The 121,896-nt window shown below is 37.7% G+C and overlaps 12 protein-coding genes, 1 long non-coding RNA gene and 1 other non-coding gene across 23 annotated transcripts; 8 read left to right on the top strand and 6 right to left on the bottom strand.

Annotated features, from left to right (window-relative positions):
- Positions 1–5,457: 5,457 nt before the first annotated feature.
- LOC122723503 lies at positions 5,458–6,816 on the bottom strand. Its single transcript, XM_043955790.1, has 2 exons — positions 6,250–6,816; positions 5,458–6,112 (listed from the first exon to the last, which is right to left on the bottom strand). The coding sequence occupies exons 1-2, from the start codon at positions 6,294–6,296 to the stop codon at positions 5,488–5,490; spliced, it is 672 nt and encodes a 223-aa protein (XP_043811725.1). The 5' UTR covers positions 6,297–6,816; the 3' UTR covers positions 5,458–5,487.
- A 5,249-nt stretch (positions 6,817–12,065) lies between these two features.
- LOC110613811 (pentatricopeptide repeat-containing protein At1g20300, mitochondrial) lies at positions 12,066–13,851 on the top strand. Its single transcript, XM_021755142.2, has one exon. The coding sequence runs from the start codon at positions 12,137–12,139 to the stop codon at positions 13,694–13,696; it is 1,560 nt and encodes a 519-aa protein (XP_021610834.1). The 5' UTR covers positions 12,066–12,136; the 3' UTR covers positions 13,697–13,851.
- Positions 13,852–13,907: 56 nt separating this feature from the next.
- LOC110613812 (probable calcium-binding protein CML48) lies at positions 13,908–16,643 on the top strand. The gene is made up of 5 exons (XM_021755144.2): positions 13,908–14,723; positions 15,136–15,182; positions 15,771–15,946; positions 16,043–16,061; positions 16,292–16,643. Exons 1-5 carry the CDS (start codon positions 14,333–14,335, stop codon positions 16,400–16,402), a joined length of 744 nt encoding a protein of 247 aa, XP_021610836.1. The 5' UTR covers positions 13,908–14,332; the 3' UTR covers positions 16,403–16,643.
- LOC110613813 lies at positions 16,633–17,655 on the bottom strand. Its single transcript, XM_021755146.2, has 2 exons — positions 17,293–17,655; positions 16,633–17,074 (listed from the first exon to the last, which is right to left on the bottom strand). Exons 1-2 carry the CDS (start codon positions 17,399–17,401, stop codon positions 16,782–16,784), a joined length of 402 nt encoding a protein of 133 aa, XP_021610838.1. The 5' UTR covers positions 17,402–17,655; the 3' UTR covers positions 16,633–16,781.
- A 423-nt stretch (positions 17,656–18,078) lies between these two features.
- Positions 18,079–19,097, bottom strand: LOC110614111 (putative germin-like protein 9-2). Its single transcript, XM_021755590.2, has one exon. The coding sequence runs from the start codon at positions 18,966–18,968 to the stop codon at positions 18,342–18,344; it is 627 nt and encodes a 208-aa protein (XP_021611282.1). The 5' UTR covers positions 18,969–19,097; the 3' UTR covers positions 18,079–18,341.
- Positions 19,098–19,528: 431 nt separating this feature from the next.
- Positions 19,529–20,289, top strand: LOC110614112 (germin-like protein 9-3). Its single transcript, XM_021755591.2, has one exon. The coding sequence runs from the start codon at positions 19,529–19,531 to the stop codon at positions 20,144–20,146; it is 618 nt and encodes a 205-aa protein (XP_021611283.1). The 3' UTR covers positions 20,147–20,289.
- Positions 20,290–21,271: 982 nt separating this feature from the next.
- Positions 21,272–23,643, bottom strand: LOC110612871 (40S ribosomal protein S14-3). The gene is made up of 6 exons (XM_021753704.2): positions 23,494–23,643; positions 22,671–22,790; positions 22,523–22,568; positions 22,028–22,113; positions 21,779–21,908; positions 21,272–21,617 (listed from the first exon to the last, which is right to left on the bottom strand). The coding sequence occupies exons 1-6, from the start codon at positions 23,494–23,496 to the stop codon at positions 21,550–21,552; spliced, it is 453 nt and encodes a 150-aa protein (XP_021609396.1). The 5' UTR covers positions 23,497–23,643; the 3' UTR covers positions 21,272–21,549.
- A 6,441-nt stretch (positions 23,644–30,084) lies between these two features.
- Positions 30,085–31,294, top strand: LOC110612757. Its single transcript, XM_021753540.2, has 2 exons — positions 30,085–30,341; positions 30,749–31,294. The coding sequence occupies exons 1-2, from the start codon at positions 30,215–30,217 to the stop codon at positions 31,000–31,002; spliced, it is 381 nt and encodes a 126-aa protein (XP_021609232.1). The 5' UTR covers positions 30,085–30,214; the 3' UTR covers positions 31,003–31,294.
- Positions 31,295–32,961: 1,667 nt separating this feature from the next.
- Positions 32,962–35,683, bottom strand: LOC110612854. The gene is made up of 2 exons (XR_006350533.1): positions 35,542–35,683; positions 32,962–35,211 (listed from the first exon to the last, which is right to left on the bottom strand). It is a non-coding gene; the product is annotated as an uncharacterized LOC110612854 (long non-coding RNA).
- Positions 35,684–40,043: 4,360 nt separating this feature from the next.
- On the top strand, positions 40,044–44,598 carry LOC110613719 (vesicle-associated membrane protein 714). 2 transcript variants are annotated; one of them, XM_021754976.2, is made up of 5 exons: positions 40,044–40,190; positions 40,310–40,584; positions 41,702–41,892; positions 42,612–42,775; positions 44,179–44,598. In XM_021754976.2, exons 2-5 carry the CDS (start codon positions 40,368–40,370, stop codon positions 44,267–44,269), a joined length of 663 nt encoding a protein of 220 aa, XP_021610668.1. In that variant the 5' UTR covers positions 40,044–40,190; positions 40,310–40,367; the 3' UTR covers positions 44,270–44,598. The 2 variants fall into 2 exon arrangements, with proteins under 2 accessions (XP_021610668.1, XP_021610667.1); XM_021754975.2 differs by having other exon boundaries at positions 40,050–40,584.
- A 3,104-nt stretch (positions 44,599–47,702) lies between these two features.
- Positions 47,703–51,644, top strand: LOC110614100. Of its 6 annotated transcripts, none has more exons than XR_006350536.1 (5): positions 47,703–48,340; positions 48,604–48,638; positions 49,179–49,919; positions 49,995–51,279; positions 51,364–51,644. It is a non-coding gene; the product is annotated as an uncharacterized LOC110614100 (transcript). The 6 variants fall into 6 exon arrangements; XR_006350535.1 differs by lacking the exon at positions 51,364–51,644 and having other exon boundaries at positions 47,704–48,019; positions 48,100–48,340; positions 49,995–51,349; XR_006350539.1 differs by lacking the exon at positions 51,364–51,644 and having other exon boundaries at positions 47,704–48,340; positions 49,995–50,226; positions 51,044–51,349.
- Positions 51,645–52,181: 537 nt separating this feature from the next.
- LOC122721203 (casparian strip membrane protein 3-like) lies at positions 52,182–53,425 on the top strand. Its single transcript, XM_043956033.1, has 3 exons — positions 52,182–52,478; positions 52,552–52,698; positions 52,990–53,425. The coding sequence occupies exons 1-3, from the start codon at positions 52,182–52,184 to the stop codon at positions 53,218–53,220; spliced, it is 675 nt and encodes a 224-aa protein (XP_043811968.1). The 3' UTR covers positions 53,221–53,425.
- A 699-nt stretch (positions 53,426–54,124) lies between these two features.
- LOC110613410 (OVARIAN TUMOR DOMAIN-containing deubiquitinating enzyme 6) lies at positions 54,125–60,221 on the top strand. 3 transcript variants are annotated; one of them, XM_043955999.1, is made up of 10 exons: positions 54,125–54,328; positions 54,895–54,937; positions 55,021–55,903; positions 56,692–56,853; positions 57,547–57,624; positions 58,207–58,285; positions 58,379–58,602; positions 58,993–59,058; positions 59,164–59,338; positions 59,674–60,221. In XM_043955999.1, the coding sequence occupies exons 3-10, from the start codon at positions 55,226–55,228 to the stop codon at positions 59,880–59,882; spliced, it is 1,671 nt and encodes a 556-aa protein (XP_043811934.1). In that variant the 5' UTR covers positions 54,125–54,328; positions 54,895–54,937; positions 55,021–55,225; the 3' UTR covers positions 59,883–60,221. The 3 variants fall into 3 exon arrangements, with proteins under 3 accessions (XP_043811934.1, XP_043811933.1, XP_021610201.1); XM_043955998.1 differs by having other exon boundaries at positions 54,895–55,903; XM_021754509.2 differs by having other exon boundaries at positions 54,127–54,328; positions 54,895–55,903; positions 58,379–58,524.
- Positions 60,222–61,460: 1,239 nt separating this feature from the next.
- LOC110613757 lies at positions 61,461–65,970 on the bottom strand. Of its 2 annotated transcripts, none has more exons than XM_021755050.2 (9): positions 65,696–65,970; positions 65,194–65,360; positions 64,634–64,738; positions 64,498–64,554; positions 63,589–63,669; positions 63,207–63,241; positions 62,564–62,653; positions 62,291–62,450; positions 61,461–62,041 (listed from the first exon to the last, which is right to left on the bottom strand). In XM_021755050.2, the coding sequence occupies exons 1-9, from the start codon at positions 65,823–65,825 to the stop codon at positions 61,919–61,921; spliced, it is 948 nt and encodes a 315-aa protein (XP_021610742.1). In that variant the 5' UTR covers positions 65,826–65,970; the 3' UTR covers positions 61,461–61,918. The 2 variants fall into 2 exon arrangements, with proteins under 2 accessions (XP_021610742.1, XP_043812070.1); XM_043956135.1 differs by having other exon boundaries at positions 65,194–65,550; positions 65,696–65,835.
- Between the last annotated feature and the right edge of the window lie 55,926 nt (positions 65,971–121,896).

Here is a 121,896-nt window from a genome sequence, read left to right as displayed (position 1 = left end):
TCAATTCCTTTTATATATTCAATGGTGAAATCAAAAATAGATAAAAAAGCTTGCCATCGTGCAAAAATATGTTTAGCAGCTAAGTTTTTGACATCTTTGGTTAATACATCTTTTGCTGCTTTACAATCTACTCTAAATATAAATTGTTGATTTAATAAGTCGCTTTGAAATTTAGTTACACACAATACTATTGCTAAAATTTCCTTTTTTATGGTAGAATATTTTTCTTGTGTTGAGTTCCATAATATTTTTCTTGTGTTGAGTTCCATACTCCTGAATAATACCTTATGATACAGTCCTTATTATTAATTTTTTGTTTTAATATTCCTCCATAACCTTGGTTTGAAGCATCTGTTTCTACTATTTTTGGAAGATCTGGGTTACTTATATTGAGACATGGTAAACATTTTACATGTTGTTTTATCTTTTGTATTAATTTTGTATGTTCTTCTGTCCATGGTTTAGGATTCTTTTTTAGTCTGTTATAAAGAGGTTTACATATTATCCTTAGATTGGGTAAAAAGTCAGCAACATAATTTAAAGATCCTAAAAATCTTTGTAATTGATTTTTATCTTTAATTTCATCTGGAAATTTGTCTGCAAACTCTATACTTCTCTGAATTGGTGTAATTGTGTTTTTGTATATCTCATGACCAAGAAATCTAATTTTTATTTGGAATAATTTTATTTTTGGTTTTGACAATACTAAACCATTCCTTTTTATAATTTTATGAAATATTTGTAAATGTTTCATATGTTGGTCAATATTTTGACTAAATACTAAGACATCATCTATATATGTGATTATAAAATCATATGGTGTAAATATATCATTCATTATTTTCTGAAATTCACTGGGTGCATTTTTTAAACCAAAAGGCATAATATTCCATTCGTATTGTCCAAAAGGTACTGTAAATGCTGTTTTATATCTATCTTTTTCATCTATTTGTACTTGCCAAAATCCTGATTTCATGTCAAATTTTGAAAAAATTTCTGCTTTGTATAATCTATTTAACAGGTCTTGTTTATTTGGTATTGGATATCTAATCAATCTTAAAGCTTTGTTTAATGGTTTGTAATTTATTACTAATCTTGGTGCTCCTCTTTCTATTTCAGCGTTTTTATTTACATAAAAAGCCGCGCATGACCATGGTGATTTACTTGGTCTAATTAATTTTTTGGCTAATAAATCTTGTATTTCTTTTTTACAGAATTCTAGCATTTCCTGGTTCATTTGAATGGGTCGAGCTTTAGTTGGAATATTTTGTTCACTGAAATCTGGCTCGTATGGTAAGGTTATAATGTGTTGTTTTCTATTCCAAAATGCTGTTGGTAAATCAGAACATAATTCTTTTTCAATGTTTTCTTGAATTTCTTTTATTTTTTGTTGTATGGTTGATTTTTCTAATTGTTCTTCTATCCTTAATGAATGTAAATCTTGTTTTAAAAACCTTATTTGATTTTCTAAATTATTAATTTTACTTATATTTTCTTTTTGGAATAAATTTACGTCATGATAATTTATTGGTGTTATAAATTCAAATATAATTTTTTGTCCTAATATTATTGTTTCTAATCCTAGTTGTGTTACTTTAAAAGGATATAACATTTGTAAAAATGGATTTCCTAATATTACTTGTGTATTAAGGTATTGTATTAACATAAAACTTGTTTTGAAACAAACTCCATTATTACAGATATGTGCACTTGGTATTTTATAATTTATTTTTACTTTGGTAGAATTGGCTGCTGATAGGGTTTGTTTTGTCTTATGAAAATATTTGCTTGGTATAATTCCTTGATCTATACAATTCATGTCTGCTCCTGAATCTAACATTGCTATTGTTTCAATCTTAAAATCTTTTATTATTAAACTTATCTTTGTATACCATTTTTGGTATTTAATTCTAGTTATGTCATTGAATTTTAAGTCTTTTTCATCTTCTGTACCGGTATCTTCTTCTTTTTCTTCTATTATTTTTTCTTTGTTTTTTAGGTTTTCATTTAATTCTAATTGATCACATCTATATTTTAAGTGTCTTACTTCTTGTTTCAATTGTCTAATTTCATATTGTAAGTCCATTGAAGAAATTGCTGATGATATTGCTGTTACAGGTTTTTTGTATTTAAACATTCGTTCTACATTTTCAAAAGTTGTTGGTGGTTCAGGTACTTGGTTGATTTCTTCATTTATTAATTTTGACAATTTTTTGAAAAATTTTTTCTTTATTTTTGAGTCTTGTATTTGATCTATTTGTTCTAGTACTTGATTATATTCTGTTAAAACATTTATTTTATTACAGTTACAAATTTCTCCTTTACAATTATGATTACTTTCTATAGTATTATCACTATCATAAGTGTTGTCACTACTATAATTTTCTTCTGCTTCTGAAGAGGATAGTTTTATTTGGTCAATTTTTTCTACTAATTGCTCAATATTTTCTATTTTTAATTCTATACCTAATTCATGTATCTTTTTTCTGGCAGGGCATTCCTTTGCATAATGTCCTTTTTGATTACATAAGTAACATGTTATGTTTGTTTTGTTTATGGTTCTTTTGAAATTATTATTTCTTTTATACTTTTCTTTCCTAAACTTTTTTCGTTTAAAAGGGTTTTTATATGATTGCCTATTATATGGTTTCTTTTGATAAGTATATTTTTTGTAAATTTTGTTTTGTCTAAAAGGTTTATACCTTTTATATTTTTGTTTTCTTATTGTTCCAAAACCAAATTGTTCACACCAGTTACCTAATTCTTTCTTTGATTGTCTATTTTCCAATTTTAATTTATTTTGTAATTTCATATCTCTACACAGTCTTATTCCTGTTAAATTTACACATGTTATTAGATCTCCATAAGTTAAATCATCATAAGATATATGTCCATATTTTTGTTCAATTGTTTCTTTGACTTTTGTTGAGAATAAACGTGGTAATCCTGTTAGAAATTTTTCTTTCCAATGATAAGCATTTGGGTCTGCTAAGGCATATACTCTTTTTAAGAAATTGTCTTTATACCATCTAAAATTTTCTAACTTTCTACATTTAATATTTTGTAGAATTTCACTATTTCTTTCAGTATATAAGTCTAAATCTCCTATAAAATGTGATATTATATTATACACTAAATATGTTAATGTTAATGATACTGGTTCTCCTGTTATTGGGTTAATAACTGGTTCTCCTGTTGTCGTATCTATTGTTTGTGCCGTTAATATACTGGTTTTTATTTCATCACTTAATAATTTATCCCACCAAGTACGTAGTTCTCCTGTAAATCCTAGAATTATATTTTCTGCTGCCTGTCTTTCAGTAATTCCTACCCTTTGTTTATATATATTGCCTACAATTATCATTTCTTTCGTTATTTGTATAATTTCTACTTCTGATCTGTCGTCTATATTCCATTCATATATATTTTTTGCATTGTATTGTTTTTGTTTTCTGTCTAGAATTTTTAAATCATCTGGACCATTATTTTGTCTTTCTATGGTATTTAATGGAATATGATAATCTTGATCATTTTCAGAACCTGTTATTTCTAAAGGGTTATCTATTGTTTCATCATCTGAAGAAGAAGAGGTGTCATTGTATTCTGTTAACAAGGTTATTTTTCCTTTATCTTTACTAGTACTTTCTTCTTTTGATGATTGTGGGTGTAATGGTTCTTGTATTTTAATTCCTTTTGTTGGGTTACGCATTTGAGGAGTTTTTTGTTCTTCTATGATTTTTTGTATTAATTCTGACATGTCTTGTAATTCTGTCTTAGGTTTTATTGTTGTTGTGTGTAGTGGATTTTTTGAAGGTGGAATGATTTTTGTAAATGGCTTATTTGTTTGTTTTTTAGTAGGATCTATATTATATGGTTTTGGGATACTAAATCTTTGAGAGGTGTAGGTCTCTTTTGGCTTAGGTGATATGGGTGATGGTGCTTTGTGTACTTCAAAGAATTCTATATCATTTATTGCTTTATAATTTGTTTCTATTTTTTCTTCCATTCTGTCTAATTGTTTTCCTATTATATGTATTGCTATATTCGTCCAATTATTTTGTAAATTAATATGTCGTATATCACTATTTCTTATATCTTTAGTATTTATTATTGGTTGTATTGCTTCATAGGCATGATCTTTTTTAAAAAATGCTTTTTCTAATGGGGGTCTTTCTGATTCATGGTATTGGTCTAGTAATACTTCTCCTGTATCTTCATGTACTTTATTCCATTTATGTATTTTCTTTTCTAAGACGTTTAATCTATTTTGATGCAAATATTTTAAATATGTAAAGAATGGTATTGTTTGTTGAACTTGTTCGCAAAATGTAAAAAACTGTTTTTTAAGTAAGCTTTGTTGTTTTCTTGTATATTGGTTGATAAAAGTCTCCCTTTTCCCCCGATTTTGATCGGACATATAATCGTGTTGAATTTGATCTTTGTCAATGGTGAAATTATATGTTAGAGTATTAATTGAATAATCAGTGTCTTCATATGGCTGGCTAAACTGTCCTTGTCTATAAATACCTTCTTGGATTTTAATGCCTGTGGTCGGATGTTGTGGTTTGGTTTGTTGATCAAAGGGTTCTTCTATAGGTTTGGTTCCGGATGGTTCGGCATGGAAGGGTCCTTGATATGGAGGAATGGTTGATTCTTCAGATATGCTACTATTTTGTTTAATTTCCAGATTTTGTGTTCTTTGTGAGGATCCTATAGAATGTCTAGCAGGTTGATAAAAATTGGTATTAATTTGTCAAAAAGAAGGAGTGTGTTTATATTTTAATTCTAATGATCCATCTTCATTTTGTATAATATAATCTATTGCTGTGTTTTCTTTAATAGGTTTATTGGGTATAGTTTTTTGTGGATACTTCCAGCATTCTGGTAGACTAATATCTTTCCATTGTAATGTCTTTGGGATAGTTATATTTGCTTTAGTATGGTCTATTTCCCAAAATATTGTTTCTCCTATGGATTTGCTATGGTTAATAGCATTAGGACATAATCCTGTATTCATTACTTTATAATTTAATCTATAAAATATTTCATAAATGTGAGATCCTTTTAACATATTGTAATTGTGGGTTAAAATGTCTAATGTAAGAATTTTCATTATATGAGGGTCTGTTAATGATATTGTAAAATTTGGAAAACAGTTGGAATAAATTGATCCATTAGTTAGGCTAGTTTCAAATAGTCCTAATAATGAATCTTTATAATCTAAATGTCTAGCATCTCTTAGAGCAACATGTATGCTTGTATTTAATCCTTCTACTGTTAGTGGTTTAATTGCTATTTGTACTAAACCTATATGCATAAATTTATATCCTTGATTTATATAAAAAACAACATTTAATTATAATCACTAAATTAATTAGAAAGAGATGTATTGAGGTTATAAATTAGTTGAAATTTAGTTATTTTTTATTAATTAAATTTATAATTAAGTTTCAATCCTTTTTTTTTTGAGGGAAATGCGTTGTTTTATTAATTTAGATCAGCTAACAAAACAACATTTAGAAAGTTGGGTGGAACACCTCTCCACGCACCAACAGAAACAGGATTTCTAGTAGCCTGAGCTAAGCAATGGGCAGCCGAATTAGCTGTTCTTGGAACTGCAGCAACTCCACAATTACCACGCCAAGACCTTACAAGAGTTTTGATATCATTAATAACAGCACCGAAAGACGTTAAATCCAGCAAAAAAGCAGACTCAATCGCATGAACAACATCCAAAGAATCACCTTCACAGCACACATGTGTCCAACCTTCAGCTTGAATCCAACTAAGAGCTTCTTTGAAAGCAATAGCTTCAGCCACTCTAGGAGAGAAGAGACCAACAATTCGGCTATTCCTAGCAGCTACGAACCTGCCATGTTCATCCCGAGCAACAAATGCCACACCTGTAAACGCGTCATCCACGTTCGTAGCAGCATCAATATTTACTTTTATCCACCCAAGATCAGGGGGTTTCCAAATTCGTGGCCTAGCAATTCTCGCACCTTGTTCTCTCTTCTCTTGAGCATTCTGCCAGTCACCTAGAGTGCGTTTCGCAGCAAACCAAGTCGCAGCAGGAGTTTTAAATTTGTTCGCCCAAATAACAGAATTACGGCTATTCCAGATAGCCCAACAAACAACCAAAATCATACAGACATCCATATCATTAAACAATCTCATAACTGCCACAAGCCAATCAAGAAAACTAGAGCACTGCGGCCGAAACCAACCAGAGTTAGAGAAGGACCAAACCTGGCTTGCAAAGTCGCATTGGACAAGCAGGTGAAGAGATGATTCATCGTAGAAATTACAGAGTGGACACGTCAAAGGCACAGACACCCTCTTCTGATGGAGAGCTGATCTGGTTGGGAGGATGTTGTTTCCGGCCCTCCAAATAAAATCCTTTACCTGTGGTGGTAGATGGAGACGCCAAAGTCGTTTCCACATAAGGCTAGCACTTTGTTCCACTCTCGATGGGATCTCTTGAATAAGACTGCGATAAGCAGTTTTTACCGAATATATGCCATTTCTGTCCAAAAGCCAGAACCATGAATCCGTTGCACTCCTACTAACGGGAATCGAGAGAATATATTTAGCGTCCCTCTCATTAAAACTCTCCTCAATTAGCTCCTTATGCCATCTACCATCTTGTAGCAAGTCTTCAACCATAAATACCCGTTTCTCTGGACTGAACTCAGTAGTGACTCTCATATTATCAACATCCTGGATCCAAGGATCGGACCAGATAGAAATGTTTCGCCCAGAACCAATTCGCCAGCAGAGACCTTTCCTCAATATCTGCCTACCCGCCAATATGCCCCTCCACGTGTAACTTGGGTAAACCCCTAGCTCAGCCTCCATAAAACTCCTATTTGGAAAATAACGCGCCTTCAAGACCTGGGCCATCAAAGACTGGGGATTTTGTATTAACCGCCATCCGATCCTACCAAGCATAGCAATATTAAATTCATGGACCCTCTTAAATTGCATCCCCCCTCGAGACTTATGTTTGCATAAGCGTTCCCAGGACATCCAATGAAGATTAGGATTTCCATGCTCATTCTTCCCCCACCAGTAATCAGCAAAAATTTTCTCTAGCTCCTCACAAGTACCAATAGGCAATAAGAACAATGACATAACATAATTTGGGATAGCTTGAAGGACAGTCTTAATTAGCACTTCTTTACCCGCTTTAGATAACATCCTATTCTTCCAAGAATGAATTCTCTTCCAAACTTTATCCTTGACAAAAGAAAGGATCTCTTTCTTATTACGACCAATTGAGGTAGGAAGGCCCAAATAATTCCCAAGATTCTCATTCTCCCTAACATTAAAAGTTTGGCAAATCTTCTCCCGAAACTCCACTGGGGTATTCGGACTAAAATATATTAGGGACTTAGCAAGATTAACAGCTTGCCCAGAGGCCATTTCATAGGTTTGTAGCATATCTCGAATTCTCACAGCCTCATTTTCAGTAGCTTTAAAGAACAGAACACTATCATCAGCAAAAAACAGATGGCTAATCTCTGGGGCCCCCCTTCTCACACAACAACCATGAATTTCCTTCGCCGCTACTCTACTAAGAATATACCTGGACAGCACCTCAGCACACAGTATAAACAGATAGGGGCTTAACGGATCACCTTGTCGTAAACCACGCGAAGGAATCACCGGTCCAATCAAATGTCCTTGTTGGTAAATTTTATAGCTAACTGTGGAAATACAGGACATAATAATTTGAACCCAAGCAACAGAAAACCCCATCTTAATCATAACATCTCTTAGAAACCCCCACTCTAGCCTATCATAGGCTTTACTGATATCTATCTTTAAGGCAGCCTCGCCCGCTCTACCTTGTCTCTTACCACGCATGTGATGCAACACTTCATAAGCTATAATAGAATTGTCTTGTATTTGACGTCCAGCAACAAAGGCGCTTTGATAAGGGGAAATTAGTTTTGGTAGCAAGTGCTTCATCCGATTCGCTACCATCTTGGCCATTATTTTATAAAGGACTTGGCAGAGAGCAATCGGTCGTAGGTCCGTCATCTGCTCTGGAGTTTGTTTCTTAGGAATCAAAACAAGTAAAGTTGTGTTCACCTCATCTGGAATTCTCCCACTCGCGATACAAGAAATGCAAAAATCAGCAACATCACTCCCTATAATATTCCAGAATCGCTGAAAAAATCCCGGATTCAGACCATCATCCCCAGGAGATTTCTCTGCCCCCATATCAAAGACTGCTTCACGAACTTCTTCTCTTGTGAAGCCCCGAAGCAGCTCCATATTATCCTCATCAGAGACAGCTCTTGGCAAGTAGTTGAGGATCAACGAAGAATCAGAGGCTTGGGATGTATACAGCTCCGAGAAGTAGTCAGAAATAACTCCTTGTAGACCATTTTCGCAATTACACCACACACCCTCCTTATTACGCAACTGCTCAAAACTATTTTTCTTTTTCCGCTCAGTGGCTCTAGCATGAAAATATTTTGTATTTCTGTTCCCCTCGCGTAACCACTCAACCTTAGCTCGTTGCTTCCAGAAAATTTCTCGTTGCTGGAGCAGCTCACCAAATCGAGCCTTAGCTTCCAAAAATTTACGCCGATCCTCAGTCCCCCTCTTCCCTCTAAGACGAGCAATCTCTTGTCGACAAGAATCAATACTATCCTTAAACTTACTCTTATAAATCTTCCCCCAACGGTCTAGGGCTCGACTACAAGATGCAAGTTTAGGAATGAGATTCACAGTTTGCAGGTCATGCCAACAATCCTCCACCAGAGCAACACATTCAGGTTCCTTGACCCAAGCATTTTCAAATCGAAACAATTGAACTCGCCCTCTTCGAACATAAATCCGGAAGGTTAATAATATGGGCAAGTGATCAGAGGAAGATATATCAAGTACAGACGCAGTAGCGTGGCTAAAGAGTTGTTTCCAACTAGCATTAATCATACAGCGATCAAGCTTAGCTTCAACGTGGTCCCTGCCTTGCCGTCCGTTATCCCAAGTAAACTTATAGCCATCACACTTAATATCCACAAGCCCAGCATGCCCAACTGCCTCCCTAAATCCCTGAATTAGATGATTAGGTTGGCCCAGTCTTCCAACCTTCTCACTAAGCCCCATAATATCATTGTAATCCCCGATGCAGACCCAGGGTAATGTATTACAGGAGGCTAGATATTTTAATACATCCCACGACAAATTCCTTCGGTTCCTATCAGGCTCCCCGTAAAAACCTGTCAACCGCCAAGGATCAAGACCAAAAATTCTAACTTCAGCATCAATATATCTAGGTGATGATCCCAATAAATGGATAGCGTCAACACCTTTCCAGAGGAGGGCAAGGCCCCCACTACGCCCATGACAATCAACAGCAAAGAAACCATCATAATGCAAAATATTTTTAATTTCCTCAATTTTCAAAGACAAACAAAGAGTTTCAATTAAAAAAATAAAATTTGGCCGTCTCTCCATAGTAAGCTGTCGAAGGAATTGGACAGCTTTATCATTATTTAGTCCTCGGCAGTTCCAGCTTAAGCAACTCATTTCTTGCGGCGGGTCTGGAAACCAGATCCCGCCTTCCCCCCGTTTTTTGAAGCATTGGGTCCCTTGCTTGAATGGTTACTTGTAAAACTAGAATTATCATTAAAAAGATTATCATCTTCAATGGGCTCAACATCACCTCCCGATGGGCCAATCTCCTCTCCCTCCAGAGGCTCTCCAAGCCCAGTTCTCCTTCTTTTAGGGTCATTAATTTGGATAGAATCATCCAGAATCTCCTCTTCTATCATTGACTTATCTGCATTAACTAAAGAAGGATTCACTTCTTTTAAAACCCCCTCATCCCCGCCTTTCATTCCTCCCGAACTATTGGGATTCTTTCCTTTAGCGAGATGGTTGACTCCCTTCGAATCCGCCTTTCCTTTTCCATCACCTCCACCACCAAACCCACATTCCTTCCCGCCGGTAACCGCCTCCTCCATGCCAGGCTCATCCCGGAGCCATTTCGAACCAATCAAACTATTAGTTCGCCGGTAGCTATCCCGTAAGTGGGGGCCAAATTTTCTGGGTATGAGAGCACCATTAACACTAACTAGGAGAGGGCAGAATCGTTCTCCATGGCCAATAATCCCACATAAAAAACAGAATGTAGGGATTCGTTCATAGGTAAAACTGATACCCATAGCCTCTTTTGTTTTCTCCTTCTTCAGTGTCATCGATTCTTTGATTGGTTTACTGAGATCTAACCGCACTCTAATCCTCCAATACTCACGCCATTTCATCGTAAAATTTTCTGGGTCTGCCTCGATAAACTCCCCCAACGCATCCCCCAAAGTCTTCATCACACTTTCCGAGCGAAACCCAGATTTCAGGCCAAAGACCTTTACCCACATATACATATGATTCAGTGGAACATCCCATGGATTCTCAAAATCACCAAGTTTCTCCATTATAAGAGGATTGTTATTAAAGGTCCAAGGACTCATATCAAGAATCCTATTCATATCGACTTTATGAAAGAACTGGAATACATACAATCCTCCATTGATTTCTCTCACAGACATCCCCATGGCAGGTTGCATAAGTGCAGCCAAAGTATGCTTCATTGCCGTAAAATTGACCGGTCGAGCGTTTAGGAAACGACCAACAACGCAAAGGTCAGAATCCCCATACTCCTGCCCCACTTCGTCATCCACAATCACCACGCCCTCCTCATCATCTTCTAGAGTCAAACTAGCCATATCAACAGAGGCACGATCCGTCTCCATCCGTTCATCAGCCATAACAGAAGTCAACGAGACATACAGAAAACGATAAAACTAAGAAACTTGTCACAGAGACAAGACAAAAAACTTGTCACAGAGACAAGACTTCAGATCTTTCATTTTTAGGATAGTTTCAATCCTTTTGATAAATATAATTAATTTATCAAATAAAAAAAATATTATTATTAATTTTTTAGAGGTAGTGTAGTAACCATACTATGATGCCAATTAATACAAGTTGAATATTAAAAATATTAATATTTAAATGTCAGGAGTATTCAAATGGTTTCATATCATTTAAATTTAATGATTATCAAGACAACCCCTTGTATTTGCATTTTAATTTTATTTTTTAATTTTAGTTTAAATAGTTTAAATTTTATATTTTTTTTATAATTATAATTCATTTATAAATTTTTAAATTTAATAATAGATGATAATAATCCAACCGTTAAATAAATTGTGGATAAATATAATCATGAAAATTTTATAATAAATATATTATTTTTAATTATTTTATATATACTGTTATTTTAAATTAAATAATATATTTATTATAAATTATTCATAATTATTACTATAAAATAAAAGTTATTATTGTTTGTGAATTATATATTTAATATTTAGATTATTTATTTTTAATTTTAATTTTAAAAATTAATTATTAGCTAAAATTACATTCAAATATAAATATTAAATTAATTTATCTAAAATTTAAATATTTAAATTAAAATATAAAATAATATAAATATTAAATTTTTTCAATCAATTAATTAATTTTAAAATAATTATAATAATACACAATAAATTACTAATTAAATAATAAAATTATCACATAAACTATTAAATTTATCTATTAATTAAAATTATATTAAAATATAAAAATCAAATCAATTAAATTAAAATTAAAAATTTTAAATTAAAATATAAATATACGAAAAAGATCGGATGTTTTTGAGTCATTTCACTGTCCGAAGCTACAATTAATTCAATCGCTATTGAGATGTATTTATTAAAAAAAAAATTAAGATATAATTATGAAACTATAAAGTATAATTTCTTTATAATTATTTATTTTAAATTATATTAAAATATTAATTTAACATACTAATTAGATGATGACGTGATAGCTGCAGTTAATTAATGGTACGAGTAGATAAATTTATTAGTTAATTTTTCTTTTAACAATAAAAAATCCAGAATTTTTTTTCATTATCCGTTTAATTAATTTCGTTAACCGTAACCCTATTTAATCACAACTAAATAATCATAACATTATTATTATTAAAAAAGAAAACAAAGACACCGTTTAACTTTTCACTAGTACAGCGGTAGCCCTTTGATCTGATGCAACGCAGCCATAGCCATCAATGGCCGCCTTCAAGCCAAAGCTAATTTTGCCGCTCTCCATTTCTCCTCTCTCTCAGCGCTTTCCCAGGTTCTTCTCTTCCTCCTTCTCGTCTTCTACTATAAGCTTACCGGATAACTTGAACGCTGCTCTATCTCCAGAGGAATCGTTACTAGTAGATAAATTTCACTCCCTAATCAAAGACCACCATCGGAAAAACCCAAACCTTAGCTACCCCACCGTCCCATTTCTATCTCTTGAATTCTCCCAAATCTCCGCCACCCATTTCACCCCCATCTCCCCCTTCGTCGTTAGTCGCGTTATCGAGAAATGTGGTGCAGTCCGCCATGGAATCCCTTTCCTCCAGGCCCTTGCCTTCTTCAACTGGGCCACTGATCGAAATGGGTTCGTCCACTCCCCCGAGCCTTATAACGAGATGGCAGACCTCGCCGGTAAAGTCAGGCAATTCGATTTGGTTTGGAATGTAATCGATTCAATGAAAGCTAGAAATGTCGAAATTAAAATTGACACATTTTCAATTCTTATTCGCCGCTACGCCAGAGCTGGATTAGCTGTGGAGGCTGTACACGCTTTCCACCGTATGGAGGATTACAATTGTAAGCCTGATAAGGTTGCATTTTCAATTGTGATTAGCATTTTATGTAGGAAACGAAGAGCTAATGAAGCTCAGTCATTTTTTGATAGTTTAAAGGATAAGTTTGAAGCTGATGTTATTGTGTACACCAACCTGGTTCGTGGTTGGTGTCGTGCTGGAAATATGCCAGAAGCGGAGAGGGTGTTTAGGGAAATGAAAATGGCTGGAATTAAACCCAATGTTTATACATACAGTATTGTCATTGATGCTTTATGTAGGTGTAGGCAAATTAATCGTGCTTATGATGTTTTTGCAGAGATGCTTGATGTGGGTTGTGAACCTAATTCTGTAATTTTCAATAATTTAATGAGGGTACATGTTAATGCTGGTAAGACTGAGAAGGTTTTACAAGTGTATAATCAAATGAAGTGGCTGGGATGCTCTCCTGATACAATTACATATAATTTTATCATACAGACTCATTGCAACGAAGAGAATCTTGAGGAAGCTTTGAAGGTGCTTCATTCAATGGTGAAGAAAGGTTGTATCCCAAATGCTTCTACTTTCAATATTTTATTGGGGTGCATTGCCAAATTGGGAGATGTGAATGGTGCACACAAGATGTATGCTAAGATGAAGGAGTTGAAGTGTAAGCCCAATACAGTGACATACAATGTTCTAATGCGAATGTTTGTCAACTCAAAATCAACTGACATGGTTCTGAAGCTGAAGAGGGAAATGGATGATAATGATGTTGAACCTAATGTGAATACTTACCGTGTTTTGATTTCAATGTATTGTGGTATGGGGCACTGGAATAATGCATACAAGTCCTTTAGGGAGATGATTGAAGAGAAACGCCTAAAACCAAGTCTACCTGTTTATGAGATGGTTCTGCAGCAGCTAAGAAAAGCAGGGCAGTTAAAGAAGCATGAAGAATTGGTGGAGGTTATGGTTGACAGAGGATTTGTTACTCGTCCTTTGTAGAATCTTCACCCATGAAGTAAATTAGGCTATCTTTGTTTCTTCTTGTAGCTTAATATTTCTATAAGGTGTACATATTTACGTTATGGTGATTCAAAAGGCTGTAAACTTTCTGGAGTTAGCTGTAGTTTATGCCAGGCTAAATCTTTGTAACGAGATTTTTTACATGGCTTCTAGATATGATAGAACCTTTTATCTTCAAAATTTTTGTAGTAAATGGGCACCATCAGCAGGAAACAGAAATTACAAATATGGTAGATGAAGAGAAATTATTCACAAATGATTTCTCCAATCTTATCCTTAAAGTGGGATAGGACAAGAAAGAACTTGGAAGGCAGGGAAGGCAAAGAAGCAGCCTCCAAGAAATGCACCGCCAGCTTTAAAACGCTGGATTGACCACCTCTCCGTGGACCGAAAATCTTCTCATTGCCTATTTAAAAATTCTCACAGACCTTACGTATAATTCAATGCCAGCAGCCAAAAGCACGTAAGCTAGCCGCAGACGCAAATTCCAAATAATATATATATATAATTATCGTCTCTTCTGGAGTTCAGTTCTCCACCGAAACAAAGCAAACCCCAATTCTTGGTTCATTGTTGTAGTTATCATCTCCCTTTCTTGTTCCTCCTTCGTCTTTAATGTCTTCCTATACCAGACCATACTCATCTCAGCAGTCGTATACTCCCTCTGCTCCATCCCTTCCCGAGTATGTTAACCAGCAGGACCACGCTTACAATAGTTTTTCTCATCCTCCTGATGACAACATGCGGCGGCAGCAGCATCAACCACCGCCCGCTTATGCGGCAGGATATGGGCAGGGTGAGCACTCACATGGGTACTCTGGTTTTCCACCTGGAACGCATCCAGACGTGATTAGGAGCTTTCAGATGGTAGATAGAGACAGAAGTGGATATATCGATGAGAATGAGTTGCAACAAGCTCTCTCTTCTGGGTATCAGCGGTTCAATATCAGGACTATTAGGCTCCTCATGTCTCTCTTCAAGAATCCACATGATCCTCTGCGAATTGGTGAGTTTTACTGTTTTAGAACAGATTGATCATAGGACTAACTGAAGCTAGACACCTGATTACATAATATCTTGTTTCTAATTTGGAAATTTTAGTTCCTGATATTTGTTTTTCTATTTCTTCTCGTCCATCTTCATTGAATTTGATCGCTTGCTTGAAATTGGAGAATTTGTCTAGATTTTACATGGGTAACTTCTCATTTTTGCAAGAACATATTTTTGGGATATGCTTGTTTTTTTTCACGAATTCTAGTTTTTAACTTCTTAAAAAAGGAAAGAAAGAAGTGTCTGAAATCTCCCTTTGAAGTTCATTGATCTGCTCAAATTTGATGCCTTTTACTTTCAAGTTGTCACTTTCTTCGAAAGATAAATAATCGCATGATAATGATGTCAGATGTACTTTTGTAATGCAGGGCCTAAAGAATTTGTTGCTTTATGGAGTTGTCTTGGTCAATGGCGAGTAAGTAGTCTCATGTTGATTGTTTCTTCTTAATTTCATTCTGAGAGAATTCATAAATTACCATTTCCTCTTTGAACATGTTTTCACACAAACTAATAAGGTCCTTAATCTGCTGATGATTGAAAATTTGAATTGATATAGTGAGTGTTGCTCTCTTTTAGGACTTGGTTCTCACTGCAGGGAAAGAATAGGTTCTTTAGGTACTCTTTTTTTTTTTTTTTGTAAGTAGAGGTACTTATTTAATGAGCTTATTATGAGAACAAAAAGTCATATCCGATGTTTGGTGAGCTCTTGTGAACATATACACAAGTGCTGAATCATTAACACTTTCTTTTCCCAACAACTACAACAGCTAAGTCTTAATCCCAAACTATTTAGAGTTGGCAACTGAATTTTTTTTTATTGTTGTTCAACAGTATTAGACACCAAATCTATATTAACATAAATTGTAAGATCACACCAGCTAGAATGCCGTCAAGTAACTTTTTCATATGTGGAGATTTTTACTTTCAAGATGCTATTTTCTTGTGCTAATTGTGGGACATTTGTGTGGCTATTAAAGGATGAGTTTGTAAACTTCATTTGCAGACAATATTTGAGAGATACGATAAAGATAGGAGTGGGAAAATTGATTTGTTTGAACTGAGGGATGCTCTTTATGGCATTGGTTATGCAATCCCACCTTCTGTTCTTAAAGTTCTGATCTCCAAATATGATGATGGAAGTGGCAGAAAGATTGAACTCAACTTTGACAGTTTTGTTGAGTAAGTTTTCTCATTCAAAGATCTTCTGATATTGCATTGGTTTTGAAGGGATGCTTAATCTGATTATATTTCTTTATTTTCGGGTGTGTCTCGCAGATGCGGTATGATTATTAAGGTGAGACCATACCTTTGAACTCTTGTTATTCTTCTTCAGTTTATTTCACTGGATCACTTTTGTTCCCAGTGCGCCCTTATAGAATGAAACTGCAATAGGTTCTTACGCCCATGTGTGCTTGCACACACACGCATACACGCACACACGCACACATGTATATAGTTGATATGTTTAGTTTTCTGTTAGAGGGTTTTTTATTGATCTCGATATTCACTTTGATGTGGTTTCAGGGTTTGACTGAGAAATTTAAGCAAAAGGATTCACGTTATTCTGGTACAGCAACCTTCAATTACGACGAGTTCATGTGCATGGTCATTCCTTTTCTTGTATCATATGATTGATTGTGAAACTTCTCATGTTGTTGATTTTTGTTTAATCTTTTCTTCCCCCTCCCCATTCTTTTTCCAAGATTTGTAATGGTTCAATTATTTGATTTTTTTTTTTTTTTGGAAGAGATTGTCCAGTGAGTTGCCTAGTTGGTTCAGCTGTTGGCGATTCAACCAATTAGTAGGATAATCTTTGTCTATCATTCTATCATTTTGATTAATGAAAATTCTGAAATCTCATCAAGTTCTTGAGCAATTTGAAAGTGTGTTATTTTATTCAGAAGTCCATAGCAGGAGGAAGACACACAAACCACACATCAAAATCCAGTCGTGATTGTAATATTTTGGACATTATTATACACATACAGACACATGAAGACGCTGCTATTGTAAGCTATGCAAAGAACGTGAGAAGACTAACAGCTAAGGCTGTGAGAACCAAATAACTGGAGCCAGCATGGTTCGGGGAGGCCTCATTAGAGCCATGGCGCTGGTGATTATTTTGGTGATGGCTCATAGCCCCAGCAACATAGAGTGGAACCACAGTTGAACCATGCTTATACCCCTCATCACCATTAATCCTTCCGCCATGTGCTCTGCTTCCTGTGGAGTGGCTTGCATGTCCACCTCCTCCATGTCCACCACCACCTCCACCCCTTCTGTCTACTGAGACGATCCCCTGGAGCCCTAATTGGGTACCAGTTTTTTTTGTAAGAAGAAAGAAGGAAAGAAAGAGAAAAAAAGTAAAAGCTGCTTACAAGGATGAAGGATAAAAGCAACGCCTCTTCTTGAAAGCTAGAGGCTATAAAAAGCTAACAAAACAATCAATGATCGAGCTTTAAATTGATGAAAATGCAAAAATCTGAAAATGTAATATAAAAGAAAGGGATGGGATGGGGAAGTACCAGTAGTAGCAGTGGAGGTATTCTGCAAGGGATGTGTATGAAGAGGATGAAGCTGAATTTGAAATAAGATTATCACAAAAAAGAACAGCCCTAGTTTCTTGAACCCCATTTCATTTCTTTTATCATCCCACAAGCTTTAATATAGCCTTCTCTTTTATGATGTTGTTATCAGTAGTAATGATGAAGATTGGGTTCCACTTTTGTCTTGTAATAAAAGCTTTTTCAAATTCTATGGGTTTCCAAGAAAGAGAGTGGCAAATGAGCAAGAAAAGTTGCTTCGCTTGTATAACAAAGCCGGAAAGAATTTGGGTTTTCTTTATCCGTGGGCATACGTAGATGCCATTTATGCTCTTTTCCTTCTTAAAAAAAATTCTTTTTTTTCAGCATAAGCGAGTGCCTGTTGGAATTAATATATATACATATTTCATTACATGGTTTGTCTTTCCTATGTATTTTTTGGGAAAATTACTAATCCTTCTGTTTTGAAAAAATTAAAATATTTCTGAATTTTTTAAAAAATTTATTAATTAAATTCTATTAAATTTAACTATTAAATATTATAAAAAAAATTTAAAATACTTATTAATAGACATTTTACAAATATGAGTATCAATCACAATAATTAAATAGTAAAATATTTAACGGCTAAAACTAATAAATGACTAATTAGTAGATTTTTTAAAATTTTAGAACGTTTATTAACTAATAAATTTTCTCATAATATAATAACTAAATAATATTGTTTTAATGTTCTTCAAATATTTATTTGTATTTATTGCAGTTGTTATTTGTTATCCACTTGTAATTTATTTATTAATTTTTAGAATAGTAATAATCACCTATTACATATTTTAATCCAAGATGATAAGAAATAACGCCTCTCTCATTTTTGTGCAGTACAAGATTGATCATTTTCTTGGAAAGAACTTTCTTATTATTAAAAAAAATCATTATGAAACAAAGAAAATCATAGAGCACACTTCTGGGTTCAGCAAATGTTATCAGAATGAATGTTTATTCAGTTATGCAGGTTAAGACAATGCTTCAATCTAAGCCTTGGTTGCAAGACCAGCCTTGATCTTCTGTATGGTGGCAACGTCTGTTTTGAAAGACTTGGCTAGGATTGTATCATCAATCCCAGTAGTGAAAACTGCAGCAGGGACTGAAACAGTTCCAGCATTAGCACTCCCAAAAGCTGAGATAGCAATTGCAGGATTCTTGGGGTCTGCATTGAACTGAAAGTGAGCTAATCCTTTCGGGAACACAAAAATGTCACCAAGTTGTAGAGTCTGGGTGTAGAGTTTGTTGGTTGTGTCAACAAATCCAACCTCAAGGCTTCCATAAACGACAAACAGAAGCTCAGCAGAGCGGGGGTGAGTGTGAGGTGGGTTCACACCACCTGCAGGATACTGCAGAACAGCATAGGATACACTCTGGCCATTCAGGGCAGGAAACTCTGCCATGCTAACTTTTGTTACATTGAAGTTAGCAGGCTCAGGATCATCGAAAATTCCTCGAAGTCCGGAGTAGGTGAAAAATTTTCCATCAACAGTTGTGGAGTTTTGAGGGGCTATGAAGTCAGTTAAGATATCCGGATCGCTTGCTTGAACCAGCCAAGTAGTTGCATAGGCAGCTAAAATGAAGAACAAGAGATGCTTGAGGAAATGTGAGGCCATTGTGAATAGAAACTTCTGGTTTTCCTGAATTCAAGAGCTTCTGATGCTTACACGGATTTATATAGATAAAAAACCAAGCTTGGTTCCAAGTTTGCCGGCTGTTGGAATTTATTCATTACTGAAAAGAACTGCAAATGCCTAAATTTCATCGCCATGGATTATAATAGACATTCTCAAGTAAATTTAAGTTCTGAAAATTGCAATGTTCAAAAAAAGAATAATCTATCTGCTTTTCTGCAGGCAGAACTGATAGGAATCTAGCAATCTTACACAACTCTCCTGTAACACATAACAATTCAGCATTATGGCCTGCTTTTTCTTTCTAATTTTGTCTTTTTATTTGCCTGTTCTACCTTGTCTAATGAAGAATATCCAAACCTGAGAATAGCAACTGCAACAAAGTGACATTGTAATTGCCATCATTGAGTACATCCAAGAGGCCTGCATAAAGAATACGATGCTAAGCAACCTTTCTGTTAGTTTCCACTCTTTATAAACACATATGAGAACCAAGCCCATCATGCAGCAACCTTTACCAGATTCACCTGCAGTGCTTGACCATGGCCGCCCTCAAATTCTTCTCACTACTAATTGCCTCATTTGCCATTATCCAAATGGCAATGGCAGGAGATCCAGACATTGTTTCTGACTTTGTAATCCCATCAAATATGAGCTTTGTTGATGGGGCATTCTTCACATTCACTGCCATGCGTTCTCTTGTTGGAGCTGAACCGCCTACTGCTTTCAAGGTATTGAAAGCAAGCATGGCAGAATTCCCTGCTCTTAATGGGCAGAGTGTTTCCTATGCTGTTCTTCAGTACCCAGTTGCTACTCCAAATCCACCTCACACTCATCCTCGCTCCGCCGAGCTACTTTTCCTCGTTGATGGGTCTCTTGAAGTTGGATTTGTTGACACCACCAACAAGCTCTTCACTCAAACTCTGCAAACTGGTGATTTGTTTGTGTTTCCTAAGGGACTTGTTCACTTCCAATACAATGCAGATGCACAGAAACCTGCTCTAGCATTTTCAGCTTTTGGAAGTGCAAATGCAGGGACAGTGTCACTTCCTAACACGCTTTTCACCACCGGCATTGATGACAACATCTTGGCTCAATCCTTTAAGACTGACATTGCCACCATTCAGGCCCTCAAAGCTGGTCTTGCGCCCAAGCCCTGAGCATTGGCATCCTTATCAGTACTTTGATATTCGTTCGTTTTCAAGTGTTTTTGGCTATCTATAATTTTCATCCTGTTCTGTTGTTTTTGTACCCTTCATTGAGTGTTGAATAATGTAAAATATTATATTTATTAATATAAATAATATCGTTATTTAATTTAGTGAAATAACATTTTAATCGTTATCTTTGTTACATATATATCAGTTATTATAGTATATAAAATAAAATTATTTTATAATAGAAAACTGAATTTATTATTTTTTTCTGAATAAGATTAATAAATATTTAAAAAAAAAAAACTTAATTATAGAGTTTATAATAAAAGAAGATGATAGTAAATAAATAAATAAGAATTTGAAAATGCAATTAATAAAATAAGATACTTAAATATTTGGTTCAGAATATTTAATTTATTATAAAGAAAAAAAAGAGACGGTGTATCAAAATATTCAAATATTTATAATGTATAAATTAAAGTTAAAAGTTTTTTGTTTTAGTAATAAAATGAAAATTTTTAAAAAATAAAAAAAAAATGAAAATAAAGGACAACGATAGGATAAACTTGTTAAATCATTGTTGTTAGAATGGTAAACTATTCTTAATTATACATCAAGGTTTTTTTTCAAAATGTTTTCCATAATAATATTATTATTATTACAAAATAAAAGCAAATTGAATTTAAAATAGAAATTAATATAAATGTAAAAATATTAAAAGGAAAAAAAAATGGGGGGGGGGGGGGGAACAAGGTACCAATGTTTATTGTAAATATTATTTTGTTAAGAAACATGTATATAAATCATAATTTAGATTAAAATCTTACTATATTGCATTTTTTTAATCAATATATCTTAATTAAAGCAAGTTGAATTAATAGGAAAAATTTATTGAGATTTTACCAAATAGAGAGAAGACAAAAAGCTTGAAAAGCCTGAGAAATTTGCCAAATCCTAAAATTTAAAAAAGATGCTGAGAAGCCTAACATCCTTTCTCTTCTGATCGGGGACTCGAGTTCATAATTCTTAAGCTTGAAAATGAACCGATCCCAAGCTTTCCGAGTTTTCCAACTGTTATAAGTTTTCAACTCCGCAATATCCAGACGTATACAATTCACGGCTCAAATGTAAAAACATCAAGAAAATTCATAATTGATAATTAAATTTATAATGATGTGACTTCAAAACATTACCTCACCAACAAAATTCATATCCCCATGTTTCTACAAGGTTTAAATATCAATTCGAGAACAACGAAACCACCAACACAAACACTACACAAAAAAAAAAAATTTCACCACTTGAAAGACCTTGTGCCCCAGCTGACCTAACGAGTACTACTAAACAAGACCAATTAATAAAAGCACCACCACCAAACAGGAATTCAATTCCATGTGTAACACACTTCACAGCCTTCTTCCTCTTCTACCACCCTTTCTACGGGTGCTGTCAGTTGGAATTGGTGTCACATCCTCTGCAAACAAACAAGACAATTAAAATCATCGATAAAACATTCACCGTCAGCCAAATGCTTATGCAGTTGAAGCAACAGAAAACCGTGTGGATGAGGACATTTAATATGCATACAACAAACATTCTAAGATTCTCAAACTATGATGCAAAATTCTGGCTTACCAATGCGACCAATTTTCATTCCAGAACGAGCAAGTGCCCTTAAGGCAGATTGGGCACCTGGCCCAGGTGTCTTGGTTTTGTTACCTCCTGTAGCACGGAGCTTGATATGAAGAGCAGTAATGCCAAGTTCCTGCGAGTTTCAAAGGCAGATGTAGTCAAAAGTGAACATTCAGAATTTAAAATAATAATAATAATAATAATAATATATTCCAATAGATTTAGAATAGGAAATATAAACAGCAGAAGGACCTTGCATCTCTGAGAAACATCCTGTGCTGCAAGCATAGCAGCATAGGGTGAAGATTCATCCCTGTCAGCTTTAACTTTCATCCCACCTGTACTTGTGAAATCAAGTAACATTTGTATTCAGACAAACATTTACATAAAGCAATGCAGCATTAATTTCATCTAAATGCAAGTGATATGAGTTGTGCATACACCCATAATACAGAGACACCCCACTTTGCCAACTGCTTATTAAGTTCCCAAAACATGAGAAGTAATCTCTGGTATTCTTTACATTGAACTCCCTTGTACAAAAGAAATTATTTCAAATGCTTAAATACTCCAAATACAACAATATATGACACAACTAATGCGATCTAAAAATGTTCTTTACAATATCTACAAGTCAAAATGTGAAACTAACATCATTTTGAAATAGAAAAGAGAAGTCAGCTCACAGGTTATCCTGATCCTATAGGGAGCATGTAATAAGAAAACAAAAGATTATATGAAAGATACCTGTAATGCGAACCAGGGTTTCTCTCCCAGACAAATCAGTGACATGCTGCAATTATAAACCAGGAGAACACTATTACAATGATACCTAACCTCCTTCAAATTGATATTTATGAAAACTTATAAACTATGCAAGTGAGTGCATACTTACAATGAATGTATCATTAAAAGAAGCAAAGATATGAGCAACCCCAAAAACATGCTCCCCTTCTCTTACAGCAGGCCCAAGGGTGACATTCTCTTCCTTTGGTTCTCTTGTCTTCTTCTTCGACTATGTCATCATCATCAATTGAACAAACATATATCAGGTTTACATAGAAGGAAAGGCACAGCTCCAAATACAAAGAAATAACAAAATCTAAATCGAATCTAAAATATTTTAGACAAAAACTCAAACACCAAGGCAGATGGCTAACACCAAAGGCATGGATGCTCTAAGGAGAATTATGAATAACATGATAGTCTTAGTCTCACATTTCATACCAAATAACATTATGCCCTTCATTAGGTGTTCTACTGTGAAAACTTTTCAAGTGCTAAAACTACGAATCTCATACGACTTTGGAGCAGTTCAAACACAGAAACTTCGCACTGCTGTTCCACAAAGAAGTATGAGAAAGGAATGGGCCAATCCAATAACCACAATCCTAAAAGTACAAACATTCTACAACCCAATTACACTCTCTTAACTTCACTATCATAAAATCCTGTACTTACACGGGCATAACACAGAATCTAAGCTATCTCTACATTCAAGGAAATACAGTATAAACTTGATTGCAACTGGATAACTTGGAACAAATTAAAGCACCAACTAAAACTTAATTCCCTACATTTTGTTACCCTCTTTTTCTGGTAAACCAAAACACTTTTAATCCAGCTTTTTGCTTGTGTACATACAATAAGGTCTACATAAAACGGATAATTTATACACCGAACAAAGGTAATATATACAATAATAGGATTTGACTTACCATGTCAAAAGGAGTAGATAAGACGACGATAGTCGCTGCTGAGCCTGGAAGTGGATCACCGGTGGGTAGCGAATGGCAGAGGAAGCTTCAATTGCTAAATACGTTGAATTTATATGTGAGGTGAGCGCTAGGGTTTTAGGGTGGGGAAACCGTTTATTTGCAATTATTTATTAAAAGGCCCTTGGTTTCTACTTGTATTTCAAAATGGCCCCGCGGTTTGTTGCTTTTATGTCTTTGGACCAGGTAAAAACCCATTTTACCCGGTGTAAACGCGTCAATTAAGAAAAATTGAAGGGTAAAAACTGTTAATTTGAATATTGAAAAGAAAAGTCAGAAAATTACTTTTTTTTTATGCAAAGGATGGGAGTATCTAAAAGCAAAATTATCAATTAAACAAACCAAAATCACGGGTTTTTGTCAGTTTAGGGAAGAAAGATTTTAAATTTATGAATTAGAGATTGAAAAGATATTTATTAATTTAGAGTTGGAATAAGAGAAGCAGTCCAAAAAAGTGTGTTTGGTACATATTTAACACGCACCAAATATTTTTTTTTAAATTGTGATTTTTTTTAAAATTATGGTTTGACGCTAGCTATAATTTATTTTTATTTTATTTTTTAATTATTAATATATTATAATAAAATATTTATATTATATTAATTTAAAAATATTATTTATATTATATTTTATAATAATAATTTTTTTTATAATTTTAATATAATAATATTTAATAAATTTTATTAATAATAAGCTAGACTGATTATGTATAATATTTAATTATAGTATAATTTTATTATATAATTTTAAATATTAATATATTTTATTACTAATAAATATTAGTAATAAAATATATTAATATTTAATATATTTTATTATTAATATTTAAATTAAAAATATTATATTCCTTATATAATTTTAGTGTTATAAAATTAATATTATTTTATAATTATGTATATTATCATAAAATTAATATTATTTTATAATTATATACGAGTGTATAATAACGGTCTAATAAAATTAATAAAATATATTATCAAAAAATTTATAATTAAAAAAATATAATATAAATAAAATTATTAAATTAATAATATATTTATATTATATTTATTTAAAATATTATTTATATTATATTTTTATAATAATAAATATTTTTTATAATTTTAATATATTAATATTTAATAAATTTTATTATTAATATTTAAATAAAAAATTACTAAAATTATATAATTTCAGAATTATAAAATTGATATTATACTGTGATTAGATATATAAAAATAATTTAATTATATCGTATAGATTTGTCAATTGATAAATTTTTTTATTATTTTAATAGATTAATACTATTAATTCTACAATTAAATAGTATCAATATTTTTATACACGTTTAATATTATTTTATAATTTTATAAAATATTAAGACTAATTATAAATAATTAGTATATTTTATAAAAATATTTTTAATATATAAAAATATTATAAAAATTAATAATAAAAAGACTGCATACAAAAATATTTAAAATTATAATATTATGCTGCTATTAAATTTATATAACTTTGCTTCACTGAATTAATTACTTAATTTAGTTATTTTTATTTTTAATAAATTATAAATTATTTGCATAAAATATTTAAAATTATTATATTATTTTAATATTAAATGTTATAGGAGAACACTAAATTATTTATAATTTATCAAAGAAAAAAAATAATTAATTAATCTAATAATAAAATAAATTAATTAAATCTATTATCTTTGATAAATTATAAATAATTAAATTATCGCATACAACATTTAATCACAACATAATTTTATTCTATAATTTTAAATAGCAATTCAATAAAATAAATTTAATTTTTATAATTTTAAATATTCATATTAATTTATTTTTTTATTAATTATTTAAATCACAACATAATTTTATTTTATAATTTTAAATAGCAGCTAAATAAAAAATAAATTTAATTTTTATAATTTTAAATATTCATATTAATTAATTTATTTATTTATTATTAATTATTTAAATTATAACATAATTTTATTCTATAATTTTAAATAACAGTGTAATAAAAAATAAATTTAACTTTTATAATTTTAAATATTCATATTAATTATTTTATTTATTTATCAATTTTTTATTACTTATTTAATTCAGTAATCTTATATATATATATGTATATTTAATAATAGTAAATAAATTTATAATTAGTATTATTTAATTATAATATTATTATAATAATATATTAAAATTAATAAAATATATTATAATAATATATTATATTAATATAATATAAATATTTTATTATAATATATTAATAATTAAAAAAATTAAAAATTAAAATTGAAAAAAAAAAAAGAAGTGGTGCCAAACTCTTGCGCTGTTAAACGTTAAGACTGACGATCAAACTCCCAACCGATAGCTACCAAGATCAATGATCGAAAACCTAAAAACTACCAAGATCGACGATCAAAAATTCGAAAGATATTAAGACTGAAAACCCTCAATCACCGTCGAACTAAATAGCACGATCGAAAAGTGAAATAGCCTCTCCAACTCTCCAACTCAATGACTAAACTCAAAATTCACAAAATACAAAGTGAAAGCAATGAAAAATCTAAAAGTAAATCAAGCTAAAAATACATTCAAAACTTCACTTTGTTGGAAAATGATCGGCAATCGAAAAAAAGCTTCTTTTGGAGAGAGAAAATGTAGAGAGAAAGAAGTAGAGCAAATGAACTCCATGCCTTCTTTATATAAAAAAGGAAAAAACAAACAGTAAATGTTTATTCATTTTTCAAACATAATATTTATTAAAGCAACACATAAATCCTACGATGAATTAAAAAAAAAAAAAAAAGGTTAAATATAATAAACCAGAAAATTAGCGAACCTAAATATTTGCATACTTGGAGGCAACTCATAAAATTAATATATTACCTATTAAGAAATATTCCTGGTCCAAAATCTTGAAATAAAGAAGGCCAAAAGCCCAACTGCCTCATGGGCTATCTTGAAGTCCCAACTCCAACAAAATCCTATATAAGAGTAAACAAGACATCTTTCTTCTACTAAGACTCACTCACATACTCTAAATTCTATTAAAACAAAACTTCTAATAAGTTATAAATACTGATAACCTCTTTGTATGTAGTTATTTTTTTATTATTTTTATCTTTTCATTAAATATACTTTTAAACTATTTATTAATTAATTTAAGTATTAGAAGTTTTATTCACCGAACAACTGATATTAAAAAAATTTTATTTTTTTTTTATGGGTTAAGATTTTAGTGTTTATTTAAAAATATTTAGATAAAAGTCAATATTTATTACAAGAGATTCTCTTACAACCTTTTTTGTTTGGCATATATATATATATATATAAAAGAGTTGGCAATTGAATATGAAAGAACGTATAACAACCTTAGACTTTGGATATGGCAAATGTTTGTTCATTAGGAGCTTGCAGTGTTAGGTATCTTTAATTCGGTCCCGTATTTAGTGTTATTAATTTTAGAATCAATTTGATTCCAACCCCTATTAAATGACTTCCATTTAGACTTCGTTTTCAAACAAATAACTTTTTACGAAATACAATCATTATAAAAAAAAAAAAATTGTACTTTAAGTTATAAAAATAATAAGATCCATAATTTAATTTTAAGTATAACAAATTAAAAAATAATGTTGAGCTTGAAATTTGAGACACGAGATCTGGACATTTGGACAAATAATTTGATTTAGTAAGAAAATCAATGAATTAAAATGAATTTAAAGTGGAGTAAGTATCAGTAGAAAATGAGAATAATTGGCTGGGTATTATATTTAGAAAAGTTAAGGTTTTGTCTCAAGATATAAAGTGCAGATTTTTTTGTGATTTTTTTTCTATGATTTAAGTTGGGTTTTGGTAAGGACATATATATACTTTTGTCTTTTGTTTAAGTAGGCTTTTTCAAGTAATTAATTAATGATTGACAGTTAAATAATAAATGTTGAGTCGGTTAACCCATATTTTATCTGTCATAGATGATATATCGACGTTGTCATGTCGATGTTATTCTCCACATCCACATTGAATACTCGGTTGCAATATAAACTTCGAAGAGGTCTGTCTTTCTATTATAGACTTTGAAAAAAACAGGAGTACCGGTGGTATGATCCGGTATCTCATAGGTCAGACTTTTTTTTGCCCAATCAAATCAGATTGAAATGATTTTTTAAATTTTTTCAGAATCTAACTATGTTTGTCGCTGTCTTAATATACAATTTTATTCACGTATTATAAGATGAATTGATAAATTTCTTTGAACTTAATTATGGAAGTGCAATTTATCACTTTCTAACTAGATAAGTTACTTTCTCTAAATCTTATTTAGTTCAAATTAAAAATTTACTTTTAAAGAACTAATTTCACTAAGGAAAAAAAAGTTACTCACCTACAACAAAATTATTTAAGCTTTGTTCAATAATACTAAATGTTATAGTAAATGTTAAGTTGTTTTAATAGTAAATAATTGTTTATTGAGTGGTAATTAAATAAATGTTATAATAAGCAAATTTTTATATTTCATTTTCTCAAATTTATACAAATCTTTTGACTCATACAAAACGCTAAAAAGCTATTTTTACAATTATTATCGAATAGAGTTTTATCTATTTTATTTTTTTATACAATTAAAAAACTCTATTCGTTTTATAATTTTTGTCTATTTTATTTTTTTTACATATTAAAAATATAATTTTTTATTAATTTTTTAATTATATCTATCTTCCATACATTAAATTTTATTAAATATTAGGAGATATTGTAAAACGATTCTTAGAAATAAAATAAAATTAAATAGAGTTATAATAATCGATTTATATATTACTATAGTGTAAAAAAGATAAGTGGACAATAATTTTAAAATAATTAAAAAAAATAGATAAAAATTATGAGATGAAGGGGTATAATTTTTTTATTAGCTTTTCAATTATATCTCTTAAATATATTAAATTTTATTAAATACTAAATAATATTTTGAAAGATTTTTTAAAAATAAAAGAAAATAATGATATTACATTTATATATGTTACTATAATTTAAAAATAATAATAATTTAAAAAAATAATAATTTATGAAACGAAAGGAATATAAAATTTAATCTTTTGTATCATTTCAAATTAACTTATTAAACATGAAAACTTAAACTTATAAAAATAAGATTAGTTAAATATAAATTAGTCATGTTAATGAAAATTTGTCAAAGAAGATAGTTGTATTTCTTGCTGGATATATTATAAAATGTACAAATGGTATTTTAAATTAGAGCACAATTAATTATAAATGAGATTATTTTTATTTTTTATAAGTTATGGCTCACATGGCTAATTTTATTAATTATTATTAAACATTCTATATATTCAAATAAATTATAATTTTGCTTCAATTATTTAATAAATTAATCTCAGAGTATAAATATGCATTTAGTATATATTTAAAAATTAACTCTTTTAAGTTATAATATTTAACTCTTAGCCATTTGTAAGTTTAATCGAGTTTATTTAAAAACTTAAAGCTTTTTTTTTTTTAAACAATTTCAATATTAAACTTTTAAATTATTCAAATGTTGGAGCTTAATTTTAGATAAAGCATTGGGTTTGAAGATTTTAACAGTGATTAGATAAAAATTATAAGAAATAATTTTTTATAATTTACTTATTTAATATCTAAATACTAATATTTTGATCTAGTTAAAATTATAAATATATATCAATTTAAACATTATCTAAATATATTTAGAACTATTAAATGATAGGGTTGAAGTCAAAATAAAACTCTAATATATACGTGTATATATATATGTATGTGTTATAAAAATAAATTGTTTAAATAAATTATGAGAAAGGAAAAATAAAAATTTATGTAGAAATATTATAAGATTTTGTTAGTGTTTATATCGTAGAAAACTTTAATTTAAATATGAAGTGTTTTGAAAGGATATTTACACGAGAATCTAAAATTGATAGAATTATATTATAAATCAAAGTTGACACCTTTCAAATATATATATTTTAGTAATCAATTAGCAGTTTGAATTAAGAAAAAAATATTTACTAATAGATATTCAGACATATCTATTTGAAAAAGTGTTTTCAATAGTCACAAATAATTACTTCAAACTCTATATATATATATATATATTTTTTTTTTCCTTCAATCTTCTATATAAATTTCTCCTAGAAAATTACATAATTGCTGCAAGAGATTTTCTTGATTTGGTTGTATCCCGAAAGAGTATTATCACAATTTTAAAGCAAACGTAATGGAGACAAACACTTTCATACCTCAAAGTCAGTTTATAAGCCCATTGTTTTAACAATACGATAGCAATGCGTCATGGAAAAAGGATGAATAATGTAATGCAAATATGGGAAGTGAAAACTGCAAGTGATCTCTGTCCTTTGGATGCTTCATACCACAACTTTCCTTTGAATATAAATAATGAGAAAAAAGAAATAAAAAGAATGGAAAAAATTTACAGGAAGTAGCTAGGGAAGTTAAATCAACGAGAGGTTTTCATTGAAGAACACGTACCAACTACTGGCTTTGGCAACGGGGGGCCATTTAATAAATGTGTTGCCTGATTATGCTCTCTTTGGCTCTGCTTATTTATAAGCGACATTGTTTGCCATCTCTTCTCCAACCTTAACTCTATATTCCTTTCCTTGAGTTTGGCTTCCATGGTGGTTCGTCTTGTTACAGTGCTGTTCTTTGCTTTGGCTCTTTCTGGGGTTCAGCTCTCAACTTGCCATGTCCTCAAAGGGAACCTCACTTGCCTTGATTGCAGTAGCCATTATGACTTCTCAGGTCTTTTCTAATATCTCCTCAATCATTTTCTTATTTCATGATTCTTATTACAATGCCATTAGTTTCTATTCACCTTCAAAAGATCAACAAACTCAAAATCTTATAATTTAGAAAATAATTTCAATATCAATAAATTAAAACTTTATTTGCAAGTAAGAGTCATTCTCTCGCGTAAAACCTCTAGCTTATGTAGGTGGTAGTTTAAGGACAAGTTTTAATGATTTCAAAGTTCAAAAAACCCATTAATAAAAGGAGATGATTAAAATTTGAACACTAGATCTTTTATTTAATCACTATTTGAACAACTAATAACTATTAAAACAACTAATTTTACCCGATAAATAAATGAAGAAAGTCATAAATTTCTTTATTGTACTTGTAATGCTAATACCCACATAATATTTCAGGCATCAAGGTTGTAGTGAAGTGTGCTAATGTAAAAAAGTTAGCTACAAGCACAGCAACAAGTGAAGGCTCCTTTGAGGTTGAGCTTCCTATAGAGAGTAGCTCAAGTACTCCATTGAATTGCGTAGCCAAGATAGTGGGTGGTTCAAGCCAGATGTATGCCTCAAGGAAGAAGATGGTGTCAAGGATTGCGAGAAGCCAAGAAGATTCACTCCTCTTGCCTTCTCCACTACATCCCCTCCACTTGGGAAGCTAAAGGGCATAGATTCCTCCAAGACAGTTGATCTGCCTCTCCCAAGGGAATGGGGGTTGGCACCTTCTAGCTATTATGTTCCTTTCTTTCCCATCATTGGAATCCCTTGATGATTAGCTACCTATATATGCAAGGGTTATCTATAATATTTATGTGGCTTTGAGTATGATGAGTATTTAGCTCTTGTATATGTTTGTTCAAGTGAACTGTATCAACAATATTGAAAGCTATAATTAGTTAGTACTTTAGCCACAGTCTCATGCAATTCTATATGCAAATATCAAGTCTAATTAATTGGAGTTTAATTAGTTTTTTTTTCTTTTCATTTTAATTTTTTTATTTAAAATACTTGTAATCTAAAATTTACTAACTCCGTAATTTGAATTTATATCAGACAAGTCAATTAAAAAAACATAATACTCCTACAATTCTAAAAATATTTCATATTAAATATTCAAATTCGAAATTATTTCCTCTGTCTCAAAATTTTAATTCATTTTACTGTAAAATAAAGTTATAATAATCTATTTATATGTCATTATATAAAAAAGAAAAAGAGAGAATAATTTTAAAATAATAAAAAAATGAAAAATGAACTAAAATTATGGGAGGAATGAAATATTAATCAAGGATGTTTACACTAAGTAAATTCATATGTTAAGCATAATTGAAGGATAAATAGACTTTTTGGTAGTGACAGTAACACTTTTTTTCTGAAGTATGAACCCATGCAATGGCTGTATGCTGAGACAAATACAAAAGGGTCAACTGATTTCACAAACGTCTCACTACTAATAAGTCAATAGTGAAGGAATTACCTGAAATTGAATGTAATCTACAATTAAAATATATAAAATTATTATAACTTAATTATAATAGAATTTACTTAAAATTTATTATAATCAATGACTAAACTATAATAATTATGGGTATATTTTAACTTTTTTTTTCTCCATTGGTGGGCATAATTAGTCACATCATTTAATATAGAAATCCATAATCTAATAGGACCTTCTTTGATTACATCTTTGCTTAGTGTTTAAAGTGAATAGTTAACATTTTAATATGATTTTTAAATTTAAATTAAAGTTGAATGTATCGTGGGTCTTTGTGTGATGAGCTGTATGATTGGGACTGGAGTCGTTGAATCATTTTAAGGAAAATTCTGAATAAAAATAAAATAGATTAAATACAAATAATGGTAATTTTAAATACCAGGTGGAGGGAGGATGTGATGTGTAAACCTGGAAGCACGTGTTGAAGAAAATTTTCCAATAACCACAAAAACCAAACGCGGCTATGAAATTGAAAAGGTAAAACGTTATCACAACTGAAACTCCGTGTTCATAGGATTATTACCCAAACGGGTTTTTTTCTTTTATTATTTTTTTTAAGCATATCAATTCAATCCAAGAGACTGGGTCTATACAATGCAATTCATCATATTATTTTATACAATCTCTTCCATTTTCCTTTTTAATATAAACTATTTTGATATCTAAAATTTATTAATCTGATTAATTTAAATTTGTATTAAACTGACTCATTAAAAAAAGTAAAACGCTTAGTCTCTAATTTCTTAGTCATTAGGATTATATTTAAATGAAACAAATTTTAGAGATAAAAATATACTACTAAACCGTTCAGAGAACCAAAATAATTCATAGCACGATGCCATGCCATGCCCTTGACATTACAACAGGAAAGTGAATTGGCCAATTCTCTACCCTATTGCACGTGTTTTGACGGCTGAGTGCCCCCAGCTACATACAAGACGTTTTTATCACTCACTATAAACAATTACAAGACCAGCTTTTGCTTTGTCCTCGTGGCCCGTAGAATGAGCTCATCATCTCCACAATGAGCTCATCATCTCTAAAAGGACTTGACATTGAGTTATGAATTAAGATAAAAACTTGTCCGGACTGATTTACCATAAATCAAAATATAAATAAGCGGTCATTTCATAAAAAAATAAAAAATATATAAGAATTATTTTAATGTCTCCTAGATCCATGGAAAACTGAAATTAATAAACATCTAAAAGTTAAGGACGTGACTCAGGACACATAAACCAATCAATGGTCGACGTAATGTAATCTAGGAGGGTGCAACTACTAAGTCTTGGACAAGCACTACACAGAAGCAAAGGGCGGCTGACTCGTTCAAAATCAGCTTTATATTGGATGAGGAATCTTACTTGGACCAATGGAGAAACATAAGAGGACAAAAACCATTCTCTTCTTTGTGCAACCGCGTGGAGGTTTCCATCAATCACAAGCTCCTTGCAATTTTTTCTCGTTGCACTCGGCAAGCTCATCTACCTTCCTTTGCCTTCACATGCCTCTCTCTCTATATATACAGTTCATGGCAGACATACTTGAACAATTACAGAATTCAATAGCAGCAATTTAAACAATTCAAGAACTCAATAGCAACAGCAATAAAATCAAGAATGGAGGTACTTCCACCTGGCCTTCGCTTCTATCCAACAGAAGAAGAGCTAGTTTCCTTTTATCTGCATAACAAGCTGGAAGGGAAGAGACAGGAACTAGACCGTGTTATCCCAGTAATCAACATTTATAACCAAGAGCCATGGAATCTTCCAAGTAAGAATCCTTCTCAATCAAAGGTGTTCATTTTTCTGTTTATGAAGTTAATAGTGTGTTGAAAATGCTGCATGTCAAAGAATGGTATTATTTAAAGTTTGTTTCTTGCATTGTGTTGCAGAGCTTGCAGGAGAAAGGTGTCGAGGAGATACTGAGCAGTGGTTCTTCTTCACACCAAGACAAGAAAGAGAGGCAAGAGGGGGGAGACCCAACCGCACTACGGAAACTGGGTACTGGAAGGCTACAGGCTCCCCTGGTTATGTTTACTCATCAGATAACCGAGTGATCGGAGTGAAGAAAACCATGGTTTTCTACAAGGGGAAAGCTCCTGCTGGAAGAAAAACCAAATGGAAGATGAATGAGTACAGAGCCATAGAAGAAGTAGCCGACTCGTACAACACCGCTGTTCCCATGGTGTGTACAAAGATATATAATACTTGAGAAATTTTCAACAAACAAGGACCTAATTATGCAGTTTTCTATTGATTTCCAATTCTAATAATCATTTCTTTGTCCATATCTTATGTGTAGTTGAGACATGAATTCAGTTTGTGCCGAGTCTACGTAATATCAGGAAGTTTTCGAGCATTTGACAGGCGTCCGTTAGAAGCTGCAGCAATAGACAATCGGCTTGTCCGTAATACAGCTACATCTGCTCAAGACACTAGAATTGTGGACAACACAAGCTCATCGGAGACTTCATACTCCGGAGGAGATCATGCTTATCCCTCAGGAGCAGAAGGAAGTGCTAACTGGGAGATGGTTGAAGATTTAGTACAACCACTATGGGACTGGGAACAACTGAATTGGCCTTGAACAAGCTCACATGAAGATATGCAGGCGCGGCAGAGTCCTAGAGTATTTTAGTGCCAGAAGCTTAACTTCACAAGTAGTGAGTAGTTTTTCATTCATTGTAGAGGGAGGAAAGGTGAAAATGCCTTTTTTTTAACAAAAATTATTTCATTCTAAGTAAAACAAATTAAAAAAAAAAGTAAATTTCAAAGCAATTAAGAGGAGTCATGGTTAGCATTTAGTCGAACTAGTTCAAAACCGAACCGAATAAGTTAAAACCGAATACAAGCAATTTGCTGAAATCGAACCGAACTCAATCAGGAGAGAACCAAACTGAATCAAACTGTCCTGTTCAATTCAATCAGTTGGCTTTTTTAATGAGTTTTCTTTTAAAAGGTTTTTCTTTTAGGTTTTGTTTTTAGTATATTCTAAAATTCAATCAAGGTATTCCCACTTTTGTCTTTTTCCTAATAAGAATAATTATTAAATTAAAATATATAAACAAAAAAAAAAGTAACAAACTCTAAATTTAGAAAAAAAACATCTTAATTGTTCGGCTCGATTTGGTATGGTTTGGTGTTGGCTATTTTTCTTCCAAAACAGAGCTGAATCAATTTCACCAAAATTTCATAAAAGAAAAGGAACTGAAAAGGAAATAGAATCGAACCAAATTTAATTGTTCGATCCGTTATTTCAGCTTGAATCGAATATTGCTCGCCCCTACTGGCAAGTCATTCTTCAAGCTAGAGTCTTGGTATCATTAATCATGGTCACCTTTGAATGCAGTCATCTTATCTCAGTCCGATTAAACCTGTATTTTGAAATCAGGAGGAGAAGAAATAAAAAGGAACATCATCAATGCACTACTTGAAAAAACAAAGTCCAAGAGCTAACAAGTGAAGTTATTGGCCTTCAACTATATTCAGGTCAAAGGTTGATGGCATAATGTTTTGAACAGTTTAACGCAGGTTCAATAAGTCTCCTTGCTTGAGGATAAAGTGCAAACACAAGGAAAAGGAAACTGACTGGAAAAAACCAGCTTCAAAAGAACACTAGAAGCTGTTCTCGGTTCTCACCTTAATCATATTGAAAGCACATAAACAGATCCACGATAAAATTAGTTTAACTTTTTTATAGTCACCTTCAAGGTCCATGTGCTTAAAGCTGAAAATACTCGGATGGTCTGAACATATTTAATTAGTTCGCCCCATCAACCTATGGATATGAATGATTCCTCGAGCATTCCATAATAAATGAGGAAATTAACCCTTTCCTGCTGTCAAACAAATGCCCACTTCTGTATCATAACCTAGCTGTTCAGCATGTCAAGGATTAGAGTAAAGGGAAGGAATATGCAGTAATTACTGTGTTTTATTTGAAGACACAAATAAGCAGGCCAAAGAGAGAAACAAAAGTGACAAGTTGAAATCACTTGGTTGAATTGGTGAAATTTGCTTAGGCTCCATTGGGAAAAGTGTGCAGTTGAAATGATTTGAGGATTTGGATTGGCGCTTTTAAGTGAAAAATTTATAAAATTACCTTCAAATACTTTATCATTTGTATTTGTACCTATCAATGGAAAAGTGATCCTGAATCATCTTGTCAGATAAGTGTGCAGCATAGGCAATTTGATAACTGTAGGTTGTCAAGCATTCTGACTCATGGACAAAATGACAATTCACCACTGATGTTGTCTCAGGAGGCTCCAAATGAAGTCTGTAGTTCGGAAGCTTCTATTGAAAAAATATGCTTATAATAAGGTTGAATTTGCTTAGTCCATAAACTTTGGTCATTCATCAAGTAGAGAATAAGCAAAACTTTAAAATCTATAAGCTTTTTTGAAAAAAAAAAAATCCAAAATCTAGATAGAACAACATAAGGTAGTCAACTCAAGCTCCATATAGCATTTCATAATGCTAACACAGATACTTAATGATGGATGATTGATTGAAAATGGATAACATTATTAAAGACAAAACAAAATGATGAGACACCATAAAAACTAGAATTTTGTTTACAAGGTGCATTGAGCACTAGTATAATTTCTATTCGTAGAATGCGGATAAAGAGAAAATCAATTATAAGACCATTTTTATTATCCATGATGAAATGCATGCAAGCCTAGCATCGTCCTAACAAATTTAACAGTTATCAAGCATGAATATTCTAGTAAAAGGTATAGTGTAGAAAAGGAGAAAGTGAATTCTGCAATGGATTGTGCTGGATTTTTGCACATAAAGAGCATTTTCAATTTGTTTAAGACAAAATTTGATGTCCTTCACCACAGACCATGTGACTCAAATGAGTTGCTGTTCTGTCAATTCCCAGCAAATCTTAATTAAGAAAGAAAAACCCTTGTCCAAAGAGTACACCGGAACTTACTTCAACATGGAAAAGTGATTTATATCTCTATATTTGAATGCGTTCTCGGTGCCACAAATATTCACACTGATAACACAAATTCTATGCATACTGATAACACAGATTCTACACAGTTTAGCTGTTAGTCACTTTTTCACTGTATATGCAACTTATTATCAATAGACTACTCTTTCAATCTTCGTTTGCAACAACTAAACAAACCAGAGCATATAACCTACTGTTCTGCTTTGGCTGACAACTGATGACTGAAGACTGATAGTCTAAGAATTGTGTGTATGACATCTCCAAATCCCAACTAGATGCACTTTATTCAAGCACCATTTTAATACAGCAAAGCACTAATGTACCCTGAATTATGTAAGCTGTCAACTCAGGGACTCACTACAGCTTTATTTGACACACCAACCAATGGTACACATTCTTTAATTAACATATTGTCATTTTCAAAGTCCATATCTCCAAGGATCTCATTAACAACTGTTTGGTTAAAAATGTTCATCAGCAGGTCACACTATCCGCAAGCAGATCATTGATCAGCATGCACTTGCAGAGATCAAAAGAAAGAGGGAAGCACACTCATAAACTCACAAAATCCTGTCATTATGAAAATTCTTCAATAAATAATATGGTTTACTAATTGTTAATGGTGTTCCAATATATATAGACACTGATTCGCCTGCAGATACATGCACACAAACCAGCATATATACCTTTCCAAATACATCAATTTCTGAAAACGTCCATTAGTATGAAGTCTCTCCTTATCAATCAGTGATATGAATCTGTAATTTTTATTCCTTAAGGGCATTGAATTGGTAGTCTTAGGGGGTGAAGCTAGGAAATGTTTTGAGGGGGCCAACGTTATATATAAAATTGATCAAAAGTTTATTAGGTACACTTGTTATCCATTTTTTTGAGGAGTTAACATTGTATATTCAGAAAATATCACAGTATAGTTAAGTTAAATATCTTTTTTTGAGGGGTGACGCTGCTATAAAATTTTATTTAATATATAATGAGAAATAAATAATTCTAATATTTCAAATTTGCCTATATAATGATAAAAAAATGTAAATTGTTTTTGAAGGGCAAATGGGTAAAATAAATAATTTTCTCCAAGGTATATATGTACAGACAAGGAAATTGGAGGGAGTTTAACTAAGATTTGTACCATATTACTGGTAATTTAAACTGCTAAGTATTCTTTCTTCAACTGATTATCCTAAACACAATAATCAAGTCCTTGCCGGTTTCAAATAAATATATATTAGCATATTTAACCTGTATTAAATATCTAGTCAACAATCAAATACTTGAATGATCTTATCCTTCACCTTGTTCAACACTGTTGACAAGTAAACCGCCCATGTAGCATCTATAAGTTAAAAAAATTAAGAAGCAATAAAAAAAGAAACAATTCAGCAAAGAAAAAATTTAAGATGTTCAGAGGACGTCAAGTTTCAACTACAAGCATCACCAAATTATCATCGTGACCTCAGCCAATTCATGTTTCCAAGCACAAGAACAAGACTACCAACTAGCGGAATTACAACTTCAATAATGAAACAAAAATTTAACTGAATAAACGTCTGAAATTGTTCTCTCTATCTATCTGGGCAGAAAAAAGACTTCCCAAACAGCATTGCAAGGCCAGTAAACCCAAAAAGGGTATAAAGAAAATACACACAGGGCAGTTAAAAAAAACAGAAATGATAAACCCTTCAACCTGTGCTCTAAAAAACCAATAACAAACGAGGAAGTTCAACAAGCAAATACAAGGAAACCCAACTTAATTCAGGAAGGAGATAGAAAAAGCGTTAGAACGAAGGTCCTTCTCCTCCCAACTGACCAACACGGAAATGTAATTGAACATTCATATAAAGAATCGGAGCAAGTTATAATTTGAGAGTGAAACAAAGACATTTAGAAGTACAGATTGAAATGGCAACGGAAAAGGGCACCTTGTATTGTATGTATCCAACTGCGTAGCAGTGAGAGGCGTGTGAGAGAAACATAAACAGAGGCAGAGACAGAGTAGACCATTCACTGAAAGAAGGTAGCCGACATGAAAAACTATGCTCCTCCTAGTGCGCGCAGGGCAGTCCGCGCGGATTTTGACGCTGTAAAAATTTATGCAATTCTTTTTGGGAAATTTATTATTTAGTACAGCGATAAAATCTTTAGTTGTTATATTTATTTACAAATATATATATTAAAATATTTTCAAAATATTATTCCATATCTTGACTGATCAGTGTGTATACTACTTTACATTTTGATATTATTCCATATTTTTTACTTAATATTTTAGATCATATATTAATATTTTAAATAAATTTATTGCTCTCGATTAGTATGAATTTTTTATATTAAATTTTTTTATATATAATTAATAAAATTTATATTAGAAAAATAATAAAGATACTTATCTATTAATTTTAATATAATTCTCAAACGCAAAAGAAACTTTCTGAAATTTTATTATTAAGGTCTTGTTTTCTTATATTACAAAAAGCATAATATTTCATGAATTTTATTTTTAGACAATATTAATTTTCATTAATAAAAAACAGCAAAAAATGAGAGTAGTTAAAAAATACAATAAAATTGGGAAGTAGATAATTTAAGAATAATAATGATAAAATCTAAAGATGAAATAATAACTTATCTCCACAAGGTAATTTTCTATCGATAGTGAAAAATTAACGAAATAAATAAATTAAAATTAAAAAAATAAATTAAAATGTAAAGTAAAATAGGTTAATTTTTTATTAGATTTTAATCACTCAGTTATTAAATTTTAAGTTATTTCATAACATTATGTTTAGATAGTTTATAGGAGAGAAAGAAAAAAAATTATTTTTTATTCTTTATTTTCCTTTTTAAATTTAGATAAATGAAAAATAAAAAGAGAGAAAGAAAAATAAACTTATTTTGCCTTTTGTTTAAAAAGAAAAAAAAAGAGTGGGAAGAAAATATATTAATAAATAATAAAAATTACCATATTTTCATCCTTTCATGGACTACATACTGTTTTCCTAAAATGTTTTCAAACTACGTAAAAGAAGTCACAATTTTTTTTCAATATTATTATTAAACTACTGTTGAAATAATATACCACTGGAATTCCTACGAGAAATTTAAAAATAATTTAACAACTAAATTTCATACGTTTTAATTATAATTTTTTTTAAAACAAATAAATTAATTTAAAATAATATATTTTTAAAACGCACCGGAATTGCTATTCGAAGCAGCAAAAGGCAGATCATTGTATAATTGGCTAACGACAAGCCCTATGTGCACTCCACGGCATTGTCTCAAATCCCACGAGCTGTAACTTCGCCGTGCGTGGATTTGACGGTGGCATCTCTGGCCGGCTCCGCCGAGACCTATCGGCTATCGCCTGTCAGCTTCCTTTCTCAATTTTTATATTATTGCTTTAGCTTCCAAAATCCGAAACCGCCCATAATTATTCATTTTTTTTAAGAGAAAGAGATAGAAAGAGAAACCTCTATTTCATGTAGTATACATTTACCGCACGCTGTGGTCTACGCATATAGAGAGACACACAATTAGATAGAGATGGCTATCCTTTACGCTGTGGTGGCGCGGGGCACGGTGGTGCTGGCGGAGTTTAGCGCGGTGACGGGAAACACAGGGTCTGTGGCCAGACGGATACTCGAGAAGCTTCCATCTGAGGCTGATTCTAGATTGTGCTTTTCGCAAGGTCGCTACATATTTCACATTCTCAGATCCGATGGCCTCACTTTTCTCTGTATGGCTAACGACAACTTCGGCAGTGCGTAACTCTCCCTTTCTCTTCAATTTGATCGGTCTCTGGTTAATTTGACTGAATTGATGGAGTTATTTGAGTTACGTGGTGAAGCTTGTTTTGTCAATTTATTCTGATTTTTCAAGTTTTATCAGTTTTTCCTGATTTTTCAAGTTTATGGCTGGTAGAAGTAAGATTTTGGATATGGTTATTCGAATTACTTTTTATTATTTATTGATTTAAATTGAAAGTAGCTTGGGTCTTGCCTTGGGTTTTTCATTTCCTCAGATTGAAGTTTTTGCTGCATCTTCATTTTGTGTTTAAATTTTTTAACTCCACTTGACAGGCAGAGGTTCCAACTGAAAATATCAGCTAAGAACCTCCTCCTGATGAGTTGAAGACAGAACAGCAATTAAAGCTTCACTCAGGTGTTAAAGTTAGTCCCTTATATATAGTTTTTCTTCCTCTAAATGAAATCTGAATTCTTTTCTTTTCTTTGTTCTTCAGTCAATTTGGTGCACCGTAGTGTTATCTATTGTTGTAAACTGTTGGCAGTTTCACTAAAGAATTGCTATGTAGTTATGTAGCTTTCTGGTATTATTAGTTCTTTTTTACCTTTTTCTTTTCTTTTTTAGTAATGCTTTGTTATTAAATTGATGCTTCTATGGTAAAGTATCACCTTGTTACTTTTGGCCCATTAATCACATGTTGCCCCATTAATATAATGGGTATCAAAGTCATTTGTTTCCTATGATGGACTGGGCCATCATGGTGTGGCGCTGGAATGTCTACTACCTGCATCTGTATGTTGGATCTTTGAAGGCATATGGTGATGCAGTAATGCATAACTTTGATAGATAAGTCATAACACATGTAGAAAAAAAAAGTTTTTGAACTGGTTATTCAGACATTACAAATTGTTTACAGCATGGCAAGCAAGAGATTGGAAGTAAATTAATTAATTTTTCATGAACATCTTGCTCAACTGTAATATTCTAAATGCAGACTGTAATATTTAGTAAATTTTGCTTACTGTGTAGGAGCCTTTGCCAAATTGTGAATTTCAGCAGTCTGAATGGATGAATTTCATCATTTTGCTTGTTCTTTTCTGATATTTAATGTGTTATTTGGTGCCTCGATTTAGGGAGAATTCCATTTTCATACTTGGAGGACATTCATATGAGGTTCATGAAAAACTATGGTAGAGTGGCCCACTATGCACCTGCATATGCAATGAATGATGAGTTTTCGAGGGTCTTGCATCAGCAAATGGAATTTTTCTCTAGTAACCCAAGTGCTGATACTCTCAGTCGTGTAAGGGGTGAAGTTGGTGAGGCAAGTACCTCTGTTGTCCTTGGAAAATTTCTTGCTTTCTCATTTATTGTTTATTTTTCATCTTCTTTTGCATATGGTTCGGTTCTTGAAATTGTCATTTCCCTTTATTCATGGAGTATTTGCTCTTTGAAAATGCCATAAGAAAAAAGTCACTAGACTTTTGGATTTATTTACGATATGTTTTTCTACGTCCTAGAGGCAACAACTTGTGCATGCTTGCATGCAAGAGAGAGATGGAGAGGATGTTTTTATGCATTGTTGCAATAAAATATCACATTATTTTGTATGTCAATAAATCATGTAACTGATATTGTGGGAGCATGTGCACTTCTCAGTACTGCACTATTTGATGTCAGTTTTGGCATGCAATGCAAGTCATGCTGTTTTCACATCTTCTGTGAATGTGATGCATATCAACATCATGTCAGATGTCTTGAAAGAGGCCTAAGATTCATTAAATAGGGCTCTTACCAGTGAGCATGAAGCAAGAGCATTTATCACATTATCCATTTACTATCTAATTTACTATGAAACATTTAGCATCTAATTTGCTATGGAAGCATCTTGGTTTATATGCTCAAACCTTTCAAATTGTTCAGTTTCAGTCTTCCAAACATCTCTTTGATGTTTCATCATGCTTTATCTGTCAATGATTAATAGCTGTTGTGTGGTTGTATCTTGTTTTCTTGTGCTTACAAGCAGTGGAAAGTTTTTTGTAGATCCGTACAATTATGGTAGAAAACATTGAGAAGATACTCGAGAGAGGTGATCGCATTGAGCTTCTTGTTGACAAAACTGCAACAATGCAAGACAGTGCATTTCACTTCAGGAAGCAATCTAAGCGCCTCAGAAGAGCACTTTGGATGAAAAATGCCAAGCTCCTGTAAGTGCTCATCGTTTCTAGTACTGCTTTCAGTTTGGTTTTGTTGAGGATGCTGAGGCACTAACCCACCGAAATACCCTGCTTCTCCCCTTCTGCTTATCCTCTGCTCTATAACTGATGGTCTCTGATTGAAAGATGCTGGACAATGTGTGAAAACTCTAACTATGTTGCTTAGATTCAGTACTATGCAAGAGATATACTCATAGAGAAAGAAAAGGAAATCTGACATCACATGAGGAATAATTAATTTTGATCACCCAGTAAGGCCTTTCTTGAACTGTCAAAGCTGGCCTTTTTTCCTGTTCAGCTGGCAGAAATATTGACTCCCAAACAATGATAGTTTAGGAAAATATTCTTAAAAAATTAGCAAGCAAGAAAAAGTTGGAAGTCGCATGATGCACAGCATAAAAGGAGCATATACTTCATGACTGCATTTTATCAACTTTACCTTTTATGTGAAAATTCTGATATGTCAAAAATGTTAATTTGTTAATAATACAGAAGGTGCTTGATTTGGATTTCTCAGTGTGTCTTTAACTGTTGGAGCATCAAAATCAAATGTCAGATTTTTGGTGTTCTTGTAAGCTATGAAAAAATATTGGTATGTGCAAACTTTCTACTGTGTTCTGGACTTACAGATTGTACTCTTCTGGTTAGTCCATAAGGATTGGATACCAAAATAAGTATAGCTTATACGACAATTGAAAAATATGGTTTCTGATATGTCTGGAATGCCTTGTTCTACACCATACACCCAATATCACTTCAATTATTTGAATTTATGCCTCCAAATTGGAATTCAAAGATCTAACCACTGGCTGTTTCAATATATGATAGAATTCATTGCACCTCTATCTAGTTTGTTGGGGATCCACCCACTTTCTTTCTCTTCCATATGGGTATGCATTTGGAAACCTAAAGAATTCCATCGGTGAATTTTCATCTTCGGAAAGTGCATAATTGCTTGGATCAATCCTTCAATTTAAAATAGCCCTTTTAGGGAGAAATAGAATCATGCCAAAAGTGGCATAATTTTGGGAGAATTTATTTCATTTAGTTGGTGTATTATTAGAAATCGACACTCTATGTAATTTAAACATCTCGTTATAAGTGAGGGTAAAATATGAAAGCAAAGACATTTATTTTACTTTTCAGATTTTCCTCTTAATAGCATTCAAATCAATTATGTCACTTCAGAATTTATTTTAAGCACATCACTTGAACCGATTCTAGTGCAAGAATTATCATGAATAGGTGCTAGTTAATTTAGGTGGGACAATACAACCCAAGACCTTCGCATAGGAATTGTAGAGGCTTAATTCAAAATTCAAATGGTTTAAAACTGTTAGCTTGATAGCTTGATGACATATTAAGTGAGTGCAAATTCTATATTTACTTGACAGGGCCCTGTTGACATGTGTGATTGTTCTACTGTTGTACATAATAATTGCTGCTTGTTGTGGAGGCATCACTCTACCTTCGTGCAGATCTTGATTGTCTGTTTCACCGTCATTGGATCTTCTGAGGTATGCTAGTGAATTGTGATATTTACTTGTGGACTGTGTTAAAAGAAAGCTGCAGTGAACTATGAAATTTGAAGCTTATGGGGAATCTATACCTCTACAAGGTGTCGGAAAGATTTTGTAGTTTGTCATGCTGTTGTTGCATATGGTGCAAGTGATACATACTTTGAGAAGCCTGGTAGTTCACTTCTATTGTCATGAATCATCTGTGCATATTGTAAATGCCTGGAATGCAGTGTTGTGTTATCTAGTGTATACTTTATAACATCATGATAGTCTGTTCAATTTCTGGATTTTATCTTTCGGTCTGTGTAAATTATGTTCAAATTGTCTTTCCTTTTAACTATATGGCATTATTATGCGCAAAGCTCAAGAAGGTCGTCTTTGTGAGAGATTCTTGTGAAACTCAGCCTACCACGTTATTTATAGACTAAGCCAATCAAATAACTTCATATCATTTATGTTTATCTATAATTATATAAATTTGCAAGGATTATAGAAATTTTGTTTATCTGTAATTAAACGAAACATTTATCCATAATTGTATTATCATAACATAATTTGATTGATGGAGCATACCCAAAAATTTCTTTCTTTATTAGGTCTGAAGCAGCAGGTTTTCTTTATTGCGAGTTAATTTTCATTGCGTGGCTGCCAAACTTTTTGGTCAAAAGAATCTTCTGGGTTAGCAAATGTAATTTTAATTTTAGTCTATGAATGAATATTATTTTTTTAAAATAGAAAAAAATTGGACTCTTTCAAGTGTCAAATAGAAACATGAAAATTTTGTTAAGAAATTGCATTCTGATTTCGTTCTACCTTAAGCAGAGTCAATTGTCACATTGATGCTATTTGCGTTGTTTGTAGCCCTTTTATCTTGGCCAAAGGTAGAGTTCATTAAGGTTACAGAAGGTTTAAGACACATTACAACAACAGGATTTCAAGTCCAGACATCAAGCAGGTAATGGCTAGATCTAAAGAATCCTTCCCAATGAAGCTCGATTTGCACTAAACTCGATTCACACTAAAAAAGCAACAAAGAAATGTTTATAATTTCACCCGACCATGAGAAAGAAAATCTACCTGTTGGACGAGGGATGAGTGTCGATCAGCGGAAGTGCTTGAGCCTTGGAAGAAGGCAATCTTGAGCGCGAGAAAAAAAAAAATCTCTCTCAAAGGTAGAGGGGGAAGAGCTGAAATGATTGAGTGACTAGATGGGTAAGAGTTTGATTATATAAACATGTTATAACGGAGATAGGAGTTTGATTTAAATAACTAATTAAAATAAATAAAATATATTATTCTGTTTTATTATTTTGTTAATTTTTTTATTATAATAATATATAATTGACTATTATTATTTTATTTAAATTTATGATATTTTTAAAGTAACATATCATTAATTATTATTTTATAAAATTAATATTTAAAAATATTTTTTAATATTTAATAAAATTTAATAGTTTTAAAATGGTATAATTGAAAAGTCAATATATTTGAAATCAGAATGAATAAAAATTATTGAATAGAGAAATTATAAAATAAATACATATTCAAAAAATAAAAATAAATTTTTATAAAAAGTAAATAAACTATTATAATTAAATTAATATCATCCTCATTTATTTTTTATTAATTAAAATATATTCATAATGATATTAAAAATTAATGGAAATCTATTTTTAATGATATTATTATCCACATTTAAAAATATCTTTTAATATAAGTTATTCATCAATTATTTATATTTCATTATTTATATTTTATCGAGTCAATTTTTAATAATATTTACTAAAGAAAAATATCGATTTCAATAATATTTACTAGAAAAAAATATCTCCTTTTGCTATGATTGTAATATATAAATCTATAAAAAAAATAATATTATTAAAATAATATAATATTTTAATACATAATTTATTATTTAAATTTAATTTTTCTAAAAAAAATAATATTTTAATTCGCTAAAATATATTTTTATATAATTTCAATTATATAAATAGACTAGTAATTAGGTGAGATAAATAAAAAATATTATCATTTAATAATAAAAATAGTGTATAAAATTAAATTAAATTATGAGCAAATAAATTTAAAAAAATTTAAATAGGATTTAAAATCTTGAAAATAAAAAATAAATTTTTTGAATTGAAAAATAATAGAGAAGATGATGATTAAATAATGAATTGAAGAGTTTAATTTTATAAAATATAATGATTTAATTAAATAATTTTAAAATAAAAATAAATTGATAAAATTTTTAAACATTAACAATCTAATGATAATTTTTCAAATTTTTTTTAAAAAAATCTATATATCCTTAAAAATTTTAGAAATGCCCATTACCCGTTGACGAAAGGCCGGGTCCGTCCTGTTTTATAATAAAAGGAGAAGTTGTTAGAAGCAAACCACTTATATCTAACAAAAAAACAGGATCTTCTCTGAATGGGGTGGTAATAATGGTTTTATTTTGGGCTTGTAAGCTTATTATTAAAATAATAAGTTAGTATAAAATAGTTTATAAATATATTTATTTAAAATTCCTAAAATGAATATTACATAAGGCATTGTGGAACTTTAAAATTAATAAGAATACTATAATGACGTAGATGGCTTTTAGTTAAGTGTAGGTGAGAAAGAAAGGGAGGAAGAGGTTTGCTATCGACTTTCGGTTTCCCCTGTCTTTGTGCAAGTTATGAATTTTCTGATTCGTTTGCGTGTTTTTCTGGTGTTTGATCAGTGATTTTGAGAATGGCTTTTTATCTGGTTGCATGGCGTTGGTCCACTCATTTGTCTTCTCCTGATCCGTTGACAGTGGATCCATTGATTATCACCACCGAAATGTTGGTCACCTCCATTTAATTACTTCATGACAATATAAACCATCTTTCCTTGCTTTGATTTTTCATCAATGATTGTGCTTCGCAGTAATTGAATTCTCTGTCTTTTAATATTTAGTTTTTTTTGTCGAAATGGATTCTGTATGGTCACTTGTTTCTGTGGACATCGACGGTGTATGTTTGATTGGAATGTGCTAGTAGGCTCGGTAAGTAGTCGGTGGAAACGATAAGAAGAAGGGCTATTCTGAAGGACTCATGACAGAGTTGTGGTTTCTTCGGCTGAGGTGGTTTCGGGGGATTTCTTTGTGTTGTTTTGCGAACTTTTGTTGATTAATAGGTCTTTAATCCGTTGATCGTTGAGCTTTTGATGACTATGCACAATTTTTTTAAAAAAAGTACAAAATAATTTTAATAGTTATAATCAAAAGGATAAGATGATTTTCTAACTTATTATTTTTTTTAAATTTATATTATCATTTTATAAAATTTTAAAAATAGTAAAAATAAACATACTGATTTATTTTTAGAATTTATAAATGAGTATAAAAAGAAAACTGATTGAAGATATTAATGCTGATATCCATTGGAAAAGAAGTTTCTTCACCAAAATATATAAATATATTTATTTACCGGGAAAGCCAGAAGAGAAAAGTAATCGCGGGTTCTTGAGCAGCTACCGTTAGTCCCAACCAAGTCCAACCCAACCAATCTCTGCTTCTGTTCCTCATAGCCCCACCATGGGCATGCCGGAGATCTTCCAGAGTGGCGCTAATAGCGTCGTAAGGCGCGCCTTCGTTATTGGCAATGGCTTCCCCGGTTCAGGGAATCAGTGCATCGGTTTGGTTCGTGCTCTCGGCTTCTCCGATAGTCACTTCTTATACGTAAGTTCATCATGCCAATCCCGAATTTTCACAATTTCTTGAAGATTATTGTATTTTTGTCGTTGAATTTGTTATAATAGAGCGAGTTACGAGACCAAGAGGAGGAATTAATGAGTCGCTGCACTGGCTTCCGGTTTCTCTTCACAAGAAGTTAGATTATGTTATGGGACAAATATATAATTACAGTCGGCTTGTGATAGCTACTTGAGGGAAGATACTGGTGGCATTACCTTCGGAAAACGGTGGTAGTGTGGGTTTATCAACTGTTTTAGAAGCTGATGTAAAGCAGATAGTGAACATGGTCCGTGAGACTTTTGAAAAGTATTCTCCCCCCCCTCTATCTTCTGCTTCTTTGAATTCTTATTGTATCTGAAAATTTTACATATTTGATGCCTGATAAAGCTGCATACTTGATATTGAAAATTTTTTACTTAAAATTTATTGCATATGAAAAATTTAGTATGACATCATTGGTGCAAAATACAATAGATCTTGTGGCTAAAGAGGTGCCGAAATATTCATGTTTTTTCTTTTTATTGTATTTTATGGATACACGTGAAAATAATACAATTAAACTTTTTCAGGGATGACCCTTTATTGGTGATTGCATCTGGTAGAGGTACTATTTCTATTGCAAGCTCTATAAACGTTTAGCATCTAAAAATGTTTTTGTTGTTCATGTATGCTGTTGAGACATTTGCTTCATACTAAATTCCATTTGATTAATTTTTATGCTAAATAACAGAACAAGGTTAAGAATAATGCATTTCTGAGGATTTATCAATGATATAAAGAAATGGTGGATATTCCACTTTTATAGCCTCCTAAGTGCATTTTTTTTGTAGCACGGATTTGGGTGCATTTTTTTTAACTACTGTACTATTTAATGATAAGTTTGTGGTTTTTACTTCCATGTTAATAATAATTAACCAAAATATGCAGCAAGTTGGATGACTGCTCCATCACATATACAACTTCATAGTCATGTGTCTGTTGCATGAAAATGCTTTCATGTCATAACACAAGAAAGTCCATAATGTTCCTCAGTAGCTGCTACAGCTTCCAAAAGCACCTATGTTCTATTAGCTGTCACCTGATCCTTTTTTCATGCTACATCCAAATCTGAACATCCTGTATTTTTTCGACTTCTATTTTGCAGATACAACATCCAAGATCAAATTTGAACGGGTTTGATATGGTGATCACTCCACGTCATGATTATTATCCTTTGACTCCGGGCACAGGAGCAGGTTCCTCGGTTTATCCAGAAGTGGATAACCCCACGTGAACCTCCTGATGGGCATGCTTTAGTCAAACTCATACCTTGATTATATATTTGCTTCTTCCAAAAGTTGTCATAACCTGTACTTTGCTTTCTGAATTCCAGGTTTTGACTGTGGGAGTTTTGCATCAAATTGATTTCGCTGCACTTCGGTGTTGCTGCTAGCACATGGCATGATGAGTTTGCTCCCTTGTCAAAGCCTTTACTGGTGGTTAACATTGGAGGACCTACACATAATTATTCATTTTTGTTTGAATCAGTAATACTTTACACGTAGCTTGATGGTTTCATGTTAATTTTATTGTATGATCGTCCTCTCAACTTCTTTTGAATTTTAAAAATTGAATAGAAGAGAATAGGCACCTTTTTTTTTCTACATTTATATGAGTTTTCATAATTTTTTATAATCATATGAAACTGGATACAATTTGTTTTTGTACTTTGTTCCTTCTGTTTCCCTCGGATTTAGTGCATAAGATTTAATGCATGATATACTTCCTTTTAGGCTGCTCCCGCTATGGGGCTGACCTTGCAATGCAGTTAGTTGCCAGCCTGCTTATTGTGCTTGCTAGCGGTGGGTGTTTCAGAGTATCTTTCTCAAATAGGACACGTGAAGAGGTATTTCCACATGCTTCTTATTGTTTTCCAGTGTTTAGACTCCACAAATATTTTATCCTGAAATTCTCCCTGCAGGTTTCAAACATAGTAATAAAAGAGTTTCCACAATCCAAAAGTTTATATTTGAGATGACAAAGGTATGTTTCATCAATTTTAAAACTTTTATCAAGTTTAAAGAAACCAGAAAAGCTTTCTAAAAGTATTGAATTCTAGGGCCAAATCCACATATGGGACATTTAGCTTGGGCAGATGCATTTGTGACTACTGCAGATTCAGTCAGTATTATAAGTGAGGCATGCTGCCCTGGGTACACATGAGAATGTCTTACCTGTTGGTTGATGATTTATAATTTATTACTGTATTTCAGCTTTTGAGATGGTATCCTTTAGTGAGTACTGAATTGAGCTTCCAACGTTATTTGTTCAGTAAACCTATATATGTTATGGGATCTGAACGTTGTATATGGAAGTTGTCTTACTTTTACAAATCTTTGAGGGAGTGGGGAATGATTTGGCCAATTACAGGTTCTGAGGATGTAAGTAAATCTTATTTCTTTGTGGACAAAAGAAGAAAGTTTAAAGGAGAGAACGAACTATGACCACCATAACCCTCCTAAACTTTAACTTGTTTTACAAAAATATTTTGCTGTATTTGTCGTGCCCAAATATTGTGAGCACTCTACTCCTGTTTAACATTGCCTGGATAGTAGCTGGCATGTGTGAATTAAATGCTTGATTTATATCATTGCATTACATGCTCTTATTTCCATCCCTCCCAATACCACGTGAATTACGTGCTTGATTTATATCTGTATCACATGTTCTTATTGCCCCATACACCACTATCCTACCAAAAAAGAGCACAAGGGCAGTGTAGTTTTTTGGAAAAGAATTTACAAGATATTATTTGGCTGAGCACAAGGGTGTAGTTTATTCTTTCTCCCCTTCAAAGTGTCCTGTATCCTTTGTCAGAATGCTTGTCTGAATTGGTAACGTCTGCTTTCTGCAAATGTTCAATTCCCTTATGCATTGAAGATGTATTTTCTCCCCTTCCCTCCTCTATAAATAGTAAGTTAGATTTATTGGAGGCCCTTGCCAACTTGATAAATTGTGTTTTTCTTTCAGATTTCTGTAAGTTGGAGCTATCCTCCCCTTAATGACACTGCAGAAGCTGCTTGTGGGGTGCACGAGGCACTTGCGGCACAGGGATTAAGATTGAGGCCATAGAATGTGTTCATAGTTGTAAGCATATTCTTGTAATTTTTTTTGGGAGGGTTTAAAAAGGGTACCCACTCTAGCTAGGTTTGTTACTAACAGCAAGGCAGAGTTGCAGCAATTTTCAACTTTCAGTTATCTGAAAGGTCCTTCCAATTGGCACACTTTAAATAATCAAGTGCAATGAAATAAAATTTAATTGTGATTTGATGCTTTTGTCTTTGGTGCAGTATATGTTTGTTTCTGCTGCTTCATGCCAAAACTTATTGGCTCGCAATATAATGATTAGCTGGATGTATAGCATCGGCCCATTGGGTAAACCATTATTACTTGCCTCGTCTTTCTTCATTTTGGAGTTCGACCGTGTTATCCTTTATAGTCTGCTGGTTCAAAATACCAGGATTGAAAGGGTAGGGTAAAAGGGAAGCTAATTACTTTGGATCAAGTTTTCATTCAGCCCGTGTGGAATAAAAAGTTTTATTAGAATTTAAATCAATTTAATTTTTTTTCATATTTTTTTAATTTGGAATGGAAGAATTTTTTTTTTTCAACATACAAAATTTTCATTAAAAATATATATTTTATATATTTAATTCATCATAAATTTAAAATACAAATTAATATGTGGATTATATATATTTTACATGTCTTACCGTAAATGTTATGATTTGATTTTATGATGATTCAAATATATATTTTTTAAGTTGTCTCAAAAGGGAGATCCATAATGCTCTATATGGATTAGAGTGTATTGTTTTCGAATTTGAGCCTCCTTGGCAATTTCTTGGCTAACTTAAAAAAGGTAAGTGGAGCAAGTTAGCTGCTCGGCAACCACTCCTCAGTCCTCTCTGACGTTGTACAAGCACCTGAACTGGTTCCTATAGCTAATCCATTAACCAGATCTCCTCTTCTCGTTTTAGTATCAACACACATATATATAATTCCCTCTCCCTCCCTTATGGAATTCCGCACCAAGCTATTAAAGTTTTATTCAAGAAAAATAATTAACCCGTCTCTTTCGCTCCACTTGCATACTAATTAAATTCCTATGGACTCTGAAAGAAGTGGTGAAGCAACCATGACCGAACCTAAAGGGAGGGGCATTGCTAGTGCTCCTGCTGCTGTTGTGGTCACTCATAAAGCTACCAAGCAGCAGCCTCAAGGTGGATGGAAAAAGGGTATAGCCATTTTCGACTTTGTTTTAAGACTTTGTGCTATTGCAACAGGCTTAGCTGCTACTGCTACTATGGGGACTACTGAACAGACTCTTCCCTTCTTCACTCAGTTCTTTCAGTTCCATGCCGAGTATAATGATCTTCCAACCTTCATGCTTCTTATTAAATCTGTAACAGTTCATCTGAATCGATCATTAATTTGAAACTCTTCTTCATTAACTCCATCTTGTTCATGTATAACAGCTGAATCATGTGCATATACGCAGGTTCTTTGTGTATGCTAATGGCATAGCTAGTGGATACCTCGTACTCTCATTGCCTTTCTCTATTGTCTGCATTGTCCGGCCTCATGCAGTTGGACCTAGGCTTCTCCTTATCATCTTTGATACAGTATGACAGACCAAGGAACTGCTTCCATTTCTTCCTTTTTTTAAAAATTTAGGCTGAAAACATTCTAACCTTTAAGAATGTAAGATCTCAAATCTCAACCTTTAAAGAAATGGAAGTAGAAGGAAATCTTGAACTAGTTAGTGTGTTATTATAGGCTTTTGTGGTAAAATTATATGGTTGTCTTCTCAAGTTTATCAAAATATGAAAATTAAAAGATGAGATGAGACATTTTTAAAGTTGATGGTGCTGTTATATTTACAGTATTATCATTAATCAATAGTAATATTGCAGGTGGCGATGGCTCTGACAATAGCAGCTGCTTCTGCTGCAGCTGCTTCTGCTGCAGCAGCAATAGTATATTTAGCTCATAATGGGAATTCAAACTCAAATTGGAACGCAATTTGTCAACAGTTTAATGATTTCTGCCAGCAGACGAGCACTGCTGTAGTGGCTTCCTTCGTAACCTCAGCCATCTTCCTGTTTCTCATTGTGTTGTCTGCGTTTGCTCTCAGAAAAAAATAGTTAATTATCATTCCTTAACTACGTTTTTTCTTTCATATCACATATATTAGTTGTTTGTTGGCTTCTTCATGCCTTGCCTTGTGTAATCCTTGTTAAATATTCCCATATAATATAAAAAATAAAAATAAAAATAGGCGATTGAAGTGTTGAATTTTTATGCCTTTAATGCAGAATTCGGTTTGAGTCCATAATATGGAGAGTAGAGTTGGTCGAAAACTTGGTTTTAGACACTATTTAGTTTAAATTCTTTATTTTTACTGAAAGTTACTTATTTATCTCTGCCTTCTGAACAAATAAATTACTTTTTTTTTATTATTTTAAAGAAATAATTTTTTTTATTCTCAGAAAGTAAGAAAAATATGCTAATAAGATGAATGTATCAACTTTTTAAGAATTCGAAACTTCTTAGTTAATTTAATCTAAATAAGGCTTTAAATTCTAAAAATTAAAATGGAAAGAGTAAAAATAATATGATAGAAATTACAATAGAAAAGGTTGCAAATTACAATTTTTTCAGTTTTTATTTTATGGTATGACAGGCCTAGAAGACTTAAAACTTTTAATAATATATTTTCAAATTGTATTTAAAAATATAAATATTCATCATTTAATTTGGCATTTACATAATGATTACTCCCTTATATAAGTAATAATATTAAAACTATGTGATAATATTTTAAATTGATCACGTCAACCAACCAATAATAATTTAATAAAAAAATTTAAAATTTTGTTCAGAAAGCATTGCCAACGTACACGTTCAAGAACACACGTGCGAAGCACAGTGAATGTTGGGCCACGTGTAATTCTTTCGTTTCCCGGCCGTCTACGATGGTCGAATCCACGTCATGTTTCCCCTCCCTCCTCATCCACCGTTAAAAGCCAGCCTCCCATTTTTCTCTCTCTCTCTCAGTCTCTCTCTCTCTCTCTCTCTCTCTCTAATACTCTTTTTGTCCACCAAGTTATCAGCTTTTTATCATCCTTTTTGGTTCCTTTCAATCAAAACCCTAATTCCCCCTCTCTCTTTCTCGTCAATTGCCTTTCAGCTTTTGCAGATCTCACCACCTCCATCTGTAATTTGTCTTTGTAATCTAATCCCCTCGTCCAGGTGAGTCTCTGTTGCAACTCGTGTTGAGTCAACTCTAGGGTTTTCTTTTTTTTTTTTTTTAAATTTTCATCTAATCTTTCCGATTTCATTTCAATTCTTGTACTTTTGCTTTCCGCTGATCTTTTTCGTTTCTCTTTATATCACTGTAATTATTTTTTCCGAAGGTTGGTTTGTGGATTTGGTATTTTTCATTGGCCTGGTTGCTTGCCTGAAAATCGGTGGGAAATGAAAGGGGAAGAAAAGTAACAGAAACTTGTTAACTTTTTTTTTTTTTTAATTGAGAAAGGGGGAGTTCTTTCAAATGAAGTATTTTAGCTTTGGCTTCACTATTAAACGAATTTTTCTCCTCTTTTTTTCTGAATTGAGCCGTTTGTATGAAGGATTATATATCATATGTCGTACAGAGTTAATAAGATTACAGCATTGGAGTGAAAGTTCTTTTTCTTTTTTGAAGATTAAAAAATCTACTTTTGATAAATTTATTTGAATTGTGTCACTGTATTTTGAAGAAATGAAGTTGCTTTTATGTTGATTTTTCGTGCAAATTGGATCTATGTTGTTTGCAGCTCGAGCGTGTGAAGGTGAATTTTGGGATTTCCTTTTTTCCGGGTAAAATTCGAGTCCTTAAAGAAGATTCTTATTGTTTAAACATTGGAGGTCTGGAGCTCATGAGAATTGTTAGGGGAATGCAGAGATTGTTTTGTGACGACGAGGAGCTGAACGCACTAGGCTGGAAGAATTCCTTCAGCCAAGGGATTGGCGCCACTGTGCCCAAGGCAAGAACGCGCGACAAACCCATGATTGCTAGGGTCTTTTTTAGTCTCTAAGTTTTGGGTCATCTGGGTCGAGAATTGGTATTTGCATTTCAGTAATCAAGAAATATAACCGTTGAAGCCAATGACTCGGATTTTGGTTCAACGAGGCAGCGGTTCTTCTTCTTCAAATCAAAGCCGAACAGGGTCCTCTTCAGCTGCTCGGCAGGACACACAGGTGACAGCTACTGCTCCGGTTGTTTCAGCTCCTGAAATTGTTGAGGAGGCACAGGAACTTTTAGTTGTTGATGAGTTATTGGAGTGTTGCGGGAGTAGTGACAACAAGGCATCAAAAAGTGATGAGCTTTTGGTAGAAGGTTTACATGGTGGTAGGAATGAGAATTCGAGTGATGAAATTGGGGATAATGAGAAATTGGTTAATGCTGAGTGTGTTGGATCAGGGGACATGGTAAAAGGATTGGGTGGTTTGAGGATATTGGAGAGAACTTCAGCGGAGAGTGAAGGTGCATGCCTTGATTCTCCAGGGATTGGCGGTGGAAGTCCACAACCACCACCCCCTCCTGTGCCACCTCCAAAGCCTCTGGCAACAAATTCAAATTCAAACTCGAGGAGATTTGTATCAGGAAGTTCAAATTCCATGCGAATTGGATCGTCTAGAAGAGCAGTTGCTTGGCCTGTTGTTTCTACTAGGACTTCACCATCAGGGTCCCGCCCTTCCTCTCCAAGGTCTCATGGTGATAGCGAGGGGTATAATAGTGCTGATGAGCAGAACCCTTGTTTTGTTTCCTCTTATGATGATTTGGTGAGTCCTGCTACTTAATATGTGATGGGTTATCTCATTTTACAGAATGAGTTGTTCTGTCTTGTGAAAGAAATAACAGATATGCAACAGGTAATAGTGTTGTTTATGGTTATAATAGATGTTATTCCTCTATATGATTATTCCTAGCTCACCCCAAAAGCTCCCTCAAGGGAGAGGAGTGTCTATGCCCTGTATAAGGGGCACATTACCCTGTATAAGGGGCACATTACCCTTTCCACGGCTGATGTGGGATTTTACACGCCCCTCACGCCCAGGCCTAGAATTTTACTGGTGCGTTGCATAAGTATGGGATAATTTGGGTCGGGCCTAACTCATCCAAAAGCTAGCTAGCTCAAGAAGGAGAAGCCCCTATGCCTCATATAAAGCTATGCCCCATATAAAGGGCACATTACCCCTTTCCACGACCCATGTGGGATTCAATGCACCCCTAACGCCCAAATTATATGCGCGACATATTTATAAGAGGCCCAACATCGAATGGGAGGATGGGAGGCTCTGATGCCATGTTAAATTTGTGTCAGACTAGCCAGGCCTAACTCACCCCGCTTCATGTGTTGTTTGCCAGTCAGTACCATGAAAATCTTGATTTATATCTCCATCTGGAATTTAGTTTTTTGATTAAATTTGTTGCAAATATTTTGTAGTGTGGTTGAATTATGTTTAGCATATTGTCATGCATGTTGTTCGAGGTTGTAGCATATACATTGATGATACAATTTATTACATTAGACTCCATGGGCTAAAAGCGCAAGTTGCATCCTTTTCAGGAAAGAGAACGTCAGTTTGAGATTGACATAAGGCGGTCTAAAGGATTAGAAGTAAAAAGAATGTTGGAGGATGGGAATTGTCTCTTCCGAGCTGTTGCAGATCAAGTGTATGGAGATTCTGAGGTGTATGATTTGATTAGACAAATGTGCATAGATTATATGGTAATCTTTTTAAATATTCTCTTGAATTCAATGCTTAAGTTTCAACATATGCATGGTAGGGGCCTATTGAGAAGACATTCCATTAATTAGTCTTTGTCATGTAGTTACCTTGTATTTTTTTTAAATGGGGCATCTCTGAACATTGATGATGAATTGCTTTTAATAGGTTTACATTGTGTTTGAGTTGCACAGTTTTACCTTTTTGAAGTCTTCCCATTATTGCTAATTGCTTTTCGCGACTGCAATTGACTTCTGAACTTTTTTTTGGGCAGTTTAATAGAAATATGTGGGAAATTGATACTATATCCTGGTATTATGCATGGACCTTCAATTGGATCTTTCTTTATTTGCTAGGGTTTTCACATTGAATTTACCATCTTCTCTTCTTTTTTGGGGTGGTTATGTATTGGTTATTTATTGGCGACAAACTTTCATGCTATCTGCGTGATTTGCTGTCCATTTGATCTGAAGAGTTGCCTGAGATTATTGGATTTTTTTTTCTAAAATATGGTTAAGGCTTTACATTTGATGTCAATGGTCTGATTTTCATCATGTCAGAGAAGTTCATCTGATCTATCGCTTTTGCGGAATGGCATTTTTGAGGCTTCTGTTTCTGATCTCTTTGAATGAGTGGACACTGTTACTTGTTAGTGAGGTGTAGGATTATATCCTAGTCTTTTTTTGTTAATTCAGGAACGAGAGAGGGATCACTTTTCTCAGTTTATAACCGAAGGCTTTACATCTTACTGTAAGAGGAAGAGAAGAGATAAGGTATGGATATTGGTATCTGAGTTGACTTTTTCATTTATGCCTTCAACATCCATTGCTGTAAAAATATTGTGCACCTTATTTATTTATTTGTTTTTCATAATATATAGCTTCTGAATTCCCATATGTAATACACAATTTGTTAAAGCCACATATATTTGCCTCGGGATAATGATGGTGACGTACTTGCATGATATTTTGCAGAATTCTGATCGGTCATCTATCTTTGAGGCTATTAGTTTAGTTTTTGCCTAAAAAGGGGAAACCAGAAACCCAAGCAATTATTTTTCAAGAACGCATCATCACGTTTTCCTTTACTTGTTAACAAGAGTTAACTAGTGGAACTATTTGTCATTTTTATGCCTCTTCTTTCAACATTCTTCATAGAATTTAATGTTGTAGCTGCTTTTGTTTCTCAATTTGCTGTCTATGGATTGCTATTTGCTGCAACTCTTTCATTTATGTTATTCTGCTGGTATATTAGCTGAAGCTGCTGAGCAGTCCATTGGCCCCAGCATGTTTGATACTCATTTACCTTGATAATGAGGATTTGGATACTCATTACTTTCTCATCTCTACTGGCAGGTCTATGGGAACAATGCGGAGATTCAAGCTTTATCGGAAATGTATAACCGGCCAATTCATATTTATTCTTATGGCACAGGTGGTGTTTGTTCTCTTATAAATGCGGCTTTTCATTTGTCAAATTGACTGCCATTTGCTACATCTTTCTTACTCACGAAAATCATTAATGTAGAACCTATCAACATATTTCATAGAGGCTACAACACTGATACACCACCCATAAGGCTAAGCTATCATCATGGTAACCATTACAACTCTCTTGTTGACCCACGTCGACTGACAATTGGTGCAGGACTTGGTTTCAGCTGTCTTCGAGGGGTGCGTTTCTGTTTCTTTTGCTGTTATGTCTATTGTTTAATTATAATGGTAGGACTTGGTTTCAGCCGTCTTCAAGGGGTGCGTTTCTGTTTCTTTTGCTGTTATGTCTATTGTTTAATTATAATGGTAGTGCTGTTATTCCCTTGTTTCAACTATAATGATAGTGCAAATCTTCTGCCTGCACATAAACATGATAGAATAGGCAGGATGAGGGTGAAAGGATCACAAATGTACACAAATCGCATTGTTTGTTGGCACTTAATATCAGGCAATCACATTGCTTCTCATGCCATTAAGCTGGGGCTACTTCATGCTCTCCTTTTTATAAGGAGAGTATTTATTTTTGGATAATAAGCAATTCTAGAAACACTAGCTTGCATCTTAAGCTGTATTAATTTCATTGATTTTGGAGTAATAAACAATACATTTATGTTGCCAACACTTGAAACAATTGTATCTACTTTGCAGACAAACGTGGATAGGGATCAGGTGAAGGCTGCAATTAAAGCTCAACAGGATCAGCAGATAGATAATGTAAGTATTTTTATTTTGTTATGCTGTATGTTTCTATTTATCAATCCTTTGTTTGTTGGGTTTCTAACGAGATTTTGGTTTCTTTCTGATACTTCATACTGACAGGCCCTTATAGCAGAAGGGAGGTTTTACTCGGATCTTGAGCTTACTGAGAAGGAGATTGAACATATGGTGATGGAGGCTTCTAGAGCTGAGTACCTTGCCAGTGACAAATCTAAGCAGCAACTTGGTCACAAAGAATCTTCTACATCTGGTGCTGAACCATCATCTTCAGGAGCTAGTAAGTACTCAAATTACTCATATTGGTCAGAGTTTCAAGGAAACCAGTCCAAAAACAACGAAACGTCTGCATAAACGAGATTTTGGGAAGATTTTAGGTTAAATGTAAGAACCTGTAAATTCTGCTGAGCATATTACTCATATTGGATAGAGTTTCAATGAAGTCGATCCAAAACAATGAAACCGTTGCATAAACCAGATCTTTTGGGAAAGAATTTAGGTTAAACCTAAAAACATATGGATTTTTCCAGGTGTTTATATATTTTCTTAACGTACTTGGAGGAGCATTGAACTTATATACAGTGTCATTGATAAAAATATGAACTTGGAAAACAGGATCATCAGGCAGTGAGACCAAGGTGAGAGAACATAATTTGCAGGATACTGTTCTCAGCAGTAGTAGTATGCAGATGGTTCTGTCCATGGGATTCAGCTACCTCCAAGTGATGGAGGCATACAGCATATTTGGTGATGATGTGGATTCAATGGTCTGTTACTTGCTGGAAACTGGCAGTAGTCGGCGCAAAGGCAAAGCAGCCGAATGAGCAGACCCACTGCCATATTAGAAGCAGAAGCTGAGCTTGTCCTAGGTTTAAATTTGCTGTTTCCCTTGCTGACATTGTTAGAAAGAAAAGTGAAAAAGGTGAAGGACCTGGTCCAATTCAAACACCATCTCTTGCTCTGAAGCTTTAGAATATGTTCAATCAATAAAAATGGGAACTTATTAGCTTTAATGTAGAAATACTGTACTTTTATGCTTCAAAGTTGAGCTATTAGTTATGAACTATGATTGAGCCAAGCGTTTTCCGGCTGTCTCATATGGAAAAGTATTTATAACATTTTCTTTATCATAATATTATGAATATAGTTCACATTATTTTTTATTTTTTTTAATTCTTTTTGACTCTGCCTAATTGGAGAAATGATCAATATTGCTTCCTGAGAGAGAGAGAGAGAGAGAGAGCACTCACTCCAACCTTACCAGAAGGAAAAATTCCAACTGTTTTTAATTAGAACTATGCGAACTCATTTTAGATTTAATTAGCATTACCATTTAGAAAAATAAATGAATTTGTTTACGTTTATATATCTTAGTTAATAGTTTATTAAAAATGTTTAATTTTATTTATTTAAGATATAGTTTGTAAGCACTCACAGGTGGTAAAGTGTGAGTGGTGAGTGGTAAAGTGCACTGAGTGGTGAGTGGTAAAATGCATTAGATTCAGGTGGTAAAGTGTGAGTGGTAGATTCGGTGGTCAAGTGCATTAGTGGTGTGGTATGTAACGTTGATCTGAATAAATTCGAAAGACTTTATACTTTATTTTTTCAATTTTGAATTTTCAATTTTTATTTAAAAAAATATATATATAGTTTGTAAAATTTGAAATACTGTTATAAAGTGTATCCTTTATATTTGATTAAATATTATACAAGTATTCAATATAATATTTCTTAATGGCCGTATTTCAATTTGTGTTAGTTGTTGCAGCATTTGTGCCCCAATTACTAATTGATAGAAGAGCATCATGTTTATGAATCTAAAAGCTTTGTATCCTTGGCCCATGCATACTACTGTGCAATTGTTGTTGCTTGCAGCTTCGCATTTTGAAAAATTTGGTCAAATTAGTTGAACGTATGGAGTTTTAACCGAAATTTGGTGACTGTCCAGCTTCATCATCAAGCTGTTTTCACCTACAGGAGGGAGGCCGTGGGACTCGAACAACATTCTTCACAATTTGCAATTGTTGTTTTAGAAGGTTAGGACTCGATACTAAATTTTTTCCTTTCCTTGAACCAAAAAGACTGCTAGTGAAAATTGCATCCAACTTTTAGGACGTGACAAACGAAGTTGAGTCAGAAAGGGCTATAGAGATTTCCAGGACTCAATCTGTCTGTTGCATCAAGATTAATGAAAGCTAGTAGCTTCTTAATCTCCAAAGTCCAAGAGGGAGATCAATCTCTTTGATAATATGAGCTGTGATTAGTCGTTTGGGAACCCAGTAGCTGTATTCTTATAAACAAGTTGGACTTTCCCTTCGAGTTCTTGCTTCTTAGCTATCTCTAAATCTCAAAATAAAACATATCTCGTGGGCTGAGATTTCAACCAGCATCGAAACTTAAGATATATGAAATTGTCAATGATAAATTGATCATGTTAAACGACATCCAAAGTTGCTGTAGAACAATTTATGGACAGAAATGGAAAGGTCTTTCATACATATATTATGAAACCCTAGAACTTAGATGACCAGCGACCTGAATTTGTGCACTTACTACATCAGAAAAAGCCATAAAAAAATTGTAGAAAAGTGACCATCTCCTAATATCACAACTCTTTTTTCATGGCAATCACCTTATTACAACTTCCACTTGTCATGAGACCACGCTGTAAGGAGCAGCCAGGTGGTTTGCAGGATCACTTTGAGACAAAAACACTTGTAACTTCTGTATAAGCCATGCAATTTTCTATGGAGCAACTCATTGTACGGATATGCCTTCTTAATTAATTCGGAGTAGACACACCAATGGAAGTGTGATAGAAGCATCAAATTCTTCTAATGAAATACCCTTTTGATGATATTCATCTGTTTCTTGAACCTTGCACTTTTTCTGGGAAGACAAATTTCAGGTCTTCATTATCTCTGTATAATTGAACAAGAGCAGCAGCTTTGTACACAAACATTCCAAACATGGCTGGAACTATCTGTGAAAGGACAATACATGATAGCTAAGAACAGGTATTACAATTTTCTTTCCAGTCCAAGGAAAAGAACCAGCAGTTTTTGACATCTCATCTCTAGTCCAATGCCAAAGCTCAAGAGACTTGCTAATTAAGCTGACATATATGACTCCGTATAAACTGCCTCGCTATTGTTTTAATTCTACTGAGTACTTTAGTAATTTTTCTTAATAGTTCCAACAGGAATGAACAAGATATTGTTTTAAAGGTTACCTGAAAATCAAAAACATCACTGCCAAAATACTGATGGGATAGGACCCACAATCCATAAATTGCAGCTGGGATCACAAGCCTTGGAGAAGAAAGAGCCATACCACTGCCCTTAATTGATCTCTCTATTGAGTCCCTAATATCCTCGCTTCTTATCCCTATTCTGAGAAAGAAAACAAACATGTGTTCCCATTAAAGAAGAGTTTATGGAATTGTCCATCTTAAAGAAATGAAAAAACTGATACAGATAAACGAAGCAGGAGTTAGTTGCTGTACTTCTTAGGCTTCTTTTGCATGAAGATTGGAGGAATCATATCTTTGGATAGGTTGTCTGCATGTTGACATAAGAGTTGAAGGTACAAGCAACTGCACTGAAAGTAAAGTTGGTCAGAACACAATAAATTAACTAATAACTAGAATGGGCAAGACTAGAAGATTTTGCCTTTTAACTCTTCCACAAGAGAATAGAAGAACGTAAGCCAGTTCCATCATTAAGTTGAGCTTGATGGAGTGGCAATTGGTCCACAAAAAACTTTTAAACTGCATATATAGAAGGTTACTTGCTTCATGAGTGTCATTGAATGATGCTGCAAAAGGCGGCTTCTCTCCATTTACCTCCACAACTAAATGTGCATGTACCTAACTTTTTCTTCCAATAAATTTTGTGTGATTATATTTTCTTTTGAAGTACAGATGAATATAACTAGTCATCTTTGTCAAGTATAGATCACTGGCCAAAGGTTCAATCAAAGGCACATTGGCAAGTGGCTTATAGAACTTCTCCTTTCTGAACTAAGCTCTAATTTTGGAAGCCCATTACAAGCTTGGGGGGCAAACGTTAGCTCAAAAACTTTTTCCTTCAGAAAAAGTAGCCTAAACATATTACCGCATCAAGTAGTCTGGAAGAGTATCAACTAACCTGAAAAGTACCCCAACTACATAACTGATAGCAGCCTGTAAAATAAATAAGTGGGTTAGTTTTCCATAATCAATAAAAGGAGATGCTTTTCAAATGTACAAACTTAAATAACTTTACCCTGTTTAGCTGCCCTAATTTTTAAAATACATATACATATATATAAGCAACAAACTTAAGAATGTCACAACAACATAAAGATTAATCAATTGTGCATTATTCCAGATATCTTCCACTCTCACCACCATCAGCAATTAGACAACTGATTAACTACAGAAGCTCTACAACAGCCACAGTAATACTGAAACCTAGCCATTCATAGCAAGATCATCCATCTTATTATAGTTTTAATGTTACAGCTTCATTTCTCTGTAAAAAAATTTACCTCGAGTGATAAAGCAATCAAACAATACCCACTACATGCAGTTCCAATAGCAACTGATAAAAGCATCAATTCCCTTTTGAGCTGCAAGAGGAAAACCAAAGAATCAGCATATTCTAGAAATGTATTATGATAAAGAATTAAAGTTCCAAGTAAGCTTCAAAAACTAAAAATCATATTAAAGTTTCAGCAGAACCAGGTACCATGTTCTCCCCTAACCTTAACATACTTGTTATGGTTATACATAAAATACCATTTCCTGAATCCTGCATTACCACTATTATACAGTATAGAGCTCCATGAATTATATAACAACACCATCTAACCAAGTAATTGCCAATATCAGCACCTGTGATACTTCTTAAGGCAATTTTGCCATTGGCTCTATCCGTCCTTAAAACAAAAAATTAAATAGCATAAAAAGGAGGCAGATCATTGCATTTGCACCACGAGAGTAACTTGGGTTCTTGACTTCAAATCTCTATAATGAAAATTTTACCTATCAAGAGAAAATAGAAAATGTATTTTCACTTTCACGAGACGTTCACCACAAGTATCATCCCAGGACTTTTATTAAAATGAGAATCCATGCATTAGTCACTCTTATTCTAAAGCATATAGTAAGAACCAATGTCCAAGTACAACCATATGCTTAAGGCACACAATTTTTCAGTTGAAAAAACACTCGTCGTTTCATCTAGCCAAACATCTTAGATAACTAATAGCAGAAAAGATCCCTTAGAAAAATTGATGCAACAAATAAAAAGTCACAAATTTAAACAACTACAAAATAAAAACAAAAAAACTGGCAGGATCCAACATAGAAATTTAAATATTTTAATCCCATAATATATTGTGAAGGAAACACTCAACATCAACAACTAAAAACCAACTTCAAGGGAAATATCATACAGCTTCATATCTGAGCAGATTCAGTTTCTTCCTTCTTTCACTATCATTCTGCATTGCCTGTGTTATAATAAGCATAGTTAAGTAATATCTGACTTAGAATTTAATCCATCTACAAACTGTAATGATATAGTCACACCTTAGCTATCGCTTTCTTATTCATTGGAGCAGAGTTGTCACCTAATATCCATTCCTGGGTTTTGGAAAGTTTCAAAAACCCTTCATCATTATCACTTCCGATTACCTGCATTATATGCTAGAATCATTAAAGATAGAACATCTGGGTCAAATTAACTTGCAAAAAATAAAAACAACAATCATGGAAAAAAAGAGAGAAAATGATCTAGTTTTACTATGATCAAACAAGATCTTCCAGAAGGATTGGAGACTCTAAAAAGGAGGAGAAGAAAGAAGTTTCTAGCACATTCAGTGGAACACATAAATTTGAAATTTTCTATAGATGCTTAACGAGTTTCTGTTGCAGTCACTGTATCTGTTTCAAGTAAGTTTATTGATCCAGTCTAAACCCTACTATGTTATGAATTTATTATGAATTATAATCCAACTGGATTGTTTTGATTATCAGCATTTTGAATGCTATGAAATACATTCCACGTAAAGTAAATCATGTGCTTCATAAAGAAAGTTACTTGTTCGTGCAAAGTTGTCTGCTTTTATTGCTCAAATAGTTCATTATACCTGCTCTGATTCTTGAGGATTGTCAGCCAGTTTAGCAGAATCAAAATCAACAAATTTCTCGACCTCTTTCAGCCAAAACATATCAGAAGCTTTGGATACAAAGTCTCCATTTAGCTCCCTTTCCTTGAGGAAGATTTTCAAAACATCCCCTTCTGCAAGTTCTCTTACTGGAATACAAGAAAACAAAATCAAACATGCTATATATAATATCATCAAAATCAACAACTGCCCGTAAATTAAAAGGGCAGTCCCCTATTCGAAGCTACTGAAACACTTCCCAGCAAATTTACTCATTCTCTGTACAAATTTCACTTGTTCAAAGCTGAAAGGAATGAGGAGACCACTCAATCATATACCCTAAATCCAAATGCCATTAAGAGCACTTATCAACGTCTAGAACGTAAGCATCCCCAGAATTTCCATACTATCATTTATCTTCATATGCCAGCGACTAGTCAAAAGCACCAAAATTTGCATAAAAGAAGAGATGGCGATTCTAAACCTGGATGAGATGTAGCTCTAAACAATGAGACAGTTGGTGGGATTCTCTTAAAAAATGGTTTTGGAGCTGATCTCGAAAATGAAGTTCTTGTGCATGTAGAGAAGCAAGTAATGGTTGAGAGAGTGTCCATCTGAGGATTCTAGGCTGGTCTCCGCGATTGTTTGGTGGTGTGTTCCTGGGGAGTTAATAGAAAGAAAAGATACTTGCTCGCTGCTCTTGCTTCTACAGCTGCTATCGGTTTATCTCTTTGGGCTCTTTGATCCACAGCTGAACGCTGCCCATTTATAATTACCAAAATATCTATAATTCTATAATATTACATTTATTCGTGGAAGGAGGAAAGTAACGGGATTTTTTATAATATTTTTTATATATTAATTTATCGTTTTATTTAATATTTTATTTAATTTAATATAGAAGAAGAATAAATAAACATTAAAAAGAATTCATGCATATATTAATGGTAGACACGATGAAAAATACAAAAATAAATTAGAATAAAAAATTAAATTTTTTGAATATGAGTGTGATGTTTTTTTCTTAAAAAAAAATAATTTTAATAGACATGGTTCTTAAATTAAATAAAAAAAAATTTCTATTACATTCTAATGCTAGACACGATGAATGTGATTTTACATTTAAAAATCAAATAGGTTAAAATTGGTTCCATTTATAGCTAAATAAAATAAATCCCCTATCGATTAGACCAAAATAAATCAATTGAATTTAAGGATCTAAAGATGGATCTAAGTTCAGATATATTTTGGTAAGTTTTATTTTTTGTTTATTTTTTATTTTATTTTTTTTTTAGTAACGTGTAAACACATTTCTATATTCGTACCTCTCCTGTATTCATGCCGCTAGTACATATGGATATATTGTATTTTTTTTTCCTCTTTAAGCGGCCCTTCAATCTATCCAACACCTCTTGGATACGATTTCGAACATTATGGGGTTTGCTTTTCTATAAAGGATATCGAGTATTCGAAACTAGAATCTCACGGGTAAATCTGCATCCAACCCGATGTGCCTAGACAAGCCTTAAACCCCAGGGGCTTAGATCTGCATATTGGGCTCTCAAAAAATTTAAGCCTGGTTCTTCTAGTTTGAGTTACCTCAAGCCCGACAGTTATCAAGTGACTATTTATCCGCTTATTAATTATTTCACGATTTATAAAGGGGTAAATTTCGAGAGTCAATTATTACCACGTGGTTCTAGAAGGGTCCTGTCAAAGCGTCTTTTCTCTGCCTTTTCCCATTTCAAATTTGTGCTTTTGCTTATTGCTCTGTCTTTTGCGTTGCTTTTGCTATCTTGTCCTCTTTCTTCTCTATAATTTTGAATCTCAGCTTTTTGTTTCGCTCTTTTTATGACTTCTACTAGAATCCCTGAGGTGGTTAGTCTATTCTCTTTTGTTACTCCTTCTATCTTTTCTAACTATTTTTCTTACAACCTTGCTGATACTACAATATTCAAGATTAGGGCTCCCTTACCTAATGAGCGCATAGTTCTGCCTATCCTATAGCCAGAAGGCCTTTATAGATACCCAGTAGGGGCATAATTTGGTCTTTTTTGTAAAACAACACGAGTTCGAGCTTACCATTCCGTTTACCCCTTTTTCTACCGAGGTCTTTCGACACTTTAGGGTGATCCCTTGAATGTTATCTTCTAATTCTATCTTGTGTATTTGTTGTTTTGAGTCTGTTTGCTTATGTTGGAGCTTTGCCCTTTCCATCGTGTTGTTTTGTACTTTCTTTCATTTGGTTAGATCTAACCATGGATTCTATTATTTTAGCCCCCGAGCTGGGTTTGTTAATATTTACGAGGTATAAGGATTCTATGAAGGGTTGGATAGAATATTTTATTGTCGTCGAGCTGAAAGAGAACTCGAAAATTATCTAGGAGATTGACCTCTCCTAGGGGAAGATTCCTCAGGGCTATAATGAATTCCCTAAGTTAACCCTAATAGAATAAACTTGTCAGCTAATAGATCAAACTTGTCTTCTTCGACTGACTTTTGTAAGTAAGAAATATGACGTCGAGAAATGTATGTTCATGTCTAATCTACGGGATTGCCAGCAAGCTGGTACCTCTTAGTTTTTTCCCTTTGTGTTCTTCTTTTATTATTTTGAGCTCTATATAAACTAGTTTTTCCTTTTCAGTCTCTGATGTGCCAATGGGTAATATTAAGCTCCCCAAGAACTTCACCTTGTCCAGGGAGAGTATGAAGGACCCCTTGGCCTCTTTCAAGGCCAACAAGTCTGTTGTTGATGTGGCTAGGGAGTTTTTCCAAGCCACGACTCCTGCATCATCAGCTCGCCCCTCTACTCGTACCCCCACATCGCCTTTGGCTTTGGTGCCAGTATCGGGAGGCTCTCGTTATGTGGTCTCCAATACGTCGGTCCATCCTAAGACGCCGGCCTCTTCCAAGGCTCCACCTACTTCAAAAGAAGTCCTCAAGAAGCCTATCATGGTTGGTGAGTCATTGGAGAGTACCTCGGAGGAGGGCACCAGGTCTCCTCTCTTGGATGTTTCTCCCATAAGAGCTGTGGATGTTATTGCCATGGAAGGCAGGGCTACTAAGCGTGCCAAGACTTCAGAGCCCATAGAGGCAGTCCCTTCCCTCCTATTGATAAGGGGAAGAAGGTGGTAAAAAACTTGTCTTCTACCCCAAATAACGAGCTACTGAATGCTGCTGAGGTCAACACTGAATCGAGACCGACCTCCATGGCTGAGATATTGTGCGGCAAGACGTTTGAGGGAGCTCTGGATGTTTCTGACCCCCATTTTCTATCCCTTGTTAGCCATCTGCCCTGCACTACTAAACAAAAGGCGAATTTTAGCTCGCGTCCCATAGAGCCCCTTGGAGACAGTTTGAAGGAGATGCTCCTTATAGTAAATTGCATGTTTTTCTTGTTAATACTTTTAAGTTTAAAGTTTTCTAACTTTGTTTCTTTTTGTTGCACTCTTTTGGCATGTATATGGAGATTGATGCCTGGAATCGATCTTTTTAGGGCTTTATGGATTGTCGTATCAAGGAGGTGTGCCTGGAGGAGATCCTGCTTGCTACGGCTGAGGCTTGTGGGCATATTATTGAGTTCCAGGGGCAAATCGAAGATCTCACCAAGCAACTAGGAGAGCTAAGCTAGAAGGTTGCCAAGTCATCTCAATGGGCCTCTACGGTGGAGTCTCAACGAGATGAAGCCCTCACACAGTTGTCTGTTTTGGAAGGGACTCGCCATCAGCATGATGAGGCTCGGACTCAACGCGATGAGGCCTTCGCTCGTGCTACCGTTCTTCAGCAGGAGCTTAACAAATATATTGACGACTTGAAAAGCATGACCTCAACGGCAGAGGAGTCTTGACTTTAACAGCAACAACTCTGCCAAGAGGTTTCTACTTTGGAAGAGAGGTGTGCTTCTCTACTAAGGGATGCTAGGGCTACAGAAGACAGTGTTCAAGAGGTCTACGAAGAGCGACTGCAAGAGTACAAGGACTCAACGGAGCTAAAAGAGAAGATATACAAGGAGAGCTTCCATATGTTTGCTTCGGGCTATAACCAAGGCCTCAAAGTTGCTCGTGATGCTCCTTCCGCTTCGTTAGCTGACATGGAGCTCCCAAACTCAATTCTAATGGTGAGGAGGTCCGCTATGGAGAGGATGATAACCCTCTCCTTAAGAATCCCCCTCTTTTGCTCTCTATACAGTAGAAGGGCAACTCTTCTAGGTCCCCTGTAAATTATTTAGTTAGCTCTACTCTCCCTTTCCATGCTGCTTCTATAACGAATTCAAACGGTGAAGCAAAAAAATAAATAAATAAAATTTTAGGCCTTTTTGTTATTTTCAGGCCGTTTTGCTTCTCTATTTCTTTTGTCTATTTGAATTTCATTTGTATTTCCATACTTAGGCTATATTTCGTGTTCATTGTCTGTGAACAATGTTGAACGATTTGTTTGATAATTTACTTATAAATACATCTGGCTTAATGCACTTTTACTTCTGTTTATTGGAAATCTTCTTAGCTCAATTTTATCTTAATTTTTGTATTAAATATCATCACGATTTTTACATCCTTAGACACTTTTTATCCTTCTGCTTATTTGGGTCTTTTATTAGGTCGGTTATGTAATACCCGGCTAGACTCCGGTATCAGAATTTCTACCGTCCGGTGGAATCTCGGATGTCGGAGACCTCTAGAAGGGTAAAACCATGTTTTCATAAAATGTTTTAATGTATTTGATGCTTTTAAGTAAAAAGGAAAATGAGTTTTGTATGAAAATAACCTTGGAGGAAAACCCAGGTTCGGCCGCCGAACCTCAAGTTCGGCCGCCGAACATGCAGGCATTTCGGGTGTGCCTTAGGCCCCCGAAGGCATAAGTGAGGGAAGTCCAGGTTCGGCCGCCGAACCTCAAGTTCGGCCGCCGAACATGGCATGCATGCGGAGGCACGTTCGGCCCCCGAACGTGGCCTGGCCAGCCACTATAAAAGGGTCCCTTAGCCGAAAACGGGCGAGCTTTTCTCTCCATTGTCGGCCAAGGTGAGCTCTCCGCCGTCCCTCACCAATCTTTGAGTTCTTCCTTCAGATCTTTCAAGATTTTCATGAGTTTTTGCTTTGTTTTGAAGATTTTCAAGTTTTGAGCAAGTTTTGGAGCTTGGAGGTTCAAGGAAACTCAACCCCTCCCATCTCCGAGTTTAGGTCGTCTCTCTCTCGATCTCCACGAGGTAAGAGCCGATCTTAAGCTCATTGCATGTTTTAAGTAAGTTTTAAATAGATCTATGGGGTAGAATACATGTTTAGCTCATGGTTAGGTTTATGGGTTTTAATATGTGTTTATGAACAATGTGGATGTTTGATGTGTTGTAGATGGGGTTTTAGATAGTTTGAAGCCCCTAGGAGCTTGTATGCTTGTGTATGTGTGTTGTAGAATAGGTTTATGCATGATTGGAAAGTTTTGGAGGCAAATGTGCATAAAAGAGCTTAGTTTCCGCCACTATGGGAGAAACCAAGTTCGGCAGCCGAAGGAACTTTCGGCCGCCGAACATGCTTGTGGAGGCAGCCTTCGGCTGCCGAAACTTGCCCCCGAAAGGAGACTTTCGTCTCTGTCTGGGAGTTTCGGCCGCCGAAAGTGCCGCCGAACATGCATGAGTTTCGCCTCTGTCTGGGAGTTTCGACCGCCGAACCTGCCTGACTTTCGGCTCTGGAGGGACTTTCGGCCGCCGAACCTGCCGCCGAAAGTGCCCTGTCCAGCCCTCTCTTGCATGTTTTTCTATGATTGTTTCATTATGTTTTAGGGGGTTTTGGGGAGTAGTTTAGAGTTGTGTTATAGTATGTTGGTCCCTCATTTGAGTCCAGCTGTGTAGGTTCGGACCCGAGGAACTGAGGACCTCAGCAGTGAGTCAGCTGCTTCAGTCAGTGTCAGAGCTAGCCAGAGGTGAGTAGAATAAACTCTTATGTTTTAAATTTTATGTTTTAAATAAATTAAAGTTTTAATATGAATCATCCATCATAAATGCCATGTGATATTTTAGGTTGTTTGCATTAGAATTCACGAATATGTTGCATTGCATATCTTGATGTTATTGTGGATGGATGTTGGATGACCCATTGGTCCTCAGTATGATGAGATATGATATGATATGTAAGACTAGGTGTGGCCTGCACTACGCCCCTGGCACTATGTAAGGGAAAGACCGGGTGTGGCTTGCACTACGCCCCCGGCACAGTTGGACATGTATGTTATGTTTTATGTAAGAGAAAGACCAGGTGTGGCCTGCACTACGCCCCTGGCACAGTTGGACTATGTAGAGGACTCTTGGTGACAAGTCCATCCTTGATGTGATATGGTTGTGATGTGATGCATTACATGATAGCATGTGTTTTAAATTGTTATTATTATTCTGCTCACTGGGCTCTTGTAGCTCACCCCTTTTCCCCTTAACCCCAGGTTTGCAGGTACAGGGTAGACCAGGAGGTCAGCAGGAGTAAAGTCTTTGTATGTAATAGATAGAATGTGGACATGATAAAATGTAAATTCATGAATAGTTATGTAATGTAATGATGTTGAGGATTAGAGGTTGTGCTTGACCTATGTGTAAGGTATCCCTTTTAATGCATGATCCTAGATCTTTTATGATGTTTATGTAACCAACTCAACATATGTTGTATTTGCCCATTGGGGCATTTTTGAGATCCCACAAAGGGGTCAATGTTTATGATTATGTCTATGTTCAGTGCATGCACAGGTTGAGTTTGGTGTTTGAATGAAAGAAAAGTTTTAATTTTTATGTATATTCTTGATCATGTATGGGATTAAGCAGGTTTACAGGTTTTATGTCAGGCTTGCTACGGGTTCCGGCGGCCTTAAGCCGACCTGGATCCTAGCGCCGGTAGCGGTTCGATTTTCGGGTCGTTACAGGTTATGAGTTCTTTAACCGAGCTGATTTAGCGCCAGGGGCCAGTTTTTAAGGTCGGCGACCCTTGCGATTGCCCTTGACATTTCATATGGTTTCTTACCTTGGTGCGCGTTGTTCCAAGGGTTCATTCTTGCCTCAGCTTTTTCTTTCTTACTTCAATTTTCAGCTCGACTGGAGTGATGTCTTTGATTTCTTTTGGCTTTACTTGGATCTTTAACTCAGCTTTTTGGCATTGGCGGTCTATTTTCGAGGCTGGTTACTTGCCTCATTGGGTTTTTTGTTTTCCTCAACTCAGCCTATTAGTGCCGATAGTCTATTTTCAAGACCAGTCACCTACCTCATTGGGCTTCTTATTTTTCTCAACTCGATTTTTTGGTGTTAGTGGTCTATTTTTGAAACCAGTCATCTGCCTTATTGGGCTTCTTGTTTTCCTCAACTCGGCTTTTTAGTGTCGGCGGTCTATTTTCGAGACTGGTCACCTACCTCATTGGGCTTCTCGAATAACAAAGAATTTTTTAGAGTAGAAAAGAGGAATTTCATTCATGTTTTCAATGTTATAGCTACATCGTATGTTTATTGAAAGTACCTGTTCAAGTGTTAGATGTTCCAGGCATGAGGCTCTAGGTCGGCGCTAGCTTGTCCATAACAGCTCTCTTCCCCATGGCTTCCAGTCTTCTCAGAGCCAAGTCTCCAACTTTCAAGTTTTTTTCACAAACTTTCTAATTGTAATCCCGAGATGCTTTATGCTGGTAGGCTGATATTCACACCTTTATGCTGGTAGGCTGCTATGCGCACTTACGCTTTATCCCTGACTTCCTCAAAGGCGCTTAGGTTACTCCTCAATTTTTCACCATTAATATTTTCATCATTGAACTACACTAGGTGCATTAGGATTTGCAGCTCTATAGGGACTACAGCTTCAATTCCAAATGCTAGTGCAAATGGGGTCTCACCTGTTGTTGTCCGAGATGTGGTCCGGAATGCCTAAAGAATGCTTGGTAGTTGGATGCCCAATTCTTCTTAGCACTATCCAAGCGTTTCTTCAGCCCTTGAAGAACAGCTCAATTTGTTACCTCGATCTGGTTGTTTGTCTGAGGATGTGCTACTGAAGAGAACTTGTGCCATAGACCCATATTTCTTGTGAAATCTCTGAAAGAGCTGCAGTCGAACTATTTACCATTATCTGAAATGAGCGTCCTAGATATCCCAAATGAGAAAATTGTTAGGGTATTTGCCCTAAGCCATTATCTTGAACCTTTTTGTATATCATTTTGGATATTAATAAAAGAGATTTTATTATCATTATTATTTGTTTGTATGTTACATAATAATAATTAACATCCTTGATTACTTATTATTATGGTGATAATAATAAAATATAACTAGTATGATTATTGATTGATAATTATGAGATAATTATGTATATATTGATATAATTCAATAATCATAGATACTTTTTAGAGAATAAAGTATTGGATGGACCTACATTGAGATCATTATATGGGTTATTGTCATAAGTGAATCTCAAGATAGTTATGTTTTAATCCTTTAATTTGACATTGTTATAGTTTCCAACATAAGGACTGATATATTTTGACATAACCAAATATTGTCTTTAATCAGATAATCATAAAGATTATGATTGAGCATAATAGAAATTATGTAGAGGATATTAAACAATCAAGATAGAATTTGTCCCTCTCTTTGAGAGAGATATCTTTTAGCCCCTCGATAAGTGAAACTGAGAAATGTATGGCCGTGCTCAAATGAATTGATAGTGTGATCAATATCATTTGGTTTTATCAATCTACTTAGAGATCGAGAAATCACAAGTTTGAATATTATAAGTTTGACATTGACCGTGACTTATATTCAAACTAGATATCGTGTGACAAAGAGATTAATACATATTCTATTTATTAAGGTTTATCGAACTATCTATTCTCATATTAATTGGGTAGTCATAATGTCTTGTTAGAGGTCGCTTATGATTTATGTATCTTGTGGGACTGGACCTATTGCCAATTAATTTGAGCCTATTGGGTCACACACAAAAGAACGTCGTTGATATGTTATGTCATATTAATGGGCTAAAAGCCTATTAGTATAATTGATAATAATAAAAATGTTATTATTATTAATATTAATTATTTATTATTATAAGATAATAATATTTAAAAAATTTGCAGTATATTTGTTGTAACGCCCCGGAAATCCGGACCGCTACCGGCGCTAGGATTCAGGTCGGCTTAAGGCCGCCGGAACCCGTAGCAAGCCTACATACATCCTGTTTACCTGTTTAATCCCATACATGATCAACAAACATACATAAGAATTAAAAACTTTTCTTTTTCTTCATATACCAAACTCAACCTGTGCATGCACTGTATTCATCATATACATAAACATTAACCCCTCTGTGGGATTTCATCAAAGCCTCTATGGCAATATACATTCAGTGTTGAGTTGGTTCACATATTCATCATAAAATAAGATCATGTACATACCAAGGGATTAACAAATACTATGGTCAAGCACAACTCTATCCTCAATGAGCTTAGTTACATAAACATAACTGTTTCAAACTTTACATTACATTCTTATCATTTGTCATGTCCACATTCTCTAGCTATTACATACATATGACTTTTCTCTTCTTTTCTTCTCTATCACTCCCGTACCTGCAAACCTGGGGGTTAGGGGAGAGGGGTGAGCTAAAAGCCCAGTGAGCAGAAACTAAAAACATTATATTAAAATTCATGCTTTCATGAAATGCATCATATCACAGACAATTCACATCAAGGGTGAACCTGTCACCAATTAGTCCCAACATAGTCTCGTGCCAGGCCGTAGCATGGGGTCCTGGTCTTCCTGTCATAACATACATAAAGTCTCGTGCCAGGCCGTAGCATGGGGTCCTGGTCTTCCTGTCATATCATATATAAAGCCTCGTGCCAGGCCGTAGCATGGGGTCCTGGTCTTCCTGTCATAACATACATAAAGTCTCGTGCCAGGCCGTAGCATGGGGTCCTGGTCTTCCTGTCATATCATATATAAAGTCTCGTGCCAGGCCGTAGCATGGGGTCCTGGTCTTCCTGTTATATCATATATTAAGTCTCGTGGACTAATTGGATCATACAGCATTCACCCACAACCACAAAATAAAATGCAATGCGACATATTCGTGTACTAATGCAATCAGCCTATTACATGTCATCATGATGCATGAAACATGCTCAAAACATTTAATTGCTTGATTTAAAACATTAAGCTTGTTTCCACTCACCTCTGGTTAGCTCTGACCAGACACTGAAGCAGCTCACTCACTGCTGGGGTCCTCAGTTCCTCGGGTCCGAACCTACACAGGTGGACTCCAATGAGGGACCAAACATATATAAACATAACTCTAATATATCCCCCAAAAACCCCCTAAAACATCATGAAAACATCATAGAAAATATGCATGAAATGGCTGAACAGGGCACCTTCGGCGGCACCTTCGGCGGCCGAAAGTCCTGGACAGAGACGAAACTCAGCTAGGTTCGGCGGCACCTTCGGCGGCCGAAAGTGCCAGACAGAGACGAAAGTCTCTTTTCGGGGGCACCTTCGGCAGCCGAAAGCTGCCTTCACAAGAGGGGTTCGGCGGCCGAAACTCCCTTCGGCTGCCGAACCTGGTTTCTGCCAAACGGCAGAAACTTGGTTCAAATGAACCTCCTGCCTCCCAAAACCATAGATCATGCATATTTCTCAACCAAAACACACATACAAGTTCCTAGGGGTCTCAAACATGCATATACCCCATCTACAACACTTCATACACACACAATCAAGCTACATTGCTCAAACATCATCAAAACCCATAAACTCAACATATGTCCTAACATGCATTCCTACCCATAGATCTTACTTAAAACTTGTTTAAAACATAAAAAGGGTTCAAGATCGACCCTTACCTCTTGAAGAAACGAGAGGAAAGCGATCCTAGCTTGGAGATGGAGAGATTAAGCTCTTTGAACCTCCAAGCACTCAAAACTTGCTCAAAGCTCACAAATCTTCAAAACAAAGTTATAAACTTGTTAAAACCATGAAAGATCTAGAGGAAACACTCAAGATCGAGGGAGGAACGGTGGAGACTCACCTTGGCCGACAATGGGAGAGAAAAAGCTCGCCCGTGCGGACCAAGGGGACCCTTTTATAGTGGCTGGCCAGGCCACGTTCGGGGGCCGAATGTGCCTCCGCATCCATGCAATGTTCGGCGGCCGAACATAAGGTTCGGCGGCCGAACATAAGGTTCGGCGGCCGAACCTGCACTTCCCTCACTTAGACTTTCGGGGGCCTAACGTGCCTCCCAAAGTCCATGCATGTTCGGCGGCCGAAAGTGAGTTTCGGCGGCCGAACCTGGGTTTTTCCTTAAAGAATTTTCATGCAAAAACTTATTTAAAATCATACTTAAAACATTAAAATACATGAAAACATTTTATAAAAACATGCTTTTACCCTTCTAGAGGTTTCCGACACCCAAATTCCACCGGACGGTAGGAATTCCGATACCGGAGTCTAGCCGGGTATTACATTCTCCCCCCCTTAAGAACATTCGTCCCCGAATGTTCCTCAACTAGTACATGCATAGCGAAAAAAACATAACATACACACATATAGCACATGGAACACATCTCAACTAACCTTAGAAGAGGTGGGGGTACTGCTGGAGCATGGACTCCCGGGTCTCCCAAGTGCATTCTTCTAAATTGTGGTGGTTCCAAAGGACTTTCACCATCGGGATTTCCTTGTTCCTCAACTTTCTGATCTGAGTGTCAAGAATCCGCACTGGCTGTTCAACATAAGTGAGATCCTCTTGGATCTCCACATCAGGCTCGCTAAGAACCTTGCCCGGATCTGACACGAACTTCCTCAACATGGAAACATGGAAAACCGGATGGATTCTCTCCATAGAAGCAGGCAAGTCCAGCTTGTACGATACATTCCCAATCCTTTGCAGGACTTCAAAGGGTCCAATGTACCGCGGAGCTAGCTTACCCTTCTTACCAAATCGAACCACCCCTTTCATTGGAGACACCTTGAGCAACACTAGATCCCCCTCCTGAAACTCTACTTGTTTCCTGCGAATGTCTGCATAACTTTTCTGCCTGCTGGTGGCAGTCTTTATCCTTTCTCTGATCATGGGCACCACCCTGCTGGTGATCTCTACAAGCTCAGGCCCTGCTAAGGACCTCTCTCCTACCTCTTCCCAACAAACGGGTGACCTGCACTTCCTCCCATACAAAGCTTCATATGGAGCCATCCCTATGCTAGCATGATAGCTGTTATTGTAGGCAAACTCCACCAAAGGTAGATGTTGCTTCCAAGAACCGCCAAAATCTAGCACACACATTCTGAGCATATCTTCTATGGTCTGGATGGTCCTCTCTGACTGTCCGTCTGTCTGTGGATGGAAGGCAGTGCTAAAATCCAACCTAGTACCCATAGCACTCTGCAGACTCCGCCAAAACCTGGAGGTGAACTGGGGCCCTCTATCTGACACTATAGATACCGGGACCCCATGTAGTCTGACGACTTCATCCACATAAACCTGCGCTAACTTATCCACAGAGTAGTTGCTCCTAACTGGAATGAAGTGAGCAGATTTGGTGAGTCTGTCCACAATCACCCATATGGAGTCTAGTCTGTTGGATGTTGCCGGTAACCCCACTACAAAGTCCATAGCTATGTTCTCCCATTTCCATTCTGGAATAGGTAGCGGGTTAAGCATTCCAGCCGGCTTCTGATGTTCCAGCTTCACCCTCTGACATATTTCGCAGGCTGACACGAATTGTGCCACTTCCCTCTTCATAGCTGGCCACCAATACACCCTCTTCAGATCTTGATACATCTTGGTGGCTCCAGGGTGAATGCTGTATCTTGCATTATGAGCCTCTCTCATAATGTCTCCTTTAAGCCCGATGTCATCTGGTACACATAGTCTATTCCCATAGCGGAGGATCCCCTTATCATCGAATATGAACTCACTATCTTTGCCTGACTGAACAGTCCTGGCAATCTTCACTAACTCTGGGTCCTCGTGCTGTTTCTGAGCCACCTGCTCCAGAAACACGGGGGTTACTTTCATCTGTGTAATCAAAGCACCTGTACCAGACAACTCCATCTGTAGACCCTCCTCAATGAGCTTATAAAATTCCTTCACCACCGGTCTCCTCTCTGCCGTGATGTGGGATAGACTGCCAAGTGATTTCCGGCTTAAGGCATCAGCTACTACATTAGCCTTACCCGGATGGTACTGTATCTTACAATCATAGTCACTGAGCAGTTCTACCCATCTCCTCTGCCTCAAGTTCAAATCTCTCTGACTCAAGATGTGCTGCAGGCTCTTATGATCTGTGAAGATCTCACATTTTACCCCATAGAGGTAATGCCTCCACATCTTGAGGGCAAAGATAACTGCTGCCATCTCCAGATCGTGTGTGGGGTAATTCATCTCATGCCTCTTTAGCTGTCTAGAAGCATAAGCGATCACCCTACCATTCTGCATCAACACACAACCCAAGCCTACTCTGGATGCATCACAGAATACTGTGAAGTCCTCATTGCTGGTTGGCAGAGCTAACACTGGTGCTGAAGTCAACCTCTTCTTGAGCTCCTCAAAGCTTTCTTCACATCGATCGGTCCACTCGAACCTCTGATTCTTTCTGGTCAATCTGGTTAAAGGAGCTGCAATTTTGGAGAAGTCCTGTACGAACCTCCTGTAATAACCAGCCAAACCCAAGAAACTTCTGATCTCTGTCACTGAGGTGGGTCTGGGCCAGTTAGTCACAGCCTCTACTTTCTTGGGGTCTACCTCTATTCCATTCTCTGACACTATATGCCCCAAGAATGATATGCTCCTTAACCAGAACTCACACTTGGAGAACTTGGCATACAAGCCATGTTCCCTCAAGGTCTGCAAAACTATCCTCAGATGATGGGCATGCTCCTCTGCATTCCTGGAATACACTAGGATATCATCTATGAAGACAATAACGAAGTGATCCAGGTATGGTCTGAATATTCTGTTCATGAGGTCCATGAATGCTGCAGGGGCGTTGGTTAACCCAAACGGCATTACAAGGAACTCATAGTGCCCATATCTGGTCCTGAAGGCCGTCTTTGGCACATCCTCCTCTCTGATTCTCAACTGATGGTACCCGGATCTCAGATCTATTTTGGAGAAACAACCCGCTCCTGCTAGCTGGTCGAATAGATCGTCGATCCTTGGCAATGGGTACTTATTCTTGATGGTGACTTTGTTCAACTGCCTGTAGTCGATACAAAGCCTGAGGGATCCATCCTTTTTCTTCACAAAGAGTACTGGAGCACCCCAAGGTGAGGTACTCGGTCGGATGAAACCCTTGTCCACCAGTTCTTGCAACTGTTCCTTCAACTCTTTCATCTCGGCTGGTGCCATCCTGTAGGGAGGGATAGAGATCGGTCTGGTACTAGGCATTAACTCAATTTCGAACTCTATCTCCCTAGCAGGTGGTAACCCTGGCAGCTCGTCTGGGAAAACATCTAAGAACTCACTCACCACAGGCACTGAGGCGGGCTCTCTAACATGACTATCCAACTCCCTCACATGAGCTAGAAACCCCTGACATCCCCTCCTAAGCAACCTACGAGCCTGAAGAGCTGAAATTAGACCTCTAGGTGTACCCCTCTTGTCTCCTCTGAAGACGACCTCTGACCCATCCTGACATCTGAACTTAACTACTTTGTCCCTGCAGTCCAAGGTAGCACCATGGGTAGATAGCCAATCCATCCCTAGAATGACGTCAAAGTCTGTCAAATCTAGAACCACAAGGTCGGCGGACAAGCATCTTCCCTCTATAAAAACTGGACTACACTGGCAGACTGACTCTGCAACTGACGGGTCACACTTGGGTCCACTGACCCATAGGGGACACTCTAACTCAGAGACCATCAATCCTAACCTCTGAACGGCTCTCGGTGCAATAAAAGAGTGAGATGCACCCGGGTCCATTAATGCATACACATCAGAACACCCAATGATGAGATTACCTGACACCACGGTGTTGGATGTGTTAGCCTCCTGCTGCGTCATGGTGAAGATCCTGGCTGGAGCTGACGGACCCTCACCTCTGAACCCTGCTGAAGAAGAGGCTGACCCTCTCCCTCTGCCTCTGCCACTGGCCTGTGTAGCAGCTGGAGCTACTGGCTGTGCCACACTTCCTGAAGCTGTCTGTGCCATAGGAACTGCTTTAGGACATTGCCATGACATATGCCCCTCTTGCCCACATCTGTAGCAGGTCGTTGTCCCAAACCGGCATAAACCCCTGTGTGGCCTACCACACTTCGCACAAGCTGCATTATCTGCCCCAGAACTAGAACCACTGCCAAATCCCAGACTAGACTTGACCTTGTTCCAGAACTTATTCTTCTTACCCTTGGGCTTACCCCATTTCTTACTGCCTGAAGCTGCTGCACTCAAGGTAGAGGGATCTAACCTTCCCCCACCCGGAGTTTTAGAACCAGAAGCTTGTGCCACTGTCTGTTTGACTGTCCCCTGAACGATGGCACTAGCCTCCATTCTCCTAGCCATATCCACTATGGCGTGAAAACTCTCTCTATCTGCTGACTGTACCAAGGAGGAATACCTGGGATGGAGCTTCATGATATACCTCCTCGACTTCTTCTGGTCTGTGCTAAGGTCTTGCCCAGCAAAAGGCAGCAACTCCATAAACCTGTCAGTATATTCGTCTACACTCATGTCATCGGTTTGCCTCAACTGCTCGAATTCTATCATCTTTAATTCCCTTGAACTATCAGGGAAAGCCCATCCTGCAAATTCATTAGCGAACTCCTCCCACGATAGGCTATCCACCCTCGGCTTCACATAGTTTTTGAACCACTCACGGGCCTTTTTGCATTTCAAAGTGAAACCAGCCATCTGAATGGCTCTACTATCATCAGCCCCGATCTCCTTTGTGATCATCTTGACCTTCTCCAAATACACAAACGGGTCATCACCTGACTCAAACTGGGGAGCACCCAACTTCATGTAATCTGTCATTTTAGCCTTGCTTCCCCCAGATGAGCTAGGCTGAGGTATCTGGGTATCTGGGCATGTAGGTGCTGGTGGTGGTGGAGGTACAGCATCCCCTGAGGTAGGGTTTGCTGGATTTGGATAGTATGGTGGAGGTGGGTACACTGGGTACTGTGGATATGGTGGGTAGTATGGTGGGTATGGCATCTGTGTGGGGTAGGGGTTAAAACTAGGGTAATCCGATGTACCTCCCATCGAATACCCGGGATTTTGGGTGTAGGGCGGATAGTGAGGTGGCTGAACAAATCCCGAGGCCTGAGTGCCTCCTTGGGATTCTCCCATACCCTCTTCTGACATACTGACGCCCAAACTGCCATCCCTCCTTTGATCAACATCCATCTGATCCCCCATATCCTCTGACATACCTCCCTGCACTGTTCCTCTGACTGATCTGCTTCTTCCCAGATCTAAAGACCTTCTAGGGTCTCTCACTGCTCGGTCCCTGTTGGACCTACTTGACATTGCCCTAGGCAATGTTGAAGGACGGGCATCAGTGCCCTCGTCCTGAGGTGGTATTCCAGTCAATCGCGCAGATCGACGGGTTCCTCTCATCCTGTTTTCTGAAAACAGCACATAGCACAGCAAATATTAGCATCATATGATTCATGTGGGCACACATGAATCCTCATCACATACATATCACATCATTATAGCAAGACAGGACTCTACATCCTATCCTAGTGGACATGACTTTTTCCTATTGTGCTTGACCTTCTATAACATCTATGAGCCCGACACTCTAGGTCCGACCATATGAACCTAGGGCTTTGATACCACTCTGTAACGCCCCGGAAATCCGGACCGCTACCGGCGCTAGGATTCAGGTCGGCTTAAGGCCGCCGGAACCCGTAGCAAGCCTACATACATCCTGTTTACCTGTTTAATCCCATACATGATCAACAAACATACATAAGAATTAAAAACTTTTCTTTTTCTTCATATACCAAACTCAACCTGTGCATGCACTGTATTCATCATATACATAAACATTAACCCCTCTGTGGGATTTCATCAAAGCCTCTATGGCAATATACATTCAGTGTTGAGTTGGTTCACATATTCATCATAAAATAAGATCATGTACATACCAAGGGATTAACAAATACTATGGTCAAGCACAACTCTATCCTCAATGAGCTTAGTTACATAAACATAACTGTTTCAAACTTTACATTACATTCTTATCATTTGTCATGTCCACATACTCTAGCTATTACATACATATGACTTTTCTCTTCTTTTCTTCTCTATCACTCCCGTACCTGCAAACCTGGGGGTTAGGGGAGAGGGGTGAGCTAAAAGCCCAGTGAGCAGAAACTAAAAACATTATATTAAAATTCATGCTTTCATGAAATGCATCATATCACAGACAATTCACATCAAGGGTGAACCTGTCACCAATTAGTCCCAACATAGTCTCGTGCCAGGCCGTAGCATGGGGTCCTGGTCTTCCTGTCATAACATACATAAAGTCTCGTGCCAGGCCGTAGCATGGGGTCCTGGTCTTCCTGTCATATCATATATAAAGCCTCGTGCCAGGCCGTAGCATGGGGTCCTGGTCTTCCTGTCATAACATACATAAAGTCTCGTGCCAGGCCGTAGCATGGGGTCCTGGTCTTCCTGTCATATCATATATAAAGTCTCGTGCCAGGCCGTAGCATGGGGTCCTGGTCTTCCTGTTATATCATATATTAAGTCTCGTGGACTAATTGGATCATACAGCATTCACCCACAACCACAAAATAAAATGCAATGCGACATATTCGTGTACTAATGCAATCAGCCTATTACATGTCATCATGATGCATGAAACATGCTCAAAACATTTAATTGCTTGATTTAAAACATTAAGCTTGTTTCCACTCACCTCTGGTTAGCTCTGACCAGACACTGAAGCAGCTCACTCACTGCTGGGGTCCTCGGTTCCTCGGGTCCGAACCTACACAGGTGGACTCCAATGAGGGACCAAACATATATAAACATAACTCTAATATATCCCCCAAAAACCCCCTAAAACATCATGAAAACATCATAGAAAATATGCATGAAATGGCTGAACAGGGCACCTTCTGCGGCACCTTCGGCGGCCGAAAGTCCTGGACAGAGACGAAACTCAGCTAGGTTCGGCGGCACCTTCGGCGGCCGAAAGTGCCAGACAGAGACGAAAGTCTCTTTTCGGGGGCACCTTCGGCAGCCGAAAGCTGCCTTCACAAGAGGGGTTCGGCGGCCGAAACTCCCTTCGGCTGCCGAACCTGGTTTCTGCCAAACGGCAGAAACTTGGTTCAAATGAACCTCCTGCCTCCCAAAACCATAGATCATGCATATTTCTCAACCAAAACACACATACAAGTTCCTAGGGGTCTCAAACATGCATATACCCCATCTACAACACTTCATACACACACAATCAAGCTACATTGCTCAAACATCATCAAAACCCATAAACTCAACATATGTCCTAACATGCATTCCTACCCATAGATCTTACTTAAAACTTGTTTAAAACATAAAAAGGGTTCAAGATCGACCCTTACCTCTTGAAGAAACGAGAGGAAAGCGATCCTAGCTTGGAGATGGAGAGATTAAGCTCTTTGAACCTCCAAGCACTCAAAACTTGCTCAAAGCTCACAAATCTTCAAAACAAAGTTATAAACTTGTTAAAACCATGAAAGATCTAGAGGAAACACTCAAGATCGAGGGAGGAACGGTGGAGACTCACCTTGGCCGACAATGGGAGAGAAAAAGCTCGCCCGTGCGGACCAAGGGGACCCTTTTATAGTGGCTGGCCAGGCCACGTTCGGGGGCCGAATGTGCCTCCGCATCCATGCAATGTTCGGCGGCCGAACATAAGGTTCGGCGGCCGAACCTGCACTTCCCTCACTTAGACTTTCGGGGGCCTAACGTGCCTCCCAAAGTCCATGCATGTTCGGCGGCCGAAAGTGAGTTTCGGCGGCCGAACCTGGGTTTTTCCTTAAAGAATTTTCATGCAAAAACTTATTTAAAATCATACTTAAAACATTAAAATACATGAAAACATTTTATAAAAACATGCTTTTACCCTTCTAGAGGTTTCCGACACCCAAATTCCACCGGACGGTAGGAATTCCGATACCGGAGTCTAGCCGGGTATTACATTTGTAACTGTTACAGATAAAAGATTTTTCCGTTTTCCTTTTTGAAAAAAGGACTTATCATATTGATATTTGAGTATCTGCGAGATTGTGATAGTTGGTTATGAATACAACTCTTTTACGAAAAGAAGTGTGGGAAAATAAAAGACTGAAAAATGAATAAAACTTCTTATGCGAATTGCGAGAGTAAGGCTTTTTGGAGTGATCGTTTTTCTTGGCTGCAGATTGGAAGCACATAGCTTATCCATCCGTTGAGAGAGTTAGCACTCCAGACGAAAAATGTTCATGTGGATACCATTGAGGTGTTCATTTTAGAAGCAGCAGCATCAGTCCAAAACTATATCTTCTCGTTGAGTCTAACAGATTAGTCTCATATCCTTCCTTTCGAAATAAACGAAGCACTCGGATCCTGTAAGGAAAACAAGAGATTTTTTTTTCGCTGCGTGTTTTGGGTTGCAGTAATCTCTGGATTTTCTAGCAAAAATGATGTTGCTCCATACAAAGTCTATTACTTTCCAGGCTGTAATGTTGGGGACAGCCTCTGTGTAACAGCCCGAAAACCGAACTGCCACCGGCACTAGGATCCAGATCGATTTAAGGTCGCCGGGACCCGTAGTAAGCCTGCTATCCTGACTGTGAACCTGTGACATCCCATACATGATCATATATTTTCTGTAAAAAACATAAAACTTTTCTTCATTCCAAGGCTTAACCTGTGCATGCACTATCTCTGTTCTCTACCAATCCCTACTAGAGCTCCTCATTGCTCTAGGCGGATAAAACTCATAATGTTAAGCCTGGTTTTCTCATAAACATACAACAATATATAAACATAAACTGATCATGTGAAAACACAAAAAGGGCTTACAACTCTTATAATCAAGCACCATTCTATACACTGTACACATACATTATCTCTTTACATTTACATGTCCATACTGACGAACTATTACAAACTATATACTCTTCCTGTACCCTGCTGACTTCCCTCTGAATTCTGAACCTGCACAACTGGAGTTAGGGGAGAGGGATGAGCTACTATAGCCCAGTGAGTAGAACAGTAATAAAGAACAGGTGATAAAACATGCTCTCATGCAATGTATCACATCACAAGTAATCACATCTCAGCATGGACGGATCAACACTCCCTTTATACCATATGCCTGGTCCCCATAGGGCTGTTCTAGGTCTTTGTGCCTGGTCCCCGTAAGGCTGTTCCAGGTCTTTATGCCTGGTCCCCGTAGGGCTGTTCCAGGTCTTTCCTCTGAGGGCTATTGAATCCTTACTATGTCCATACAGTCATAGAATCAAGGATAAATGCAATGCATCATATTCGTGTACACTAATGCACTCATCCTATAGCATATTCATGATGCATGAAGCATGATAAAATACTCGTTTCTCATATTAAAATACTAAGTTCAGGTCCACTCACCTCGGATTGACTCTGAACTGACTCTGCAGGTTCTGAAACTGGACTCACTGCTGACCTCCCTGATTCCTCTGGTCCGTACCTACACAGGTGGACTCAAATGAGGGACCAAACTCACTCAAGAACATTTCTAAGAAACTCCCCAAAACCCTTCTAAACCATCCTAGAACATTCACAGAAAACATGCAAAAGAAGGCTGGACAGGGCACTTTCGGCGGCAGGTTCGGCGGCCGAAACCCCTCTCCAGAGACGAAACTCATGCATGTTCGGCGGCACCTTCGGCGGCCGAAGGTCTCGTCCAGAGACGAAACTCACATACTTTCGGCGGCCGAACTCCCTCTTTCGGCGGCCGAAAGTCCCTTTCTAAACCGAAAGCTTAGCTTTCGGGGGCAAGCTTTGGCAGCCGAAACTGTCTCCAAGCATGTTCGGCGGCCGAACCTGGTTTTGTCCAAGGGACAGAACCTTGCTCTGTTTCATGCCAACTTTGCCCAAAAACCTACAACATGCCTATCAACTACTCCCAACTAGCACATACACATATATATGCACAAAGGGGTCTCAAACTATCCTAAACCCCAAACAAACATAGCACATAACACTTAAACATGAAAGATCACCAAAAACCTCACCTAAACCTAAACATGCATACTACCCATACAAACTTCATAAAACCTTCAAAAATCAACAAAGAAGGTTCAGGATCTGTACTTACCTCTTCTAAACAAGAGATTACACGATCCTAACGTGGAGATATAGAGAAATCCGTTCTCAAACTCTCCAAGCTTCACACTTTGTTCGTTTTGCTTAAAACCTTCAAAAATCATCAAAACTCTTAAAACCTTGGAAAGATTTGAAGGAAATCATAAAAACCATGAAAGTCAACGTGAGAGAGGCTGGAACTCACCTCTGGCTGCAAGTGGAGGAGAAATAGCCTCCTTCCACCGACCCTTGGCCCTTTTATAGGTGGCTGGCCAGACCACCTTCGGCAGCCGAACGTGAATCCGAAACCATGCAATGTTCGGCGGTCGAAAGTGACCTTCGGCGGCCGAACCTTTGCATTTCTCCCTTGTTGCTTTTCTTAGCAAAACTCATTGTCCTTTCACACTTGAAAACATTCAAAACTCTTAAAACACACATGAAAACATATATCTTACCCTTCTCGAGGGTTCCGACACTCGAGATTCCACCGAACTACAGGAATTCCGAGGCCGGACTCGAGCCGGATATTACATTCTCCCCCCCTTAAGCACATTCATCCCCGAATGTCCCTAACACAACATAAAACACATAGAAAAGGGGAAAAACTAACCTTAAAACAGATATGGGTACTGTTGGAGCATAGACTCCCGTGTATCCCAGGTGCACTCTTCTAGATTGTGGTGGTTCCATAGGACTTTCACCATTGGTATCTCCTTGTTTCTCAGCTTTCTGATCTGGGTGTCTAAGATCCGCACTGGCTGCTCTACATAGGTGAGATCACTTAAGATTTCCACCTCAGGTTCACTAAGAACCTTCTCTGGATCTGACACAAACTTCCTCAATATAGAAACATGGAATACCGGGTGAATTCTTTCCATAGAGGTAGGTAAATCCAGCTTATACGATACATTTCCGATCCTTTGCAAAATCTCAAAGGGACCAATGTACCGTGGGGCCAGTTTACCCTTCTTTCCAAAGCGAACCACTCCCTTCATTGGAGACACCTTTAACAATACCATATCCCCCTCCTGGAACTCTATCTGTTTCCTACGGATGTCTGCATAGCTTTTCTGTCTGCTAACAGCTGTTCTGATCCTCTCTCTGATTACAGGCACTAACTTGCTGGTAATCTCAACTAATTCTGGCCCTGCAAGAGCCTTCTCTCCTACCTCTTCCCAGCAAACAGGTGTTCGGCACTTCCTCCCATACAAAGCTTCATAAGGGGCCATCCCTATGCTAGCATGATGGCTGTTGTTGTAGGCAAACTCCACCAGAGGTAGATGCTGCCTCCAAGAACCGCCAAAGTCTAACACACACATTCTCAACATATCTTCTATGATCTGGATGGTCCTCTCTGACTGACCGTCTGTCTGTGGATGGAAAGCAGTGCTGAAATCCAATCTTGTGCCCAATTCACTCTGCAGACTCCACCAAAACCTGGAGGTGAACTGAGGTCCTCTATCTGATACTATCGACACTGGAACTCCATGCAGCCTCACTATCTCGTCTACATACACCTGCGCCAACTTGTCCACAGAATAGTTACTTCTGACTGGAATGAAGTGGGCAGATTTGGTGAGTCTATCCACAATCACCCATATGGAGTCTAGTCTGTTAGACGTCGCCGGTAACCCCACTACAAAATCCATAGCTATGTTCTCCCATTTCCACTCTGGAATCGGCAGTGGGTTAAGTATTCCAGCCGGCTTCTGATGCTCTAGTTTCACCCTTTGACATGTCTCGCAGGCTGACACGAACTGTGCCACTTCTTTCTTCATTGCTGGCCACCAATATACTCTTCTCAGGTCTTGATACATCTTGGTGGCTCCAGGGTGAACGCTATATCTTGCATTATGAGCTTCCCTCATAATGTCTTCCTTTAAACTGGCGTCATCTGGTACACATAATCTCTTACCGTGACGAAGAATTCCCTCACTGTCAAATCTGAACTCTGCACTGTTGCCAAACTGAACAGTCCTGGCAATCTTCACTAACTCAGGGTCTTCGTGCTGTTTCAGAGCCACTTGCTCTAGAAACACTGGTGTAACTCATCTGTGCAAGCAAAGCACCTGTACCAGATAACTGCAACTGTAGTCCTTCATCCATGAGTCTATAAAAGTCTTTCACCACCGGTCTTCTCTCTACTGCAATGTGGGATAAACTGCCAAGTGATTTCCGGCTTAAGGCATCAGCTACAACATTAGCCTTACCCGGATGATACTGGATCTTACAATCGTAATCACTGAGCAATTCTACCCACCGTCTCTGCCTCAAGTTTAACTCTCTTTGACTCAAGATGTGCTGCAGGCTTTTATGATCCGTATAGATCTCACACTTTACCCCATAGAGGTAATGCCTCCACATCTTAAGTGCAAAGATAACAGCTGCCATCTCAAGATCGTGTGTCGGGTAGTTTAGCTCGTGCTTCTTCAACTGTCTAGAAGCATAAGCTATCACTTTGTCATTCTGTATTAACACACAACCTAATCCCACTCGGGATGCATCACAGAACACTGTGAAATCTTCATCACTGATCAGCAGCGCTAACATCGGTGCTGAAGTCAACCGTCTCTTCAACTCTTCAAAACTCTCATCACAATCCTCTGCCCTTACGAATTTCTGATTCTTCCTGGTCAGTCTGGTCATAGGAGCAGCTATCTTCGAAAAGTCCTGCACGAACCTCCGATAGTAGCCTGCCAAACCCAGAAAACTCGTGATCTCGGTCACAGTCATGGGTGTAGGCCAATTGGCTACTGCCTCTACCTTCTTGGGATCTACTGCTATTCCTTTCTCTGAGACTACATGTCCCAAAAAGGCAATGCTCCTTAGCCAGAACTCACACTTGGAGAACTTGGCATATAAGCCATGCTCTCTCAACGTTTGCAAAACTATCCTCAAATGCTGGGCATGCTCCTCTGCATTCCTGGAGTACACCAAGATATCATCTATAAAGACGATCACAAAACGATCCAAGTACTCCCTGAAAACCCTGTTCATGAGATCCATGAATGCTGCAGGGGCATTAGTCAACCCAAACGGCATTACTAGGAACTCATAATGCCCATATCTGGTCCTAAAAGCAGTTTTGGATACATCTCCTTCCCTGATCTTCAACTGGTGGTATCCGGATCTCAGATCTATTTTAGAAAAATAACCTGCTCCTGCCAGCTGGTCGAATAGATCATCGATCCTGGGTAAAGGATACTTGTTCTTGATAGTGACTTTGTTCAACTGTCTGTAGTCGACACAAAGTCTAAGAGGTCCATCCTTCTTTTTGACAAACAAGACTGGAGCACCCCAAGGGGAGGTACTCGGACGGATGAAACCCTTAGCTACTAAATCCTGTAACTGCTCTTTCAAATCTCTCAACTCTGCTGGTGCCATCCGGTAGGGAGGAATAGAGATCGGTCTAGCACCGGGCATCAACTCTATCTCGAACTCTATGTCCCTATCGGGTGGTAGTCCTGGAAGCTCGTCAGGAAACACATCTAGGAATTCTCGAACAACTGGTACTGAGGACGGTTCCCTCACCTGTTTATCTAGCTCTCTCACATAAGCTAGGAAGCCCTGACAACCTTTCCTCAACATCCTACGAGCCTGAAGGGCTGAGATCAAACCCCTAGGTGTCCCTCTCCTGTCTCCTCTGAAGACACACTCTGACCCATCCTGGTCTCTGAGACTCACTACCTTGTCCCTGCAGTGCATTCCTAGAATGACATCAAAATCTGTCAACTCTAGAACCACAAGGTCAGCTGGAAGGCATCTATCCTCTATAAACACTGGACTGAACTGACAGACTGACTCTGCCAATGATGGGTCACATCTAGGTCCACTGACCCAAAGAGGACACTCTAACTCGGAGACTATCAACCCCAATCTCTCTGCGGCTCTATAAGAAATGAAAGAGTGAGAAGCACCAGGGTCCATCAAAGCATACACCTCTGAACACCCAATGATGAGATTACCTGACACCACTGTGTTCGAAGTGTCTGCCTCCTGTTGAGTCATGGTGAAAATCCGTGCTGGGGCTGACGGACCTGCACCTCGGGAACCCATCCCTGATGAAGAGGCTGCTCCTCTTCCTCTACCTCTGCCACTGCTTGGTGGACGGACTGAAGCTGCTGACTGAACGACACTACCTGAGGTCATCTGCTGGGATGGTGTAACCAACGTCGCCTGAGGACATTCCCGTGCATAATGTCCCTCCTGGCCACATCTATAGCAGGCTGTAGATCCCAGCAAACAAGCTCCGCTATGTGGTCTCCCACACCTATTGCAAACTGGAATATCTGTGCCAGAATTGGAGCCGCTCCTCATTCCCAGACCCGTTTTAATCCGGTTCCAGAACTTGCCTCTCTTTCCTCTGAGTTTGTCCCATCTCTTCTTACTCGCACTGACCATACTCGGTGAGGAGGAACCTGGTTTAGCACCAGAAGACTGTGCCTTTGATTGCTTGACTACTCCTTGACTAATGGCACTCGCCTCCATCTTTCGAGCAGCATCCACAATCGAGTGGAAACTCTCTTTCTCTGCATGGAGGATCAAGGAGAAATACCTGGGATGTAGCCTCGTGGCATATCTCTTTGCCTTCTTCTGGTCCGTATCATACGCCTGACCCACGTATGGTAACAATTCCAGGAACTTATCTGTATACTCATCAACACTCATCTCCTCCGTCTGTCTCAACTGTTCAAACTCCACAACCTTTAGCTCCCTGGAACTGTCAGGGAAAGGCCACCCAGCAAATTCGTTGGCGAACTCTTCCCATGTCATACTGTCAATTCTGGGGTCCACGTAGTTCTTGAACCATTCTCTGGCTTTCTTGCACTTTAATGTGAACCCTGCCATCTCAATGGCCCTGCTATCATCTGCTCCCAACTCGCTTGTTATCATTCTGACTGCACTGAGATACTCAAAGGGATCATCTCCCGTATTGAATTTAGGAGCATCCAACTTTAAGTACTCAGTCATCTTCACCTTAGTTCCCCCTGAAGAACTGGGTTGTGCTTCAACAACAGGGGCTACTGGTTCAGGTGGTGGTGGTGGAGGTACTGTTTCTCTGGATTCAGGCGATGCTGAACTTGGATGAAAAGGTGGGGGTGGATACATGTGATATGGTGGATAGAAGGAAGGATAGGGCATATATGGCATGTAGGGTGGATATGGGGCAAAGCTGGAGTAATCCGACGTGCCTCCCATCGGATACCCTGGGCCCTGTAAAAAGGGTGGATAGCCAAACCCTGAGACCTGTACGCCTCCCTGGGACTCCCCCATACCTTCTTTTGACCTTGCTATATGAGCCTCCTCCATAGCAACTCTCTCTTCTTCTACTCTTTCCCCTCTGCCTACTCCTCTTCTGCTCTCGTCAGAAGACCTTCTCGGGTCTCTTGACGTTCCCTCCCTGCTTGACCTGTGAGATCTTGCCCTTGGCAATGCAGGAGGACGAGCAGCTGTACCTTCACTTACAGGTGGGACTCCAGTCAATCTCGCGGATCGACGAGTTCCTCGCATCGTAACTCTCTCTGGAAAACAACACATCACAGAGCACATAAGCAACAAATATCAACATACATCACATATAAACTAATGCACATGTATGCATCATGGCATTGCACATCAGCATATAGCAACAGGACTGACATCCTATCCTAGTGGACATGTTTCCCTATGGTGCCTGACCTGCTAAAACCTCTATAGGCCCAACTCTGTCTATATAGGTCCGACCATGTGAACCTAATGCTCTGATACCAATCTGTAACAGCCTGGAAACTGAACTGCCACCGGCACTAGGATCCAGATCGACTTAAGGTCGCCGGGACCCGTAGTAAGCCTGCTATCCTGACTGTGAACCTGTGACATCCCATACATGATCAAATATTTTATGTAAAAAACATAAAACTTTTCTTCATTCCAAGGCTTAACCTGTGCATGCACTATCTCTGTTCTCTACCAATCCCTACTAGAGCTCCTCATTGCTCTAGGTGGATAAAACTCATAATGTTAAGCCTGGTTTTCTCATAAACATACAACAATATATAAACATAAACTGATCATGTGAAAACACAAAAAGGGCTTACAACTCTTATAATCAAGCACCATTCTATACATTGTACACATACATTATCTCTTTACATTTACATGTCCACACTGACGAACTATTACAAACTATATACTCTTCCTGTACCTTGCTGACTTCCCTCTGAATTCTGAACCTGCACAACTGGAGTTAGGGGAGAGGGATGAGCTACTATAGCCCAGTGAGTAGAACAGTAATAAAGAACAGGTGATAAAACATGCTCTCATGCAATGTATCACATCACAAGTAATCACATCTCAGCATGGACGGATCAACACTCCCTCTATACCATATGCCTGGTCCCCGTAGGGCTGTTCTAGGTCTTTGTGCCTGGTCCCCGTAAGGCTGTTCCAGGTCTTTATGCCTGGTCCCCGTAGGGCTGTTCCAGGTCTTTCCTCTGAGGGCTATTGAATCCTTACTATGTCCATACAGTCATAGAATCAAGGATAAATGCAATGCATCATATTCGTGTACACTAATGCACTCATCCTATAGCATATTCATGATGCATGAAGCATGATAAAATACTCGTTTCTCATATTAAAATACTAAGTTCAGGTCCACTCACCTCGGGTTGACTCTGAACTGACTCTGCAGGTTCTGAAACTGGACTCACTGCTGACCTCCCTGATTCCTCTGGTCCGTACCTACACAGGTGGACTCAAATGAGGGACCAAACTCACTCAAGAACATTTCTAAGAAACTCCCCAAAACCCTTCTAAACCATCCTAGAACATTCACAGAAAACATGCAAAAGAAGGCTGGACAGGGCACTTTCGGCGGCAGGTTCGGCGGCTGAAACCCCTCTCCAGAGACGAAACTCATGCATGTTCGGCGGCACCTTCGGCGGCCGAAGGTCTCGTCCAGAGACGAAACTCACATACTTTCGGCAGTCGAACTCCCTCTTTCGGCGGCCGAAAGTCCCTTTCTAAACCGAAAGCTTAGCTTTCGGGGGCAAGCTTTGGCAGCCGAAACTGCCTCCAAGCATGTTCGGCGGCCGAACCTTCTTTCGGCGGCCGAACCTTCTTTCGGCGGCCGAACCTTCTTTCGGCGGCCGAACCTGGTTTTGTCCAGGGGACAGAACCTTGCTCTGTTTCATGCCAACTTTGCCCAAAAACCTACAACATGCCTATCAACTACTCCCAACTAGCACATACACATATATATGCACAAAGGGGTCTCAAACTATCCTAAACCCCAAACAAACATAGCACATAACACTTAAACATGAAAGATCACCAAAAACCTCACCTAAACCTAAACATGCATACTACCCATACAAACTTCATAAAACCTTCAAAAATCAACAAAGAAGGTTCAGGATCTGTACTTACCTCTTCTAAACAAGAGATTACACGATCCTAACGTGGAGATATAGAGAAATCCGTTCTCAAACTCTCCAAGCTTCACACTTTGTTCGTTTTGCTTAAAACCTTCAAAAATCATCAAAACTCTTAAAACCTTGGAAAGATTTGAAGGAAATCATAAAAACCATGAAAGTCAACGTGAGAGAGGCTGGAACTCACCTCTGGCTGCAAGTGGAGGAGAAATAGCCTCCTTCCACCAACCCTTGGCCCTTTTATAGGTGGCTGGCCAGACCACCTTCGGCAGCCGAACGTGAATCTGAAACCATGCAATGTTCGGCGGCCGAAAGTGACCTTCGGAGGCCGAACCTTTGCATTTCTCTCTTGTTGCTTTTCTTAGCAAAACTCATTGTCCTTTCACACTTGAAAACATTCAAAACTCTTAAAACACACATGAAAACATATGTCTTACCCTTCTCGAGGGTTCCGACACTCGAGATTCCACCGAACTACAGGAATTCTGAGGTCGGACTCGAGCCGGATATTACACTCTGCCTCCGGCCATTTGAAAAAGTATTTCGTAGCTACTGTCACGAATTTCTTCTACCCCACCATCTTAGGGAAAGGTCCTAGTATATCCACTGTGAGAATGGCCAAGGGCTTGATATACTCGATTGTGATGTAGCCAGCAAGTTTATCGCGTTAGCAAACCTTTGGCAAATATCGCATTTCTTCACAAACTCTTTGGCTTCTTTTTTCACCGTCGACTTGTAATACCTCTGCTAGAAGATCTTATTTGCTAGTGTGGTTGCTCCCTCAAGAACTCCGCAAACTCCCTGATGTATCTCCTAAACTATCTTAGATGCCTCCTCCGGCCCTACACACCTTAGCCACGGACTGGATTTCCCTCTACGATATAGAGTTCCTCTCACTGCCTGGTAGTTTGGAGCTTTAGTCGCGATTCTCCAAGCCTCTGCTTTATCTTTTAGCAATTTTTTGGCTTCGAGATACTTAAGATATGGGGTCATCCAACTCCGTTCCTCATCAACTTGCATGACTGAGGCCGACTTTTCAAAGGTAGGGGTGTCGATTTGTTGCACATATACCTCGTTTGGGAGTTGCTCTAGTTCTTCTACTAACAATTTCCTGAGTAAATCTGCTTCTTTATTTTCCTCTTCGTCTATACTCAACTGTGATCCCTTGTTCGCTCAGTTTGGTTTCTAGGGCTTGCACTCTGGCTAGGTATTTCTGCATAACTGGGTCTTTTGCTTGATACACCCCTTTTATTTGGTTCACCACTAGCTGCGAGTCGTTGTTTATTTTAAGGTTAGTTGCCCCACTTCTAAGGCTATTTGCATGCCATTCAAAAGGGCTTCGTACTCGGCCATGTTATTTGATGCTGGGAAACTGAAACATAGAGCATAAGACACTCTGAACTCATCAAGCCCTTTTAATAGGATCCCTGCACCACTGCCCGTAGAGCCCGATGCCCCATCTACAAATAGATTCCATACAAATTCGTGTTGAGATCTGTTCTCCTCCATTTTCTCTTCTGACTCTGGGAGTGTTTTGCCCTTCCCTTTCTCAATCGTACTGAAAGAGCATTCCACTATGAAGTCAGCCAGGGCCTGCGCCTTAATTGTTGTTTGAGGTCAGTGAATGAGGCAGTACGGACTGATCTCTATCGACCAAGCCAATATTCATCCTGAAGTCTCAGGCCTGTGTAAGATCCTCTTCATTGGTTGGTCATTCATCATGACCCCTGATGATCCTCCAAATATATTTTGAATTTTCTCACTGTTAATTATAAAATGAATGACAATTTCTCTATGTTCATATATTTGACCTCGGCATCCTTGAATGCCTTACTGACACATAAAATTGGCTTCTATGTCTTTGCTTCTTCCCTTACCAGCACGACACTCACTGCCTGCTTCGATGTAACTAAATAAATCAAGAGCTCTTCCCCTGTTAACAGACTACTAAATACATGTGGAGAGCTGAGATATTATTTAAAACTCTTGAAGACTTATCGGCAGTCTTCTAACCACTCGAAATTTGGGACTTTCCTCAACTTCTTGAAAAAAGGTAGGCACCTCTCTGCCGACCTGGACATGAATCTATTAAGTGCCACAACTCTCCCAATGAGTACTCTACATATCTCTTATACAGGTCAGTTCGGGCATGTTCAATATGGCTTCCACCTTCTCCGAGTTTGGTCTATGCCCTTTCCACTAACCATGTAGCTCAAAAATTTTCTCCCTCTGATAAACAAGACATACTTTACCAGATTCAACCTCATACGATATTGCTGCAATACCATGAATAGCTCTTCTAGGTCGGCCAAGTGCTATTGGAAAGTGATGGGCATCGAAACCACCAAAAATAAATTCCAGCTTAAAAATAAAACTTGTGATAATGATAAGTAGGGTCGATCCTACAGAGACTGGTAAGTAAATTAATTCTATTGAATGAATAAAAAAATAAAATAAAATGGGAAGGTTTGGAATGTAGAGAAATAAATAAAATCAATTCAAAGAAAAAAATCAAGATGAGAAACATTCAGTTAAAGAAATAATTTTATTTTCAGCCTTTGTTGGTTAATCATAGATATAAAATAATCTCAATTTAATTATTGATAAACCAGTTATAGATATTGAAGACGCTTCAGATAGCAAATCCTTTCTTAGATTTTAAATTAGTTAAGAGATGCTCGTTAACTAGCTCTAATTCTTGGACAATCGTAGGAGACGCTCCTAGGATTTAATCCAATTATTGCATTAAGAATTAGAAGAACTTGATTCTAACTAACAAACGCGAGACGCTCAGTTCATTTAAGTTGGGTTATATTATTCCTTAGGAATGCCTTACATAGGGATGGCAACGGATCAGGTATTTTTGGGTACCCGATCCGACCGAACCCTAATAGAACGGATTTGGGTAGTTATAATCAGGTTTGGAATGGGTTCGGGTTTTAAAAATAATACCCGTTGCGGGTTCGGATCGGATTCGGGTTTTATATACAGGGTACCCACTACCCGAACCCGTTTATATAAATAATTAATTTAATATAAAAATATATTTTATAATAATATTTATAAATTTTTTTTATATATTTATATTTAAAAATTTAAATTTAAATATTCTTTAGAAATATTAGATTTTTTAAATGAAAATTATTAATGAAAAATATTTTTTATATAAATTATTAATTAAAATATATAAGATTAAATGGGTTCGGATTTTATTCGGATAATAATAATCGGGTTTGGGACGGATTCGGATAGTTTAAATTAATTTTTAATCGGGTTTGGAACGGGTTCGGATATTACTAATATAAATCGGATTCGGGTTTGGGTAATTTAATTTTCGTGGATACCCTACCCGTTTACATCCCTAGCCTTACACAATCTAATTCACTACTTATTTCAGTTTAACTAAACAATTACAGATTTAATTAACCTGAATAGCAATATATCATTCTATCAATTGAGCAATGGCGCCTTAATGCAACAATCAATAGAATAATAGTAAGCAATAAGCACAGGAATAATATAAATATCGAGAATAATTGAGAAAATAATAAATCACATAAATCTCTCTACAAATTAAACTGAAACTTTAATTATCCTTTAACTGAAAAAGAAGAGACTTAGCCACACATGTTCATGGCTAAGAATGAGAAATGAAAGATCAGATAAGATCCCCGATACATCAGAATGTCCTCTTTTTATAGTGCTAAGAGTTCTAACTTAACCTAAATATAAGTAGTTAAAATCAAAGTTGAGTATATTTTGGCAGATGAGAGTTGTTTGTTTGTTTCTCGGATTTGAAATTGGACTCTGTTCGTCAAGTATGTTATTTTCATAAAGCAGTCCATAACACAATTCATCTGAAAATTAGAGTTTAAGTATGACTCTATTCCTTGTCCTTCTATGAATTTGATTGTGATCACGTTTGATCTCAGAATGTAAAGTCCAAATCAGATTTTTCTCTTGTTATTCTTCAATCCTACCAAGATAACAAAATTTTAAACAAATCAACCTGTTTTAAACGAAATAAAACTCACTATCTAAGTATTTTAGAATATTAAAACTACATAATTGTGCATATTATCAGAAAGTCCGACTTTTGACCACTATATCGTAAATGTATACTTCCACACTTCTTCCTATTTGGTTTTTGAAGATCTTATTCATAAGACGCTAGTAGGTAGCCCCTGCATTTTTCAGGTCGAATAGCATAGCCTTATAGCAGTACGTCTCGTCTTCTGTTATAAAGAAAGTTTTCTCTTCATCATATTTATCCATTAGGATTTGATGATACCCAGGCATAGCATCCAAAGACGACAAATAATCAAAGTCAGCCATAGAATCGACCAATTTATTAATATTGGGGAGGGTGTAACAATCTTTCGGGCAAGCCTGATTTAGGTTGGTGAAGTCTATACACATTCTATGCTTTTCGTTCGCCTTTTTTACTAACATAGGGTTAGCCAACCATTGCAGATATATAACCTCTCTAACAAATTCAACCTCCTATAACTTTTCTATTGTAATACCCGGCTAAAGTCCGGCATCGGAATTCTACTTTTCGATGGAGTTTCGAAAGTCTCTAGAAGGGTTAGCGTGATGTTTTTCTAAAATGTTTTGGTATGTTTCATCGTTTTAAAGCATAAGGAAATGAGTTTTTGAGTGAAATGAACCAAGGCAGAAAAGCCAGGTTCGGCCGCCGAAGTTGAGGTTCGGCCGCCGAACATGCATGGCTTTCGGTTTCACGTGTGGCCGCCGAAGGTGGTCTGGCCAGCCACCAATAAATGGCCCTCAGTCGGTTGAAGCGGTAAGAGCACCGTTTCTTTCACTTGCTGAGGTGAAACTTTGTCCTTTGTGAGTATTTCTTCATGTTTTCATTAAATCATGCACAGATTTGATTAGTTTTTTATGGTATTTTGAAGGTTTTAAGCTATAAACTCAAAGTTGTGAAGTTTGGAGAGTTTGAAGGAAAGTTGCTCCAAAACTCCACGTTAGGATCAGTCATCTACTTGTTTTCAAACAGTAAGTGAAGATCCTGAGCTTGTTTTTATGTTTTCTGAAGGTTTTATGGGGTTTATGGAGAGAGATGCATGAATAGGGTTATGTGTGAGGTTTTGTTGATTTTGTGCATAGAGCTTGTTTCTGTGTTGTTTTTGTTGTGTGTTTGGGGTGTTAAGGTAGTTTCTGACCCCTTTGAGCATGTACTTGGATATATGCAAGGTGAGGAATTAAGGTGGTTGAGATTGAGAAGGTTTTGGTGCTTTTGGTGCTTTTGGCGAGAGGCAGAGCAAGTTTCTGCCTTGCGGATGAACTCAGGTTCGGCCGCCGAAGGTACATTCGGCCGCCGAACCCATGAGGAGGTGGCTTCGGCTGCCTAAGCTTGCCCCCGAGCTTTTAGACTTTCGGCTCTGGAGGGGAGTTCGGCCGCCGAAGGGTAGAGACTTTCGTCTCTGGAGTGCCTTTCAGCCTCCGAAACTTGCCCCCGAAAGGGTTCGGCTGCCGAAAGTAGAGATTCGGCCGCCGAAGGTGCTTGAGTTTCGTCTCTGGAGAGGACTTTCAGTCGCCGAACCTGCCGCCGAAAGTATTCTGTCCAGCTTTCCTTTGCATGCTTTGCATGGATGTTAGAGTGAGTTTAAGGGGATTCGTGGGGAGTTTAATAGAGTTGTTCATAAGCTAGTTTGGTCCCTCATTTGAGTCTATCTGTATAGGTACAGACCAGAGGAACCAGAGAGAGCAGTAGTGAGTTCTGCTCCAGAGTTTTCAGAACCTACAGAGTCAGTCCAGTTAGCCAAAGGTGAGTGGAACTAACCTTAACTCTTTTAATTGCATAATAGAATGTTTTAGCATATCCCATGCATCATGTTTTTATGCAATAGGTTGATTGCATTAGTCTCCACGAATATGTTGCATTGCATAGTGAATTGTTGTTGTGGGTAAATGCTGAATGATCCAATAGTCTCAGACAGGAAGTCTAGGAGCCTTTGACTACGCCCTGGCAGGTATAGTAAAGACCAGGAGCCTTTGACTACACCCTGGCAGTTATAGTAAAGACCAGGAGCCTTTGACTACGCCCTGGCAATGGTAAGTACAGAGGTGTTATATACACATATATATATATGACAGGAAGACCAGGTGCTCGATTCTACGCCCTGGCACAGAGTTACTGGGACTATGTGGTGACAGGTTTACTTTTGATGTGGTTTGTCTGTGTTATGACGCATTCCATGAGATCATATTTTAATGACTTGTTTTACTGTTCTACTCACTGGGCTATAGAGCTCATCTCACTCCCTTAACCCCAGTTTTGCAGGTTCAGTGTACAGTGTAGAGGGGAGATCAATAGAGTACCAGAAAGAGTAAAGAGATTTGTAATAGCTTAGAGTGGACATGTCCAAGATTCAAGAGATGTACTAGTTGTGTATAAAGTTAGCAATGTGCTTGACTTAGTGATGTATGTTTTGTACATGATCTGTATATGTATATATGTTTTACTGTATGTGAAAAACCAGGCTTAACAGGTATGAGTTAACCCATCTAGAGCAAGCTCTAGTCAGGGGTACAGAGTACAGAGTACAGAGTACAGAGTACAGAGTACAAAGTACAGAGTACAGAGTACAGAGTACAGAGTACAGAGTACAGAGTACAGAGATAGTGCATGCATAGGTTAAGCCTTGGTTCATAAACGAGTTTTTATTTTCACAGAAAATGTATGATCATGTATGAGTTTTACAGGTACACAGAGAGTATAGCAGGCTTGCTACGGGTTCTGGCGGCCTTAAGCCGACCTGAGTCCTAGCGCCGGTGACGGTCCATTTTGGGGTCGTTACATCTGTAATACCCGGCTAGACTCCGGTATCGGAATTCCTACCGTCCGGTGGAATCTCGGATGTCGGAGACCTCCAGAAGGGTAGAATCATGTTTTTATGAAATGTTTTCATGAATTTTAATGTTTTAAAGTATGAAACTAAATGAGTTTTTGCATGAAAATAGCTTTGGAGGAAAACCCAGGTTCGGCCGCCGAAAGTCAAGTTCGGCCGCCGAACATGCATGCATTTTGGAGGCACGTTAGGCCCCCGAAAGCATGAGTTAGGGGAGTTCAGGTTCGGCCGCCGAAAGTCAGGTTCGGCTGCCGAACATTTCATGGATGCGGAGGCACATTCGGCCCCCGAACGTGGCCTGGCCAGCCACCTATAAAAGGGTCCCTTAGCCGAAAATGGGCGAGCTTTTTCTCCCCATTTCGGCCAAGGTGAGCATTCTGTCATCCTTTCCCCAATCTTGAGTTTTTCCTTCCTTTTCCATGATCTTTACAAGTTTATAACTTTGGTTTTGAAGATCTTTGAGCTTAGAACGAGTTTTGGAGCTTGGAGACCAAAAGTTAGAACTTCTCCCATCTCCAAGTTTAGATCTCCTCAACCCTCGATCTTCAAGAGGTAAGAGCCGATCTTAAGCTCAATGTATGATTTAAACAAGTTTTATGAAGTTTTAAGGGGTAGAATGCATGTTAGGGTATATGTTGAGCTATGTTAGGTTTTATGTGATTCTTGAGCAATGTGGCATGTTTGAGTATGTTTGAAGTGTTGTAGTTGGGGTATATGCTTGTTTGAGGCCCCTAGGATCTTGTATGCATGTTTTAAGTGAGGTATATGCATGATTGGTGAGTTTGGAGGCAAAAATGCACAAAGGAGCCAAGTTTCTGCCCTTTGGCAGAAACCAGGTTCGGCAGCCGAAGGCACTTTCGGCCGCCGAACATGGCTGGGGAGGCAGGCCTTTCGGCTGCCGAAGTTGCCCCCGAAAAGAGACTTTCGTCTCTGTCTGGGACTTTCGGCCGCCGAAGGTGCCGCCGAACCTACCTGAGTTTCGTCTCTGTCCAGGACTTTCGGCCGCCGAACCTGCCGCCGAAAGTGCCCTGTTCAGCCATTTCATGCATATCTCTATATGATTATTTCATGATGTTTTAGGGGGTTTTTGGGGAGTAGTTTATAGTTATGTTCAGGTGTATTTGGTCCCTCATTTGAGTCCACCTGTGTAGGTTCGGACCCGAGGAACCGAGGACCCCAGCAGTGAGTTCAGCTACTTCGGTGTTGTTAGAGTCAGCCAGAGGTGAGTGGAACTAAACTTAATCTTTTAAATCAAATGTTTTATCATGTTTCATGCATCATGATTATGCAATAGGATGATTGCATTAGTACTCACGAATATGCCGCATTGCATCGATTGTTGTTGATGTGGGTGAATGTTGGATGACCCAATTAGTCCATGACAGGAAGACCAGGACCCCATTCTACGGCCTGGCACGGAAATGAAAGACCAGGACCCCATTCTACGGCCTGGCACGATGTGGACTCGAAGACCAGGAGCCCAGAGGAGGCCCTGGAACAATGGTAAGTAATGTATGTATGACAGGAAGACCAGGACCCCATGCTACGGCCTGGCACTATGTTAGCTTGGACTAATTGGTGACAAGTTCACCCAACCCCTTATGTGAATTGTTTGTGTTATGATGCATTCCATTTGAGCATAGTGTTAATGTATTTTACTAGCTCTACTCACTGGGCTTTTAGCTCACCCCTCTCCCTTTACCCCCAGGCTTGCAGGTACAGTATAGTGCGGGAGTCCGGATAGAGTAAAGAAGTCATGCTTATGTAATAGCTAGCAATGGACATGATCAAATTTTAATGTAATAGTGTAGTATAGTTATGTAATGAGTTTTATGGATGTTAGTGTGTGCTTGACCATAGATTGTTGTACCCCTTTTATACATGATCTTAGAGATTTTTATGATGTTTATGTATACCAACTCAACAGATGTTATGTTACCCTTCGAGGGCACAGATGAGATCCCACAGAGGGATCAATGTTATGTTAATGTTTATGCACAGGTTGAGTTTGGTTGATGAGTATGTAAAGAAAAGTTTTAATTTTTATGCATGTTGTTGATCATGTATGGGATTATACAGGTTCACAGGTTTTATGTCAGGCTTGCTACGGGTCCCGGCGGCCTTAAGTCGACCCGGATCCTAGCGCCGGTAGCGGTCCGATTTTCGGGTCGTTACAACATCTACCTCTTTCCTCATGGCTTGTTGCTTTTCTTTTCTGAAGACTCTATTCTTTTGTTTCATAGGTTTTGCATCATGGAAGATGTTGAGTTTATGAGTTATCACCTCAAGCTTGATTCTTGGCATATCTGAGGGCTTCCAGGTAAAGCTTGAGGCATGCCCCTAGATTAAAGTCATTGAAGCTTCTTTTTGACTTCTTTCTAGGCTCAAGTTTATGCTGAAGACCTTGTCGCTTTCTTCGAACAGTAGGAAGGTCTCCAACTTATCAATAGGTTAGTTAGGGCCTCCTTCTTCTCGTATATGACCTCCATAACTTCAGGATTCACTTTCTCTAGCTGGATATACTGTTCCTCTATCGTGGCTAAGTACACAGCTTGGTCTTCTTCCTGCCTTCCTCTAATAAATCCAACCCCTCTGTCGGTTGGGAATTGTATGTTCAAGTACCGAATGCTTGTGATAGCTTTGCAATCATACAACATTGGCCTTCCTAGGATAGCATTATAGCTCAAGGGCAGCTTCACCACAAAAAATAAAACATAGTGGGTTTGTGACAGAGTAGGCTCTCCCAAGGTGAGGGCTACTTTCACTTTGCCTTCCACAGCTATCGGGGTGGCCCCTATTTCTTTAATTGGGGCTTAGTCCCTCACAAGTTGCTCTCGATATTCTCATTTGCTGAAAGACTTGGTAAGGCAACACATTCACCTTGCTGCCATCATCAACCAATACCTTGCGAACCCTAAAGTTATGAATCAAAGCCTCAATGACTAGGACATTATCATGGGGCATTTGTACCCCCTAGGCATCTGCTGGGGAGAAGGAGATGGTCATCGGAGTGTGCTCGACCACCTGCATCACCTCTACGCTGCTCTTATTCCCAGTTCTCCCTCTCTTCCTTCCCTTCCTGCTCATACGGCCCCCTAATCCTCCCACAATCATATTGATTGTGCCACCGGAGCCATCATTTAATGGGGCTCCAATTTGCCTCTTAGGCCTTTCACTGGTCGCTTCTTGCGGTGGCCTTTGCCCTTTCAGCTTCTTCATAAAGTTTCTAAGGTGGCCCATCTTGATTAGTCTCTCTATCTCATTTACTAGTTGATAGCAACCATTCGTGTTGTGGTCGTGCATCCTATAAGACTGGCAGTATTTTTTTGGGTCTCTTTTATTTGCGTTAGTTCTTAGGGTCTTGGGCTAGTGCATATAGACCTTATTCTGAACTGCTACGAGTACCTCGGCTCTGGATACATTCAGGGGTGTAACTTTAGCGGGAACTTGGGGTTGGTAAGGTCTTTACTTCTTTCTCTCCCATCGGTGCTTGTTCAGTGCCTCCAGGCCCTAGTCTTGCTTTCTTTTCGGCTTGTCCTGCCTTCTGTCATCCCCAGCTCTTCCCTTTTCTCTGTCATCCCGGGCGAATAAGCTAGTAGTCAAGGCATCATCTTGCCTTATGTACTTTTCAGCTCTCTTCATCAGTTTTGATAAGGTGGCGGGGGGCTTCCAGCATAGCTACCCAAAGAACTCCGGAGAGGTTGTGCCTTTTTGTATGGCCTCTACTGCCCTTCCCTCATCTAACTCTAGTATCTATAAAGCTTCTGAGTTGAACATGATAACATATTCTCTTAAAGCCTCATTTTTTCTTTGTCTGACGGTCTCCAAGTAGCTCGTCTTTCTCTCAATAGGGACTCCAGCAATGAGTCATCTGCTGATAAATACATTGGCCAAGTCTACAAAATTCCTGATGCTTCTTGATCTCTAGGCTATTAAACCAAGCTCGAGTTGGTCCCGTCATGGTGGTTGGGAAAACCTTACACATCAAAGCATCTGAATGAGTCTGCAACTCCATAAAAGTTTTGTAGTTCAAGACATGCTCTCGGGGATTCCCAATCCCGTCATAGGCTGCCAAGGTTGGCATCATGAACTTCTTCGGTATTGTCTCCTGTTGAATCTGTTTTATGAATGGCGACAAGGTTGGCAACAGGGACCACTGTTGTCTTGGGGCCCCAGGTCTATCAATAGCTACTCTCTCAATCTTTCCAGCTTTTGATCTATGTCAGGGTCTTCCCTTCTAGGCCTCTTTTCCAGGTGGTAACTTCTTTCCAGCTCTTCACTTCATGACCTCTCTACAGGCTTCGAGGAGTAGCTCACTGCTCCATCATTTTCAATGAGCTCTCTTACTATCTTGCCCCTTAACAGGGCTGTTGGCTCGTTTCTCCGACTTGCCTCTCCATCTCCATCCTCTGTCCTCCTGTTACTTTGTTGGGGGATTTGGTAGTTCCATATGGGTTGGGGATCGTTGAGGTTAAGCCCTTATGCTGTGGGTGGTCTGTTCAATGGGGTACTGAGCCTTCTTTGCTGTAACATTTGTCTTAGCCAGTGAGCAGTGTTTTGTAACTGAAGGGCCATGTTCTGAAGTTCTTGGTCAGACAGAAAGGTTTGGGGCATGGTTCCAGTTGAGCTTTGTAATACCCGGTTAGACTCCGGTATCGGGATTCCTACCGTCCGGTGGAATCTCGAGTGTCTGAGACTTCTAGAAGGGTAAAACCATGTTTTTATCAAATGTTTTATTGCATTTTATGTATTTTAAGCAAGAAAGAAAATGAGTTTTTGTATGAAAATAACCTTGGAGGAAGACCCAGGTTCGGCCGCTGAACCTCAGGTTCGGCCGCCGAACATGCATGTACTTCGGGAGTGCTTTAGGCCCCCGAAGGCATATGTGAGGGGAGTCCAGGTTCGGCCGCCGAACCTTATGTTCGGCCGCTGAACTTGCATGCGTTACGGAGGCACGTTTGGCCCCCGAATGTGGCTTGGCCAGCCACCTATAAAGGGGTCCCTTAGCCAAAAATGGGCGAGCTTTTCTCCCCATTTTCGGCCAAGGTGAGCTCTCCGTCGTCCCTCACCGATCTTGAGTTTCTTCCTTCAAATCTTTCATGATTTTCATGATTTTTCACTTTGTTTTGAAGATTTTTGAGCTTAGAGCAAGTTTTGAAGCTTGGAAGACTCAGGAGCTCTCTCCCACCGTTCTCCAAGTTTAGGTCGTCTCTCTCTCGATCTTCAAGAGGTAAGAGCCGATCTTAAGCTCGTTTTATATTTTTAAACAAGTTTAAGTTGATTCATGGGGTAGAAATGCATGTTTAGGTTAGTTGAGCATTGTTAGGTTTTATGTTATGTTTATGGATAATGTGTGTTATATATGAATATTTGATGAGTTTTAGTTGGGGTTTAGGATAGTTTGAGACCCCAATGTGTTGATGTAAGAGTTTATGCATGTTTTGAGTAAGTTGAATGCATGTTTGGAAGTTTGGGAGGCATGGGAACATGTTTGAGCCGAGTTTCTGCCCTTTTGGCAGAAACCAGGTTCGGTAGCCGAAGGACTTTTGGCCGCCGAACCTGCCTGTGAGGCAAGCCTTCCGACTGCCGAAGCCTGCCCCCGAAAATGGACTTTCGTCTCTGGAGGACATTTTCGACCGCCGAAGGTGCCACCGAACCTGCTTGACTTTCGGCTCTAGAGGGACTTTTGGCCGCCGAACCTGCCGCCGAAAGTGCCCTGTTCAGCCTTGCTTTGCATGTTTCCTATGATTGTTTTATGAGGTTTTAGGTGATTTTTGGAGAGTATTTTAGAGTCATGTTCATGTATGTTTGGTCCCTCATTTGAGTCCACCTGTGTAGGTTCGGACCCGAGGAACCGAGGACCCCAGCAGTGAGTCAGCTGCTTCAGTTCTTTGTCAGAGTTAGCCTGAGGTGAGTAGAATAAACTTTATGTTTTAAACTAATGCAAGTTTTAGCATGAATCATGCATCACGAATGCCATGTGATATAATAGGTTGTTGTATTAGAATCCATGAAAATGTTGCACTGCATTCTTTGTTGTGGATGTGGGTGAATGTTGTATGATCTAATTAGTCCCTGAGGAAAGACCAGGACCCCATTCTACGGCCTGGCACAGTATGGAACGCGAAGACCAGGTGCCCAGATGAGGCTTTGGGGCAATGGTAAGTAATGTATGATATGACAGGAAGACCAGGACCCCATTCTACGGCCTGGCACGGATATGATGCTGGGACTATTTGGTGACAGGTTCACCCTTGATGTGACTTGTCTGTGATATGATGCATTACATGATGGCATATGTTTTAAATGTTTTAGTATTCTACTCACTGGGCTCTAGTAGCTCACCCCTTTCCCTATATCCCCCAAGTTTGCAGGTACGGACTAGATCAGGGTATCCAGAAGAGTAAAGTCATGTGAATTGTAATAGTTAGATGTGGACATGATGATTTGTAAGATGATGTAAGGATATGAACAGTTATGTTTTGTAATAGTGATACTGAGGATTAGAATTGTGCTTGACCATAGTATGTTTGGATAATCCCATGTATATACAGGATTTATATTTTATGATGTTTATGTTCAACCAAGCTTGATGTTTAATGAGATACCCCATTGGAGCATGTGATGAGGCTCCAGTGAGTGGTTTATGCTTATGTTTATGTACATGCACAGGTTGAACTTGGTAAAAGAAAAGAAAAGTTCTCTTGTTTATGGATATGTATGGGATTTGACAAGTATTCAGGATGTATGTTAGGCTTGCTACGGGTCCCGGCGACCTTATGTCGATCTGGATCCTAGCGCCGGTAGCTGTCCGATTTCCGGGTCATTACAAAGTGGTATCAGAGCCCTAGGTTCATATGGTCGGACCTAGAGTGTCGGGCTCATAGATGTTATAGAAGGTCAAGCACAATAGGAAAGATCATGTCCACTAGGATAGGATGTGGAGTCCTGTCTTGTATGATGATGTGAAATGCCATGATTATATGCATGTGCATTAATGTTATGCTATGATATGTGATGTATGTGATGCGGGTTCATGTGTTCACACATGAACCATTTGATGCTAATGTTCTATGTGATGTGTACTGTTTTTCAGAAAACAGGATGAGAGGAACTCGTCGATCTGCACGATTGACTGGAGTACCACCCCAGGACGAGGGCACTGATGCCCGTCCTCCTGCATTGTGATAGAGCATATTTTAGCCCATATTTTCATGATCTTATTGATGTTTATTTGCACCTGTTCTACCTAATTTTGTGGTTTTAATCATGTTTTGCAAGTATTAGGTGTGAAGAAACAATTTGAAGAAAATGCTCTTAAAAGTGCCAAAGAATGCTCAAAAACAGCCACTTTCGGAAGCACCTTCGGAAGCACTTTCGGAAGCCAAAACTCAACCACTTTCGGGGGCACCTTCGGAAGCACTTTCGGAAGCCGAAAGTCACCCACTTTCGGGGGCACTTTCGTCGGCCTAAATTCCAGTCCAGAGGCGAAAGTCACCCACCTTCGGGGGCACCTTCGGCCGCCGAACCTTGGCTCCAGAGATGAAAGTCCTGCCCCCGAAACTTAACTTAGGCGGCCGAACTTGCCCCCGAACATGCTCTTCCTTACTTAATGAGCCAAATCTTGAAGATCACATGTTTCCTACATAGTGCTATGTTCATTCAAAATTCAAATCAAGGCTCCACCTTCCTCTTTAGTGCATAAATCTTCTTGGACACACATTGGATGTCAATTAAAAGACCAAAAAGGGCTTGCAACTCCACATATGCACAAAGAAAACTCAAGGGCACTATGGGGCAATCACTCAAAGATGCATGGACACTAAAAAGGAAAAAAGGCAGCCTCTCAAGATCTATTTAAAGGCCTCAAGAAGACCAAGAATAATAATCTTCCATCAAGGGATTGATCAAGGCTCTCCAAAGGCTCCTCCACCTTAGTTCTTCATCTTCTTTGTTCTTTTCTTTTATTTTCTGTTTTGGTTCAGCCATGAGTGGCTGAAACCCTCTTTCTAGTTGAAGTTTGGTTGAAACTAAGGTTGTTTAAAAGGGTTGTGAGATCTGAACAGAAACTTTTGTCTTTGATTTTATTCAATATTCATGCAATTGATGCTTAATTCTAAGATTGCTTTGTTGTTTTGATCAAATTGGCCACTTGATTCTTGATTGCAAAGTTAATTGATTGTTGATTAGGATATTTGTTAGTCCGTAATTGCTGGAAATATTCTGATCTAAGAACACTTGGTGTTAAAACCAAGAAATTGCATGATCTAACATCATCTCATACGTTTGAGTAGTTAGGGTTTGGATCTTTCTTGTTCTTCATGCAATTGGCAATTGTTTTGATGCCTATGGCCCAAGGACGTTCCTTGGCAATTTGTTGATTAGTAATTGGTTAGAGGACGTTCCCTAATCAGTTTGTTCATAAGGAAAGACATGGTGGTGAGAAGCGTCTTCCACCCCCATAACCAACCTATTGAGTTAATCAAGATTACCATGTTCCAATGATCAACCCAAACAATCAAAGTGGATCCATATCTTCAACTAGACCTTTCTCTTATTGATTTCCTCTTTTATTTTTATTACTTGCTGTTTTAATTACTTTCATTAGTCGTTAATCAAATCATCTCAAAACCCCCCTTTTTACTTTCCTTGCACTTTACTTTTATTCTATTTGCAATTACTTGCCTTCACTTGTGCTTTCCATTGGTTTGATTGGTCTTGATTAAGATAAATAAATAGGTAATCAATTCTCTGTGGATACGATCCTTCACCACTGTCTACAGTTGTATTTGTAGATAACCAAGAAGGTTATTTTTGACCGGCTTCGACAACCGCTCCTGTCAAAAATTGGCGCCGTTGCCGGGGAATTGATTTTACTTGTTTGTTTATTTTTCTTTCATGACCAGGTCTAAACATAGGGACACACTGCCCTTTGATCCAGAAATTGAACGCACCATCAGAAGGCTAGGAAAGCAAGCCTCAACATCAGAACCTTCTGCCCAACATTCGGCCGCCGAAACTCATCAACCTTCGGCCGCCGAACTTCCTTCACTCCAGCAACCAGATTGTGCACCAATGGCAGAACCTCAAGCACCAGCTGCTGCCCATGATGGACATGTTGTCCAAGGCCAGATAGTTCAAGAAAATCCAGCAAATAGGCCACAAGCACAGAGGGAAAGAACCATGAGGGAGTTAGCAACTCCTATAGGTGATTATGCTCCACTTTGCATCACCTATCCACCTCTTACAGTTCCCTTTGAACTGAAATCAGGTTTGATTCATCATCTCCCTAAATTTAGAGGTTTGCAAAATGAAAATCCCCATAAGCACTTAAAAGAATTTAAAATTATTTGCTCATCCATGAGACCTCAAGGGATCTCTGAAGATCATGTTAAACTAAGAGCCTTCCCTTTTTCATTAGATGACCATGCTAAGGATTGGTTATTTTATTTGCCACCTGGATCTATAACTTCTTGGGATGATATGGTCCAAGCCTTTTTGGACAAATACTTCCCACCATCTAAATCAATTGGCATAATAAGAGAAATAACTAGCATAAGGCAAAGAAAAAATGAGGACTTGTATGATTATTGGGAAAGGTTTGAAAGACTATGCACAGGTTGTCCACAACATGATATGTCAGACAAAGCCCTCATTCAGTTCTTCTATGGAGGATTGATTCCATCAGAAAGGAAACTCATAAATGTAGCCTGTGTAGGATCTATCCTAGACAAGACACCTAGAGAGATGAAGGAACTGATATCCAATCTCGCAGCTTCGTCTAAGCAATATGATGAAGAGGAGCAAATGCAAAGAGGAATCTATGAGGTAAGTACATCCTCTGTTGAATCTCAAATTTCTAAACTAACTTCTCTTGTGGAAAAGATCGCCCTAGGCCAAGTCCAACAGACTCAAGCACCCCAGCCTCCTGTGCCATGTAGGATCTGCTTATATGTAGGACACCCCACTGATCAGTGCCCCACCCTCCAAGAAGACAATCAACAAGTCAATGCAATTGGGAGATACAACAACCAACCTAGATATGATCCATACTCCAATACATACAATCCAGGTTGGAGAGATCACCCCAATTTCAGCTATGCAAAGCCCAACAATGATCAGAATTACCAAGGCTACCAAAGAAATCAAGCCCAACCAGTACCTTCAAATCCAAATCAGAACCTTGAGAAGATCATGCAAACAATGATGGAAACAATGGTGAACACCATGCAAGGCGTGCGACAAGACATAAGCCAAATGGCCACCTCTATAGGCCAACTGCAAACCCAAGGTAAGCTCCCTTCTCAAACTGAAACTAATCCAAGACAAAATGTTAGTGCTATTACTTTGAGAAGTGGCAAAGAGCTTCAAGATAATAATCATGAGCAAGAGGTAGAACCAAGGCCACCTGAAGCCTCCCTATCTCAGTCAGAACCACCTCCTGCTCACAAGACCGATCCAAAGACAAGCTTTCACATCCCACCTCCTTTTCCAAAAAGATTTGAAAGAACACAAAAAGAAAAGGAAGAAAAGGAGATTCTTGAGACTTTCAGAAAAGTAGAGATCAACATACCACTACTAGACGCTGTCAAGCAAATTCCTAGGTATGCCAAATTTCTGAAGGAGCTTTGCACCAATAGAAGGAAGCTTGCTGAAAGAGAAAAAGTAAGTGTAGGTGAGGTAGTTACTACTGTTATTAAAAGAGAACTCCCTACCAAATGCAAGGACAAAGGTATGTTTGCTATCTCTTGCAAAATTGGGAATGTTGGTATCAAGAAAGCCATGTGTGATCTTGGTGCATCTATTAATGTCATGCCTCTCTCCAACTATAAATCTCTCAATGCATGTGCACTAAAAGAAACAAGAGTAGTGATACAATTGGCTGATAGATCTGTGGTACACCCCATAGATGTTCTTGAAGATGTCTTAGTCCAAGTAGGTGAACTTGTCTTCCCTGCTGATTTTTATATGATTGATACTAAGGAAGATAATTGCAATACTAGTTCTGACATTCTTCTTGGACGTCCCTTCTTGAGTACTGCTAGAACTAAAATTGATGTGCATGATGGCACTCTTACCATGGAATTTGAAGGGGAAGTCATTAAATACAATGTCTATGATGCCATGAAATATCCACATGACATGTCCCCTGTTTATGGACTTGATATTATTGATTGTTTGAGTCAAGATGTGTTTAATGAAAATCAAGATTCTGTTTTAGATGATGATCTTTGCAGGATTGAAAACCAGAAACTAAAAGAAACAATCTGCAGCATTCAGCAAGTGGAGGTAGCATAGACTGAAGACATTCGGCCGCCGAACATAGCCCACTTTTGGCCGCCGAACCCTACTGCTCCTCAGACGCAGCCTTCCGCCGCACCATTTCAGAAAAATAATCCGCAGACGGAAGACGAACTTCGGCCGCCGAACATCTTTCGGCTACCGAACCCCACTGACTTGCGGAAGCCAAATCCATCGCCACAGCTCATTCCGCAAACTGAAGAGATTCGGCCGCCGAACCCAGAACCTTTTCGGCCGCCGAACCTCTCCCAGCAGGCTTCATCGCAAGCAAGCTCTTCTAATCCATCTTTGCAACAGCCTTCAGATCTAAAGCCTCTTCCAGAACATCTGAAATACATGTATTTGGGAGCTAACAAGACACTACCAGTAATAGTGTCCAATGAATTGAGCCAACAAGAAGAAGCAAGCCTCTTGAAAGTACTACAGAAACACAAAGGAGCCATAGGATGGACTATTGATGACATCAAAGGTATTTCTCCATCCACCTGCATGCATAGAATTCACATGGAGGATGAGTGCAAGCCAGTCAGAGATGCTCAAAGAAGACTAAATCTACCTATGATGGAGGTAGTGAAAAAAGAGATAGTCAAGCTCCTTGATGCAGGCATCATATACCCAATCTCTGATAGCAAATGGGTGAGCCCTGTACATGTAGTTCCAAAGAAAACTGGAATTACCATTGTTCCAAACGCTGAAGGGGAACTTGTCCCCACTAGAGTCCAGAATGGATGGAGGGTATGCATGGACTATAGGAAGCTCAATACTGCAACAAGGAAGGACCACTTCCCACTGCCTTTCATTGATCAGATGCTAGAAAGGCTTGCAGGTAAATCTCACTATTGTTGTCTTGATGGTTATTCAGGTTTCTACCAAATCCCAGTTGCTCCAGAAGACCAAGAGAAGACTACCTTCACTTGTCCTTTTGGCACTTTCGCCTTTAGAAGAATGCCATTTGGACTATGCAATGCACCTGCCACCTTTCAGCGATGCATGATGAGCATATTTTCTGACTATGTGGGTAAGACAATTGAGGTATTTATGGATGACTTCACAGTTCATGGAAATTCTTTTGATGAATGCCTGACCAATTTAGAAAAAATCTTGCAAAGATGCCTTGAAACTAACCTTGTGCTTAATTATGAAAAATGTCATTTTATGGTTAATCAAGGTATGGTCTTAGGTCATGTTGTGTCAGCTAAGGGCATTGAAGTGGACAAAGCTAAGGTGGATACCATAAAAAATCTGCCTTACCCTTCCAATGTTAGAGACATCCGTTCCTTCCTTGGACATGCAGGGTTCTACAGAAGATTCATCAAAGATTTCTCAAAAATTACTTTGCCATTATGCAGATTGCTCCAACAAGATGTAACATTTGATTTTGATGCAGATTGCAAAAAGGCGTTTGATTTGATTAAAGAATTGCTTGTGACTGCCCCAATTATTCAAGGGCCTGATTGGAACCTACCATTTGAAATCATGTGTGATGCAAGCAATTATGCAGTAGGCGCGGTCTTGGGGCAACGTATGGGCAATTCGCCCCATGTCATTCATTATGCCTCTCGCACATTAGACACTACACAAAGCAACTACACAACAACTGAAAAAGAACTCTTGGCAGTTGTATTTGCTTTGGAGAAGTTCAGACCATATCTATTGGGAACCAAGGTCATTGTCTATTCTGACCATGCAGCCTTGCGATACTTGATCAAGAAAAAAGAAGCAAAACCAAGGCTCATAAGGTGGATCCTACTTCTACAAGAATTTGATCTTGAGATAAGAGACAAAAAAGGCAAAGAAAACCTTGTGGCAGACCACCTCAGCCGACTTCCATCCAACACTGCACCATGCCCAGTCAAGGAAGAGTTCCCAGACGAACATCTGTTCGTCACTCATTCTGCCTAGAGGATCATGCCACGCACACCACACCCCAGGGGAGTATTCAGATTCCTTTGTTCTCCTTTTTCTTTCTAATTTAAGTGTGGGGGTGCATATAGCTTCTTCTTCTTCTCTCTTTCTTCTTTCTTCCTTTTCTCTTCTTCTACGATTTCTCATGCTTTCAGATTGCAAAATTTTTAAATTTTTTTTTTCTTCTTCCTTTCAGTCTTAAGATAATTAGCCACAGTTGAATTTTAATTTGTTTATACTTTCAATAAAACACACACAACCACAACCTTCTTCTTCTTCTTTTTGTTTTGCTCTACTCAAACTTATGAACTATGTTGGATGAGTTTTTCTTACCATGACCCCATTGATGTGATAACTCTTTAAACTTATGTTGAATCACCTGCAGTGAGTTATATTCATGTTTGAGAATTGTCTTTTGAATTGAATCTTTGAGTTTGCCATGGTGAAAAATATATTGATGACCCTCAATTGATTGAGAATAAATTAAAGTTGTGTGAATGAACTTAATGTGACTTGATTTAGCAATTGGTGTTGATTTGCCCAAATCATTGAGAGAAAGAAAATTCAGCAAAGGCAAAGACCTCAAAAGCACAAATTGAAAATTGTTCTAATGGTCAAAAGACTATGAACAAAGCTAGTAGCCACTTGGATAGGTGACCAACTGAAAATCTAAACCTTCAAATCAAAAATAGGTTGGTGACCTTTCCAAGAAAAATCTAAAGTGCAAAAGCCTGAATAAAGTACTTCAAGGTAAGGGCAAGTCAATCCAAAAGCTAGAAAAAGTCTTAACAAACTAATGTGCATGTCTCTCTTGAGGAAAACCAATCCTAGCCATGGTAAGCAAAGGGAAACAAGGAAAAGAGGTAAGTAATCTTCATGCATATATTCTTCACTGCAATGCTTCAAAATAGGGTTCTAGAGCATGAGCTTAAGTGGAAATAAGGATCTAGAGCAAAGAAAGCTTATTTGACTATGTTCATTTGCTTGAGGACAAGCAAAAGCTTAATTGTGGGGGTATTTGATAGAGCATATTTTAACCCATATTTTCATGATCTTATTGATGTTTATTTGCACCTATTCTACCTAATTTTGTGGTTTTAATCATGTTTTGCAAATATTAGGTGTGAAGAAACAGTTTGAAGAAAATGCTCTTAAAATTGCCAAAGAATGCCCAAAAATAGCCACTTTCGGAAGCACCTTCGGAAGCACTTTCGAAAGCTAAAACTCACCCACTTTCGGGGGCACCTTCGGAAGCACTTTCGGAAGCCGAAAGTCACCCACTTTCGGGGGCACTTTCGGCGGCCTAAATTCCAGTCCAGAGGCGAAAGTCACCCACCTTCGGGGGCACCTTCGGCTGCCGAACCTTGGCTCCAGAGATGAAAGTCCTGCCCCCGAAACTTAACTTAGGCGGCCGAACTTGCCCCCGAACATGCTCTTCCCTACTTAATGAGCCAAATCTTGAAGATCACATGTTTCCTACATAGTGCTATGTTCATTCAAAATTCAAATCAAGGCTCCACCTTCCTCTTTAGTGCATAAATCTTCTTGGACACACCTTGGATGTCAATTAAAAGACCAAAAAGGGCTTGCAACTCCACATATGCACAAAGAAAACTCAAGGGCACTATGGGGAAATCACTCAAAGATGCATGGACACTAAAAAGGAAAAAAGGCAGCCTCTCAAGATCTATTTAAAGGCCTCAAAAAGACCAAGAATAATAATCTTCCATCAAGGGATTGATCAAGGCTCTCCAAAGGCTCCTCCACCTTAGTTCTTCATCTTTTTTGTTCTTTTCTTTTATTTTCTGTTTTGGTTCAGCCATGAGTGGCTGAAACCCTCTTTCTAGTTGAAGTTTGGTTGAAACTAAGGTTGTTTAAAAGGGTTGTGAGATCTGAACAGAAACTTTTGTCTTTGATTTTATTCAATATTCATGCAATTGATGCTTAATTCTAAGATTGCTTTGTTGTTTTGATCAAATTGGCCACTTGATTCTTGATTGCAAAGTTAATTGATTGTTGATTAGGATATTTGTTAGTCCGTAATTGCTGGAAATATTCTGATCTAAGAACACTTGGTGTAAAAACCAAGAAATTGCATGATCTAACATCATCTCATACGTTTGAGTAGTTAGGGTTTGGATCTTTCTTGTTCTTCATGCAATTGGCAATTGTTTTGATGCCTATGGCCCAAGGATGTTCCTTGGCAATTTGTTGATTAGTAATTGGTTAGAGGACATTCCCTAATCAGTTTGTTCATAAGGAAAGACATGGTGGTGAGAAGCGTCTTCCACCCCCATAACCAACCTATTGAGTTAATCAAGATTACCATGTTCCAATGATCAACCCAAACAACCAAAGTGGATCCATATCTTCAACTAGACCTTTCTCTTATTGATTTCCTCTTTTATTTTTATTACTTGCTGTTTTAATTACTTTCATTAGTCGTTAATCAAATCATCTCAAAACCCCCCTTTTTACTTTCCTTGCACTTTACTTTTGTTCTATTTGCAATTACTTGCCTTCACTTGTGCTTTCCATTTGTTTGATTGGTCTTGATTAAGATAAAGAAATAGGTAATCAATTCTCTGTGGATACGATCCTTCACCACTGTCTACAGTTGTATTTGTAGGTAACCAAGAAGGTTATTTTTGACCGGCTTCGACAACCGCTCCTGTCACATTGCCTAGGGCAATGTCAAGTAGGTCCAGCAGAGAAAGAGCAGTAAGGGACCCTAGAAGGTCTTTGGATCTGGGTAGGAGCAGATTAGTGAGGGGAACAGTGCAAGGGGATATGTCAGAGGATGTGGGGGATCGGATGGATGTGGATCAGAGGAGGGATGGCAGTCTCGGAGTAAGTATGTCGGAAGAGGGTATGGGAGAGTCCCAAGGAGGCACTCAGGCCTCGGGATTTTTTCAGCCACCTTACTACCCACCCTTTTCACATAATCCCTGGTATTCGATGGGAGGTACATCGGATTACCCCAGTTTTAACCCTTATCACTCTCAGATGCCGTACCCACCTTTCTACCCACCGTACACACAGTACTCCATGTATCCACCCCCACCTTACTATCCAAATCCAACAAACCCTACCTCAGGGGACGCTGTGCCACCTCCACCACCAGCAGAAACCACAGTCCCAGAAACCCAAGTACCTAAACCTAGCTCATCTGGAGGGAGCAAGGTCAAGATGACCGACTACATGAAGCTGGGTGCTCCCCAGTATGAAACAGGTAGTGACCCATTTGAGTACCTTGGTAGGGTCAAAATGATTACAGATGAGATAGGAGCTGATGACAGCAGAGCCATTCAGATGGTTGGGTTCACACTCAAATGCAAGAAGGCCCGTGAGTGGTTTAAAAATTATGTGAACCCGAGAGTGGACAGCATGACCTGGGAGGGGTTTGCAAATGAGTTTGCAGGATGGGCTTTCCCTGAAAGCTCTAGGGAGATGAAGATGGTTGAATTTGAGCAGTTAAGGCAGACAGAAGAGATGAGTGTAGATGAGTACACAGACAGATTCTTGGAGCTGTTGCCGTTTGCTGGGCAGAACCTTGACTCAGATCAGAAAAAGTCAAGGAGGTATATCATGAGGCTTCATTCCAGGTATTCCTCCTTGATCCAGTCAGCAGATAGGGAGAGTTTCCATGCCATAGTGGATATGGCCCGAAGGATGGAGGCTAGTGCCATCATCGAGGGGAAGGTTAAGCAGTCAGTGGCACAGTCTTCTAGTTCTAAGACCCCGGGTGGGGGAAGGTTAGATCCCTCTACCTTGAGTGCAGCAGCTTCAGGCAGCAAGAGATGGAGTAAAGCCAAGTCTAAGAAGAACAAGTTCTGGAGCAAGATTAAGTCAGGTCTGGGAATAGGGAGTGGCTCAAGCTCTGGTGCAGATAATGCAGTATGTGTGAGGTGTGGTAAACCACACAAAGGGATCTGCCGGGCTGGGACGAATGTATGTTTCAAATGTGGGCAAGAGGGGCACATGGCTTGGGAGTGTCCAAGAGCAGCTTTTGTGGCACAGTCTCAGCAGACAGCTTCCGGCAGTATAGCACAGCCAGCAGCTCCAGCCACGACTCAGGCCAGTGGCAGAGGCAGAGGGAGAGGGACAGCCTCTTCTTCAGCGGGTTTCAGAGGTGAAGGTCCATCAGTACCAGTGCGGATCTTCACAATGACACAGCAGGAGGCAGATGCATCTAACACTGTGGTGGCAGGTAATCTCGTCATTGGTTGTTCAGATGTGTATGCCTTAATGGACCCTGGTGCATCTCATTCTTTTATTGCTCCGAGAGCCGTTGAGATGTTGGGTTTGATGGTCTCTGGGTTAGAGTGTCCCCTATGGGTCAGTGGACCCAAGTGTGACCCGTCAGTGGCAGTGTAATACCCGGCTCGAGTCCGGCATCGGAATTCCTGTAGTCCGGTGGAATCTCGGATGTCGGAACCCTCTAGAAGGGTAATACATATGTTTTCTAAGGTAGTTTAACATGTTTTAATGTTTTAAAGTGTTAAAGGAAAAGAGTTTTGGAATGAAAAGCAACAAGGGAGAAATGCAAAGGTTCGGCCGCCGAAGGTCACTTTCGGCCGCTGAACATTGCATGGTTTCGGCTTCACGTTCGGCTGCCGAAGGTGGTCTGGCCAGCCACCTATAAAAGGGCCAAAGGTCAGTGAGAGGAGGGTATTTTCTCCTCCACTTGCAGCCAGAGGTGAGCCAAAACCTTCTCACGTTGACTTTCATGTTTTCCATGATTTTCATCAAAGCTTTCAAGGGTTTTAAGAGTTTTGGTGATTTTTGAAGGTTTTGAGCAAAAGAAGCAAGTTTTGAAGTTTGGAGCTTTGGAAGAGCTTTTCTTCATATCTCCACATTCGGATCCTTCATCCTCAAGTTCTTTAAGAGGTAAGTGAAGATCCTGAGCTTCTTTGATGAGTTTTCAAGGTTTTATGAAGTTTGTATGGGTAGTATGCATGTTTAGGTTTAGGTGAGTTTTTGGTGATTTGTGGTGTTCAAGCATGTTCAGGTGTTATGTGCTATGTTTGTTTGGGGTTTTAGGGTAGTTGTAGACCCCTTTGGGCATATATATGTGTATGTGCTAGTTGGGAGTAGTTGATGTGCATGTTGTAGGTTTTTGGGCAAGGTTTGCATGAAACAGAGCAGGGTTCTGCCCTTCGGGCAAAACCAGATTCGGCCGCCGAAGGAAGGTTCGGCCGTCGAACCCCTTGTGGAGGCAGTTTCGGCTACCAAAGGTTGCCCCCGAAAGCTAGGCTTTCGGTTTAGACAGGGACTTTCGGCCGCCGAAAGAGGGAGTTCGGCCGCCGAAAGTGTGTGAGTTTCGTCTCTGGACGAGACCTTCGACCGCCGAAGGTGCCGCCGAACATGCATGAGTTTCGTCTCTGGAGTGGGGTTTCGGCCGCCGAACCTGCCGCCGAAAGTGCCCTGTCCAGCCTTCTTTTGCATGTTTTATGTGATTATTTTAGGATCTTTTAGAGGGTTTTTGGGGGAGGTTTTAGCGATGTTCTTGAGTTCGTTTGGTCCCTCATTTGAGTCCACCTGTGTAGGTACGGACCAGAGGAATCAGGGAGGTCAGCAGTGAGTCCAGTGTCAGAACCTGCAGAGTCAGTTCAGAGCTAGCCAGAGGTGAGTGGAACTTACTTTAAATGTTTTAATATGAGAAATGGACATTTTATCATGTTTCATGCATCATGACTATGCTATAGGCTGAGTGCATTAGTGTACACGAAGATGATGCATTGCATTTATCCTTGATTCTATGACTGTATGGACATAGTAAGGATTCAATAGCCCTCAGAGGAAAGACCTGGAACAGCCCTACGGGGACCAGGCATATGGTATAGAGGGAGTGTTGATCCGTCCATGCTGAGATGTGATTACTTGTGATGTGATGCATTCCATGAGAGCATGTTTTAGCACCTGTTATTTTATGATTGTTCTACTCACTGGGCTATAGTAGCTCATCCCTCTCCCCTAACTCCAGTTGTGCAGGTTCAGAGGTCAGAGGTCAGCAGGGTACAGGAAGAGTATTTTGTAATAGCTAGTGTGGACATGTAAATGTAAAGAGATAATGTATGTGTACAGTGTATAGAATGGTGCTTGATTATAAGAGTTGAAATCCCTTTTTGTGTTTTCACATGATCAGTTTATGTTTATCTATTGTTGTATGTTTATGAGAAAACCAGGCTTAACATTATGAGTTTTATCCGCCTAGAGCAATGAGGAGCTCTAGTAGGGATTGGTAGAGAACAGAGATAGTGCATGCACAGGTTAAGCCTTGGAATGAAGAAAAGTTTTATGTTTTTACAGAAAATGTATGATCATGTATGGGATTTCACAGGTACACAGACAGGATAGCAGGCTTACTACGGGTCCCGGCGACCTTAAGTCGATCTGGATCCTAGTGCCGGTGGCAGTTCGGTTTCCGGGCTGTTACAGGCAGAGTCAGTCTGCCAGTGTAGTCCAGTTTTTGTGGAGGGAAGATGCCTGTCCGCTGACCTCGTGGTTCTAGATTTGACAGATTTTGACGTCATCCTAGGGATGGATTGGCTATCTACCTATGGTGCTACCTTGGATTGCAGAGACAAGGTAGTCAGGTTCAGATGTCAGGATGGGTCAGAAATTATCTTCAGAGGAGACATGAGGGGTACACCTAGAGGTTTGATATCAGCCCTATAGGCTCGTAGGCTCCTCAGGAGGGGTTGTCAGGGTTTTTTAGCTCATGTGAGAGAGCTGGATAGTCATGTTAGAGAGCCCGCCTCGGTGCCAGTGGTCAGAGAGTTTTTAGATGTGTTCTCAGACGAGCTGTCAGGTTTACCACCTGCTAGGGAGATAGAGTTCGAGATAGAATTGATGCCTGGAACCAGACCGATCTCTATCCCTCCCTACAGGATGGCACCAGCAGAATTGAAGGAGCTTAAGGAGCAGTTGCAAGAGCTGGTAGACAAGGGCTTCATCCGACCGAGTACCTCACCTTGGGGTGCTCCAGTATTGTTTGTGAGAAAGAAGGATGGATCCCTTAGACTTTGTATCGACTACAGGCAGTTGAACAAGGTCACTACCAAGAATAAGTACCCGTTGCCAAGGATTGACGATCTATTTGACCAACTGGCAGGAGCAGGTTGTTTCTCCAAGATAGATCTGAGATCAGGGTACCATCAGCTGAGGATAAGGGATGAGGATATACCGAATACAGCTTTTAGGACCAGATATGGGCATTATGAGTTCCTTATGATGCCGTTCGGGTTAACAAATGCCCCTGCAGCATTCATGGATCTCATAAACAGAGTGTTTAGCCAGTACCTAGATCGCTTTGTTATTGTCTTCATAGATGATATCTTAGTGTATTCCAGAAATGCAGAGGAGCATGCCCATCATCTGAGGCTGGTTCTGCAGACTTTGAGGGAACATGGCTTGTATGCCAAGTTCTCCAAATGTGAGTTCTGGCTGAGGAGCATATCATTCTTGGGGCATGTTGTGTCAGAAAATGGGATTGAAGTGGACCCCAAGAAGGTAGAAGCTGTGGCTAACTGGCCTAGACCCACTTCAGTGACAGAGATTAGGAGTTTCTTGGGTTTGGCAGGTTACTACAGGAGGTTCATTCAGGACTTCTCTAAAATTGCAGCCCCTTTGACCAGATTAACCAGGAAGAATCAGAAATTTGTGTGGACCGACCAGTGCGAAGAGAGTTTTGAAGAGCTTAAGACGAGGTTAACGTCAGCACCGGTGTTAGCTTTGCCTAACAGTCAGGAGAATTTCACAGTGTTCTGTGATGCATCCCGAGTGGGATTGGGTTGTGTGCTAATGCAGAATGAAAGGGTGATTGCTTATGCTTTTAGGCAGCTGAAGAAGCATGAGTTGAATTACCCTACACATGACCTGGAAATGGCAGCCGTAATCTTTGCACTCAAGATG

This window comes from Manihot esculenta, chromosome 4 (assembly GCF_001659605.2).
Source record: "Manihot esculenta cultivar AM560-2 chromosome 4, M.esculenta_v8, whole genome shotgun sequence".
Taxonomy (NCBI): Eukaryota; Viridiplantae; Streptophyta; class Magnoliopsida; order Malpighiales; family Euphorbiaceae; genus Manihot; species Manihot esculenta.
This window is presented reverse-complemented; position numbering and strand designations above follow the sequence as displayed.

What these genes read in the sequence shown, in the direction of transcription:
- LOC122723503 (XM_043955790.1), bottom strand. Translation starts at nt 6,296, where the DNA reads ATGAATCATCTCTTCACCTGCTTGTCCAATGCGACTTTGCAAGCCAG. An exon ending in AATGCGACTTTGCAAGCCAG is followed by an intron (nt 6,113 to 6,249) that starts GTTTGGTCCTTC and finishes TATCTGGAATAG; the next exon opens with CCGTAATTCTGTTATTTGGG.
- LOC110613811 (XM_021755142.2), top strand. Translation starts at nt 12,137, where the DNA reads ATGGCCGCCTTCAAGCCAAAGCTAATTTTGCCGCTCTCCATTTCTCCT.
- LOC110613812 (XM_021755144.2), top strand. Translation starts at nt 14,333, where the DNA reads ATGTCTTCCTATACCAGACCATACTCATCTCAGCAGTCGTATACTCCC. An exon ending in ACATGATCCTCTGCGAATTG is followed by an intron (nt 14,724 to 15,135) that starts GTGAGTTTTACT and finishes TTTGTAATGCAG; the next exon opens with GGCCTAAAGAATTTGTTGCT. An exon ending in GTTGTCTTGGTCAATGGCGA is followed by an intron (nt 15,183 to 15,770) that starts GTAAGTAGTCTC and finishes CTTCATTTGCAG; the next exon opens with ACAATATTTGAGAGATACGA.
- LOC110613813 (XM_021755146.2), bottom strand. Translation starts at nt 17,401, where the DNA reads ATGGGGTTCAAGAAACTAGGGCTGTTCTTTTTTGTGATAATCTTATTT. An exon ending in TACCTCCACTGCTACTACTG is followed by an intron (nt 17,075 to 17,292) that starts GTACTTCCCCAT and finishes GTACCCAATTAG; the next exon opens with GGCTCCAGGGGATCGTCTCA.
- LOC110614111 (XM_021755590.2), bottom strand. Translation starts at nt 18,968, where the DNA reads ATGGCCTCACATTTCCTCAAGCATCTCTTGTTCTTCATTTTAGCTGCC.
- LOC110614112 (XM_021755591.2), top strand. Translation starts at nt 19,529, where the DNA reads ATGGCCGCCCTCAAATTCTTCTCACTACTAATTGCCTCATTTGCCATT.
- LOC110612871 (XM_021753704.2), bottom strand. An exon ending in ATGTTTCTCAGAGATGCAAG is followed by an intron (nt 21,909 to 22,027) that starts GTCCTTCTGCTG and finishes TGAAACTCGCAG; the next exon opens with GAACTTGGCATTACTGCTCT. An exon ending in AATGAAAATTGGTCGCATTG is followed by an intron (nt 21,618 to 21,778) that starts GTAAGCCAGAAT and finishes GTTTGTTTGCAG; the next exon opens with AGGATGTGACACCAATTCCA.
- LOC110612757 (XM_021753540.2), top strand. Translation starts at nt 30,215, where the DNA reads ATGGTGGTTCGTCTTGTTACAGTGCTGTTCTTTGCTTTGGCTCTTTCT. An exon ending in TAGCCATTATGACTTCTCAG is followed by an intron (nt 30,342 to 30,748) that starts GTCTTTTCTAAT and finishes ATAATATTTCAG; the next exon opens with GCATCAAGGTTGTAGTGAAG.
- LOC110613719 (XM_021754976.2), top strand. Translation starts at nt 40,368, where the DNA reads ATGGCTATCCTTTACGCTGTGGTGGCGCGGGGCACGGTGGTGCTGGCG. An exon ending in TAAGGGGTGAAGTTGGTGAG is followed by an intron (nt 41,893 to 42,611) that starts GCAAGTACCTCT and finishes AGTTTTTTGTAG; the next exon opens with ATCCGTACAATTATGGTAGA. An exon ending in ATGAAAAATGCCAAGCTCCT is followed by an intron (nt 42,776 to 44,178) that starts GTAAGTGCTCAT and finishes TTTACTTGACAG; the next exon opens with GGCCCTGTTGACATGTGTGA.
- LOC122721203 (XM_043956033.1), top strand. Translation starts at nt 52,182, where the DNA reads ATGGACTCTGAAAGAAGTGGTGAAGCAACCATGACCGAACCTAAAGGG. An exon ending in TCATGCTTCTTATTAAATCT is followed by an intron (nt 52,479 to 52,551) that starts GTAACAGTTCAT and finishes CATGTATAACAG; the next exon opens with CTGAATCATGTGCATATACG. An exon ending in TCCTTATCATCTTTGATACA is followed by an intron (nt 52,699 to 52,989) that starts GTATGACAGACC and finishes GTAATATTGCAG; the next exon opens with GTGGCGATGGCTCTGACAAT.
- LOC110613410 (XM_043955999.1), top strand. Translation starts at nt 55,226, where the DNA reads ATGACTCGGATTTTGGTTCAACGAGGCAGCGGTTCTTCTTCTTCAAAT. An exon ending in AAATGTGCATAGATTATATG is followed by an intron (nt 56,854 to 57,546) that starts GTAATCTTTTTA and finishes TTGTTAATTCAG; the next exon opens with GAACGAGAGAGGGATCACTT. An exon ending in AGGATCAGCAGATAGATAAT is followed by an intron (nt 59,059 to 59,163) that starts GTAAGTATTTTT and finishes TCATACTGACAG; the next exon opens with GCCCTTATAGCAGAAGGGAG.
- LOC110613757 (XM_021755050.2), bottom strand. Translation starts at nt 65,825, where the DNA reads ATGGACACTCTCTCAACCATTACTTGCTTCTCTACATGCACAAGAACT. An exon ending in ATGCAAAAGAAGCCTAAGAA is followed by an intron (nt 62,451 to 62,563) that starts GTACAGCAACTA and finishes TTTCTTTCTCAG; the next exon opens with AATAGGGATAAGAAGCGAGG. An exon ending in GTGATGTTTTTGATTTTCAG is followed by an intron (nt 62,042 to 62,290) that starts GTAACCTTTAAA and finishes GTCCTTTCACAG; the next exon opens with ATAGTTCCAGCCATGTTTGG.